The following is a 144,179-nucleotide window of genomic DNA, read 5'->3' on the forward strand; positions in this document are numbered from 1 at the left end:
AACGACCCAGACCCAAATCGAGAACAAAATCTTTCAAATTCCTAGTAGACTTAAAAAAACTTTATGATATTTTCTCACAGAAACAATAAAAAAAGTATCGCAACTTATGAAAAACTCAACTAAAGTGCAGCTCGGCTAAACAGATTTCACGGTCAAAAATTACGTTTTCTGCGTTTCTGTGTGCTAGATCACGTTCTCACACAAGAATTTTAGTTATCGCACAACTACGACCAAAAAATATTCCGGTGGAATCATTCTCTAGGAGCACCTGAACTATTTTATAGAAGCTCGGCTAAACGAATGTCGACCCGCTTTTGTCTATAATATGTATGTTTGTGGCTGTAGTTTTTTTTTTGTTTGTTTGAATTTTGATCAACAGGCAATCGATTTAACTTGCGTTTTTTCTGCTGTTTTCTTGTTTACGATAAATATAATATATTAATTATCTATAAAGATCCTATGAAGTAAATTTTGGTATCGATAGTTTATCAATCTTTCTTCGTTTCCGGTCGTTGCAACGCCGCGCTGCTGCCGGCCCTTACTACTTATTAACAGTTCTCCTCTGATCCTACTATTTTGTATGGTTTACAAGCTACAAGCGAACGAGAATCTGAGATCTGATTTGTTATTCTTTGATATAGTTAGTATATCGTTTTGTGTGTGTGCTAGTTTAGTTTTCCGCTTTACTCAGTTAATTTTACTCTCTCTTTTCTCTCACTATCTCTGTCTAACTCTTCTATAGAAATGTGTGGTGAGGTTTAGAATTGAAGCCTACTTAGATCTGTTTCCCTAATCCTGTAAAACAGTGCAAAATACAGGCGCGAAAAGGACCTTTTCGCGAGGTTCGCAACTCATCATAAAATCGAACGAAACAAGACACACTTCGAAAGAAAACTTAACCGACAGCGACAATACAATAGTTATACACAGTAGATTTAGTAGCTTCAGCTCGTGCGCGCGTCTACTTAAGTACGGGGGTTTAAATAAATTAAAAAACGAAAAACAAAAATCGGCGTTTAAAGTCTACCGCGCAGACAGTGCGATTCAATAAAAAAAAAAGCGTTAGGTATAGCGGAAGCGACGTGAAAAGATAGGCGGTTAATTGATAGTTGCTGACTGCTGTGACACTGTGTGAATTTGTTCTACATTCTACAAGGTTAAAAACTATTTCCTGTTGTGGTGACCAAGAACTATTGTTTTTTTTTTTTAAGAGCTAGTAATCCAAAACAAAGCTGATGCTGAACCTTTCCTTGAACGTTTGTAATACGAGTCGCTTGAAGCCCCTAAACTGCTCTATTGCAGGTGCAAATTTTAATTAGATGTTTGTGTGGATATTTCTGATGATTTTATCCTCTGTAGTATCTCTATTGTTTCACTTATATCCTCTCTCTAAGTCCATTTCTACCAGCCAGACACCGAAGGTGCGTTTTTTTTGTATGTAGCAGTACTTGAACACGCGCTGCGTCGGGCGTAAAGTTAAAAAGCGTATCATTTTTTCACTAAGATAACAACGAAAAAGAGACGACGACGAACGACCGCAAGATCATGGCGGGGGGACCGCATCACACGACCCTCGTGCACGCCTGCGGTCACGTTTACCTTCAACACTTTCTCAGCAGTAGATTCTTGAGTATCGGCTACGTCTCTTCGGTGTGCAGTTGGCCCACGAGAGTGGCCGCCGACAAGGCTTTACTACTTACCAGCGCTGAACTTGCACTGTTACCTCCTCCGCCACCTCCCCCACCGGAACCGGTGGCCGTTCCGCTTCCCACGGAACCCGTGGGACTGATGGGGGTCATCGGGAGCAGGCTTTCTGGGCCGGCTCCGCCGGTGGCAGTCATCAGGGTCAGCTTGGGCGATGTCGCCGGCGTTAGAATGCCCAGGTTGTCGTACTTGCCGTTTGGAGAACCGGCCGACGACGATGACGACGAGGACGATGAAGAGGATGATGAACTCGACGATGAGGAGGAGGAAGATGCTGTAATGGAAAAATATTAGAAAAATATTAGATTACAAATCTGAATTTTGAGCACATTTTCAAATATCAAGTTTACTACAGCTCTTCACACACACATATGTACAAGAATAAATCCGAGTTTGTTGTAAAAGTTCTAAAATTGTGAATTTCAAAGCAACTGAACGATTATATGAAAAAATTAGATTCTCGCTCCAGTTCACTTTTTAGATATAGTTTGTATGGGATTTAATATGGGAAAACTTACTTTTGAAAAGAAAAATCGCCGTTGGTCGCCCATTGTGTCCTATAAAAAATATTGATAGGTACTTCTACGATGAACAACATTGCCGAAGACCGCAAAGCAATCTGATGCTTGTGAAAAAAGTTATTAGGCATAAATGGGCGACGTCTGGCGATTTTACTTTGCAAAAGTAAGTTTTCCCATAGTAAATCCCACACAAACTTTGAACGGCTGGCGCTAAAATATAGTTTCACCGATCGAGCTGAAATTTTGCACAGTAGTTAAGGAACCTGAATGCAATTCAAAAAGTGAACTGGAGCGAGAATCTAAATTTTGTCCCACACTACTAATCAGGCTATATGTGCAACGTTCGATATCCCAACCTGTAGTAGGCGGACCCCTAGGAGGTCGAGATGACTTCTCAAGGGCTCCTAGAAGTCATTGTGTTGATGTTGCAGAACTTTGGAGGCGAAGAACAAGATACGAATGTAACAGGAACAATAACGTTTATTGAAACACACGTCTGATGCGATTGGTGGTTGAAACAGGAATAAGAAAAAAGTGTAACAACCCTTAGTTGCTAGGTCCAACCTACTCCAGGATACGGTTGTCAGGGACGTAGCAGGGTTGTTGAGATAGGGTTCACGATTGCTTCGTTTTTCAACACCCCCTCTCAATCGGTGACTCCCAGTCTTGAACGTAGATCTTGGAATCGTACAGTATCCAATGATTTCGTGAAGATGTCGGCTTCTTGATCTGCAGTTCCAATAGGCTCAATCGTCACGGTTCCAGCAGCAACATGGTCCCTCAGAAAATGATGTTTGATATCGATGTGCTTGATTCTTTTTGATTCCATGTTTCTTGCCAGTCCAATACAGCCACGATTATCTTCAAATATTGGAATTGCTTCTGCCTTTGATTTGCATTTCAAATCTTCCAGGAGACCGCCCAACCAAATCGCTTCACTTACTGCAGAGCTGAGAGCAACGTATTCTGCTTCACTAGATGAAGTAGATACGGTTACTTGTTTTCTACTTGCCCACGATACGGTTGATCCGAACACCTTGAAGACAAAGCCAGATACGGATTTTCGATCTTCTTGATCTGATGCCCAATCTGAGTCCACAAAGCCAATCAACGGAGCTGAAGATTCATTCCGCTTGTAGAGCAAACCAAGCTCGCTAGTGCCTTTCAGGTATCTCACAACGCGCTTCAAGGCCTGCCAATGATGATCCACCGGATTCTGTTGGTAACGTCCAAGGTAACTTACAGTAAAACAAATATCAGGTCTAGCACATAGCATCTGGTACATTAAACTGCCTAGAAGTTCTCTGTAGGGTTCATTCGTTCTGCTTCCGGCTCGACTCAACTGTAATCCTTTTTCCATAGGCGTTTTCACTGCGTTGCAATCTATCATGCCGAATTTCTTCAGGATTTTTTGCGCATTGCTTCCTTGGGACAACTTTAGGATACCTCTCTGACGATCGTAATCCAATTTAATGCCAAGGAAGAACTTTGCCTCGCCGCAATCCGACATTTTGAACTCACGGGACAGTTGTTGCTTCAGGTGTTCAATGGTTCGAATGTTTCTGCCAATGATAAGTAAATCGTCTACATACAGCACCAGAAAGATTTCGTCGTTCTCTTTTGTTGAAGTGTACAAGCAATAATCTCTTTTCGATCTTGAAAAACCTAGCTTCAGCAACACCGTATTGAGTTTTTCATTCCAACATCGTGGAGACTGTTTCAGCCCGTAAATAGACTTCAGTAGCTTGCATACTGTTCCTGGCGCTGCCTGCACTCCATCCGGTACCTCCATGTACAGCTCTTCCTTCAGGTTGCCATGGAGAAAGGCCGTCTTCACATCCATTTGGTGTAAATAGAAACCATATCGTACGGCCACAGCGAGCACCACACGTACTGTTGCCAAGCGAGCCACAGGAGCAAACGTTTCTTCATAATCGATGCCAGGACGTTGCAGAAATCCTTTCACCACTAACCTTGCTTTGTGTCGAATTGCTTGTCCACATTCGTTTTCCTTCAATCGGAATACCCATTTAGATTTCAAGGGCTTAACACCTGGTGGTCGTTTCATCAGTTGCCACACACGATTGGCCTCCATCGATTTGAGCTCGTCGAGTACAGCCTCCATCCAATGGTCACGGTCATCACTCTTTGCGATATCATTGAAACACTGAGGTATATCTGTGAATTGTGGAGAGCCAACAGCAGTTGCTTCAAAACCAGTTAAATATTCCAGCAACTTACCCGGAAACTTGCGCTCCCGTTCGCTACGCCTCGTGGACGATTCATCTGAATTGCTGTCCCGTTCTTGTTGCGAAGGGAGCGCGGTGGGTAGTTCATCATCGTATTCGCTATCTTCAGCTTCAATCATTTCAACGGAATTTCGCGCTTCGTTTTCTTCTCCAGATACGAGGTAATTCTTGCTTTCCCCCTCTTGATCGGACGATGTCAAGATCATCAAAGGAATATCTTCAGATTTGCTACTATTGGACGCATACGGATAACAAGCTTCATTAAACTTCACATCTCGAGCAATTACGATTTTCCGAGAATTCCTGTCCCATAAGCGATATCCATTTGAAGCGTATCCGATCATCACCAGTTCTCGACTCTTCGCATCTAACTTCTTGCGATATTGGTTGGGGATCCATGCAAATGCTTGAGAACCAAAAACTTTCAGTTTCTCCAAGTTCGGCTTCTGTTTGGTCCAGCATTCCGTCGGGGTAAGATTCCTCGGGAGAGCAGAAGTGGGACTCCTATTCATCAAAAACGTACCTGTTAGAACTGCTTCTCCCCACATCGATTTAGGCATCCTCGAGTCAATAAGCATGCTTCGAACTTTCTCCACTAGGGTTCGGTTGAACCGCTCCGCTACCCCGTTTTGTTGAGGGGAATATGCAACGGTCGCTTCTATTTGAATACCTTTAGCCTTGTAGAATTTCATCTGATTTCCGGAGCAATATTCTCGACCTTGATCTACTGTCAACTTCGATATCGATGCTCCAAACATAGCTGTTACCATCGCTTCGTACTCTTGAAATTTTTCAAAAACTTGAGACTTTTTCTTCAGTAGGAACACCATCGCGAAGTGTGAATAGTCGTCGATAAAGCTGACAAAATAACGGTGACCATCCCATGACGCGGGCTCTATAGGTCCACAGACATCAGAATGGATTCTTCCGAGTGGTCTCGTTGCTCTTTCGCGCTTTCCATCAAATGGTTCTCGACACATCTTACCTTGAACACAAGCTTCACAAAATTGGAGCTTCTGAGGCTTAAAGTTCAGTCCTTTGGCTAAATCTTCCCGCACCATCATCTTCATACTATTCTCAGACAGATGACCTAGTCGTCTATGCCACAGATTTGCTGTCTCTGAACTGCACAAATTCGCTTCTTTCTCCGGGACTTCAATTTCATGTTCATACAAGTTGCCTCGCAGATAGGCCGTCGCAATGGTTTTCCCGTTTAGCTTCAACGTTGCCACCTTGCTGTTGAACGCCACTTCGACTCCTGCTTTTGCCAATTTCTTTACTGACATCAAATTGTCCCGTAGACTTGGCACGTACAAAACGTCCTTCACATGTAACGGAACTCCAAGATTACTTGATCCTGAGATCTCTCCTACCTGCTTGGCTTCAAGAAATTGGCCATCCTTAGCTACGTTGATGATAATTGGCGATTGTACTGATTTGACGGATTTGAAATACGTTTTCTTGTTCACGAGATGGTCACTCGATCCAGAGTCCAACTTGAACACGATCTTCCCGACGCTGTCTCGCTTAGTAACTGCACGGTCCGCCATGAACACCACTGGTTTAAAAATACTTGCCACATTTGCATTTCCTTTTGCTTTCTTGCAATCTTTCTTCATATGCCCTCTTTTTCCGCAGGAATGACATTTTCCATTGAACCGGTTGCCTTTCTTCTGGTTATCGCCAATGAACGCTGCTGGTTTGTCTTCTACAGTATAGCTTCGATCGTTTCGTTTCGATTCTTCATCGATCAAACGGGTCTTCATCACTTCGTAGGTAAGTTCGTTCTCCGGCAAATTCTCTAAAGCCGTCACCAGAGCGTCGTATGATTCCGGAAGCGTTAACGCCAGAGACGAGCAAACATCGCTTTCTTCCAACTTCGATCCCGCCATGCGTAACTGACGAATCAGATCTTCAAACTCCAGCAGATGAGTCCGAACCGAGGCGCCATCTTTCAGGTGCAATCTTGCAATTTGCTTCCTGATTAGGGTCTGCCTACCTGCTGATTTCTTCGCGAATGTATCCTCGAGACTTTTCCACATTGCTTTTGCTGTGCCCTTGTCCCGAATGCAGCCTAGGTACTCGTCTGCTACGAAGCCCACCAAAATCGCTTTGGCCTTCCTGTCCGTCTCGTGGAACTTTGCCGCTTCCGCAGCCGTAACGGGTACATCCTTTACGATAGCGTCCCATACGTTCACCGACTCCAAATAGGTTTGAACACGGAATTGCCATACATCGTAACCTTTACCAACGAATTGCTGAATTCCGTGAACCGCAGCTTCTTTACGGTGGTCGCCCATAACCTGTTGATGTTGCAGAACTTTGGAGGCGAAGAACAAGATACGAATGTAACAGGAACAATAACGTTTATTGAAACACACGTCTGATGCGATTGGTGGTTGAAACAGGAATAAGAAAAAAGTGTAACAACCCTTAGTTGCTAGGTCCAACCTACTCCAGGATACGGTTGTCAGGGACGTAGCAGGGTTGTTGAGATAGGGTTCACGATTGCTTCGTTTTTCAACACATTGCAAATACGAGTGGTTTTCAAGATTGTTGAACTAATTTCAGGTATACCTTACCTCGCTTGCTTCTAATATTTAAAATATTTAAGCAATTTGTTTCGGCCTAGCTCTTGGCTAAATGTCGTCAGCTTCTTGTTGAGATCCTCAAAAATTTCCTTAGAAGTTTCTTAGCGAATTATTGGAAAGACTGATGAAATCCGAAATTGTTCATTGCCTTCATTTAAACCACTGGCGAGATCTTCTCGAAATCATAGCAGGACTAATGAGAATTTGTAAAGGTTCTTGATATATCTGACAAGATATTTAAAATATTTTTTCCAAAATTTATTTGTTGATTCCTAAGAAGACCATTAGAAAATTTCTCATTTCGCAACTAGCAGACAGAAAAAAAAAATCCTACCCTTACTTAAAGGTCATGAAATTCATAAATTGATTAGGTCATGATATCAGGACCACAAATCATGCTTCCTGGAGTCATTAGCATGATTCTTCATTAGCGTAACATCCAGAGTGACAAGACTTTGCGGTGCGTTTTCCTTCAACTTATTCGTATTGATCACAAATAATTCAAAATGACAAAGTGGTTGTGTGGTGAAAGTACAGTATTGGACAAAACATTTTCAACTTTTTCGATTTTCCATACAAACGGATCAACTTTAGAAGATTATATCTAAGCCGTTTATTGTGATATTTGTATCAGTGTAAGAACAGGGCTGCCAACGAGCAGCGTACAAGTACCTTGAAATGAAGAAGAAGAGAGGAGAGAAAAATAGCGCGTCATTGTGATAACGTCCGTGTTCTTGGCTAGTTGTGCAATCAGAGAATAAACTTGTAATCATCAGAATTTGTGCGTTAAATATATGTTTATTTCGTGAAACATCACAATGGCGACGAGTATGCAACGCAGTGATATGAAGGCAAGTGTTTTGTAGACGGAGACGAGCTAGAAACCGGAGGAAAAATTGATTCGAATTGCTGTTTGGAAACGACAAGATGGCGACTAGCACGGCGTTCCGCCCCTTCGATGCGGAGGTGGAAGAATGGCAACTATACAGATAATAGCTGGAACAGTTTTTTGTGTCAACGAAAGTGGGTGATGATATGAAGAAATCGGTTTTGATCAATCATCTTAGCCCGAAAACCTACAAACTTCTGAGGGACCTGTGCACACCGAATCAGCCAAAAGATAAAAGCTATGACGACTTGTGCAAGATATTGACGTCGCATTTTACGCCCCCGTCGTGGTTCACAAGGAGCGTAGAATGTTTTTCCGAGCAAGGCGACACGAAAATGGACATGTGACAGTTATGCAGTGGATAGTGCGAATTAAGAATCTGGCGACGAATTGTAAGTTCGGGGATGCGCTTGTACATAACCTCGTAAATAAATTTGTGGACGGACTGGACGGCAAGACGTACGATCGAGTTTGCGAGGAGGACGAGAAGTTGACGGAAAAGGCACAGGAGTTAGCTCTGAAGTATGAATCGGACGATACAGCGGTTCAACTGATGTTCGTCAAAAACAAAACGCAGGGAAACACGAAGGCTAGTGGCGAGAGAGCAGAACGACGGATGGATTCTTTGAGAGGAAAATGTTTGGCGTACTACAAGACGGGGCATTATCGACGAGACTGCAGATTCGAACAGTACGTATATAAGAAGTGCAACAAAGAAGGGCATCTTCAAGCGGCATGTGAGTATCAACGAAACTTCTATCTGGCGGCAGAGCAATCGACGACTTCACAGGATGGTGGTAATCGGCATATCGAACCGGATCAAGTGGATTTCCAACAAAATTACATAAGTAAGTGCAATACTTTTAGTTTGTACAGATTATCAGATCACGATAGGGCAAAAGATTGGTTCAAAATTGATGTTATGATAGGCGAGGACACTTTCACAATGGAACTTGATTCGGGAGCAGGGCTTTGTGTGGTATTTGAAGAGTTCTACAGGAAGAGGTTGGCTAGGTGGTCTTTGGAGAAGTCGGATTTGCAACTGCAGTTGTATTCGGGGGAGAAAATGGGAGCTGTTGGGGTTTTGGTTCTTCCATTAGTGTACAGTGGAAAGAAGAGACAAATTTCGTTCGCCGTAGTGAATGAACGTGGACCACCATTACTTGGCAAGAATTTTATGAAAGCGTTTAATATGCAATTGACCGTCGTGCATAATGTTGCGCTGGGACATGAAGCTGAATTGACGAAAATCCTAAGTGAACACGAAAAATTATCCTCAAATGGGTTGGGCCATTATGCTTATGGAAAAATTAGTTTGGAACTAACGCCGGATGCTACACCAACGTTCAAAAAGCCGAGGCAGATACCCTTAAAATTTCGAGAGCAAATAGCGATCGAGCTTGACAAAATGGAAAAAGACGGAATAATTAGTAAGTGTGACAGTAGTGACATGGGGTACACCGTTGGTACCGATAGTAAAGCCGGATTCGAGTATCAGGATGTGTGGGGACTATAAAGTGACATTGAACAGTTATTTGAAGGACGTTAAGCATCCGTTACCCACGGCTGAAGATATTTTCGTAAGGTTGAATGGTGGCCGCAAATTTTCTAAGGTAGACTTGTCTAAAGCGTACAACCAGTTTGAGTTAGATGATCGCTCTAAAGAAATGTGTGCAATTTCTACCACCCAAGGTGTGTATCGTATGAATCGGTTACCATTTGGTGTGAAGCCAGCATCGGGCATTGTGCAGCGCGAAATAGAGAAACTGTTATGTGGTGTAGAGGGGGTGTCTAATTTTTTGGACGACGTACTTATTACGGGAGCAACATATGAAGAACATTTGAAACGTCTGGAACTAGTATTCAACATTCTTGAGAAAGCGGGGCTGAAATACAAGGAAAAGTGTCAGTTTTCAAGGATAAGGTGACGTTTGTTGGATACGTGATCACGGAAGACGGTTTGCAAAAAAACAGACGAGAGGATTGCAGCAATACGTGATGCACCCGAGCCACAAAATGTGACGGAAGTAAGAGCTTTTGCTGGGCTCGTAAATTATTATGCGAAATTCATAAATGGTCTGGCGGATATTATGAGCCCGCTGTATAGTCTGCTACGCAAAGGAGCGAAATTTGAATGGACAGAGGAATGCAAACAAGCTTTTCAGAAAATTAAGCATGAAATCTGTAAAGACGTCACTTTAGCACATTTCAATCCAGCAGCGGACCTTTTTTTAACGTGTGACGCTTCTAACAAAGGAATTTCTGCAGTATTGAGCCAGATGGAAGGAAATGTGGAGAGACCGGTAGCATTTGCTTCTCGGATCTTACACTCGTCAGAAGTAAATTATAGCGTTATTGATCGAGAGGCTCTGGCAATAGTGTATGGCGTAATTAAATTTTATCAGTATCTGGCCGGTAATCATTTTTGCATACGAACGGATCATAAACCGTTATTAAGCATTTTCAGTCCGAAGAAAGGAATCCCAGCGATAGCTGCCAGAAGAATTCAAAGATGTCAGATGTCAGATCTCAGTCAAATATAGCTGATTTTCCATCGCGGTTCCCGGTCGAATCTTGGAAAATCTGGAAAGAAGAGGATTCTTATTTGAATTTTATCAACACCGATCAATGCGGATTAGTTGATGTTTCGATTTTGGCCGAGGAATCCATTAAAGATGAGCAACAGAGTCCAGTGATACAATTGTTGAGAGGAACGAACAGTGATCAGTCATTACAAGGAAGTCCTTATATGAAATTAATCAATGAATCTCGTTGGAAAAGGGTGTTGTTATGCGCGGATGCAGGGTCGTAGTGCCAGTCAAGTTGAGGAACCAATCGCATCTTGGAATAGTGAAAACTAAAAGCGTAGCACGTTCCAGCGTATTGTGGCCGGGGATTGACAACGATATTGAAAAATTTTCCCAAAATTGTTCGGCATGTCTTATGCAAAGTCCTTCACCGCCAAAATCAGAGTTGATTCCATGGCAACCACCTGACAAAGTCTGGAGTAGGGTTCATGTTGATTTTGCAGGTCCTGTTGATGGTTTATATTATTTGATTGTCATTGACGCTCTTTCAAAATGGGTAGAGGTTTATGTTACAAAATCTTGTACAACCCAGTTCGTCCTCGAAAAGCTGACAATGTGCATATCAAGGTTTGGTATTTTCGATGAGTTGGTTAGCGACAATGGTTCTCAGTTTGTTTCGGGAGATGTGCAAAAGTTTATGGCTGCTAACGGAATTCAACATAAGTTGACAAGTCCAGGACACCCTGCAACTAATGGAGAAGCTGAAAATATGGTAAAAACTTTTAAATCGTCTCTCATGAAATGCTTATATGATCAAAACAAAAGCGTTCATAGCATTATAGCAAATTTCCTGTTGGGATATAGGAAGGCTATACATTGCTCTACGGGATTATCGCCGGCGCACATGATGTTGGGAAGAGATATTCGAAGTTCCTTGGACATTATGAATCCATGTAAGAAACCAGAAACACAAGAAGAAAAATCTGCGAAAGAGAATCTGTTTCAAAAGCAAAAAATGCAGATGAAGCATCATCATGGTATAAGGAAACTCACCTTTAAAGTTGGAGACAAAGTTGTGGTGAAGGATTACACTAATCCTAATAAGGAAGCGTGGACACCAGCAGCTGCCCATAACTGCAAAACAGTCACATTCGACATTTTTGACAAAATGGAGTTAATACCATGGAGAGTCATTAAATGGTAAATATTTTCGATCAACTTACTAAAATCTGTGAGATTGTAGTAGAAGCATTAACCTAAGAATGCTAATGTCGCTGCTGTTCGTGTTACCAACATCTAGTTTGCCACGAACTGACAGCCTGAGTACCGGGCATCAAAGTGTCAAATTAATTATAAAAACATAAACAACGACAAGGCATTGAACAAACAATGAAAAACCATAATTAAAGGTACGAATAATTAAAATCAGTTTTGTGACAACAGCGCTACTAGCGTTCTACTACTAATATTTCTATTGAGATTGTTCTAGAAAATTCGAAAAAAAATACCAAGTTGTTTTGTCACATTGGTAATTATAACCGCATAACAGTCACATAGAGATTATAAATGAGCCTCGTAATGTGATAGCAATGAAATTTATATCAGGATTATTTTCGCACAATTCATCTAGTTGTACGAAATATCAGCCTCATATAAGCATTTTTGAGTTCCTGGTAATTTTTAGAAATTTTAGTTTCCTTCCATACTGCCATAAAATGCACACTTAGTATTCCATTTACTCAATGCCTACTTTTGTCGAATGTTACAAATATGCAGTTATGGGCAGAGCAGTTGTTGAAGAGATACTCGGAGACCGCAGCTACCGCGTACGTTTAAAAATCTCTGGAAGAATGATCAAGCGACACTTGGACCAAATTCGAAAGGACTCACGCGAAAATGATGTTGACAATGACACAGCACGGTTGGTTCCCAGCCTACCACGATGTGATAGCAGATTGATACCTGAGACGAGACTCGCGAAGACGGTCTTCTTTTTCTGTGATTGCTGAGTTTTTTTTCTTATTCCACTTTGTGTTTATATCAATTATGCGCAAGCCGTTCAAACCCTCAGATGAACCTCTCAGCAAAAAATGATTGAGTTTGCATCACATCGAATCATAAATAGCCGTTTGAGTGAAATTTCATGCCAGCGAACGTAGCAGACATTAGAAATAATTAATCTTCTGCTTAGATTTATCAGCAACTTTGGAAAAAACTGCTCCCCTGACTGAGGTTATTAATAACAATTTACTTTGAACACAATATTTTTAAATTTTTCAGCCATAAAAACGGTGGGCTGCATTTGACGTTTCGTGAGAGGGGAATCTGGGCTGCATATGACGTTGATATTTTTCCTCTTCGCGAGTCTCTCTCAGGTTAGAGTCCGCAAAGCCATGCTGATGGTTCGAATCCCGGTCGGTCCAGGATCTTTTCGTAATGGAAATTTCTTTGACTTCTCTGGGAGTAGCATATCATCGTACCTGCCACACGATATAGGAATGCGAAAATGGCAACTTTGGCAAAGAAAGCTCTCAGTTAGTAACTGTGGAAGTGCTCATAAGAACACTAAGCTGAGAAGCCATGCTCTGTCCCAGTGAGGAAGTAATGCCAAGAAGAAGAGTCAAGGTTTAAGCTAAAAATAAAATCATTTTGATTTCCGAGCTACGAAAAAAATATCCAAAGTGTAGTGGGTATTAGAGGGTTAATGTATGGGCAGTGGAGTGGGGTAGCCGCTGCACCAACCAAAGCGGCCAACTATTGTTGGAATCCCTCGCCGCATAAAATGTAGAGCTGTCAAATGTGGGTACAGTGAGTACCTTCCGCAGAAATGGTGCAGAATCGATTATCAACGTGACGTATTGTAGTCCTTTTAGGTGCCATGAACTGGCGCGTTGATGACGGTTATACCAGGTCCGTCCCACTCGGGCTCAGATTAGGTACCACTTCTAGTACTGCATTTGGTCCCTCGGTACTGCAAAAGGTACCCAAGTTTGACATATCGCAGTACACTTTTCACGGCATTCTAGATTACCTTATGAGCCATAAAATTTTGGGCAATTGCAAGGAACATGGAGGTGTTTATTTTGTCTTTGGTTATACTCTAAGACAAGACGTGACAGGTCACAGTACAAAAATGAAACCAATTGCCTGTCAAAAAAGACCACTTCTCATTGGTCGTTTTGGCAAAGGCCTACTTTCACATCGTTGAGTTGGATTTCAACAGGGCACTTTGTTGCTAGCCCGGCCGTGTTGCTAGATCGTAAATTAAAGTTTCATAAAAAGTTTGGAAATTTTTCATGAAGTCTTTTTGTTTCGAATCCATTTATATTCCATGTTAACTTTTCCTCATGTGCTTCTACAATACTAAAATCAATTAAATATACTTAATTGAGAGCAATATAATGGAAATTGTGTCAATTTTCTCTACAAGTATTGCCGGTTTCTAATATAAACCTGAATTTTTAAAAATAAAGCATCCTCTATCGCACTATATGAATGAAGCGTGCAAGAAACAACCAAATTATGGGCATTGATATTTGAATTTGTTCACAAGATTTGCTTAAAATGAATACTGGTAGCACTGGCTTTTGTATCGTCAAGGATATCGACCGAAAAACAACTGGGCAGTCTTAGTTGAGCTGTCACGTCCTGTCCTAGGTTATACTGTTGTTGTTGTTGTTTGAGAGGGACTTTAACCCGAAGGTCATTCGTCCCTCCTAGGTTATACTCATAAGCCTGATTCGCTGCTGACAAGTAATTTCTTGGCCTATCTTGATGTATGGGAAATTTCTGCAAGGAATCGATCAAGTAAGCGCTTTTTTCTGATCGCAGTACGCAGTTGCAAAGAAATGTCAGTTCAAACGGGAGTTGCTGTAGAAAATTTCTGCAAGGAATCGGCGAGAAATTTCTTCAGCGATTCCTTTCCAGCAGCAAAACCTGGCTATAGCGATCATCAATCGCTTCGCTATAGTATAATACCAGGCGGGCGGGGGGCAGTGCGATGTAACTCGATCAAATCCCGAGGTTGGAAAACAACGCGCCTCGACGGCGAAGTATTCGCTGAAGCCCTGAGGCGCGAACGGAACACTCTGGACCTAAACGGCGGAGAGCTAGTTGCTGTGATATTACGAGCTTGTGATGCTTCCATGCCGAGAAAGGCCCCTGCTAGAGAGAACAGGCCGCCGGTGTACTGGTGGTTCGAACAATCTGCCTTCGGGCTACAGGAAAAATGCAACGCGCACGCACAGAAGCACAAAGAGAAAAACGCGGTGCAGCATTCAGAGAGGCAAAGTTGGCTCTCAAAAAGGAAATCAAGAGTCGAAAACGGACTCGGATAGTCTATGCCCGAGTGCCAATTCGAGTCCGTGGGGTGACGCCTACAGAGTGGTAATGGCTAAAACCAAGAGAAGTCGCCTGAGTTGCTGCGATTGATAATCGATGTACTCTTCCCGCATCATCCCATGGCAGGCCCATGGCCCCAGCGCCGTATGAGGCAGATAAAGGAGAATAAGCGGCGAGGGTGACGAACGAACAGCTGGCAGAAGTCGTGAAGTCATTCGCGTCAAACAAGGCACCGGGACCCGATGATATCCCAAATGTTGCCTTAAGGTGATTATAAAACGAAGCCAAACTTTGAATTTTCAAGTGCACAAGGCTGGAGAATCTGACAACAGTTCGCATTGAAAATCAATCAAATTGCTTGCTTCCTGGTAGTGACCAATGGAATAAATTTTCAATGCGGAGCACTGTTTGGTTCTCAAATCTTGTGCTCTTAATCACCTTAAAAGCGGCAGTGAATGCGGATCCGGGCATGTTCAGACCCGCGATGCTGCGCTGCATTGATCAAGGAATCTTCCCGGATGTATGGAAGCGACAGAAATTGGTGCTACTACCAAAGGCGGGGAAACCAACAGGTGACCCGTCGGATATAGACCTATCTGTCTATTACAGGGTTTCTCAACCAGTGGTCCGCGGACCCCTAGGGGGCCGTGAAGAGTTCCCAGGGGGTCCGCGAAGCCATTGAAAATATGTGTCGTTTCTCCTAACTTATAATAAGTCTCGCGTAAAAATTCAAAAGGACCGATCCTCAGATCACTGAATCAGAGAAAATTTGATGTGAATATTGATCACTACATTTTTAATTCCTATTTCTCTGCATTCAAATACATCTATATGATATCTTGCTTGTTGATTGCATTTTACATTTTTCAACACGTTAATAAAATATATTACTATGAAAACTGCCAAAAATGTGGGAAAAAAATATTAGATTAATTTTTTTACCCATTTCCGATTTTCAAGCAGACATTGGCCTATTTATGAGTTTTGTTAAAAGGGGTTTCCAACGAATGAGCAAGAGAGAGTCATTGGCCTCTCACCCCTACTGAGGCCAATGACAGTTAGCGAATTTTTCCGATTGTAGGCCATCTTGATGGAGAAAGATCTGATCATCGGCAGTTTTGAGCAGTGGACCAATGAATAATTTGAAAAAAGCGGTATTAGCTGCTTTGAAAATCGAGTTTATAACGTTTTATAACGAGTTTTATGATTATGTTGACAAAGTTTGTATAGTTTGTGTGTGTTGGGAGATACAATCGAATTGTATAAAATGTCGTTTTTCGCCAACTAATCAAAGAAAATAAAAATACAGAGCCTTTTTATTTTGCAAGTAAAACAGCTGTGTGTTATTATTTACGATTTGTCGATTTTAACTGCTTTTTAACTTTTGGCATTTGCTTCATTTTTACTTGAGCTTTGATACAGTTTGGTCTCGAGAGAACATTTTTACTGAGTTGCAAATATATGATCTGTCTGAAACCTATTGTGCTCCTTTCAACGTAAATTCTCGTAACGTCAGCTATAGTTACACAACGCACAGCCATGCAAATTCTATTCAGTGTGATCTTGAAAATTAAAAACTAAGATAATTTCTGGAGGTACCAATAAAAATATCTGAGATATTTGAAGTTTAATCCTTAGTAGATTTTGCGAGCTTACTGACGAGATCCAAGGTTTTCGGAGATTTCCTGACGTCTTGTTGGGTGGCTCGAGAGGGTGATTTAGTGGGTGGTTCGAGTGGGTGGCAACATTATGTTTCCGTACTCAATGAACATTCACCTTAAGAGCATGCATCTTTAGGGGTCCATGAGGCGTTTGTAAAGTTTCAAAGGGGGTCGGGGCACCAAAAAGGTTGAGAACCACTGGTCTATTAGATAAGTAGAAGCATTAACCTAAGAATGCTAATGTCGCACTGTTCGTGTTACCAACATCTAGTTTGCCACGAGCTGACAGCTTGAGTACCGGTCCTCAAAGTGTCAAATAAATTTTAAAATCATCCACTACAACATGGCATCGATCAAACAATGAAAATATACATTTTAAGGTGATAATAAACTAATTCAGTTTTGTGAGAACAGCGCCATTAGCGTTCTACTACTAATATTTCTATTATTAGATACGACGGGCAAGTTATTTGAGAGGTTGATCCTCAACAGGCTAGTACCGTATACGGAAGGTGCGGACGGCCTGTCCAACAACCAGTATGGATTCAGGAAAGGTAAATCTACCCTGGACGCTATCCAGTCGGTCGTTCAGAGAGCTGAAGTGGCAATCGAGCATAAAAGGAGCTCGGATGTGAAGAATGCGCTCAACAGCGCAAACTGGGAAGCGACAGCCCACCCACTTCACCGCCTAAAGGTACCGGTGCAGTTGTGTAAGCTTCTAGAAAGCTATTTTGATGGTAGGATTCTACTGTATGACACAGAGGAGGGGCAGAAAAACGTTCGAATTACCGCAGGAGTACCTCAAGGTTCAATCCTGGGCCCGCTGTTATGGAATGCGATGTACGATGACGTACTGAGGCTGCCCCTTCCGACTGGTGTTAAGATTGTTGGCTTCGCCGACCATATCACCCTAGTGGTCTAAGGCGAATCGATGAAGGCAGTAGAGTTGACAGCATCGCACTCTATTTCCATAGTTGTGGAATGGATGAAGTCTAGGAAACTAGGACTGGCCCGTCACAAGACTGAGGTGATGCTTGTCAACAACTGCAAGTCCGAGCAAGGGGCGCTTATCTCGGTAGGTGATTGCACCGTAGAGTCCAAGCGATCCCTCAGGCATCTTGGGGTAACGATCGATGACAAGCTCAGCTTCACTAGCCACGTTGGATATGCCTGTAAAGGACATATACGGTGATAACGGCGCTTTCGAGGATGATGCCTAACAACTCTACTGTAATCGCCAGCAAACGCAAGCTGCTGGCACGCGTGGTGCTATCCATACTAAGGTATGGAGGGTCAATCTGGTGAAAAGCGTATAAAACGAGCAGAAACCTAAAGCGGTTGGAAAGCACGTACAGAAGCATGTGCTTGAGAGTAAAAAGTGCATACTGGACTGTATCTAAAGAGGCCGTGTGCATCATAGCCGGGATGACGCCCATCGGGCTCATCATCAAGGAAGATGTTCAATGCATCAACCAAAGAGGTACCAGAGGAGTCCGCGACACGTGTTTAGAGGAAAATTTCAGAAGCTGGCAGCAGGAATGGGATTACTCCACTAAAGGTAGATGAACTCATCGGCTCATACCAAATGTATCAGATTGGTATAAAAGAAATCATGGGGAAGTGAACTTCCGCCTGACGCAGTTTCTGTCAGGGCATGGTTGCTATAGGCAGTACCTGCATAGGTTCGGGCACTCAGAATGTCCTGCGTGCTCCATTTGTGCTGGTGTGCAGGAAACAGCGGAGAATGTCGTGTTCGATTGCCCGCGTTTCATTGTTGTGAGAGATCGCATGTTTGCAATATAATCCAGAGAATGTGTGCGGATGCCGAGTGCTGGAATGCAGTAACTACGGCTGTCACAAGTAACTACAGTGGACGTCTGACTAAACATAAATCACGAGAACCAGTCAGCTTGTCTGCTTCGCAGATCATTTTGCTAGTTGCATATATTGCCTTCTGAAACCCATTTCCGGTTGGGAGCATCTACCCATTCGAAAATCTAGAACGGTATTACACACAAATCCATCTCAAAAACTCACCAATTTGACTAGATACTGCTGCGGTGGCAATGGCGACGGCACTTGGCACGCTGAGCGTCGCATTGCCACCACCACCGGTTTGCTGTTGATTGTTACCGCTGCTGGTGCCGTTGGCGTTGGCGGAGGAACATAGGGACTGAACGATGGACGACACTGTGGACGAACAGGACGACGAAGAGGATGATGAGGAAACGGGCGACACCAACGCTCCTGACAACTGCTGCTGAACGGACACACTGGCAGACGGACTGACAGCGTCCACCACCACCGGGTTCTGGTGAGCACTGTGCTGGTGGTTCTTTAGCCTCTGGGATGTTTTGTAGCTTTTGCCACAGTGGCATTTGAAGCCCTTCCGGACGCGACTAAAATAGGAAATCGTGTTAATAATATCGAAGAACTGAGATAACTATCAAGTGAGGTAACATACTTTCCGTCCTTTTTATGGCCGTTCTTCGAGTGGTACTTGATTCCGTTCACGTTCTTGTACCGCTTTTTGCAACCCGGCACTGGACACGCAAACGGTTTCTCATTGGATGAGTTCAACCCGTTTCCACTGGATGATGAATGGCGCCTGAAATGAAAGGGTAGTAGTTTAGCTTACGACATGTATGGCTTAGGTATGGACAGCCCCTGAAACTGTGACGTAGGAGGCGTCAATATTACATATGTTTCTTTAAAATTAAGTGCTTATCTGATCTTCACGCCACTTCGAGGCTAGCGCTCTAGGCCGGGACCAACCTCGAATTACGGCAAAGCTTACGATCAGTTGTCGCATAACTTGTGATCTCGCCCTAAAAGCCATTAATATTCGAGTGTGTAGCTTGTTGTTACCGAACAAACTAATGGATATACATGTTATTCAACAATGCTACGATGAAAAGAAGATCCTTCTCTATCCCCCGGTGGTGATTGATTTCATCCTGTTCCATTCATTTGCTTACAAATAAGAAGCTACACACTCGATTACCAATGGCATTAAGGGCGAGATCACAAGTTATGCGAGGTTTCAGGACGATTTACAAATGAACAAACCTGCTTCCATAGCGCATTATGAACTCCGAACTGAACTCCTCCGTCGTCCACGAATCGTTGCTGTCCTCCGACTCGGACACCATCATGTCGTCATCGTCCATTTCGCTACCTGAAATCCGAACATTTTCTCATCAGAATACAATGCAAGAGTCAAGGTACCAGTTTCCAAGGAACCTACCAGTGGGCGTTGTACTTCGGTTCGAGGATGACATGCTGTAGCTGTGATGCTTGATAGCTATCTTGCGTTTCATATCGGTACCAGCCGATCCTGCCGCCGCAAGCTTACCATCCGCACTCGTCCCAGTGTTCCCACCGGTTCCACTCCCCGTCGTTCCCCCTCCTCCACCTCCCAGACCCCCACTTCCGCCTCCATGCAACGATGACGACGTGATACTGCCGGGCGTTCCCGGAGGTGTGCTTTGATACGCTGTACTGTCAGCACCACCCCCGGCACTGGACGCCGTCAGACTGCCGCCATTGTGTCCACCACTACTGCCCAGGCTGCCCTTGAGGCCGCCACAGCCGCCGGCTCCAGTGGCTCCATTGGTCAGGGAGTTCTCCTTCCGCGATGGATCCGTGATGAAGCGCAGCACATAGCTCAAGGGAAGACACGTGGACTGCGACTTTTCCTTCTGGCCGATGATCTGCGAGTCGTAGTCTGAAAAATAGAGACGGATGTTGGAATTAATCAGAGGCTGGTTATGGTTTGTACAATTTTCTACAAAATATTGCTTTTGTGTGTCCCGGGGTTCTGTTACTAGTAGAGTACTACATAAAAACTCAAATGCAGGTCAAGTTCAAGTGGCACGAACATGATCATGAGCATGATTGACCACCCGTTGCTACTCCGTTGTTGCAGGAACAGCTGTACTGACATAGGCAACCAACAGACGCTACTCTGGATCAGTAGCATCTTCAGTTTGTAAGTACTGGTGCTCTCATTCATGTAACAATCAATAACGGCGCTGGTTGCGTCCGAATGCAGGTCAATTTAGTTTTTTGAGGGAAATGTTGACGTGCTACTTGCTTTATGGAAGCCGAGGAGTCCTCTGCACTTCCACAAGAAAACACTGGGAATTTGGATATGGGAAAGGATTCGTTTTGTAGAACGATAGAGATTTAATTTGAAATCAAAGTGTGAACATATACACGGATGAACGATTCTGATAGTGCGGTTACTATGCGAACCGGACATGATCCTGATTTCTGGAACCGGTATTCGTCGCTCGCCCACAAGGGATCATGCAACAGATTCAACGGATGAACAATAACTCTGTAGGCCAAGTTTGAGTGGCACGTGAAATCACAGTGAAGATCGAATCTGAGTCGCTCAATATTACGTAACTCAGGGTTACAGTATATTGCTGTGTGCGTTTGAAATGCAAATATCAAATGCGGGAACACCAAACGCGGTAAGATTTTTAACAAGGAAGGCGAAGTCAAAGATTGATTTTCTTTGCTAGGTTGGCGGTGATAGAGTTAATGGTTGCTAAGTATCCTTTGGTTACTTTGTGTTACCGCATTTGAAGCTCAATTAGACTGGATTTACACGTCAAACGCGAACAGCTATATTTGGTATTTCAACATTCATTGTTCTGCACTATTCTACAAGTTGCACAGTTAATTAATTGTCAAGTTCTAGGAAATTCCAGCCTAAGGAATTTTGCTGTTATAAGGTTTTGATGTTTTGCGGTTTACAAATGTACAAATTTAAAATGAAACTGTGAAAAGAAACCACGGTGGGGATCGAACCCACGAAATCGAATTCAGGTTAACTTCTGCGTTTATGAGTCCTCTCATGGCATAGTGGTAACGCGCCCCAACTAGAGATCGGGGAGTCGTGAGTTCGATTCTCACTGAGAAGACGTGTAACTTTTTCGAAAATCTTCACATCAATTTGTCCATCTAATCCAATTGCAAATTATATGTAATGTTTAGCTTTTCGGTAGTTGTTAATCCTCCAGCAATGTTTATACAGATTTTCTAAGCATGCCCACCTTTTTCTCTATCAATCTCCATAAATTCTAGCAAAAATATAATAATTTTTCATGGTTTTCTTCAGACTCTTTAGCAAATTTATCAATCTCATGTGCGATATGAAAAATTTCGTAAACAGTTTTCGAACAAGTTCTAGGAAAACTCCTTTTATTTATTTTTTTACACTTCAATCGTCGCGCTGTTGTATTTTGTACAACACTGTTGAAAAAACCTCGCTTTTCCGGAAGAACTGCCAATAAATTCCCGGTGGAGCTCCAGATGAACTTTGGAAGAATTTCTGGAGAAATTCCCAGATAAATTGTGGAGGAATTCCTTAAGAAACTGTGAAGGATTTCCGGAGGAACTCCGGAGTAAGTCCCGGAGGAAGACTGAAGGAATATTCAGAGAAACTCCAGAGGAATTCCTGGAGGAACCCCGGAAGCATTTCTGGAGAAACTACAAAGAAATTACTGGAAGAACTCTGACGTAATTCTAGGAGAAACTCGTAAGAAATTCCTGGACAAATTTCAAAGAAATACTTGGAAAAAATCTGAAGGATTTCTTGAGAAAATCTAGGGGAATACTCAGAGTAATTCTAGAAGGATTCCTAGTGGAACTCCGGAGGATTTCCAAGGAAATACTGGTGGATTCCTAATGAAACTCTGATTAAATTCATCGTATTCCCGGTGGAGCTCCAAAGCAATTTCCGATTGAGTCGTCTAGAAATTCCTCGGAGGATTTTTTCCAAGAATTCCTCGGAGATTCCCCAAGAACTCCACCGGGATTTTCTCCAGGAATTCTTCATGTGATTTCCAATAGCAATTCCTCCGTGGATTTCGTCCACGATTTTGGTGGAGGAATTCCTGGTGCATTCCTCCTCCTGGGATTCTCTCCAGGAATTCTTCTGGGGATTTCATCCAGAGATTTCGCCAAGGAGAATTTGCTTCAGAAACTTCTCTGGAAATTTGCTCCAGGTTCCTCCGAGGATTTTCTCCGGAAATTTCTCCGGAGATTTTTTCCAAGAATTGTTCCGGTGATTTCGCCCAAGAACTCCTCCGGGATTTTCTCCAGGAATTCTCAAGGAGATTTAGAACAGCAAATCTTTCGAGGATTTTGTCCAGGAATTCCTCTGTGGATTTTATCCGGAAGTTCTTCCGGGGTTTTACTCTAGAAGTACCTCCAAAGATTTCATTACATTAAGATTTCCTCCAGGATTTAATCCAGAAATTCACTGAGAAATTCCTTCGGGGATTTTTCAGAAAATTTCTCCTGAGCTTTCTTCTGGCAACTCCTCCAGAAATTTGACCGTGGGTTTCCTCCGGGGATTTTCTCCAGACATTTCTCGGGGTATCTCAAATAGCAATTCTTCCGGAGATTTGCCTCAGAAATAATTTCCCGGACACTTCAAAGGGATTTTCTCCATAAATTTATCCAGCATATCCTCCGAAGTTTCACCAAAGCTCCACCGGGAAGTACTTTGAATTCCCTGGCTCTTTTGGAATTGTTGCGCAGGATTTTTTTTTTCGGATTTCTCCCATGAATTCCTTTTCGAGTCCTCCAGCAATTCTTCACGAGTTCCTTCAGCAATTCCTCCTGGAGCTTTGGAGGAACTACGGAGGATATTCTGGATAAAATCCTCAAGAATTGCTGGAAGAACTCCGGAAAAATTACCAGTGAAGCGCCGAAGGAATTTCCGGAGGAACTCTGAAGGAATTCCTGCAGACTCTGGACAAAATCCTAGAGAATCTCCAAAGAATATCCTGGAGGAACTATGAAGCAATTCTTGGAGGAATGCCGGAGGAGTTCCCAAAGCAACTTTAGGGAAATTGCTTGAACACCGGAGAAATTCCTGGAGAAACTAAGGAGAATATTCGAAGCAATTCCCACTGTTTGGAAGGAACGCCGTAGGAACCTTCCAGAAAGTACGGAGGAACTTTCGAGGAATTGCTGGAAGAACTCCAGAGGAAGTTCTGGAAGAAATCTAGAAGAATTGCCTGTAGAAATTCGGAGGACTTTCCGATGAATTGCTGGACGAAATCCAAAAAAATTGCCAGAGAAAATCCGAAATAATTTCTTGAAGGACATAAACAATTTTTTGGAGGAACTCTGGATGACCTTCTGGAGGCCGTCTAGTGAAATTCCCAGAGATTTTTTTTTAGAAATTTCCTGAGGAACTCTGGACAAACTCCCGGAGGGAATGTAGTGATTTTTTCGAAGCAATTTCAGAAGAACTCCTAAGGGAGCTGTGGAGCATTTCCTAGGAATTATAGTGAAACTCCCATGACTCGGTGTTCCATTATTCGATATCGACACATGAAAGCATACAAAAACTCATCATTACATGATTACTATGATGGCCCCCTCATACAGCTTTCCAAAGCATTTCTGTTCTATGGCTCGGTATTTCCATGAGTCTGTGGTCCTTCCAGATATCAACTCAGGGAGGTTTGACTGTACGTGAGGAACTCTGGAGAAATCCTGGAGATATAAAAAAAAATGCAGGACGAACCATGAAGGAGCTTTAAAAGAATTCCCGGATGAATTCTAAGGAAAAATCACCGGTGAAATTCCTGGTGGAAATCCCCGAAGGAATTCCTGTAGCAAATCACCGGAAAAAAATCTAATGGAAATCTCCGGAAAATTTTCTGGAGGAATTTCTGAAGTTAATCCCTGGAGGAATTGCTATTGAAAATCCTCTGAAGAATTCCTGGATAATAAATAAATATTTTCCTGGAATAAATGTAGAGGGATATCCCCGGAGTAATCCTTAAAATCCTCGGAGGAATTCCAAATCTCCAAAGAACTTCCTGGAGAAAATCTTTTGAAAAATTGTCTGAAAAAATCGCCGGAACAATTTCTGAAGAAAATCCCCGGAATGAATTGCTGGATGAAATATACGCAGAGGAAACCTTGGATGAAATCTCGGAGAAATTATAAATTCTCTGAAAAAGTCTCCAAATGAATTTCTGTAGCAAATCTTCGGAGGAACATCTTAATGAAAAAAATCTTGACAGATATCCCAAAGATCCCTGGGATAATTTCAGAAGCAAAAATTGTAGCAATCTCAGGAAAAAGACATGTAAGGCATGGTACACAAATTATGTCACGCTGAATTTCAACTTTTGTGACCCCCTCCCCCCCTTTGTCACACATTTTGTATGAACCCTTCGTAATTTTTGTAAGACTTGTCACGCTTGGCACAACACCCCCCCCCCCCCCCTTGGAGCGTGACATAATTTGTGCATGACCCCTAAAAATCTATCTTTTTTTTATGAGTTCGTAAATAAATAGACGAGAAACACTGAAACAGATTTCAAAAACTGCTTGTAGGAAAACCTGCAAAACTTTGATGTTTCTATGGAATAATACTTAAATACATTATTAGAATGTCTTGATAAATCTCTGCAAGAGTTCCTAGAAGAAACTCTAGAAGAATCCTTGTCAAAATTCTTAGATCAATATCTGAAGGAATCCTTGGAAAATTTTCAACGGAATTCGCAGAGGGATCTCTTTAGTTTGATTTAGACGTTCAAAAATCTTTTAGAAGAGTTTCTGTAATTTCCAACTCATAAGTTCTTTTTCCAAATCTAGGAATTTTAAAAATGCTAATAATTTAAAATTGTCTTCCAAATGTCTTCACAAATTCTGAAAACTCTTCCAAATATCTTCCGGCTTCCAAATGTCTTCCACACTACTCAAATGTCTTCCAATGGAAGACATGTCTTCCAACCTGGCATCCCTGCTCCTCCCTGTTGTTAACATTTCGTGGATTGGGGGTGACCCCATCTATTGGGAGTATTCTGCTAATCGAGATCTTGATTTTACAGTTGCTTTTGAAAACTTTTTTCTGTTAGGAGATTCTCTTTCCCTTGCGCGAGTTTCATGCGAGTGTCTCTGCTTGTGGGTCCGCCTATACATCTTTGGCCCTTCATACAGGAGACTGATTGCTAACAAACAACAGTAAAATCTTGATCAAATCACCTTTTCAGATTATTCCAGTGCTATAGGCAGATGCCTTGCTATTATAGATGGTAGAGCCTAATCATCATCATCAATCAAAAATACTTCGTTCGACTTACTGAAATCTGTGAGATTGTTCTAGAAAATTCGAAAAAAATACCAAGTCGTTTTGTCACATTGGTAATTATAACCGCATAACAGTCACATTGAGATTATAAATGAGCCTCGTATTGTGAAAGCAATGAAATTTCGATCAGAATTATTTTCTGACAATTCACCTAGTATGTGATATGAGTTGTCCTAAATATCAGCCTCAAAAAAGCATTTTTGAGTTCCTGGTAATTTTTAGAAATTTTAGTTTCCTCTGATACTGCCATAAAATGCACACTTAGTATTCCATTTACTCAATGCCTACTTTTGTCGAATGTTACAAATTTGCAGTTATGGGCAGTGCTGTAGAGCTCAACACTCTCGAAAAACTCTTAGAACATTACTCTGGATAGCTTGATGAAGGAGAATTGTGCTGCCAAAAAGGCAGTTTGGATTCTGGGAAGAATAACCGACGTTTTAGCTTTTGGTGGTCAAAAATGTGCTCTCGAGCACCAGCCACCTGCACAATATCACTGATAGACTATGCAAAATATTGAAAAGGTTTTTTTTTTCCTTTTCTTTTTGGAGAAAATATTATTAGTTATTTTCAAGCTTTCCAATGGTCCAAGTTTCTTTTTTTTTCTCAAAACTGAGTGATTTTTCCGGCATACAGAAAAAATAACATAATTCATAGAAGATTAGCTTGTTTTGTAGACTCCCATATAATTTGTATGAAATAAAAAAACTTCAATGTCGATTTTATCAAAACCAGTTTCCGGTTTTTCAGCATTTACAGTAAATATTCCAAATATAATTGACTGTAAATATTCCAGAGCGCTTCCGGGAAGCCCGAGCAATCGTGTTTGTTTTTTTTTGCAATTTCTCATCGTAATACGCCGTTTTTCCTCACGTCAATCTGTTATGAAACGGCCTACTTTCCTGCACTGAGGTATACAGTGCTATCCGTATAATAATTACGCAACTATTTTCAGTTGCGTAACGGTTCATTACGCAACGCTTTTCCATTTCGCAACTGTTTTGAGTAACTTGCAAGATAATGATGAACGCACTCCGATATGATTTCTGATGACTGTATCAGTGGTCTTCTACGAAATTGCAAAAAATCGTTGTACGCAATCCGTTGCAGAACTCGATTTTTACAGCATTCGTCGTAATTATCCAACTCAGCAAGCCTCGTTAGATAAATGTACGACTCGTGCTGTAAAAATCATCTTTGAGCAACTTCTTGCGTAAACTACCATTTCTCGTGTCGTCGGCGGTGCGGTTTCCTGTTTTTCCTGTTGCCGCGCGATTTGCTGGGCAGTGGGGTAGTGTGTGGTTCTTTGATTCTGTTCCATGTTCCTGTGAAGCAAGCGATGGAATCAAGGTCAATCGTCAAGGTCGATAAACTCGAAAAGATATTCGAGTGCAATCAAGGATGGATTACCAACTGGTGAGCTCGTTTCATGCCTATGATTAACTATGGGTAACGTTTTCTTAGAGATATTCTATATTTTTTAATGAAATTTCCATGACTATTTCACTTATTTAGATCGATTATTTTATTTAGTTGGTATTACATCAATTAATTTGATAAAACCTCGTTAACGATGTTACGCCAATTTACTCGGTCCATGGCTGTGTCTCTCCAACTTCGATTTTGGCCCACGTTCTCCAGATCTTGTTGCACCTGATCAAGCCACCTCGCTCGCTGTGTTCCTCGCCTTCTTGTGCCAACCGGATTCGACGCGAACACCATCTTTGCAGGATTGTTGTCCGGTAGTCTTGCAACATGCCCTGCCCAGCGCACCCTTCCGGCTTTTGCAACCTTCTGGATACTGGGTTCGCCGAAGAGCCTAGCGAGCTCGTGGTTCATTCTCCGCCGCCACACACCGTTTTCCTGTACTCCGCCAAAGATCGTCCTAAGCACCCTTCGTTCGAACACTCCAAGTGCTTGCAGGTCCTCTTCCAGCATGGTCCATGCATCATGTCCATAGAGGACCACCGGTCTTATAAGCGTTTTGTACATGGTACATTTGGTGCGAGGGTGAATCTTTCTCGACCGCAGCTTCTTCTGGAGCCCATAGTAGGCGCGACTTTCGTCTCCGTATTTCACGACTAACGTTGTTATCAGCCGTTAACAAGGATCCGAGGTAGACGAACTCATCAACCACCTCAAAAGTATCCCCGTCTATCGTAACACTGCTTCCCAGGCGGGCTCTGTCGCGCTCGGTTCCGCCTATCAGCATGTACTTTGTTTTTGACGCATTCACCATCAGGCCGGCTTTAGTCGCATCACGTTTCAGGCGGGTGTACAGGTCTACCACCGTTCCAAATGTTCTGCCGACAATATCCATATCATCCGCGAAGCAAACATATTGGCTGGATCTTGTGAAAATCGTACCTCGGTTATTGAACCCGGCTCTCCGCATGACACCTTCTAGCGCGATGTTGAACAACAGGCACGAAAGTCCATCACCTTGTCGAAGTCCCCGGCGGGATTCGAACGAACTGGAATGTTCACCCGAAATCTTCACGCTATTCTGCACACCGTCCATCGTTGCTCTTACTAGTCTTGTGAGCTTCCCGGGAAAGCTGTACTCGTCCATTATTTTCCATAGCTCTTCGCGGTCGATGCTATCATAAGCCGCTTTGAAATCAATGAACAAGTGATGCGTTGAGACTTGGTATTCACGGCATTTCTGGAGGATTTGCCGTACAGTGAAGATTTGGTCCGTTGTCGAGCGGCCGTTTATGAAACCAGCTTGATAACTTCCCACAAACTCATTTGTTATTGGTGATAGACGACGGAAGATAATCTGGGATAGCACTTTGTAGGCGGCATTCAGGATAGTGATCGCACGATAGTTTTCACATTCCAGTTTGTCGCCCTTCTTGTAGATGGGGCATATGACCCCTTGCTTCCACTCCTCCGGCAGCTGTTCCGTTTCCCAGATTCTGACAATCAGCCGGTGCAGACAGGCTGCCAACCTCTCCGGGCCCATTTTGATGAGTTCAGCTCCAATACCATACTTACCAGCGGCCTTGTTATTCTTGAGCTGGTTGATGGCATCCTTAACTTCCCTCAATGTGGGGGCAGGTTGGTTTCCTTCATCCGCCGTGCTGACGTAGCCATTTCCTCCGCTGTCGTGACCCTCGGCGCCTGTGTTCTCCGTGCTATTCAGGTGTTCATCGTAGTGCTGCCTCCACCTTTCAATCACCTCACGTCCGTCCGTCAAGATGCTTCCGTCCTTATCCCTACACATTTCGGCTCGCGGCACGAAGCCTTTTCGGGATGCGTTAAGCTTCTCGTAGAACTTTCGCGTTTCTTGTGAACGATGCAGCTGTTCCATTTCTTCACATTCCGCTTCTTCCAGGCGGCGCTTTTTGTCCCGGAATAGGCGGGTTTGCTGCTTTCGTTTTCTTTTATATCGCTCCACGTTTTGTCGCGTTCCTTGCTGCAGCATTGCAGCCCGCGCTGCATCCTTCTCCTCCAAAACCTGCCTGCATTCATCGTCGAACCAATCGTCACATGTCCTCCTTTCCACGTACCCGACGATGCTCTCGGCTGCTTTTATGTTGCTCCAGCAGTCCTCAAGAGGGGCTTCGTCAAGCTCGCCCTCTTCCGGCAACGCTACCTCGAGATGCTGCGGGTATGCGGCAGCGACGTTCGGTTGGGCCAGTCGCGCTAGGTTATACCGAGGCGGCCGTCGATACCGTACATTGTTGATGACGGATAGTTTTTGGCGCAGTTTCACCATCACCAGGTAGTGGTCGGAGTCAATGTTAGCGCCACGATAGGTTCTGACGTCGGTAATATCGGAGAAGTGCCGTCCATCGATCAAAACGTGGTCGATTTGTGATTCCGTCTGCAGTGGTGATCTCCAGGTGTATCGATACGGGAGGCTGTGCTGGAAGTAGGTGCTGCGAATGGCCATGTTCTTGAAGGCGGTAAAATCTATCAGTCGTAGGCCGTTCTCGTTCGTTAGCCGGTGGGCGCTGAACTTTCCAATCGTCGGTCTGAACTCCTCCTCCTGGCCAACCTGAGCGTTTAAGTCTCCTATGATGATCTTGACGTCGTGGCTTGGGCAGCGGTCGTACTCGCGTTCAAGCTGCGCGTAAAATGCGTCCTTGTCATCATCAGTGCTTCCGGAGTGAGGGCTATGCACGTTTATGATGCTGAAGTTGAAGAACCGGCCTTTGAGCCTCAACTTGCACATTCTTTCGTTGATCGGCCACCACCCGATCACGCGCCTCTGCATATCACCCATCACTATAAAAGCTGTTCCCAGCTCACGTGTGTTGCCGCAGCTCTGGTAGATGGTATGATTACCTCTAACGTTCGCACCATCGAACCTGTCCAGCACACCTCCTGCAGCGCTACGATGTCGAAACCGCGGATCTTCAGTACATCGGAGAGTATGCGAAGTATGTATTTAGATCGAACTGCATTGAAATAAGAAGATTGATTAGTGTTTTGAGTTGGTTTACAAACTTCTATCATTACAGTTTTTATATTTCAAACAACTATGGATGGTTCGTCACTTCAAGTGTTAGCGTTAGTGTTAGCGTTAGCGTAGTTACGGTATACTTCGTAGATTGGATACTAATGGATGGTTCGTCACTTCAAGTGTCGGCAAAAACCCTTTTTATTATTGAATATAATTTTGTTATAACATAGTTTCCTTGTCATTACTAATAATAACCCTTGAATGGTTCGACATTTTGAATGTCGACATATTTGCTTAATCTTCTATATACAAGTATCTTTTCACCGGAAACTCCTATCACTTATTAATTTGATCGAAGTGCAATTCTTAGCAGTTCCGATCAATCACGGAGTAGCAACCATTGACTTGTACAGTGAGTCTATGCTATGCTATGCTAATCCGAATATTATTGTACCCAGGAGGTCTATATACGCACGAAATTATCATTAAGTACATTAGGAACACGGATCAGTCTTTACCAACACTTATTAAAGAAGCAGGCGCTGTGTCAGTGGAGACGTAGCGCTATGAAGAAAAAGAAAACTAGTAAACTCACTGGCGGTAGCTGGAATAATACTCGTTAATGCGCACAGAAGCAGAACTCCAGAAGTGATAGATATCATTTATGAGGTAATTTGAACACAAAGATGAGAAGAAACGTTCAATTTTGACAATATTCGTTGAAAATTGTTAGTTTTTATCAAAATTTAACAGATACTGTATTACTATAACTGAGTCATTTACCCTACCAGTAATGGAACATAAATCGCATCCAAACCCGATCCATCCCCCATCTGGGCTTTCATCATTGTATGATTAGCTCATTATCATCACTACACTAAACAACCAAACTACAGGCCTGGGCCACTGCGCAATTGCACCGTCATACCTCGCGTTTTGCTCCCCTAGTCGCCTCCAAATACACTCTCATCAACTCAATACGAGCCGCACAACAGAAAGGCCGCGGCAATAAGCTTCTTATCAAACAATATATCCACCAACAGCAGCAGCGGGTGTAGATATAAGTAACAATGTCGCCATCTAGATATAATCAGTCAACCTCAACTTCTCGTTATAGGTAGGAAGGGGGTTTGCCAGATATGGATGCTCAAAGCAGAAATCATATCGCCATACATTGCCATATCCATATCAACAACAATAGCCATACACAAAACGTCGAGAAAGGGCAATCTTCTTCTTGCCACCCACCTAACACTAACCCCATCACCCGCTTTCCCGCAAAGTGTGAAATAAATCATTCACATTTCGGTCATGACTTTTGCTGGCTTCAAACAAACAGCGAACCTCGCCGCAGCACGTTGCGATTTATTACAAAAGTGCATACCGCCCGAGCAACTACTGTGCCATAAGTTGGACGAGGCCCAACAACATTTAGAACCACTTAGCTAGGGTGAGTGTACCCTTAGTGGACGATAAGCTATCGACACACTAGTGGCTTTTTACGGCTGTTTTACTATAAACCTGGAAATGAATATGAATATGATATAAATGCAATCTAAGCACCCTTGGTTCACAGTTTGATATTACACTGATAGACAAAATAAAGTGCTCACCTTACCAGTTTTCGAATTTCTCTCATTGATTTGGTTAAAATTAAAGTTAACACACATAAATCTTTTTTGATATTCTTTTAAAGTTGCACTTACGAAATTTTGATAAAAAAAAAAATTTCACTCAAAGAAAAAGAAAATCAATTTGTATTGAAAAATAAATAGTGACAAAATGAAGTGCCCACTTCCTTCTTGACCCCAGAAAAGATGATTTAAGAAAAATAAAAAGCAATTTAATAGTTAATGTGTCCTCCTTTGGCCTTAAGGACTTGCTGGAGACGCTTCGGCATGCTTTTTACCGGGTTTTGTAGGTGTTGTGGTTCTAGTTCTTCCCCGGCGCGCTCCAAGGCTTCAAAATAATTATGTTTGTTGGTAACACCAGTTTTGTCAACCCTGGCATCGAGAATCTCCCACAAATTCTCGATGGGGTTGAGGTCTGAGCTTTGTGGAGGCCATTCCAGCGGTTTAATCCGACAAGAGCGGAAGAAAGACTTGGTCTTCTTAGCAGTATGCTTCGGATCGTTGTTCTAGAGAAATGTAAATTTCTCTTCAAGGCCCGTCTGGATCAGCGAAACCTCCAGATTTTCCCGCTGGTCTGGGGGTGTTTTTCATGGAGTGGAGTAGGAAGCCTCGTGAAAATCGACGGAATAATGACGGCAGATTCCTACATCAACATCTTGCGGGAAAATCTGGGGGTTTCGCTGATTCAGACGGGCCTTGAAGAGAAATTCATATTTCTCTAGAACAACGACCCGAAGCATACTGCCAAGAAGACCAAGTCTTACTTCCGGTCTTGTCGGATTAAACCGCTGGAATGGCCTCCACAAAGCTCAGACCTCAACCCCATCGAGAATTTGTGGGAGATTCTCGTTGCCAGGGTTGACAAAACTGGTGTTACCAACAAACATAATTATTTTGAAGCCTTGGAGCGCGCCGGGGAAGAACTAGAACCACAACACCTACAAAACCCGGTGAAAAGCATGCCGAAGCGCCTCCAGCAAGTCCTTAAGGCCAAAGGAGGACACATTAACTATTAAATTGCTTTTTATTTTTCTTAAATCATCTTTTCTGGGGCCAAGAAGGAAGTGGGCACTTTATTTTGTCACATAAGCATAAGCATAAGCTTAAGCATTGATGACCATACAATTCGTAGTGGCTACTCCGTGATTGACCAGAATAATCGAAGTTGCACAAGGAACCAATAGACGTAGCTTGGGAGTAGCTTTCCATCTTTAATGTACACTTTCGAGAACTCCAAACATTAAAAAGTCAATAACGGCGCCGGCCACGTCCTTACAGTCATCGGGGAAGGGAAGGAATGTTAATATGACATCCATTGTTACTAGAGGCCGAGATCACCTCTGGTGAGTGATGAGATTCATGCAACCTCAGTTTAAAAAAAACACCGATCCAGGCTTTGGAAAATTCAACGATTATTGACACACGAGCCATAATTTCATCCCATTTATTGGCCTGCATTCATACAACACACATGACATTCATCGTTCGTTGAAGACAACGAACCATGAACGAAAACAAGACAGACACACACCACCCACTGTTTGGCGCCGATCACTTATTAGTATCATTCCAAACATTACATTCATTTCTTATATCTAGGTGTTCTGTGTTATTTGACAACACTATCATCCTAATTTGGTAAAACAAATTTAAGATTTAATTAACATTTTGTTAACAACATATTACATTTCATTTGCCGTAGCAGTTCAGTTTTTTTACAGGTGAGTTGATTTCACCTGCTTATAAGAGAAAAAAAAACGTTTTTAATATACTTAACCTAACTTAACCTAAACATATAACGCATTAATCGTGGCAATAGAAGATTGTAACGATTTTTGCCTGAAATTATTAATGATTGTATTTGACATTTGTTCCAATGTTTCAACATTGGATATTCTATGTAACTCATTGGTACTATACCAGGGAGGAAGCCTCAGAATCATTTTCAAAATTTTATTTTGAATTCTCTGCAGAGCTTTCTTCCTGGTATTACAACAGCTAGTCCATATTGGTACAGCATACAACATGGCTGGCCTGAAAATTTGTTTGAATATCAACAGCTTGTTCTTAAGACAAAGTTTTGATTTTCTATTAATAAGGGGATAGAGACATTTTACATATTTATTACATTTGGCTTGAATGCCCTCAATGTGAGTTAAATTCTTATCTAGCATGAGCCCTAGATACTTAACTTCATCTGACCAATTTATTGGAACCCCTCTCATCGTGACAACATGTCTACTTGAAGGTTTCAAATAAAGAGCTTTTGGTTTATGTGGGAATATTATTAGTTGAGTTTTGGAAGCATTAGGAGAAATCTTCCATTTTTGCAAGTATGAAGAAAAAATATCCAAACTTTTTTGCAATCGACTACAGATAACACGCAGGCTTCGTCCTTTGGCGGAGAGGCCTGTGTCATCCGCAAACAAAGATTTTTGACATCCCTGAGGTAGCTCAGGTAAGTCAGATGTGAAAATATTGTATAATATTGGTCCCAAAATGCTGCCTTGAGGAACACTAGCTCTTACAGGAAGTCTTTCAGATCTGGAGTTCTGATAATTAACCTGAAGTGTACGATTTGACAGATAACTATGAATTATTCTAACAATGTATGTTGGAAAATTAAAGTTTTTTAATTTTACAATCAAACCTTCATGCCAAACACTGTCGAATGCTTTTTCTATGTCTAGAAGAGCAAGACCAGTAGAATAGTCTTCAGATTTGTTGGAACGGATCAAATTTGTTACACGTAAAAGTTGATGAGTGGTCGAATGTCCATGGCGGAATCCGAACTGTTCATTGGCAAAAATTGAATTTTCGTTGATGTGGGCCATCATTCTGTTCAAAATAACCTTTTCAAAAAGTTTACTGATGGAGGAAAGCAAACTGATTGGACGATAGCTAGAAGCTTCTGCAGGATTTTTGTCTGGTTTTAAAATTGGAACAACTTTAGCATTTTTCCATTTATCAGGAAAATATGCTAATTGAAAACATTTGTTAAATATATCAACTAAAAATGATAAGCTACTTTCTGGAAGTTTCTTGATGAGGATGTAGAAAATTCCATCATCGCCAGGAGCTTTCATGTTTTTGAATTTTTTAATAATAGTTCTCACTTCTTCCAAATCAGTTTCCCAGGCATTTTCGAAAACGTTCTCTTGATTGAGAATATTTTCGAACTCCTGAGTAACTTCATTTTCAATTGGACTAGTAAGTCCTAAATTAAAATTGTGCGCACTTTCAAACTGCATAGCAAGTTTTTGAGCTTTTTCGCAATTAGTTAGTAATAATTTGTTTTCCTCTTTCAATGCTGGTATTGGCTTCTGAGGTTTTTTCAAGATTTTAGATAATTTCCAAAATGGCTTAGAGCCAGGGTCCAATTGAGAAATTTTATTTTCAAAATTTTTGTTTCTTAATTGAGCAAAACGTTTCTTGATTTCTTTCTGCAAATCCTGCCATATAATTTTCATAACAGGATCGCGAGTGCGTTGAAATTGCCTTCTCCTCACGTTTTTAAGACGGATCAAGAGTTTAAGATCATCGTCTATAATCACGGATTCAAATTTTACTTCACATTTTGGAATTGCAATGCTCCGGGCTTCAACAATGGAATTTGTTAAAGTTTCAAGAGCATTGTCAATACCAAGTTTAGTTTCTAAAGAAATGTTAACATCAAGATTAGAGTCAACATACGTTTTATATATATTCCAGTCGGCTCGTAAATAATTGAAAGTGGAGCTGATAGGTTTGAGAATCGCTTCTTGGGATATTTGAAATGTAACAGGGACATGATCAGAATCAAAATCAGCATGAGTAATCAGTTGGCTACAAAGATGACTAGAGTCGGTTAGGACCAAATCAATCGTAGATGGATTTCTAGAAGAGGAAAAACATGTGGGGCTATCAGGGTATTGAATTGAGAAATATCCTGAAGAGCACTCATCAAATAAAATTCTGCCGTTGGAATTACTTTGAGAATTATTCCATGACCGATGTTTGGCATTAAAGTCACCAATGACAAAAAATTTTGACTTATTGCGAGTCAATTTACGCAAGTCAGTTTGGAGCAAATTAACTTGCTGCGCAGAGCATTGAAAAGGCAAATAGGCAGCTATGAAAGTATATTTACCAAACTGTGTTTCGACAGAAACACCTAAAGTTTCAAAAACTTTAGTTGCAAATGATGAAAACAGTTGATGTTTTATACGCCTATGAATGATGATTGCAACTCCTCCACATGCCCCATCAAGTCGATCATTACGATAAACAAAAAAGTTAGGATCTCTTTTAAGTTTAGATCCAGGTTTTAAATACGTTTCGGTAATAACTGCTATATGCACGTTATTAACCGTAAGAAAATTAAACAGCTCTTCCTCTTTACCATTCAGAGAACGAGCATTCCAATTTAAAATATTTAAATTATTATTTGGATCCATTAGAAAAACGTAATCCAATAACAATTTGATTTGTAAATTTTACACCTACTTGGACTGCTTCAGTCATAGTGGTGGCTTTGAACATTGCATCAATCATTAGATTCAATTGTTCAGTTAGAAAATTGAAATCAGAAGCAGACATGTCATGTGATTTCCCATTGGAATTTCCAGTAGACGAAGAAGCGGAGTTACCTGTGGCGGTAGGGTTTTTTCCATTTGATTTGAAACAAGTAGAATGGATACCCATGGATCGAACAGGGGAGGAGTTCGAATTTCCTGCTACGATATCGGCAAAGGATTTACCGTGGGTAGATACATTCGAAATAGAAAGATTCGAACGGCTACCCGACGGATTAAAATTATTTTGTGAATGAGCATGATTATGATCTTCCTGATGGGTATGATTCATGATCAAGCGATCGTTAACTGAAAAATGAGCATTGTTCGATACTCTACCAGGCAAATTCCGGAAACGACCGTTATCGTAACGGATTTTATCTTTCATCTGCCTGGCACGAGCCTCAATGACCCTTTTGCGTGAAGGACAATTCCAAAAATTGGACTTATGGTTAGCCCCGCAATTACAACATATGAATTTGGTGGTATCTTCCTTCACTGGACAGACGTCTTTGGCGTGAGAAGAACCTCCGCAAATCATGCATTTAGCATCCATGCGACAATTTTTTGTACCATGACCCCACTTTTGGCACCGACGGCACTGAGTGGGGTTCTGGTAATTTCCTCCAGGTTTCTGTTAATGTTCCCATGTCACACGGACATCAAACAAAAGTTTTGCTTTTTCTAAAGCTTTAATATTATTTAGTTCTTTTTTGTTAAAGTGAACTAAATAAAATTCTTGAGAAAGCCCTTTCCGAACAATGCCAGATTGGGTTCTCTTTTTCATAATGATTACTTGGACTGGGGAAAATCCAAGTAAATCATTAATTCCATTTTTGATCTCTTCAGGTGATTTATAGTCACTTGAGAGACCTTTCAAGACAACTTTGAACAAACGTTCAGTTTTGTCGTCATAAGTAAAAAATTTGTGCTTCTTCTCTTCAAGATGTTTGAGAAGAAGCTCACGATCTTTAAGAGTTTCCGGCAAAACGCGACAGTCTCCTTTCTTTGCGATTTGGAAGGAAACCTTGATTCCCCTAATGGAGTTCAAGATCTCCTGCCTAAATCCTCCAAATTCGGAACAACTGACCACGATAGGCGGCACTCTTTGCTTCCTCACTTGAATCAAAGAGCCTGGGCTAGAGGCTGCTTCGACTTGGTGTTCGGAAAATTTGTCTAGAGCATCGAACTGATTGCTCATTTCGATACAATTATTCATTTCACCCTTGGAAGAAAGTTCGCATTCCGGGGAAACGTCCTTTCTTCCATTCTTGCCACGTGTAGTGACAGTTTTAAAACCCACTTTTTTGGAAGGAAGTAGTGAATTCAGAGATTCACCCTTCCTTTTGTTAGTTGTTGATACCATGTTTAGTTAATAAACGAAAGAAGACGTGACCTTCGAAAGGTTTTTTCCCAAGACGGTGTCCAAGAAGGATTACCACCGCTAGCTTTCGCCAACGGGTCCAACGAAAAATCGAAGGCACGGGTCCAAACAAGGATCGTAAAGGGATCAATAGTAGAAAAAAGTAGTACTGAAAAGTACTGTTTTAGTAGCACTGAAAAGTACCGTTTTTAATTTTAGCACTGAAAAGTACTGTTTTATTGCTTTAGGTAGTTTTTAAGAAAACTTCCAAGAGCAGAGAGAATTCGTGTACGCACAGCACGAAGGTACGATGCGCACTGACCCACTCTCATTGTGATCAGGAAACAGAGGCGAATATTTTTTTTTCTGTGCTATGTTTGCAACCAAAGGGGTGTTCAATGGTCCAATAGATTATAATTAGGTTGTTGAAGGCTGCATTATCAGTAAATATAAAAGTTGTTACCAATTTTATGCAAAACATAAATCACCCTAGCGACTCGATACGGTTGCAGTCTGTGAGAGTTGCTGCTCTTGAACGCTCTCGTGCCACGTACCAAACGAGAGAGTGAATGTTTACATTCATAGAGCTCTCCGAATGTGATGTGCCACGAACTGCAATGGTTCGCGAACTGTAACACTCTCCGAATATGGTTCGGTCGGCTTATTCTGATCGAAATCCAAACGCTGCACCGATCAGTACTCAGACAACGTGAACATACGGTAAGTCGACACTTTTAGCGTCGAACCATTCAAAAGTTATTTTTTAAAGTTTCATAATATATTGCACATTTAAAATAAAAGCATGAAACGAGCTCACCAAATTGATTATGTAGCTGTAGCTAATTTAATCAGCATACTCATTTCACAACAGCAAGTTATTACTCCGGCGATAGGCCTCTGCACTGTTTTGATTTTGTATGGGATTTTGACGTTTAGTGGCCTTGTTGTTTACTAATTTCACGGAGGAGTGAAAGAGATAGAATGATTTTTGTGCAGAGCTCCATACGAAAACCTAAACTCGATTGCACTAAAAACGCGTGCAAACTAAAACGAGAAAAAAAACACCGGCGACGACGACGCAAAAAAAAATGTTTTTGGTAAAGATGAAACGAAGCCAAAACTTAAACTCTCAAGAGCATAAATCTAGAGAACCAGACAGCGTTTCAAGCTGAAAGCCTGATCGGTTGACCATTCGATCAATCCCTCAGCCCGATCCGTTGCCCGGCTCTCCAGACTCGCGCTCCTGAAAATTTGAGGTTTTTCCTCGTTGCATCTTCACCTGCTGCTTGGGCTTTAACAAAACACTGCCCTGCAGAACGCGTGCAGATTAAACCGTTTTATTTTCGCTATAGACACTTTTTTCAAAAACTGCACCAGCCATTTCATCAGTCGAATCTAATAATTTGCGGAGACGATAAAAACGTGACAGCTCAATTTTCAACACATCCGTTCGCGCGCGCCGCCTACTGCGATCTATCTTTTGATTCACAGATCGATATTGTCCAAAAAGTATCGATATAGGGAGCCGGATCCTATTCTTGGCACTTTTGATTCATTTCGGCAGTGGGGTTTTTCGAAAGCTATTGAGCTCATATTTTGCCACAATATGCGTCGTATTAAAGTGCATCTTATTGCAAAATTTCAGGCAATTCGGCCGACAAAAACCCCTCATGCCAAAGTGAATCGTGGAAGTGCCCAAGTAGCTCTCGTTTACCTATGGTAGTTAGATTGAGTTTAAAAAAGTTCTGTACAAAAAATATACACTAGGGTAAAAATCTAGTCTTCGCCCCTGGAACCGAGTTGAGGCCTATTAAACGAACATCTGAACTGCGATGTTGATTACGCAAAATGTTTTAAATTTACTAAGTAGGATGCAAGGGGTACAGGTCGTTAGGCCGAAAAAGTCGTTTGGCCGAAATAACATTTGATAATTTACTGCGGTAAACGCGCAGCTATTCAGCCTGACCAAGCTGAGGGTCGAGGGTTCGAATCCCACCGGTCGAGGATCTTTTCGAGTTGGAAATTTTCTCGACTTCCCTGGGCATAGAGTATCTTCGTACCTGCCACACGATATACACATGCAAAAATGGTCATTGGCATAGTAAGCTCTCAGTTAATAACTGTGGAAGTGGTCATAAGAACACTAAGCTGAGAAGCAGGCTCTGTCCCAGTGGGGACGTAACGCCAGAAAGAAGAAGAAGAAGAATTTACTACTTTTTCAAATGGCTAACACATTCGTCAGTGTTTTTTTCTTTTTTTAAATCAAAAGCAGTTCTTTCTAGTTAAATATCACAGCTAATATTGTGGGATTCTGTAACGAAAATTATTCTGATCTAACAACTAACAATCTATTCGACCTGAAACTTCATTCGACGGCTTCTAGGTAATGCAAATTACCGTGACCTATCCTTGTTTGTTACCATTTCGACCTTGCGATTCATTGGAACTAACGATCATTTTCGGCCTATCGACCCTTACAGCCCAACGACCCTTTCGGCTTAACCCTCTAATACCCAAATTTTTGTTTTCGATCTAAATATTATTTTCCGTTATCTAAAATCATTCTAAACACGGTTTGGGCAATGAATTATTTTTCTTCGCAAATTTATGAATTTTGATTTTTGATTTTTATTATTTTTATTTTTGAACATCCCTATCCTTTTAATTTTTTTTCTTGAAGCTTCTTCTGGTTATTGATTTTTGACAATAATAAAAATTTTAGTTTTTACAATACTTTTGAAAATATGATTTTTAAATTTTTTTTCTGGAACATTTTTAATTTTCCGTGTAACTAACGGAAAAAACAGATTTGAAATTATTTCAATACCATCAGGCTCTTCTTCTGTGATAGGTTGATCGTAGAAAAATATTAAAGTTACGATTTTTTATAATACACTTTAAATGAATCCCAGGCATTTGTAGGCTATATAAGAATACAATTTTTCAAACAATTTTCAATAATACAAATAAGTTTCAAAAATCATAAAAAACTTATCTTATATGCGTGTTATGAGTCAAGGTTTAAGCCAAAAATAAAATCATTTTAATTTCCGAGCTACGAAAATATACACAAAATTCCAAAGTGTACCCCGTCTAAAGGCGGGGTTGGGTATTAGAGGGTTAACGACATTCGGCCTAACGGGATAGAACCTTACTGATGGAACTCCTGGTTGAATACATGATAAGCTCTCGTAGGTGAGAACGCTATGTAGGATAGAAATCTTTGAAGAGACTACTAGACCTTTGAGGAAGTCTTGGTTGACTCCTTACAAAAAATTCCGCAACAAAGATTGGATACTTTAATTAACGAAACACTACTCAGCAGGATTTTTTTGAGGAATCCTGAAAAACCCTTGTGATTCCGCCCAGGATTTATGTGTTAACAATCAAAGCAATTACAGGAATAATGGCTGTAGCACTTTTGGATGTTAAATCCAAAATTAACTTTCCGAGAATCAATGGAAAAATTGATAAACTATTCGATAATTCTTTGGAAGATGCCGCAGAAGTAGTGCCTGGATGAACAGCCTAAGAAATTCCTAGAGAAGATTTTTTGTAGGATTTCCTATAATAATTCGCATACGAATTTCTTCAGCCCTAGGAAGAAAAACCTTTGTGGCTTTTCCGGAAAGAATTGACAGTTTCTGTAGAAATTAATGGAATATACCCTAGAAAAACAACGGTAGAATTAATTAAAGGGTCTCTGAAGGAAATCCTGGGAGAATCGATTAAAATATCGGTTCAATACCTGTGAAAATTATTAGCAACGGCAGCGTTGGACTGCTAAAGTATTTCCTGGAGAAAATTTTAGAGGAATGCAGCTAAGCTGCCTTCGAGGATGTCCAGGACGTAGATATTCTGAATGAATCTAGAGGGATCCCTGGAATATTTCCTGGAAAAAGGTAACTTTGGTTTCCATTTTGCTTACAGCGTAGTGATTAAGTGTCTTTAAAATAGGAATTTTATTGACCTTTGGAATTAGAGGATTTTTTCAGAAGACAAACAGAAAATACCTAAGATAGTCCATCAAACATTTTATCGAAACATTCTTTAAGAAATTTTTCCACGAAAAGACCTCTAAGAATTCATCCAATTATTGTTTTCTCGAAACTTCCATCATGATTCTCGTTAAGCACATCTTCAAGAATTCAACCAATATTTGCTCCACTTATTTTCTTGAATTTCATACGAAATTTTTGTTCAGGGTTCCTTTAAGATTTCAATCAGAAATTTCTTCAAGAACAACATCAGGGACTACCTTGCTGATTGAAGTTCCGTACTCTCTATTTGTAATGGGGGACGGACCTGGTGTAGTGGTTAGAACACTCGCCTCTCACGCCGAGGACCTGGGATCGAATCCCATCCCCGACATAGTCACTTATGACGTAAAAGTTATAGTGACGACTTCCTTCGGAAGGGAAGTAAAGCCGTTGGTCCCGAGATGAACTAGCCCAGGGCTAAAAATCTCGTTAATAAAGTCAAACCAACCATCTACAGTCGCCTCTCCACATCTCGATATCGAAGGGACCATCGAGATAGGGAGAGATCGAGACAAAGAACATCACTTTAATGAACACTAGATTGAAAATTACTCCGTTACTAAGAAAATAATAAACAAACAAACTTCGTTTCGTATATCCACATTGCTTTGAATCACTTAAATCTGGTCTAGTAACCTTTGGTAATGTTCATATCGACATATGGAGAGAAAATTGGGAACAAACAATCAACAGGAACACATCGAGATATGGAGATATCGAGATAAGGAGGATATCGATATATGGAGAGAGAAATCGTATGCAGAATGAAGGGACCGAAGCAATCATCGACATAGGGAGAGATATCGAGATGTAGAACATCAAGATGTGGAGAGTCGACTGTATTTGTAATGGGAAATGTATCAAAATTTGCCTTTCAAAGTTAGTCACTTTGAAGGCGTGTTTTATAAGCTATTTCTATATTTCAATTTTCAATTTCCAACTAGATAAGACGTCTCTCTGGTTGCTGGGTGAGCCTAATGTATTGTTTTAACTTTTCTGACTATGCTTTTCATGAACTGTCCTGAATTCAGATCAAAGTGTCCTAAATATGGAGCAAAAGTGAGTTGGTGTCCGAAATAAGAAATGGAAATGGAAAGGTCACACTGTTTATTTAAGGTTCTGCACCGCAACTTGCAATCAAAATCTTTACCCACGATTCGAACATTAGGTTTGAGCTTGATGACGCTTAGGAATCATTCAGAATGATTGAATTAATATTCTTTAGTTGTTTGACTTGAGTATCTGTAACATGAATCGAAACGGTACTCCAGAGGTTCCTCCTATGATTCCTTCAGAAATTATTTCAGAAAATCTTTGAGGAAGTCTTCAATTAATTTTTCGAGGAACGTCTCCAGGAAATGGTCAAAATGGTGTAAAACCTTAAATTTCGCTTTATTGATGATCTCGCCCTAGCAGCCATTGGTAACCAAATATGTACAATATGGCTTGTTGTTACCAAGCAAACGAATGCATTCACACGTTATTTAACAATGTAACGATGAAGAGAAGATGCCCCTCTATCTCCAAGTGGTGATTGTTTTTATCTTGGCTCATTCATTTGCATAAAAACAAAACAACGAGCTACACACTCGGTTGCCAATGGCTTTTTGGGCGAGATCATAAGTTATGCGAGGAATTGATCTTATGAAGAAGCCATTGAAATTATACTTAGGAAATTATTTTTAAGAACTGCAGCAGTAATCTTGGATGAAGTGTTGGAGAAATTCTTTGTGTGGAAGAACTTCATGAGCAATCCCCTGTCGAATTTATTGCGGAATTCCAGGAAGAGTACTAAACTTGTTCTCTTAAATAATCCCTGGAGGTATTTTCGGAACAAATCCTAGGTGTAAATGTGGTCTCGAAGGAATCTGTATGAAAAGGCATGAAAGGATAACTGGACAAATAAACGTGTAGATCTTCCGGGAAGAATCTCGAAAAAATCTTTAAAAAATGTTTTTTATGAATAAAAGAGTTAAAAAATGGTTCTTTCAAGAGTTCCCGGTAGATTTTCTATAGTAACAACTGGGGAAATCAGTGGAAGAACAGTCAAAAATTATCTGGAGAAAACCCTGAGAAAGTCTCTTGGAAAGCTTTCCTAGTGGAAATTACAGGGGATAGAAGCGTTAACGTGCTCAAGGGGTTTCTGCAGCAAATTTGGGAGAAATTCTTGTAAGCATCATTTGAAACGCCACTGGAAGAATTTCTGGGAGACATGATTGTGAAATTAGTTGAGGAATTTCTGCACGGATCTCTGGAGGTGTCTCTAAAAGTATGCCCTAAGATATATCTGTCGAAATGGCTATAAGAATTCCGGACGTGTTTTTAAAGGCTTGCATTGAAACGAGACCTACTATCAGCCCTGGCATGTTCTTACTGAAACTCCTTAGCTGGTCGGCTATTGGTACTCCCACCCTAACTCACCAAAGAGAAACGCGTGGTCGGGGGAAGCGCAAAGCAATAATAGTAATAGTAGCGTGTGAGAGAGGAAATGATACCCAAATTAAGAATCTCGCAGACCGGGGCCCAACCGAACAGTACCTAAGCACCTTGCGCTATCTTCTTCATTACTCTTTCAGCGTACAAACCGATATCTGTGCATCGGTTACCTGTCTGATTTTATTCTTCCTCCATTGCGTTGGATGTGTTTTCTTCTGTGCGTTTTGGATTGTTCAACTTGACCGGTGCGCACTAAACGCACTCCACCACCCACCGAACGACCCAAAGCATCATCATCAGGCAAGGCAGCGCAATCACGGCTGATGTTTTCATAGAGTTCAAACTTTCAAACCAACACAGACGCACTCGTATGTGGAACGAACAGAGTGCCATCGTAATGCATCAGCCACTCAACCACCCACTCATTTGGCGCCCAGGTCACCCAATTATTGGAGACTTTTATGACACTCACACACACACGACAATACACCTGAAACTCTCTCATTTCGTGATTGGCGTTCTCTCTGTGTTTACATGCAGGTATAACAGGGTTGGCAGAAATGCAGTACATATATCCAACTTTTCAAGATCTGAACACGGAGACGATTCTATGACACTACCCCGAACGCCACTACCCCGAATGCCACTACCCCGAACGCCATTACCCCGAAAGCCATTACCCCGAATGGGTCATTACCCCGAACGCCATTACCCCGAATGGATAACATTTTGAGACATATTCTAGTTAGAGAGTGGGGAGATAATTGTACGATTCCTTTTGAGTATTTCACGAGTTTGGCTCAAAAATGTATTTTTCAAATATTAGAAGATAAAAAAGCAGCTAGTTGTTCAGCAAATAATTTTTACACAATAAGTTTTGTCCTCTAATTTTGGGAAGATTCACACAGCCACATAGCAATGCTCTGAAGAATAGCCTATTTCGAAAAGAAGGGTGAATTTATTATGAGCTATCCTTCTATGTACAAAATTAGGATGTAGTAAAGTCTCTTATTGGACGTCGGTAGCCACTTCCTTTACTCATTTTTAGAGGTGTCGGGCATTAAGATTAGGATCTTCTTAGAGATTTTGTTCCGTAAACGATGGTAATGGAAGTTCACCCTGAGATAGTCGCTGCAAGTGTTGTTCTATGGAACCCGCTTAAAAACCAACCTAATAGACGACCGTTCCGCTATCGCACTTGTACACTTGTACATGTTAGATAAATCGGCGGCCTCTGATTGACGCTACAGTAAGAACTTTTGATGATTTGTGGGATCATTAATTTGAATTTCTGTGAGATTATCACAAAATTTTTTTTTTGATTCAAGATAATGAAGAAATGATGATGGCAGAAAAGTGGTGAGTAAATCCATGAGAGACCTGTCTGTTTTAATACAAGAAGATAAACGAAAGGGAAAATTTCCGATTAGAATTATAGCATGAATCACTTTAGTGAATGCCTTCAAGATATAATCCTTTATGAAAAGCTGTTCTATATGGAAATATTAGTGACTAGCTTATCCAACAAAAACGTGAAAGAACAGCATATTTAAAAAAGAAGGGCAAATTTCTGGTGAAATGTTTGCAGCTATGACGTGAATGATCACTGTAACAACGTGATGCTATGACACAACCTATATTCATAAGAAAGAAAAATATTTGTTCAAAAACAAAATTGAAATATGAGCACCACCAACAAGTCCAAATACCGGTGATTACCCAGTTAACACACCATCGTAGTTGATGGGATATAAGAGTGCAAATGTGGAGGCGATATACGTACATCTTGCATGCAGCCTTATGGCGCATGTACGTATATCACCTCCACATTTGTACTCTTATGCGCTATCGTATACGAGCTTGTGTTTACTGGGTACGCATCACCATATTGATGGTTATGGATTCGAATTCCTTTCAGTCAATAAAAGGCTTATTTTATTAAATCCCATTCACAAATTTCGAAACGCTGAAGGGAGAAAAAAAAGTTTGTGGGTGGTTGTCCTCAAAATGTTACAGCCCATTCACAATATGTAGAATTTCCATACAAAAAAAGTACGAGGGGGTGGGAAGGTGTTAAAAATGGCAATTGTTGACGAAATGAAATTTGTGAATGAACCCTTGAATTGCGAAGGTGCCCACTGAGCTGATAAACAGGCACTGTCTCAGAAAGAATGAGAAGAATATAGTTGCCATCAAGATATTTAGCTTGCCATCAGCTTTATAGCTGACATATAAAAGAAGGAATAATATATGATGAACATTTTACCCACGAATTTTACGTGCCATTAATTACCAGCCTTCATTAGAGACGCATTTTTGCACGCAAAACAAGATACTGTACTGTATCTCATACAATTCGGAGTAATGGCTCATTCGGGGTAGTGGCGTTCGGGGTAATGACCCATTCGGGGAAATGGCTTTCGGGGTAATGGGATGGAGTCCACGGAGACACAAATCAACCTAGCTTTGACTTCCTACCAACACCTGAACATCTTGAACGCCTACCCCCAATGGTAAATAGGGTGCCGGTACCAATGGTTGTAATGTATCAGTAGATTGGACTATGGGATAAAACGTATATTTTTCGATAAAAACGGTAAGTAGATGGTAAATAGATCGCCACTAGTTAAGTCGATTTGTAAAATTTCAGCTTTTTATTTTATCAAAAAGTCATATAAATAATTAAGTTTACGCAAAAAATTTGCCCCCTTTCACCAATAGTCGTGTTCCAGTAGTGGATCAACGGATGGAAGCAGTTTTAAAATTGATGTATAAAAATGAAGAAAAGTCCCAGAGATTATCTTTATGCTTCATTCGAAAGATATTAGTTGCTGTTCCGAGAGAAAAATGTCAAACCTATGTAAAAAATACTATTTTGTTTAAAATCCCTTGTATCATTCTCGAACGTCTACTATTGGAGCACTAGCGCAACTACTGGAACACATGTACCAATAGTGGCTCAAGAGATTTACTGTTGAAAAATTTGTTTTATCACTCTTTTTATATTTTTCCCATATAGGGTAAGTGTACCAGTTATGGACATAGTGGTTCCCTATTTCGCCATACGTAATTACTTTAATGTCTTCAAATTATGAAATTTTTTGTGTTTTGTAGTAGTTAGATTTAAGATATATCTTGATGTTGAAACATTCAAAAATACTTAAAAAGTGAAAGTTATCAAAATATCACATATGGCCAAATAGGGAACCACTATGGCCATAATTGGTACACTTTCCCTAGTAGAGGTTGAAATCTCTCTGTTGACGCCAAAAGATCTCTGTGAATACTTTTCATTATTTTGATATATTTTATAGCTTAGGTAGTCCACTAATGGCACCGGCACCCTAAGCGAGAAAAATAGGTTTTATTATTTACTAGTGGTCCCGGCAAACTTCGTCTTGCTATCAAGTAGGCTGTTGGAAAACGTCAAGAATTCCCCCATACGAAATGAACCTTAGTCTTTTTCCGTTTTCCCAGTGATTCCGGCGACTTTCCTGAACCTTTTCCTCGCACAAACGCGTCGCATCCCTTGTGGAGTGTAACGGTGAAAAACTTGCGTCAATCCGTTGACCCGTTCTTAAGTCATTTCGTGACATACAAACACCACTCCATTTTTATTTATATAGATTAGGCTTGTTAGAACTTTCGAAACATTGTCGTTCATGGACCGATACAGATGCGATTTTTATCTTCGTATGCTTCGAAATCAATAGAGCGATATTCAAAACTTAAAAGGCAATAAATGGCTCATTCTCAGAGGCAGTAAAAACGAAAGCCTGGAGCAAATTAAGCACCACGGAAGATTAACTAGACACCAAATGTTATCAATTCACATTACGCTTGATTTCTAATCACTGCTTTTTCGATCCAGTTTTATAATTGCAAGTAATTTACGTTGTTCATTATTTTTTATATGTTTTGATAGTCGAGCCATTCTTCCAAGCACTTGTGTTGGAAATTTGAGAAATTCGAGAACCGAGCGTAGCGGGATCCGCGAATGGAATACAAACATCAGTGTCGCCGCTCGGCGGCCAATGAGAGAAGCTGAATGTTCGAAAAGTTGTTGCCTGTACTTTTTGCCGCTGGCGCCGACTGTTAGCATTTAAGAACGATGTAAACAGTCATTGCCCTATTAAGAACGATTCAGCAAAGCCTGTCCATGACTCGATATCGACTCATGGAACCATACTAGAAACAAAAATTCATGGTTACTATGACGGTCCCTTCAAACATCTTCCCAAGCCATTTCTGTTCCATGATTCGATAATCCCTTCGACTCATGGAGGTTTGACTAGAATGCTGTTCTCCGGGTTCCAATTATCATAACGAGCAAATCTCTCGCATAACACATGATCTTGCCCTAATAACAATTGGTAACCAACTGTGAAGCTCATTAATTTTAAGCAAATGAAAGTAAACCATTTTTGAAGAAGAGGTCAGTTTTGAAGCGTCATTGTCACGTCAGTTTGTCGGTGTTTTGAGTTCTCTTATCTATTTATTTGGACATCTCCAGTAGAATTACAGATCGTATGGCGAGTTTGAAATATTATATATCTCGCCATACGATTTGTAACATTGCACTTATACACAAAATTTGGAGAATCGAAGCAATGTTCATTACCATTAAAAAATTTGGTTGTAACGATAAACGCAACAAACAGTTAATCTACAGGTAAAATAATAAAAACTACCGCTGAAAGTGGGTAGACACATAATTCACGTGGCTGTTACAAGAACCGTGCGATGGAAAAAAATCTACGTATATTTCCACGCAGCACTGACGTGAAAAAAAATGTTAGTGTTGATAACTTCAAAAATAAAATCGGTATTTCGATGGCACGAATTCTACCAATGTTTAAATGTTTTAGATAGAAACTAATGATGTGCTTTGGGCTATTTTCAAGACTCAACTCATTAAAACCTTTCCCAAACATAACAAATTGATTCTAACGCCACAAAATGAAAGCTTTATATGTCTGATAGAAGTTTGCCATAGAAAATGTGTAGATAAAATAAATTATTAGCTATGATTCATTCGCTTTTACACTCAAAAGTAGGGAAGATCTGTCAGTACCAGACAGCACCCAATATCGGACAGCTTCGAAAAATTGAGAAATCATAATCCAACCAGGATGAATAAATTGTAGAAAAGGATGCTATAATATCGAATAATCGTTGTGTAGAATAAGACACTTGAAATATGCACGCTTTTTATCATAATTTGAAAGTAAGAATGTATTATGTATTCTTCTTCTTCTTCTTGGCATTAACGTCCTCACTGGGACAGAGCCTGCTTTTCAGCTTAGCGTTCTTATGAGCACTTCCACCAGTTATTAACTGAGAGCTTACTTTGCCAAAGTTGCCATTTTCGCATTCGTATATCGTGTGGCAGGTACAATGATACTCTATGCCCAAGGAAGTTAAGGAAATTTCCTTTATGAAAAGATCCTGGAACGACCGGGAATCGAACCCAGACACCTTCAGCATGGCTTTACTTAGTAGCTGCGGACTCTAACCACTCGGCTAAGGAAGGCCCCCATATGATTATATTTGAACTAAATATGATCAAACTAAAATGTTGGTCTAGCACCTCCTGTCACCCAGTTTCGGACAGCTTGATTTGTTACATGATATCTTTGTGATTCATGCGCCATTGTTTCCAAATACATTCGTTTTTCGTGGATTTTCTTCTTCTTCTTCTTGGCATTAACGTCCTCACTGGGACAGAGCCTGTTTCTCAGCTTAGTGTTCTTATGAGCACTTCCATAGTTATTAACTGAGAGCTTTCTTTGCCAATGTTGCCATTTTCGCATTCGTATCTCGTGTGGCAGGTACGATGATACTCTATGCCCAGGGAAGTCAAGGAACTTTCCTTTACGAAAAGATCCTGGACCGACCGGGAATCGAACCCAGACACCTTCAGCATGGCTTTGCTTTGTAGCCGCGGACTCTAACCACTCGGCTAAGGAAGGCCCCTTTTCGTGGATTTTATTGATCATTAATCAAACATGCAGCAAAAATATGAAGAATAAAAATTTAGAACACGTAACAATTTCACGTTTCTTTTTTCAAGACACATGGAAGAGGTTTTTTGACGGAAGATTTGCATACAAAAAGAAACTAAAATTACTTTTGTAAGTGTTGCACTGCCCATACTCGCATAACAGTCCCATTTATATAGGAAATCCCATATAATATGGGACTGTTATGCGAGTATGGGCAGTGCAAATGCATTGAATTGGCAATAAAATACTATTCGTAGAGTAAAAATTTTCAATAATGTTTGAATTTACAGGATTCGAGGCATTTTCAGATCGTGTCCAATATAGAGGTCTACAAGCAAACTGCCACGAATACCAACGCACGATCAATCTTACGCAAGTCGATTCCCTCAGAATGAAAACGTATCGATGTTCGTATGACGTTATTAAAGCTTTCGGATAACGTCAGTCCAATAAGGAAGTGAATTCTCGGCAGCAATTCTGTTTATGATTGCTTTTTCGCAACAAACAAAAGCAATGTTGTAACATTTCTCACAGCAAACTAAGAAAATGTTGTCAACATTGCACTACTACGCAGACAATTGGATTGGTCTATTGGGTTCAAAATTAGTCAATTTGGTACTAAAATACATCATCAAAATGCAATGTCAAAATTTAAATTAATATTTTCAAATTTATTTTTGTACGCTACAAAAATGATAATATATGTCATAAATGGGCATCAATAGTTTTCAAATTATTTAGCGGCTTAGGCTCCACCTGCAAAAATAAATTCAACGCATTTTGCTTTGTTAAACCCACCTTTACATTTTGAATCCACATGCTTCTAGTACGATTGCTATCTCTAGAGTCTTCTATTTTTTTGCTAACCTTACTTACTTGGTTTTTGACAACTTTGGCCTAATTTCTAAAAGGTTGGCGTAAGAGAACACAATATTCGAGAGACTTCAAAGATTACGATCCTGCTAGTGACATGCTAAGGGTTTATTCACAAATTTTCTAACGCTGAAAATGACCATTTTCGATACCCACCCACCCCCTCGTAACGCATTTTGTATGAGCTGTAACATCCCAGGGACAGCCACCCACCCCCTAAAGCGTTATGAAATTTGCGAATGTGCCCTAATTAGATTTTTGACGTTAACTACGTCTTACGGTAATATACTGGGTGCAGTGTTGGAAAGCGTCAATGTAAAGAGAGGGTGTTGCGCGACTTTTACATAGATGCTTCTCTCACTGTCATCGGACGGCGAGACAATGGCAGAAGCTTTCTTCAAATTCTCCTTCATTTTTCCGTCGCTACGGCTTGTGACGGAATTGTTAGATAGATTATATATTTTATTTATTTCATTATCCGATATGATTGTTATTTATATCGCCAGAATCATGAAAGGATATCCACTTTACTTATCAAACACATTTGCTTCCCGAAATTTTCCAAAATGAGATAGAAATTTTAAAAGCAAAACAATTCTCGATTACTTTTTCAAATCGACGTAAGTAACTTCCATACGGTATTGAGAAAATTAATTCAGAAGAATCACACAAACTGTTTTAAAATGAATCATCTTTTTAACATTTTTTTGCCGTGTACATTGCTTAAATTTTGCATACAAAAACTAGGAATTTCCTATTATTTCCCACAAAAATTTTATGACAAAATGATAAGCCGTTTTAGTCAGTTACTTACGACGTTTTTATACCAGTGTAAAATCGACCCAAGTAGTGTCTTGTTTTAATTCGTGGTTAAGTCACTTTGTCTCTCCATACAGCGGAGCGGCGAAAGTAGTGGTTAGGTTACGAAAGTTGAAAATCTTACTTTCGTTGTTTTGTAAATTCGGTTCAATTTCGTTCAAAAGTGATAACTCGAGTTGGTTCAGAGCGAAACGTGTAGAATTTCGTCTGCGAAACACGTAGAATCGATAAAGTAAGTTCGTATACTCTTTTGACTTGAGTCTGTTTGAATAAGTTTTCGAGAATTGTACAATTGCTCTCATGAGAGCCCTGCCATTGCGACCTGACGGAGTGAGCACATGAAATATAGCTTCACCTCGTGACAGTGAGAAGACTGGTTTCGTCAGTGTCGCAAGCCGGTCATTCTTAACAGCCCTGACTGGGTGTGTTAATTATGTTAGGTTTTGAACGCTAATAACTCAGCAATTTATCGATATATTTTCAATATTTTCCCAATATTACCGTCGGACTGTGACCACGAGATTTGCCTGCGATACATTATCACCTTAATTATTGTTCTCCGTAACAAAAACGAATCGCTGCACATTGTTTATCATCTATCTACGGCTTCAGCTACGATTAGATTGTGGAGCTAACACTGCAAGATAAAACCCTTCTAATCAAGCTAAAAATTTGGAAACACTTCTTCTGTTAAATACTCGGGAATTATTTATTATGTCGGTGAAATAAAACTTACTATCAATTCAACGAGAAACATGGATTTATCATCCCTTTGAGTCTCTCGCTCACTTCAGTAATTTATCAAGCTTGTGTGTAGTGTCTCACTTTAGTAGAACCCCCTCCTCCCCTCCCCCAATAATGGACGTAGCAAAAAATCTTACCAGTGCTAAAAAAATCGCCAAAATTATCTTACGTAATTAATGGAGAACCCCTAACATGAAAATAATGTACTGATTACTTGATTATTCACATAGATTGAATGTAATCAATGATAACTTTTGTTTTGAGATATAAACAATCGCCAGATAGGTAGATGAAAAAACCGACTTTAAAAGTCGAGTCTAGTACACGACACTGAAGACGGCCTTACAGTTGAGGTCGAAATACGCGTATCTGTCAAAGGATACAAACTCTAGTGGAATTAAATGGTATAGTACTAAATTCGGTTTTTCATCTACTTATAGGTATTCTACTAAACAGCTCGAAGATTTATTATAATCGCCAGATAGTTTCAGCTTAGGGATCATGCACAAATTATGTTACGCTACAAAGAAACAAGCCAAGCAAAGCGTGACAAGCGTTACTAAACTTTCGGAGAACTCATATAAAAAGTGTGACAAAAGGGAGAGGGGGTCTAAAAAGTTGAAATTTAGCGAGACATAATTTGTGTACCATCTGGCGCATCAAACTCGAAATGTGTATGAAATTAGCGGTTCAAATGTAAAGGAAATCAGACCTGTTGATTATTTTATACGTCATTAATTGAAGAAAAGTTATTCTTTCTATGATTTTGAATCACAAGAACAAATTTCATTTTGGGAATTTCTCTTTGTCGTTTCAGATAAATTTCAAGGGACAAATCGATATACTGTTCTATTGAAATTCTGTATATAACGGTTTATATTATGGTAATCTTAAAGTTTTGAGTAAATGTCGCAAAATTACATTTAAAATTAGAATTTCTACCATAAAATAGAAATAACACTCTAAAATCCAAACCAATGTAATACAAAAAGAATTACTGAAACTTTCCTATCGATTTCAAAAATAGTTGAAGAAAATCAAGTATTGTTGATGGATTACCCAAAGTTCTCTAAAACATATACAGTGATACCTCCATGAGTCGATGTTCCATGACTCGATATCACACTCATGGAACCATACTGGGAACAAAATTTCATGGTTACCTATGATGGTCCCTTCAAACAGCTTTCCAAAGGATTGCTGTTCCACGACTCGATATTTCCATGAGTCGATGATCCCTTGAATATCGACTCATAGAGGTTTCACTGTAGTACTACACTAGTCAAATATTAGACTGCCATTAGACTTATAAAACCTTTTTTGCCATTACGTTGCATATAAGCTTACTTTATATCAAGGAAATGATCAACATAAGAACCTACTTTTTCTAGCAACGAAAACAGTGCTGAAAAGTGCTACTTTTCAGCACTCTTTTCGGTGCTGAAAAGCAACACTTTTCAGTTCTGTTTTGGAGTCATCAACTAAACATTTGCGTCTCTTCATACACCATTCCTTTCAATGACTAGTTTTTGACCATACTTCTGCTTCTGCAACCATTGCACCATCCGTATCCCACTTTAGTGAGTCCAGTTAGTCATTCTGATTTAGAAGACCTTAGAGTACGACAAGGTTGCTGTTCGATGCATAATCCTAAAATGTCCGGAACCTAGCTTCGCGCTGCTTCGCGGTTCGTGCAGGCAGTTTGGCACATGATAAATAACTAGCTTAAATAAGTCGTATTCTAACATAGTTCGTCGTCGAATTCAGATCAATATTGGAGTGAGAAAATTTGTGACTGTCATACTCAAGATCATCTACTGTGTCACAGCCTACCTGATTGAAAACTATTGAGTCTATGCGTCGCATGGAAGGTCATGTGGATATTCTTGAAACAAAACTGCATTTCTCGTAATAGCAAAAAATGTTGTATGCAACTCGTTGCAAAACTCGATTTTTTCAGCACTCGTTGTATTTATCCAACTCGGTGAGCCTCGTTGGATAAATGTACAACTCGTACTGAAAAAATCATCATTTTGCAACTTGTTGCATAAATAACTATAATGTGACACTAGATAAATGTAATTATTAGGTTAAAATTTATGCATTGCTTCATACGTTTGCTTCAGAGTTGCGTAAATATGGTATAACGAAGTTCCATGAGATTATTGTAAATTTATTCGATAGCATTTTTTTTATTTGATCAACACATTTAGTAATATTAATTGAAAGCGGAATAATCTGGTACCCAGATTGGAAATAAATATTACATCAACCGTCTTTACTTTCACAAATTTCAAGACGAACAATTCAAAAAAGGCCTCCCGGCATACACCAAAACCGTAGCAGAACTACGTGAATGACGGTGTTTTTTTCCTCTTATAATAGTAACGAGTATGGTTCCATGAACCATAGAAGGATATTCCTGGGATAATGTTTCGACCAAGATGACCACAGTTTTTAGACAATCGACCATAAAAAAGGGGTTGTTAAGAATGTTTATCGTTTCAAATTTGCATTTTTTCTCCTATAGTAATTTTAAACACGGTTGGCGTTGAGAACATATTAATTACAGTTGATGTGCAAGCTATTCAATTGTTTAAGGCCGATCGGGCTGTCATTATAATCATTTTATCCATTTAAAAATATAAAAAAAATATCATTATTCAATGTATGTAGTGCACAGGCCATTACATTTTAAGCTTCGTCGATTTACTAAAACTGTAGATTTGCTTCTGCAAAGTTTTGATGAAAATTTTTAGTGAGACAAAAGATAGTTATTTTTCCTCCACAGGAACCCGACGGAAAGTTTGATAATGTTCGCCGTTGAGACAATCACTTTGGTAAAATAATACAAGGAGTGGTCGCTCCGTAGCATAACTTGCATCTACTTAGTAAATTTGGAACGTTTTTCTTAATCAGTATTGCAATTCTGGCGTTGATTTAAAAAGCCTCAATTCGGTTTCAGTAAAATACAAAAATGTGGTCTTTTTAGGAAAAGGGCGCATTTGCGATAATATCCTGGTTAGCAAAACATTAGATTGGCCCTTTAAGAAAATTGTTATTTCTTCAGCTTCCATGCATATTTTTGAATGACTATGTATGTCTCAGTAAGAATAGGCTCTTTGATGTATAAGTAAGCAGAAAACCGACTTGTTTACATTTTGGATTTGAGGCCTTTTCAATTATACGTTTTGAATTGTCTAAAATCTGTACCACAAACTTCTTCTAGAATACTTTTCAAGATACGGATATGGAATCCTCAATTCCGAGGACTTGTTTAAAGTCGATAAGCCTAATCTACAAACATAATGGACAACGCAAACTAGTAGGCATGTTGCCGAAACCGGACACGCTGGCACCTCTGCCTCATTACCCATTCATTGATTAGTCATACATTCCGCGCTCCCACACTCTCTCACAACTCCTCTGTTTACATTCCCATCCGCACTTGTCGCTGGTGTTTATGTTATCGGAAAGCCTTTCCGCCACTTGCGGGAGAGCGAAAGAGACCTCTCTTCATCGCCTCATCAAAACATTTGGCTGTTATCTCTCTCTGCCACAACACTCGCGGATATCCCGCGCGGCTGCATCAGGGCGCTGCCATAGTAAACGCGTCGAGCGACGCGTCCGCGTGTGCGAGCCCGCAAAGCAGAATATCAACAACAGGAAATCCTTTGATCGCATCGCGTTCGCGGACGCAGACGCGTTAGGGCGCGGCCAGGGTAGACGCGTCACGCGAAGCGACGCGAAAATCCTTTGGAGTTTGACATTTCATTATTAATAATTGTTATTCCTTCCCAGGCAATTTTCGCGTCGCTTCGCGTGACGCGTCTACCCTGACCGACACCTTAGGCCCCAAGCACAATGTGAACGGCAACGCGGTACAACGGCAAAACGGCATGCCCATCTTGATCTACACTTTAGTTATCAATCCCATGTTGACTAAATCCTTATCAACATTGACTTGACAAGTAGAGTGTAGCTCAAGATGGGCTTGCCGTAATGCCGTTGTACCGCGCTGCCGCTCACATTGTGCGTGGGGCTTTACTATGGCCTCACCGTCAGCGGATGATGATTCTCTCTAGACAGCGCGATCGCCGGTTTGGAGCACCGCTAGAATTCGCCCCACATATGAGCGTGAGTGCTTTGACGAGTACCACCCCCAGCCCACCCCTTTTGAGTGACTGCACACAGAGAAGCCAGCTCGCGGTTCTCTCCGATGCGCGCCCATTCTCGCGCTGTGGTTCGTCATTCTTATCCAAACACACAAACCCATTCAAGAGTTGTGGCTATATTTGTTAATAAATGGCCAACTAATTGGAACCTGGGGGCACCCCTAAAAAGGCCCCAAAATTACACACCCTGGGCCGACACAGTAAGCGTGTAAATTAATCACCCTGGCACCGGTACTTACCTATGTGGGTATCCTCGATGTGCTGAATCAGATCGCCCAAACTCGGAAACGTAATGCCACAACCATTGAACTTGCATATGTTAATTAAAAACACAGCCATATTCAAGCCAACTTCGCTCTCTTCTGCTCTTTCGCCCGCTTGCTCCAAGCTCGAAGCTGCCTTCCACAGCCTACTGCTCACTTCTAATCTCACACCACTTATTGAACCACTTTTAGATTACCGTACCCCGATGAGTGCCTCAAAAACGAAGACGATCACTATTCTTGCTGCTCATACACAACAAACACAACTCTCTGCTTCTTCGCAGTTGCCACTACTGACTGACTGACTGCCCGACGAATTGCCTTTGCCTGGCCGTGGCAGGGCAGCAGCAATAATAATAATACTACTTATACGAATGCAGTCAGCCAGCAGCCGAGCGAATCAAAGATGGTTGACCACCGACCGAATGGCGACACGCACACACACCCACATCTATCTTCAGGCGCAGCGCTGAGTAGCTACCCACACTCGCGAGTGTCCCGTTGGAATTCTACACAAAAAACGCAGCAGGCCAGCGTTGCGTTGCGATACAGTAGAAGTCTACACACCGACGACGACGACGGAGTACCGATACCGATTTTTGTTATTTTTATTTATGTACGCTTTCTGAATGGGATGTCCACGCAAGGTTGCTGCCGCGGCGGTGAGTGACCGGTTGTTTGAGTGTGTGAGTGTTGCTAGGAGAGACGAACCTACTGCGGCAGGCAGGGTTTAGAATGCGGATGCGGAATCTGTGGACACAGAGAGAAAAATGAAATGAGTTAGAATAATGTAGGTACTATTCAATGAAAATTAATGTATACAGTCAACCCTCCATGAGTCGATGTTCCATTACTCGATATCGACTCATGAAACTATACTAAATTCAAAATCTCGCATAACTTCTGATCTCGCGCTAAAAGCCATTGGTAATCATGTGTGTAGCTCGTTGTTTCTGAGCATTTGAATGGATTTTCATGTTATTTAACAACGCTATGGGAAAGAAAGGAGCATTATCTACCTGTCCGTGATGTTGGTTTGGATGCTTATTCTCTCTTTTGATCAGAAACAACGAGCTACACACGTGGCTACCAATGGCTTTTAGGGTGTTATCTCAGAGTATGCGAGAAATATAATGGTTACTATGATGGTCTCCACAAACAGCTTTTCAAAGAATATCTGTTCCATGACTCGATATTTCTATGAGTCGACGGGCCCTTCAATATCGACTCATGGAGGCTTCACTGTATAAATTAATACAGTAAGGACCCGATTTTGTCAGCCCCTCGATGAATTTTAGGCTGACAATCGATTTTTAACACTTAATAAAAGGCATTGCCATGGCCCCCTCCGGCTACGCCCATGCGTGCATGACATCAAACATCATCATCAATTTTAATGTAAACGTGATAATACATGACGATAAAATTTTTTTGATAAATTTAAAATAGGCTGGCAAAATCGGGTCAAAAAGCTGCCAAATTCGAGGGTAGACAAAATCGGGTCCGTACTGGATATATTAATTAACAATGAGTACTAATGCTTATTAGGGTTATTTAAAGAAATTTTACGCTTCAATTCATAATAGCTCTTACATTTCATCCCATTGTGATAAAGGATGATATCGTATTTCTATTGCAGATTATTTGAAGATAAGTTTTATACGAATGCAAAGAAGGAAAATACAAATTTAAATGCCAGTGGAAACATTGCGCCCGCTGCTGACTAAGACAAAGAATAATGTACACAAATGTGTTAAGTGAGTTTTGATTCATCACATGCAAACACAAGTCACTTTGATAGCTTATCAGCTATCCTATTTTGTTTGCGAAGTAGAAGATTATGAAGGCATCAATAGGATTATTTTACCTAATCTTTTGAATGTGGTGGTCGGTATAAGAAGCATGACAAACATAAAATCTCGCCTAGTTTATGATCTCGCCCCAAAAGCCATTGGTACCCAAGTGTGTAGCTTGTTGTTACTGAACAAACGAATTAATTCGTTATTTAACAATGTGACGATAGGGAGAGGATCTTTCTCTTTTTCCCAGTGGTGATAGTTTTGATATTTGTCAACTAGGTCGTTCCCTAATTTTTCGAAAATCCGACATGTATGTTCGTCATTGTAATGTGCTCGTTTTAGTATGAAAAAAGGGAAACATTAGAAGTTCGTACGTGGCGCTAAGTGGTCCCCCAACGGCCCTGAAGGTAACAGGTGTTGATGACCCTCATGTACGAGATCGAGTTCGCTGTCCTAGTGCAAGCAACATGAATACAAAAAGCCACGAGCAACGAATTCTCCTGAGCGCTGAAATAATCAACATATAAGTTGACTTTCTTTGTAGTTTTGAATTCTAGGGCTGCGTGCTCCGTTAAGCAGCGTCCATTTATTACGTAACGCTCAAATTGCAAATTTTCGACCCCCTCCTCGTAACGCTTTTTGTATGAAAAATTGAAAAAAAAAAATATGAGCCGTAACACTCTCCCTGCCGCTAGAGCGTTACGTAATTTATGGACGGCGCTTCAAAGAGATGTCCATAGCACAGACAAACATATGTCACATTCTAATCATTGTCCATCAACCACCTTTTTAACTATCGATTCAAAAATATGATAGGTGGCCAATCCGCCACCCGCAGCACTCGCATTGTTTTTGTTCGTGTTTGACGTTTACACACTACCACCATCTGTTAGCCCATGGGCCGAACACACCAATTTTAGCAACATATGGGCACAGACAAACAGACGTCACACTCTCATCACTGTCCATCGACCACCTTTTTAACGGTCGATACAAATATATTGTAGTTGGTCAATTCACCACCCGCAGCGCTCGCATCGTTTTTTTTTTCGCGTTTGACGTTTACACACTACCGCCATCTGTTGGTCCATCGGCCAAACACAACGATTTTAGCATTGGGCGTACATGTTTTCTCGACTATGATTTTGATCGCGATTTGTTCTAAGTGTTACGTCTGTTTCTCTGTGATATGGGCTTACATGTCCTCGTTACTATGATTTTGATCGAGATTTGTTCTAAGTGTTACGTTTGTTTTTCTGTGTCCATAGTATAAAATATTATTTAATGTCGGGCTAGTACTAATTTAGTGTATGTGGTTGAAACAAAGACGAAATAAAGACCTCCATGTTCTTTGCAGTTGCCCAAAATTTTCTGGGACATAAGGTAATAGAGCATAATCTAGAATGCCGTGAAAAGTGTACTGTGATCTGTCAAAGATGTGTACCTTTTGCGATACCAAGGGACCAATTGCAGTACTAGAAGTGGTACCCAATCTGAACCCGAGCACTATGTCTTTTTCGTCTCTGAATGAAATGTTCCAACTCGTATCTACCCAGCAAAAAGTCACAAATTCAAAATGTGCCCATTCATCAATTTTTAACGAATTATCTTTGTTTTAGGAGGGCTATCAACACCTGATACCTTCAGCGCCGTTGGGGGACCTCTTAGCGTCCACGTACTGACTTTATTTTTTTTTCTTTGTAAAACGAACACTTCACAATGACGAATTTATAACATTTCGCATTTTCAAAAAATAAGCGACGGCCTACTGCTCATACACAGCTGATTTAGATTGTAAATTTAAAAAAGTTCTCGGAGTTGAAAATTATCGAAAAAGACAGTACATTGTACTGACTTTTCTCGGTAGATAGTTTGTTTACTTCAATTTACTGAGTTTTTCAGTTTCCCAAACGAAATTATCATTACGTGTTAGTTCCGTTGATATGATAGAACAAAAGGAAATAAAACCACATTTCAAATATAAGGATTTATTGATCGGATCTTGCTGTACCAAGATCCACAACTTTTTGGAAAAATTGTTGTTTTGTATTGATTCGTCGGAGTTGAATGGATTTAAGGGGGCAGGATCCGTCATTGATTTTGAAATTTTCAAAAGCAGTTTTCGTTCAAAATCAAGAAAATTTACGGGAAAACGTGTTCACTATATTCTTTTCTCCAACCGAAACACAGTGAACACATTTTCGTCGAAAAATTTTTAGTTTTGAACCGAAAAACTGCTTTTGAAGTTTCGATGATGACGATGACGGAGCGTTGATAGTTCCGGCGCACGGAACAAGGCCCATCTAATATTCATCAGAATCAGTGTATAGGGACACATTCGTTGTAGATTCTTCATTATTTACGCAGAATTTGTCAAAAATTCCGTCCGATCAGTTAGGAATCAAAACATTACAGTTATAGGAGATGATTCTGCTTCTGCTATTATATTGATTTAGTTTGACAGAGAATAAAAAAGTAGATTGGAGTACTTTTTCTTAGGACGGAATCAAAAGGTACAAGGTACTTCAATCTACTTTTTAGTTTCTTTACTGAGATTCTGCTCAGAGGATTCGAATACATTAAAAGTTAGTTTTGCAGTTGCTTGGCTCGGCAGTTCCACGTTTTCATTTTATTTTACCGAGACGTTAGTAAAACAATATGAGTTACTGAAAGTCGGTACTTACTTTTACTCTGTACAGTAAAGTAACAGTTTTACTGTTAGCTTGGCTTTTAAAACTACTGTACTCAGTGAAAAGTGAAGTTTATTACTAATGATCAGCATTCTTTTGAGGAAAATACTGGATTATCGTTAGTTTTGCAAATAACAGTTTGAGCCCATTTTGAAAAAGTACTGAACACATAAATCCAGAATAACCGTGTTAGAGAAAAAAAACGGTTTTCAATAGAAGATTGCTACAATTTTCGTCTAATATAAAGTGACCAGATATGTTAGGCTTCAATGCGGGACACATTTAGTAAACATTTGGAAATTAGTTTAAGGAACATCAAAAACTATTTGAAAATTAGTGTGAGGAATATTAAAGACTTTCTTCTTCTTCTTCTTCTTTCTGGCGTTACGTCCCAACTGGGACAAAGCCTGCTTCTCAGATTAGTGTTCTTATGAGCACTTCCACAGTTATTAACTGAGAGCTTTCTTTGCCGATTGACCATTTTTGCATGTGTATATCGTGTGGCAGGTACGATGATACTCTATGCCCTGGGAATCGAGAAAATTTCCTTTACGAAAAGATCCTCGACCAGCGGGATTCGAACCCACGACCCTCAGCATGGTCATGCTGAATAGCTGCGCGTTTACCGCTACGGCTATCTGGGCCCTTTCTATTGTTTTATTATTTATCTTTGACATGTTTGAAAAACTAAATTTTCGAGGAAATTTATTAAAATGACTGTTTAGCAATTTTGCTCAATACTCCACAAGTGTTTTCAACTATTCTTGTGGGAGTTCAATATCCTGTTGTGGAAGAGTTTTGTATATTGAAGAGCTAAAAAATAAAAAAATAAATTAAGAATAAATAGAGATCTTAATCTCGTGATATTTAATTAATCAGAGTTCCAATCAGAATTTTGTAAGCTTTTTAAATCGATTTTAGAGACATCGAAGCAATTTTTTTAGTACTGAATCCTAGTAAGATTGTGGACTGTATCTAAAGCAAGAAAGAATCTACAGTCAAACCTCCATGAGTCGATATCTGAAGGGACCATCGACTCATGGAAATATCGAGTAGTTGAAACAAATGCATTGGAAAGCAGTTTGAGGGGACCATCGTAGTAACCATGAAATTTTGGTTTTAGTATGGTTCCATGAGTCGATATCGATTTTTTTTTTTAGTTTATTAACGACCCTTTAACTCAATTTGAGTCATTCGGGTCGAACGTATTTATTTTTCTATTTCATTTCTACAATTTATTTCAGCTTTAATATTTTTTTTTCTTATGCTTGTTCATTAACCAATTTATCCAACGGTCCGTGTCATCGCATTCGGGTTCCTCTTCATCTGACTCGTTCGTTTCCATCACGTTGCCGTCATCATCATCGGTAGAGAATTCGTTCTGCGTGATCTGTGGTTCAGCCGTCAACACGATTTTATCGTCCTTTCTATTTGGTGGTGGCGATCTCTCCTCAGCAGTGATGTCGATGTGGTTCAAACTTCGTTTACCATGCGGTTGTTGCTGAAGCTCTTGTTGCTGGTTGAGTTTGTTTCCAGAGGCAGAAGTGGAAATAGAAGAAGTGGTGGCTTGCCCAGTAGAATTGTTGGTTGTTGTTTTCGATAACAGTTTTTTGTTGTCGGTGCATGATCTGCCTGTGTGCAGCGATAGCGTACAATAACGACATGAAGCCGGCTGCGAATTGTAGCTAATGAGTGTTTGTTCAGTCTTTATAGTCACATACGATTTGATGTGCTTTTTGAGCTTCATTTGCACTACTCGTATGCCAGATGGGATATCTTTCCCGGCATAATTTTTGCCCCAAACTGCTTCTTTGATGCTGAATACATCCCCGTACTGTTGTAAGTAGGACACAATATCGGCGTCAGTTACGTTTTCTGAGAGATCGTGTACTTTGACCTCGACTCGTTCATCAGCCATCATCAGCTGAACTTGATAACGCTTGTTAGCAATCACCAATTCGTGTCGGTTGTTGTGCTGCTCAACCACAGTTAGAGCAGTATGAAGGTCACTGCATTTTACGTGCACACAACTTTGGGCATGGTTCATTTGTAGGCGTTGAACCTCTTGCGGACGAAGTCCCAGAGTCCAAAAGATGAACTTATGAACATCCTCGAAGTTAGGACGTTTATCGAAATTTTTCAATTCGATTTTGAACGTGTTTTCGCGGGACGTAATTGACATGATTACTAATGCACAGTAACCATGTCAAACAGAATGTATAGAAATAGATCACAAGCGAACGCGTGCGTACGGATTGAAAGTTTCAGCACAACTGATATCGAGTTATGGAACATCGACTCATGGCGGTATCACTGTAAATTAAGAATAAATCTGAGTTAGATCAGGTGTGTTGGATAGCTGAACAAAATCCTCAGAATTTAAATTTCATCTGGACGAAATCCTGCAGGAATAAAATAAAAGTTTTGAGGACAGAATCAATGCAAATAATAGGAAGATTCTGAACAAAATCATGAGAGCTTTCCCAACAGTGCCATGAGAAGTTTTTGAACTTAATCTAAAGTTCAAAATATGATAAATGCTGTTCCGTATCCTGTACTTTGACTAGACTTGAAATATTGCGAACATTTCACCCGTGAATATTGTGGAAATTCTGTTTTCTACTAGAATTATACTGCCCATAACTGCATATTTGTAACATTCAACAAAAGTAGACACTGGGTAAATGGAGTACCAAGTGTGAACTTCTCGTCAGTATGGGAAGGCCTCAAAATTTTAAAAAAATACCGAGGACTCAACAATCCTTAAATGAAGCTGAAATTTTGTACCTTTTATCTCATATATTGGGTGAATAGCCAGAAAACGATTCTGATAGAAATTTCTTTGCCACAACATTACGAGGCCCATATTATATCAATGTAACTGTTATGCGGTTATATTAAGCAATGTGACAAAACAACTCGGTATTTTTTCCGATCTTTCTAGAACAACCTCACAGATTTTATTAAGTTAGTCGTAAGTATTGATGATTTAATGATGTTCCACGGTATTAACTCGGAATCGTCAAAAATGTCGAATGTGACAAATATGCAGTTATGGGCAGAGTATAACGAATCCAACTGTAAGTTAACCTGTGGATTCCATTTATTTCGATCAGAAACCAAGTATTTACAGTAATGTTGAGTGCTAACTGAATTATGTTAGAATTCAGTAACATTATGCAACGATTTCAACATACATTTTGTAAGAATTAGAAGCCCTGTTAAGATGTTAACTTATATCTTATTAGTTCATGGAGAGTTTTGATTATCTTTACAATCCGGGACGTTTTCCGGGACTCTTGGTGATGCGAGACAGGTTACTCAAATCCGGGACTGTCCCGCACAATCCGGGACGTCTGGCCACTTTATGATAACTAGCTGTCCCGGCAAACGTTGTATTGTCAAATACTTGGCTGTGAAATAGGCTATGCAAAAATCGCGTAAAAAACGTCAATGTATGGCGTCACGATTTGTTCCCTTTTTTCGGTTGGTTTTCAGCAATGTTTCAACTCACGAACATGCCGCATCGCTTGTCGAATCCAACAGTGAAAGAATGATGTCGATTCGTTGACCCATTCTCAACGGCTCGTTACATACAATCACCATTCCATTTTTATTCACATGGATTTTGTTTAAATTTTTGCTCCAATTTTAGGCAAATATCGTGACAATAATGCTGAAAGAAAAAGAAAACTGATATCAATAATAATCATACTCTACTCTAACGGTAATAATTTACAGCAAATTCTTAATAACTCGATATTAAAGAGATTATCGAGTTATAGAACACAAAATCAGTTTAACTGTTGTTCGGTAACAGCATTATTTTTACCGTAATTGTGGGAATACATTTGACAGCCGCTCTGGCACTCATGCCCTCCATTTGTTTCAGTGTTTGTGGTTTTGCACACCGAATTGCATTTTTTAATGATCAACCGAACCTACAATGTTAATAAATATCGAGTAAGGGAGAGTTGACTGTAACAGTAAATTAATATCAAATTAAATATTAAAATTATTATTCTCTCCGTGCTCCTCTGCCTTTAGATCTGCACCGCAACCACTCACCTTTCGTTTCGTATCAGTACTGGTCGACGCGATGAGTGTTCTGTGCCCTCTAAAGTGCAGCGTCGATTATGCAATTTTGGCCACCTTCCACTTCTTCTCTTCTTGCGGCCGCACCGAATTTAGAACGCAAGACGTCTGACGTATGCGATTAGATAGCCGAGAACCGAGGAACAAATTGGGTGTGGGTGGCCGTATGTTTACCTTTATGCAGAGTTTATGAATGGAGAGTTGCGCGGAGAGTGATACCAAATCTACCTATCGAACTGTCAAACCGTCTACCTATCGAGCAGACCAGCAAAACAGATAGGGGCTGTTTTCGAAGACGAAGAAGAACAACTATTCAAAGAAGTCTCTTCGCGCAACTCTCCATTCATAGACTCTGCCTTTATGCACCACTCACGCTCGCGATTGCTCTCAAGATGACGGAGCTCACAAGTTGCAGTGAGAGTACCACATTGATTGTGGGTGTCAGGCTGACTGTGCGTGTGTGTTGGTGAGAACGATTAGGTAATACTATTTGACTTATGTTTTTGGCCACTGATGATGGGTCCCCGATGGCCTGACTGTGTGAAGTAGCCCAGGGATGGATGTTTTACAGCTGCTGTGCGGGAGAACACTGGCTGTTGTACTGCAACTAGTATATTTAAAGTGCACTACCCTGCTTCTTCGTGTACCACTCACCGCAGCAACCCAACACCCCAATCTAAGCAACCAATGACGGAAAGGCAGCCGCAGGGCAGTGCATATTTATAAATATTTTTGGGATTCTATTCTCCGCTGCTGTTTGTCCCACTTTCTCACACAGAGCGCGTTTCCCTTCACTTGACCAAACTAGAATCCCGTCAAATCTGTGCCATCGGTCATAAATCCCACGATATTGATTTTCTCACCGCACGACGAATTACAATATCGATCCAAACCCGAAATGTCACTGCATGCAATCGCACGACGCACTAAGCACCACTAACCGAGTCGCCATTCACCGCAGTAGGCGTTCTAATCTTCAATCACATGATGATGGCCAACATTTTTTGGTCAAGCAGGCTTTGACTTTGGGGCAGCGTTTAGGGCACTGACTGACTGCTATTAGGGTGGGATGCACTCACTCTGACAGCCGACTGTGATCGAACACTGAACTGAATCACCCTTCTGCTCTGCGCCACACACTCTCGCTCGCAGCCTACTCGGATCCCGATCTCGATATGACGAAGCAGTCAATGTTTTTATCGATTCAATTCTCTTTCGCTGATGCCGTGGTAATTGTAATTGTAATTGTAATTGTAATTTATTAACGTTACGATACCCTGTCAGTTTACAAACTATATCTCAGGTCAAGGAAACGAACGAAGTAAATTTGGATATTAAACATTGGAAACTAGTAATTAAATCACGGTTTTACAAGTTACAGTGACTGTCAGTGTCAATAACGAACACATTAAATTTAATCTAGGTACCTATTATCTACTGCCATCGTTTGACGGCTGCCTTGAATGAATTAATTGTTGGTTCAAGCTTAATTTGAAGAGGAACGCCGTTCCAGCTAAGAGCTCCTGCAATGAGGATACTTTTCCTTTGGGACGTCGTGTGTGCTGGGATGGTAAAGCACCGAGTGCGCTCTTGCGTTCCTCGCTGAAGGTGCTGCAGCAAATAGTCGGGCAGATCCTTGGCATATCCCTGTCGCATAAAGCTGCAAATACGGTTCCGATAGTTCGTTGCTAGATCGTGTCCCAAGATGGTGTTCCTCACTTCTTCGGTGGACTCTCTCCGACGAAGCCGGTATACGAAACGGACCGCAGCCTTAAAACATCTGTTCAGCTGCTCCTTTTGTGCTACGGACAGGCCGGGGTGATACACTACATCGCAATAGGTGAAGAAAGGCATCACCACTGCTTGCACTAGTTTTTTCCGGGTTTGGGTAGTCAGCACAGGCGAGAAACGACGAAAGGTATGCAGAGTGCCAAAAACTTTTTTTGTGATTCCATTAACCTGAGTGAGCCATCGAAGATTCCTGTCCATTTGTAGACCCAAGTTAGTGACGCTATCGGATAGTGGGATGGCTTCGGCGCAAAAGGTGATGTCTGTAATCGGTGTAATTGTTCCTTCTCTGCAAAAGATGATAGCTTCAGTTTTTTTTGGATTTGGGAAAAGTGAGTTGATCCCGGCCCAACGTTCAATGTGCTGAAGATCGGTGTTGACCAACGCTACAAGCCTTTCGATGTCTTGCTTTGGTCCGGATACATATATTTGTAGGTCGTCTGCGTACAGCTGGTAGCTGCACTTGAGTCCCTGCGGCAGACTATTTACGTACAGGCTAAAAAGAAGAGCGCTTAGGCAGGAACCCTGGGGCGTACCATCTGTGAGAGGGTGCACTGCAGAGACCGTTGATCCAACTTTCACAGCTTGGCTGCGATGCCCAAGGAAGGATGTAACCAGCGCACAGGCATCTTGAGAAAAGCAAAACTCTTCGCTGAGCTTGGACTTCAATTTCAGGTGGTTGACGCAATTGAATGCGAGAGAGAAGTCCACTAACACCATGAGAGTACAGTGGTCACCATCGAAGCTGTTGTAGATGTCGTGTGTAATTTTGGCGAGAGCTGTTGTTGTGCTGTATTTCTTCCTGTAACCCGATTGGCACCTCGAAAGCAAATGCGAGCCTGGAGCATCGATGTACTCAACAATCTGGTCGAGTAAAACCTTTTCCAGTACTTTGGATATTGCGGGAAGCACTGTAATCGGCCTGAAGTCTTTGGGATGTAGCGGGTTCGGCACTTTTGGAATCGGAGTGACGATTCCCTTCTTCCACATGACTGGAAACGTTCTGCTATCAATCACCGAGTTGTACAGGTCTACCAGTACGGGATAGATGAATGGACAAAGCAGCTTTACAAACGAGATTGGGATGCCATCCGCACCGGTGGCGTTTGATTGAATCTGGTTCATTTTAGAGGCAACTTCACCAGCGTTGGTATGGCAGAAGTTAAACTGTTCCCTGACGCCCTCGTCTCTGATTGCACGATGTAGTTCATTCCTCGTAGAGGTTGCAGGCACTTGAATTTGTAGTTGGCGATGACCTTCGCAAAAGAAGCTGTTTAGCTGCTCAACGTCGATCTGTTCCTCTGGTAGCTCTTTCTTGGTGCTGTTGTGAACGCCCTCCCTCCTTAGGTTGTTCCAGAGTTTTTTCGCGGGTAGATGTGGTGCGAAGTAACGTTCGCCGTAACGCTTTTTGGCTTGTGAAACCAGGATTGCAGCTCGGTCACGTTTTTGGGTATACTCCAGCCATTGTGCGTCATCCCGCCTTCGATGAGGATTTCGCGAATAGAGTTCGTGGGCAAGGTTTCTGACGACGATTGCTTGTTCAATTTCTGTTGTCATCCATGGCGTGCGTTTATCCTTGACTGTGATGATCTTCTCAGGTGCATGGCGATCCATCAGGTTGCACAATTCAGACGTGAGGGATTGTGTTTTGACATTGACGTCCCTCGTATCCAAAATGTTTTCGAATCTTATTCCCTGGAAGTCTGCTTGCAATCTGGTTGTGTCGATGGCACGGAAATCTCTTACCGTTAGGCGGTGGGCTGTTGGTTTCCTGCATCGAACGTTCGAGATTAGGTAAATTGTCTCGTGATCCGAAATTGAGTTCGAGACTGCTTTGGCCGTCACAATTGATTGAGGGCAGTCGGTAACCATCAGGTCGATAGTCGTTGCACTCCTGTCTGTAATCCTAGTTGGAGTTGTTGGCAGAATTGTTAAATTAAAAGTTTGGTGTATTCGCAAAAGTGCTTCATGGTTTCCGGTAGGCGAAGGTGCAGTTACATTGATATTGAAATCTCCTAGGAGGTACAGCCTGTCGACGCCTAGGTCTTGTATATCAAAAAGTAACTTTTCATACTCAGCGGTGAAATTCGGATTAGTAACGATTGGATTGTAGATGATTGCGATACCTACAGTGAGCTCGTTGATTTTGGTTTGGACCACAAGGTATTCGAACCTTTGTCCAACAGGGAAGTCGGGGTTGAAAGTTGACTTCATCACTGGTGAAACCTTCAGCCCTTTGAGGAAGTACAGTCCTATTCCACCGCATGATTTGCTGCCTCTGCCTCTTCCAGCTGGTAGGCAGTGTTTCATGAAATTGTAAGACGGGACTCGAACGGGCCCCATCGAACTGGATGCTTTCATTTTGGTTTCGGTGACTGCGAAAAAGTGGTACTGGTTCTTGTCGAGTAGAATTTTCATTTCATCCGCGTGACATTCTAGTCCACGGACGTTAAGGTGGCCTATACGGAGGTTCGTGTAATTGTTGGGCATATTTTCGTCGTGATAGGAATCGTTAGCGCTTGATTAAATATTTAGAAATGTGAGGATTCTGCGTCGTAGAAAATCGAGGACTCGTTAGTGCAAGAGCTTGCGTTCATCAATTTAAGCAGATGTCCGGTATCTTCGATGGGAATGTACTTTTTCTGGCACGGTAGACGTATGGATATGCTGTCGTTTCTGACGTACACCGATTGAATGAGCTTTTTCTGCTTCATTCTTAGCGCAAGGTTTCGAACACGGAAGCTTTTAACAGAGAGCATCTCATTAACGGTGAAGCGATACTGTAGAGGAAGCCCCTTTTCCAAATTACACAACTTGGCTTCTTTGTGTAACTGGAAGTATTTCTTCAAAACTTCCGAGCGTACTTCAGCGCTACTGAATACTACCACGATTGTCGGAGTGAGCGACCTGTCGGTCCACTTGGACGGCTTCACGGGCAGCCGGAAGCAGGATGTAACGTGTGACATCAGGTTTCTGATACCAAGGAAACTTAGAAAGCTTTCGACGATGGACCGAGTGTTCTCTCCTTCACGATGTGGTACTTTGTTGATGGAAATTCGGTGGCAGTTGATACTCTGGGAACATATTTTTGCAAGCTTCGCACCGGACTCGATGATCTGTATTTTCTGCTCCATGTCCTCTGTCAGTCTGGTGGAAGATGGAGAATCGCCTGCTTGATCGATGGAGCGAATTTTGTTTTGGAAGCGATCGATCTGCTTCTTCGTGTAGATTTGGTGAGTGCTGATTTCGGATTCGAGCTTTTTTATCTGCAGGGTTAGTTCGTCTATCCGTTTCTGCACCTCGACCAGATCGGATTTGCAGGATGCATCCGATGGTACACGAATGAGACTACCGATCACACTACATCTTTCGCACAGATAGACGTAGTTTTTGACTTCGGACAGGAGGGAATCACTTATCCGTACACACAATGTGTGGAACCACTTCTGACACGCGTCGCAGCTGATCCAACTGATTTCCTCCACATTGCTTTTATTCCGCTTTCCCACTTTCTTCTTCTTTCCCGTAGGTGGTTCTGCCTGGTTGCATGTTCCACATAGATCCTCTTTCATTATCGGTGATATTACCTCTAGCGCTAACGATTCAGGGTTCCGGATTAGTGTTGCATTGTGGTTTCGCCGGTTGCACAGAATACTCGGATGGGGACACCCAACAGCATTCGAGAAACGACACAGCAAGGAGCCCCGACGGTGGCCGATATCCTTGCTAACGATCCACGAAGATCCCCGACGGTGGCAAATTCGTGACGAATTACTTCAGGTTGCGAAACAGCGATTCAAATTGAATAATGTTATTGCTTTCACACTTAACCTCACTTTTATTTGGCACCACTGAACAGCCGCACACCGAACTGACGCCGCAAGAGCTCACGACAGGCGGACCGAAAATTGGCTTTATTGTGTCTTTGCGGACATAATAGGTCCGTACTCCACCGGATTCGCACTCCGGGGACCTTCGCCGAGAGAATCTTCGCACTAGAGCAGAAAATCCGGTGCAAATCAAACTAAAACTTCCGAAAAATACAATGAACACTAGACCAATGCATTCTGACTAAACACAATAGGTCATATGAATAAAACCGAGTACTTGCTCATGCTCAACCCGATTTGGGCAAAGTAAAGTCTCTGAGCATTTACTCAAAACCGTATGAATAAAACGATACTTTGCTCAGAGTAAGTTCGAATTTCGAACTTAGCTTTTACTCTGTCAAAAATGTTGTTTTGTTTTGGCCCGCGAGGAAGAAGAATCCCAGCGGTGCGAAAAATAGTATCTTTGAGGATCTTTATGTTGTTGCCGGTTGCTGGGGCCATACAATGACCCGGCGAGACGCAACAGGGGAGAATTTCAAGTTATCCTGTAACACCTGCAAGGGCTACAAACGGTATCCCAACTGCTGTAGTGTGACGGTAACTGTTCCGTCCGCGAATAGATTCTACCTTGCGCCGCATAAGCCACCGATTGAAGCAACAGATCCGTACGCAAAGGTAAGTTTCTAACTTAATTCTGTAATTTATTTACAAAAACTTACAATATTTTATATCCCTTCCTAACAGCTCCCATCGATGGGTATTGAGCCAACAGGTGCGCAAGTGCATGAAATCAAGCGATACGAGTCCCTATGGCGCAGCACCATTAATAAGTGCATGGAAACCTCAATATCAAAAGCAGTTGACCGGATTAGCCGCTAATGAAGGAGTTTCCACGAGTCAAAGCAATGGGCCCGTATCAAATGTTACAAATGTCGTGGAGCCCTGACTGAAACAATAAATAGAATATGCTGCAGAACTCAATAGGGGTTTTGAATTGTATAATCTTAAATCGAGAACGGTTTGACTTGAAAGGTAGATCGATTAAACACCACCAGCGAGTGACCAGCTTGAACGGCTGTCTGGTTTTCTAGATTGGAGGGGTTGCTTCTATTTATCTTCACCCTCATGAAACAACTTCACTAAGGGAAACTTTTTGGAGAATTCTTGAAGTTCACTAAAAAATAGAGGTGCATGTCAGAAATCTTACCAGACAGCATCCATTGGTTTCGCTCAAAATCCGACACAGATTATATAAAAATCTGTCATGAATATTCTCAGTTGTCTTTAAGGAATCTTGCATGCTAAATTTTAAATGGTCGTCCAAGAACCTCTGAGGGATTCTTCTAGATACCAACATTTTTCAAGAATTTTCTCAGTAATACCGCCACAATTTCTTCCACAGATAGATACATGAATACTCTCGAGTTTTTAAAAACGTACTATAATATTTGACAATAGAATCTCAGAAGGTAGGTACTTTCCAGGAATGATGAAAAGATGGATAAAAAGACTCAAAACTACTTTATTTATCGTTAATTTAATGTCGTATCTAAAAGTTAACTATTTCTTTGAATGTGCCTTTAAGAGTTTCACTAATCATACCTTCAGTATTTTCTCCAAAACATTTTTGCAATGCGACTACTACTTGGCTGTGCTATTGCTTCAAAAAATCTACAGGAATTCCTGAAGGAATTTTTGGATTGAAATTTCCAGATATTTTCTAGGAGAAAACAGATTTCATCTAAAGATGTAACAAGATTTAGTTCAAAGCGTCTGGTAGAAATTCCTTCAAGGTTCATGTTAAAAGGTTATTGAAGCTGGTTTTTACTATTAGTACTATTTTTGTAGTAATTTTATATATTTTTTTTAGGAATACTTCGATGGGTTCCCCTAGGGTTTATTCACAAATTTCATAACGTTGAAAATGGCCATTTTCGATACGCACTCACCCCCTCATAACGCATTTTGTATGAATGTATTTCAAATTTTGTATGAGTTGTAACATCCCTGGGACACCCACCCACTCCCTCTAGCGTTATGCAATTTGCGAATGAGTCCCTAGAAAGTTTTTTCTTATAGATTGGTTTATGTTTTTAAATTTTTCGTAATTCTGGTTTCATGAAAATCCCCTTTAGGAGATTCAACCATAACATTAAATAAAAAATTTCTCGATTCCCAGGGCATAAGAGTATCTTCGTACCTGCCACACGATATACACATGCAAAAATGGTCAATCGGCAAAGACAGCTCTCAGTTAATAACTGTGGAAGTGCTCATAAGAACACTAATCTGAGAAGCAGGCTTTGTCCCAGTTGAAACGTAACGCCAGAGAGAAGAGAAGAAGATTAAATAAAAAGTTTCTGCAAGTATGTATTTGTGATTATTTCAGAGTTTACATATGAAATTAATTCAAGAACTTTTTCAATAAAATTTTCTAAATAACTCATCATTAGATAACTTCAGAAATGTTTTAAGGGATCCAGAAAATCCCTAGAATGTAGCAAATAATGGAATGTGGATAGAAGAAATATGTTCAAGAGCCGATTCAAGTTTTAGAAGATTTATTGAAGATATTTATAGCAGAAATCATTGACAAATTCTCGGAGAAGTTCCTCTGAATTCATGATTGGGTTCTGGAGAAATTCCCGTATTTACTTACCAGGATTTTTAAGAAAATATATTTAGAAATCTTTACTTTCAAAAATAGTTCCTTCTCCCTCCTTTGTTCTGGCGTTACGTCCCAACTGGAGCAGAACCTGCTTCTCTGTTTTGTGTTCTTATGAGCACTTCCACAGTTAAAAGTGAGAGCTTTCTCTGTAAATTGACCATTTTTGCATGTCTATATCATGTGGCAGATATGAAGATGCTCAATGCCCTGGGAAGTCGAGAAAATTTACTTTACGAAAAGATCCTCGACCGGTGGGATTAACCGACGACTTTCAGCTTAATCTTGCTGAATTGATACGAACTTTCCACTACGGTTATCTTAATGTAGTGAAAAGGCTAAACAAATAATTGTAAGTTTTTATAAAATATTGTGAAGGAACTCTCGAAAGTGTCTCTAGAGGTACTTTTCTATAAAAACCTGAGGTAACTTCTGAATAATTCACTGGATGTATTACGAGTAGTTTCTAGATATTGAAGGATCTATTATGGACATTATTAAAACAACCACTAGATGAATCACTTTTGATTTTTTTTTAGCAAAGTTTGAGTAATATCCAAAATTAATTAACGAAGCACTATTTGATGTTAGGCCAGAAGTTATAGTCAAGATATTGATCGAAATACTTTTAGTAACTCTGTGAGCAATACCCATAGGAATCCTTTAAGATTTTCTTTGAGGAATTTTGAATTTTTTGTGACATTTTTTTAGTCCATTAATTTGTTGGGTGATTTCCGAAATAAACAAACACTGAGGAAAAAATCCTGTAACTTACCGTAAAATTTATTAACGAATTCCTCAAAAAGCTCCTGGAAGATTTCCTTAGTAAAATAAAAATATCACAGGAAATCGATAAGGAATCTTCGCATGAATCAGCGGTTTTACCTGTTGAGTCTAAAGTTCATTCTGGAAAAAGCTTGATAATAATTCTTGCAAAAATCTCTAGGGTTATACAAAACATCTTCTGAAAGAATTCTAAACGTAATGTCTGTAAAAATTCAAGAGGAATATAAAATCCCTGATTATTTCTGGGAACTTTCAACAGAATTTAAGAAATTGTATAAGTTCTAGTTCAGGGTGTCGACTCAATTTTGAAAATAAATTTCCCTGACTTTCCCTGACCTTCCAGTCATTTTCCAGAATAGTTCCAGACCACTCAGTTGGTTAATTTGAACCAAAATAAGTAAGATTTTTACAAGAAGATACATATTCGTTATGTTATAGATCGTATGAATAAACTGATCAAAAGCTTTTACTTTTTTGAGATATATGTACCTGCCAGATGACATTTTTGAACGTTTATTCAAGTTGATATGATAAAACTGAACAACTCAGAATCTATTTACTTTTCAAACTTGAAGATCTGTATGAACAAAGATGTTCTCGGCTAGTGAACTACCTTAGACCTAATTTGAAAGTTTCCAAATTGTTTTCATTTTTTTTTCTTAGAATATCTATGATAATTCTTCACAATGATTCGTTACAGTTAATATTTTAGGATTTCGATATGAATTACCCCTAGTTTTTCTCCCCGAAAAAAATATCTAAATATTCTTAACAGAATGCATTCAGGGCTTGAACAACGCGCTGATTAAAAGGTTTCTAATGTTTCTCTTGTACTTGTCGTACCTTCAGCAATGCTCCGAGGAACTCTTCTAAGAATTCATCTACGAGTATCTCTAAGTAATATTACAAATTGTCAATAGCAGGGCCGGGCAAAAATCTGAAATTCACTCAACAGTAGCTAAACAAAGCCAATCGCAGTCAGCGAAGCCAGTGAAACTCACGTCCATCGCTGATGTAGGCAAAAAGCCTTGAAAATTGCAAAACACTCGTTGCTAAGGGCAACCCAAAATTACTGTAGAAAAATGTTCTATTTTCCGCTGCATTTCCCGCATTAAGAGCCTTCAATGACACTAACGTTTTAGAAAATTCATGCACCCAACATAGGCTACTTGGTGAGATTCACGTTTTTCAACTACTGTACTGGGAAAGCCACGTGATTTTCGCGAAAATTCAAGCCTACTACTATTACCATTCCCAGCATTGGTCAATTGATTATCAAGATTATTTCAAATGATATTCCTGGAATTTCTGCGTTTCAATGATTTTCTGGATTACTAAAAATAATCGAGGAACTTTGAGAATCATCCTTAGAATTTCTGGAGAATTTTCTGGGTCCTGGTTCTTTAGTCGAGTGGTTAGAGTCCACGGCTGCAAAGCAAAGCCATGCTGAAGGTGTATTGATTTAGCATGATCAATTACTTTGCAGACAATAAACTCGTTTGATGTTGTATTGATATTTTTTCCCTGAACTCAAGTGAAATTCCCTGATTTTCCCTGACTTTTCAGGTCAAAAATAAATTCCCTGACATTCCCTGACTTTCCAGGTTTTTCCAGGTAGTCTTCTTCTTCTTTCTGGCGTTACGTCCCCACTGGGACAGAGCCTGCTTCTCAGCTTAGTGTTCTTATGAGCACTTCCACAGTTATTAACTGAGAGCTTACTATGCCAATGACCATTTTTGCATGTGTATATCGTGTGGCAGGTACGAAGATACTCTATGCCCTGGGAAGTCGAGAAAATTTCCAACCCGAAAAGATCCTCGACCGGTGGGATTCGAACCCACGACCCTCAGCTTGGTCTTGCTGAATAGCTGCGCGTTTACCGCTACGGCTATCTGGGCCCCTTCCAGGTAGTCGACACCCTGTAGTTCAAGAAGAAAACGTAGTGAAAATATAACGATATTACCGTAGTATTATTATAGTAGTTTACGTTCAAGGCAAATACCACTGAAAAGTTTAAAAAAAACATGCGTATAAGATTTATTAATTTTTTTTTATGAAATTACAGTACTGGACAGAATAAAGTACGCATTGGCCGTTTTTCCATACAAAATGGTCAAGTTTGGAGATCTGAATCTCAGCTTTTAGTGGTCCGATTGATCCGAAATTTTCACCACAGCCTAGATATTACATAGATTTTACTCAATTAAAAAATATCACTGCATTTGAAACACAATCTTTTAAATTATTAAAAATCTCTCAATTTGCAAAAAATTGCAAAATTTAATTTTGAAAATATTTTGAAAACAATCAGTTTTACCGAAAAATTATGTTCTGCAAACTTGTGTGTCTTATCAAATTGTACATTTTTTCAGAAGGACATATTGCTCTAAGTATTTTCATTTAAAAATTATTTTTGCTTTAAAATTTTGTCATTTTTATCAAAATTTGAGATTTGCGATAACTTAAAAGTTCGTAAATGAAAAACTATGAATTTCTAGCCTAGCGAATTTGAGGTTACTTTCAAGCTGCGGTGAAAATTTCAGGTCAATCGGACAACTAGAAACCGAGATATAAGACTCCAAACTTGATCATCTTGTATGAAAAAACGGCCAATGCGTACTTTATTCTGTCCAGTACTGTAGCTCTGAGAAAGTCTGAAAAAATACAGGATTTATTAGAATTCCCTGAAAGCTTGCAAAAATCTGTAGGAATAGCATTTTATTAAAGCTTAGCATGCTGCTCGCTCCAAAAACATATAAATAAATACAGTTGACTCTCCACATCTCGATGTTCTACATCTCGATATCTCTCCCTATGTCGATGATTTTTTCGGTCCCTTCATTCTGCATACATTTTCACTCTCCATATCTCGATATCCTCCTTATCTCGATATCTCCCTATCTCGATGTGATTTTCGTCCCCAATTTTCTCTCCGTATGTCGATATGCCCATTATCAAAGGTTACTAGACTAGATTTTAGAGATTCAAAACAATTTGCGAAAATGAAATGACATCTGTTTGTTTTTGATTTTCCTGGCAACGGAAGGATTTTCAATCTAGTATTCGTTAAAAATTTGTTCTATGTCTCGATCTCTCCCTATGTCGATGGTCCCTTCGATATCGAGATGTGGAGAGGCGACTGTAAATAAAAAATACTTGACACAATTGGATAAGAAATTTATTACAGGGCTCCATTTGGAATTATATTTCGTCTTAAACGCATCAAAGAAAAAAGATCATCTAGTACATAGTGCGTCACAAAATCGTAAATTCCCCCCTTAAATACTTTAATACTTAAATAGCTATTACATAAACAGATTTTAAATAATCATCGTGAATAAATTAATTGTAAAAAAATATATATTTTGGAAAACAAAAATTCTAGATGATCTTTGAAAAAATTACATTCTTGGCTAAATAAAAGGCTGAAGGAATTTCTTAAACATTTTTAGAGAAATCTTTGGAAAACGCTGCAACTCAAATCTATGAAAAAGTTATGAAGGAATCTTTGCAAAAATTCTTAGAAAGTTTATGAATTCCTGGAGGAAGCCTCAGAAGGCTCCCTGAAGGAGATTTTAGGAAAATCATTGTTCGCTTCTTCAGAGGATCCTTGAAGTAGATCCACTCGGTAATTTCTTTATTTTTTTGAATTTTTTTTTTATTTCTGGTGATTTTTTATCCACTAAGAAAAAGATAATCTAATAGTCGAACAATCATTTTTGCCATAAATTTTTAATTTCTGAAGTTGTGCGTTTTCAGTGTTGGTCCTGCTATCAATTCAAAGCCTTCCGTCGATTTTAAATATTGTCGAAATTCTTATCGGGTTGATAGCATAGTGTATATTCAAAGATCCGGCATTTTCAATTATGTAAACAAGAACCTAATTCACTTGAAGGTACGTCCACACATTCCCCAGCTGCAGAATCAGGAAATAAATCTCCATTATCCAAACGAGAAAAAAGTCCGTATACAACAGAAAACAACTTTGGCGTTCGTTTGTATTGCATTGAGCATGGTCAGTAGCTGACTCAGGATTTTCTGAGCATTTACTCAGCTTTCACCGCTTTATTCATACGAATCTGGATGTTCGAAAAGTAAATGCTCAAATGCTCAGTTTTATCATACCAACTTGAGTAAATGCTCAAGAAAATGATTTGACAGGTGGATTTGAGTAAAGTAAAAGCTTTTGCTCAGTTTATTCATACGACCTAATGCTTGAAATACACTCGGACAAGTGGGACACAGTTAAAATTACTAATCGAAATCGACGACCAAAAGGGAGAAGAACCGTACGCGACTTCGACTTCGTCCACTACTCCACTGTACTCATCGATCGCTGACTGACTGAACGCAGAGTTTATGAATGGAGAGTTGCGCGGAGAGTGATACCAAATCTACCTATCGAACTGTCAAACCGTCTACCTATCGAGCAGACCAGCAAAACAGATAGGGGCTGTTTTCGAAGACGAAGAAGAACAACCATTCAAAGAAGTCTCTTCGCGCAACTCTCCATTCATAGACTCTGACTGAACGGTGATTTTGTGTGTGGGTGGGTGAGTGATTTGAGTGCATCACACGGTACGCCGTCTCTACACACTAGTCTCTATTTTTTTTTAAAGATTGGCGGGCACGGATGGACTCTCACACGCTAAGAATAACTTACACAGTAGCTGTACAGATTTTTCCACAGCTCTCACGAAGAGAAATGGAGCTTGTTCGAAACTGTTAAAACTCGCTACAACAATGGAACACCCGAACCAGGAATACTACGGGACTTTCACGTGACTGGAAGAAGACACCATAAATACGGACTAAAACTATGAATATCTGTATTGACTGTTTAACGAGAAACTTGCGACGACCGACACGCCCCCATTATTCATATAACGGTTGGCGTTAGAACTAAGTTGGAGGTGATGATTTCGTATTTTGGAAGAAAACATCACCTCCAAACACTAGCGATTTTGCGGTGGGATGCTGACGTTTGATCACGAATTGCGTATAATAACTACACGGAGCACTTTACTTCGACTTGCTAGCCTCACAGCTAATGGCCGGTATCTGTAAGTACTGTAATTGTAATTTATTAACATAACGTAGGCCTGTAGTTACACTTAAAATCAGGTCAAGGAAGAACACATTTTGAAAAATACAAAGGAAGATTAATCGAAGTACAATAGATTGTCGAGTACGTCTAATTCTTATCACTAGTGAAGGCGTCTGAGGGACTCCTTGAATGAGTGGATCGATGTTTTGCCTTTGACATCGGCAGGCAGTTGGTTCCAGAAGGGGATCCCAGAAATTAGGACGCTTTTCTTTCCGCTGGTGGTGTGCCTGGGAAGCAGGTATGTTCTCGCTCGCTCCATTTGACCTCGCTGCAGGTGTTCCAGGATTTAATCGGGAAGTTTCTTGTTCCACGCGTTGTACAGGAAGCAACATATCCGACGATGGTAGTTCTCCGGTAGGTCGTGGCCGAGTACCGCATTGCGAACAGCTGCAGTTGTGTCATACCGATTCATTTTGAACACAAATCGAATGGATGACTTGAAGCTTCTGTGCAGTTGCTCCTTTAATGCAACCGTGAGACCAGGATGATAGGGGTCATGCACAAATTACGTCACGTTCCAAGGGGGGGGGGAGGGGGTCAAGCCAAGCGTGACCAGCCTTACAAATTTTTTGAAGGACTCATACAAAAAACGTGACAAAGGGGGGGGGAGGGGGTCAAAAAAGTCGAAATTTAGCGTGACATAATTTGTGTACCATCCCATACACAATGTCGCAGTATGTGAACATTGGTATTATTACCGCCTGCACCAACTTGAGGCGCACTGGTTGGGATAGAACTGATCCAAAACGGCGGAAAGTTCGCAGAGTGTTGTATGCCTTCATGGTTACTCGGTTGACTTGCTCCTTCCATTTCAGATTGCTATCCAGCAGCAGGCCAAGGTTGGTAACTGTGGTGCACAAGGTGATCGTTTGTCTGCAGAACTTGATATCAGCTTGGGTTTTTCTTGGGTTGGGAGAAAGTCCATTGACCGATGACCAGTTCGCTACTGCCGCCAGGTCTTCATTCATAGCTTGGACCAGCCTATCTACGTTCTCGGTAGGACCAGACACGTAAATTTGAAGGTCATCAGCATACAAGTGGTACTCACATTTTAGCGCCGAGGGTAGGCTGTTGATGTACATGCGCTGAGGCATGATCCCTGCGGAGTGCCGTCGAACAGTCTCCTATCCGTAGATAACCCATCGCCGTGTTTGACTGCTTGGCTCCTGTTTCCGAGGAAGGATTCAATCAGCTGGGCAGCAGATTCGTCAAAACCAAATTCTTGTCGAAGTTTTTGCTGTAGCCTAGTGTGCCTCACACAATTAAAGGCCAGCGAAAAGTCCACGAGGACCATCACAGTGCAGCAGTTATTGTCGAGGTTGCTGTAAATGTCGTGTACAACCTTCGTCAACGCTGTTGTGGTACTGTGGTGGGCTCTGTATCCGGACTGGTGTTTAGCGAGCAAGCATTGATCTGCTGAGTCTAGGAAGTCGGTGATCTGGGCCAGGAGGACCTTCTCTAGAACCTTCGAGATCGCCGGAAGCACGCTGATTGGCCTACAGTCTTTTGGTTCGGTCGCATTGGAAGTTTTAGGCAATGGTGTGACGATAGCTTTTTTCCACACGGTGGGGAAAGTCCTGGCATCGATTGTTGCATTGTACAGGTTCACGAGGATAGGGAAGACAAACGGGCATAGCATTTTAACGAATGAGAAGTACTGTGCAAAAGGATAGGACAAGAAATGGTCAAGGAATGACTCCGCTACCGAAATTACTTTAGCTGTACGCATCTGAGAAGTAGAGCTGATTTCGTAACGTCGGTAACGCCTGTCGTACAAATCAAAGGGAGTTGTCACTTTTCCGAACGGAAAAATGTGCCGCTCCATTATTCCGCAAGTAAAAGTGACATTTTGCTCATACTGAATCAGCTGTCAAAATTACTTTGGTAAAAAGGAGAAATTTTACTTGAGTGATTTACGTTTCAGGTCCGTACTTGGCTTAAGGGTTCATTCACGTATTTCATAACGCCGGAAATGGCCATTTTTGACACCTACCTGTCGTGACGTATTAAGGCTCCCCCAGATCTAAGCGACTTTTTACGGCGACAGCGACAAACAATCGTAGCGACTTCGCTGATTTTTCGCTGCATGCACTGTTTGACGAGCGCGTCTTAGCCACAGCGACGCGATTTTGCTCCGATTCGCGTCGTGTCAGTCAAGATGGTTCCATCGGAGAGTGCTTGCAACGACACAACAACGAAATTGCGACGATTATTTGTCGCTGTCGCTGTTGCGTAGATTTGGGGGAGCCTTTACAAAAACTACCGAATTTAAAAATTTGGCTGGCTTCAACCAACTTGCCAGAAAACTTGCGTAAACGAAAATCACGTTTAATCGTGTTAACGTTAGCCAACAGAATGATTTATCAAAGACGACGCCGGCTCTTCGACCCTACTTGCTCGTATTCTTGGGTTGGAGCTGGTCTCTAGAAGCTCAATCGGTCGTCTCCGTCTTTCTGAAGTGGAGTGCTTACCGATTACACGCTCTCCCTTTTCAACGCACCTTCGATGTGCGCGTGTCATACGTTCGGAATCACGTTGGTTCGTTTCTAACCACCCGAAGTTCTCGCGCCTTTTTTCCACTCTACTCGTCATGCCGAAGCTTGCATCTCCACTCGACACAATCCGATTCCCAATTGGGAAGCCACATACCGTGACGCATCAATACCCGGACGCCTAATCAAGACCAAATATTAAAACACTATTTCCATTATGTTTTCTTCCGATTTAGTTGAATTTTAATTATGCTAACTAATAGTCTTGCATCTGATCTTGGAAGTAATGATGAATTTCATGGTAAAAACTACTATAATGTAATGGAATTCGATTAAACAATGTTGTACACGCTAAGAAAATATTATACTAGATGGCTTAAATACCATTCTAAAACCATATTCGGTCGATTAACTCATTGTGATGCATTTTTACGCATTAGGCTTGGTTAGTATAAACATATTTTATATCCGGAAATGATTTTTCGGGAATTATTTGATTCATGCATAAAGATCTAAAATTTTGTAATGTGAATAAAATTAGCCATTTTTTTTTCTTATGTAAACCAAAAACAAAACAAAATGAAACAACGTTAAATATTCGCATGAAAAGCATTTAATTCCACTTATTCTTCCCACATTTTTTTTCCAGCCAGCTCCCGACGATCGCAATGGAGCTCTTCCCTGAATCAAACTGAAAAAGTTAGTCGAAAAGACTAAATACCAAGATGTATGGTACAAACGAACTTACCTTCATATGCATTGGGTTGCTTCGTTTTGTCACTCCTACGCTGCTTGTGGCGGTGGCGGATAATTTGCTGTAGAACAAATTATTTAGGGAACTCTTTCCACATTTTGATTTTAAATGTTTTCAATGATTTTCACGCGGAAGAGACTTCACTGTTGGTTGAATATTGCACATCAAATTTCTTAAAACGTGTACTTTTAAGAAACCAACGCGACGTGATTGCAATGGGATAGTGTAGAACAAAATAACACGAAATAATTTTGGTTAAGTCTCAAGAGTAGCGTGATTCACTACATATGCTCGTCAAAAAATATTTCGTGATTAAGCATGGAAAGGTATAAAACATAATATTTCGGTGACTAATTTTAAAGTTTCTCAATGATTAAAATGGGATAAAGTTGGGAAAATATTAAGTCTCATACTTATTAGTATTTTAGCCTTTCTCCGTGTATGTCTTATTAATAAATTTCGGACATCTAAAGCAAGCTTTCGTTTTAAATCCGGACACTACTGAATCAAAATCCGGACAGCAGCATTCTACCACTTAAAACTCGTAAAACAAGTCTCAATTCAGTTGAATATGACAGTCATAACAATTTCATCCATGCATGGCCTCTAGAATATTTTATAGAGCTGTATGTAAGCGAATTTATGTCGTAATTACTTCTCATGATACTGTCGGTATCCGATTGAGGGTAGCTTGATCAAGCTGCAACCACGCAACTACATTCACGTAGTTTATTTGTCAGTTTGTTAAATTATCACTTCGTTCATTTTTATCATGGAAAAGTTGCCAAAAAATATACTATTGACTTCGCAGCACCAAACCGTAATCGCGCATCACATAACATATGTGGAACTCCGAAGAGAAAGCGAGTTGAAAAGTTGTACCCACTTTCTGCTGGTGGCAAGTGGTATATCTAGTATAGAAGACATCGAACTGTCATTACCAAGAGTAAACAAAAAACATATGATTCGGTCAGTAGACCAGTTGCTGCGAAGATTACAGACATTAAGATCGGAGAACGGACGACAACGTTGGAAAGCAATGTCTGAAGATAAAACATATTTATTTTTCAATAAAATGTATTTTTTTCTGCCATACTATTTAATATTCATGTTTCATAACCACAGAATGTTATCGTTTCGAAAATATTATTTCCTATCAAAAAACTTCCTGTTTCGTAACGTGAAAAAGCTTTTGCTTTCGAAAATCCTTCCATTCATTCACCTAAAGAATATAATTCTAGCATAACAACATAGATATCTAATACATTGACTAAATTATCTCGAATACGAGTGGTGTAAATTTCATTCTAAAGTTGTACCATAAATAGCTATTTTCATTCCCTTCGTTGCCACTCTGGATATATGTTATCTTTGGTTCATTTCAATACAATGCCACATTGGGCCAGACCGCAAAATTAGATGAAAAAAAAATATTTTGATTGTGAAGATGATATTTTAGAACATTTAGCCAAAAATGTTACATATGATGAGGACTACATTTTGACATTAAGTGACATTAGGGTGGTCCAACAAAACACGGAAATATTTTTGCAACTTTTATGCTTTGCAATTTAACGCTTCTATAAAGTTGATCTTTGTTTAATTTTGAACAACTTTGCTCAAGACGCTAATTTTGTAAGTCTACTGTAGCCTCCCTACTGAAAGCTTCCTATGGAGTTTTCGATGATGCAGGGTAGGGTAGTCCATGAAAAATTGATATTTTGCACATATCTTTTTTATTTTAAATTCTATCAAAATTACGTCCTCTACAAAGATTTAGAACTAGTTGAAACGCGTATTTTGGTGAAATAATTAAGTGATTATATTCATTCGTTTATGAGTTATGACCATTTTCATTCAATAAAGTTTTGTGTGAAATGGAGTAGGCATTGCAATATGCACAGAAAAACCGAAGCAGCAAAACAAATTCAGTGAAAACTATCGACATTTCAATCAACGATCTTCAATTATCGCCTACTAAGACTAAACTTTAAAATTGATAGCCAAGAAATGTCAAAGTCAAATCACCCCCCGCTCACCCCAGCTAGCGTAAAAAGCTGGATTGTTCTGATGAAATTCATTATTGTTTCAACAATGTTTTTTATTACAACAAATCGAAAACACTTATTGAAAACAACAAAAATGTTTATTATTTTGAATAGCTGTCAATTCTCTGCGTGTTGAACATAACTGTAAAATTCTAAACATAATTTGGTTGAAAACTTTTAAACTGAATATTTTTTAGCATATTATACTTATTTATATAATGTTTAGATTAATATTCCGAACACTTGCGGCTTAGGCTGACTTGAGATGCAACTAATAGGCAAAAATCAGCCAGAATTGGCGAAAAAAATATTAATATATCTCCTTTTATTGTAAGTTTTTCTTAAAAGTATTGAATAATATTTTGTTTCCATTGTCAATCACTGTGATTATTCTGCCGCATATTCCGAACAGCACGAATAAATCCTATTCATATAAATAATTTAGCATACGAATTAATTTAAGCTGGTTTATCTGATATCGAGCTAGAAAGTCATTACTACTCCCAGGGTATAAAATAGGTTCAAACACAATAAATTTGAGTTGCAATTGACTTCCACTTCCTGGGAATTGGATGACATATATCAGTGAAATATTTCAACCATCACGTCATACAAAATCCGCGTGTTCGGAATATAATCCCTCTTTTTTAATCATCAATGAAAACGTTTTGATTCGTTGTACATTTCCAATGAATAGGCTGTGTATGGTTGAAAGTGATCAAATTTAATAAACAAAATAGACTGTAAAATTGCAATGCTTTTTGGTTTTGTATAAAAAATTATTTTGCAATTGATAAGCATGTGCTTGAGCTTGGATCAGTTTACATTACAGAGAACGAACGTTCAGCTTCATTGAACAACATGCGTAAATGCTTGTAAATGCCATTTCATAGTGTGTCGTTATGTCATAGATATGTACTCTGATTATTTCGTATTTATAAATTTATATGTTTTTATAAAAGAAAAATAAAAACACATATATTCGATTTAAAAGATTTCCGATGGTTTTGACTTTATTTTTGTCAGCACTCAACAATATTTCAGCTAAAATCATGAACTTTCTGTAAAATATGTTCGTTTTCTCATCAAAATTGAATTCTGTTTGATCCTTCGTCCTTGGCGCTTGTCCCTGCGGGGCGGCGATGGGGACAGGATCAAACATGTCGCGCTTAAAAAAAGGTCAAAAGTTTCGTGATCTATTTGATCCTTCGATCTTGACGCTTGTCCCTTCGGGGGTGACGTTTGAAAAATATGATTTTTTTTAGTAAAACTGATCATATTTTATAAACAAATGAATAGAATCACTTAACTCTTTCACCAAAATGCGCGTTTCAACTAGTTCTAAAACTTTGTAGAAGACGTAATTTTGATAGAATTTGAAGTAAAAAAGTTATGGGAAAAATATCAATTTTTCATGGACAACCCTACCCTGCAACATTGAAAGCGCCATAGCAAGGGCCATAGTAGACTTACAAGGTTGGCGTCTTGGGCAAAGTTGTTCAAAATTTAACAGAGAACAACTTTATAGAACAGTTCAAAGCACTAGCTTGAAAAGCATAAGAGTTGGAAAAATATTTCCGTGTTTTGTTGGACCACCCTAATGACACTGAATGACAAAATGTAGTCCTCATCATATGTAACATTTTTGCCGAAGACAGTTTTGTTCTAAAAAATCATCTTCATGATCAAATTTTTTTTTCTCCTAATTTTGCGGTCTGGCCCAATGTGCAATGTCGATTGATGTATTGGTGGTATAACACTTTTGACATTCCGATGTCCTTATACCAGCATGCAAATATTAAATTGAGTGCCACTTTTTGAGCTCGAGTTCCACTTATGTTATGTGCGCGCATGCTCATGAGGTGCGAACTTTTCTAGATGCGAAGCTAATGTCAAAGTCGAAACAATGGCTCGGCGCGCCGCGGCGGCTGTGAACACTCCGGGCGGCTTTCACGAATGTAAATAAACGGCTTAACAGATCTCTTACACACTATGTCAATAATGACGAAAATGAAATAAATGTTGTGCAACTAGAGATAATTACGTTTCATATGTACAAATTTCACTTTAAAAGGGTTGCATTTTCATCAATTATTATTCGTAGGTCTCTAGTCTGCCTGAAAATACGAATCAGTGATGTGAATTCCCAACTATTCAGCTGTTTGTGGTGTTAGAAATTAGCAACGTTTTTATACTATGTAGTGAGTAATTTTCTTTCAACGTGCAATTAAGTTCGCAGCTTCCAAACTGAGCTGCGATCGCACTTTGGATTAAGGCAAAAAATACAATATAAACAAGTTATCATCAATTCCACGTTATGGACTTATCCACGGTCTTCTTTTATTGTCGATTTTCTTTTTCTTTTCCGCTCTAAATGCGGGCCGTGTTTACATAAAATGACATCCGGACCAACATCCAGTGAAGCAATGTTCACCGGATGAACATTGAGTGGATGAATGCGCAGCGAAATCGTTCATTTTCTGTAAACATGGCCCGCAGTAATGGTTTTCTTCCCGCTGGAACGTCATCGTACTTTTGCGTGAGTGACATAAACTTTCACTGTAGAAGAATGACGTTAAACCGGAGAAACATAGGGCTTATTCACAAATTTCATAACGCTGAAAGGGGTGGGTGGGTATTTTGAAAATGTTACAGCTTATACAAAATTTGAAATATATTCATACAAGATGCGTTACGAGGGGGTGGGTGGGTGTCCAAAATGGCCAATTTTGGCGTTATGAAATTTGTGAATGAACCCATATTTGTATTTATTTTCTTTTATTTTTTTTTGCAATGGTAACTAGATTATAAACGATAGTAAAATGATCAGCTTTATTATAAGTTGAAATTATGAATATATCCAAACAGTTAGCTTAAATTATTGAATATGTTTCGAGTGTCCGGATATTGGTACCGTCTGGATTTTGATTCACCACGGTACAAATGCTCTCTCTTTCGCGATAAGCTAAGTATGCTGTTCCGCTCAAGAAAAGTAAAATTTTCTGCCCAAGAAATGCTCAAGAAATTTCCTACAGTGAGCTCCATTTGAATTGACATTTCTTTCAACAGCGTGCTACGACCAAAGGAAAATTTCTTGCAAGAAATTTCTCACGCATCGAGATAGGCGATTACTTTTCTGTTGAAGTGCATAAATACTTTGCTTTATGAAATTTGTGAATCAGCCCTAATGACAGCGATGCTTCCTAGCTTCTCTACGCATCTCGGTCAAGATACCCGTTCTTGAAAATCGAAATCCGTTGATTGCTGCATGGGCAACATCTATCACATATAATGTGACGTTTCTCTTTGCGCTCATGTTTTATTTTCGTTTCTCTTTTGGCACACCAGTCTTCACTTCTGTCAGTTTCGCAGTTGCCTTTTGCCTCCAGAACGTTCCAAACGCATAAAGTAGTCTCGTTGTGTCTCGTAGTTTGATGTGCTTGTGAGAAAAAAAAGGTAAGCGTGAGGCCCAGCATCAGGAAGAAGGAAGATCCCAACTACGCCATATTCCATAAGCAGGTAAATTTTTGTGATTTTTCCTAACCATGCGGTGAAACTTTTCTTTGCAAAAATAGTGTTTTAATCAGTTCTAATGTGGGGTTTTGTTTTGATCTTCCTAGCAGCTTGCTACTAAAAACTTTTAGCCTTGGGGGATTGCTGCAAGCTGGTTCAAAACAAACGTTGAACTGAAATTTTTGAAAGAAAGAAAATGGCCACCCCAATGGGATATGGGACGTTGTTGGAATGTCCGTACAATAAATCGCATCGGGTTCAGGCCACGGCCATGGCCAGACATTTGTTCAAGTGCCGGAAGATGCATCCGAACATAGAATTTGTGACTTGCCCGTTCAATCATGCCCACAAGGTGGCGGAGCCCGAGCTTAAAATGCACACAGCCACCTGCGAGGACAGGGCCAACTTCGATATGTACAAATACTGCATTACGACGGCTGCGGCAACGCATACTTCGTCCGAAGCGCAGGAACCGGAACTGGTTTACAATACGGAAGATCCGATTGCCCCTCAAAAAGTGCATGACGACGATGACGAGTGTTGGGACGATTTGCGAATCCCTGCTTATAACCCTCAGGAATACTGCGCCCAGGCTAAGATTATACGAAAGGCCACTCTGAAGACACCGGCCGAAAAGCGCGCTTTCTACGAACAGGAAATGAAGCGCCACAAAGAGCTGGAGATTAAAATTAAGCAGGAAAAGGGGGAAGACATTGACGAACCCAGTAGTAGTAGTAGTAGAAATGGGGACCGGAAGCGTCGTTCTCGGTCACGGTCTCCGGTTCGTTCGCGGAGGCGTTCTCGTTCGCCGCTTCCACTCCGGGAGCGGTCCACCGAATCTCGTCGCGCCAGAAGACGTTCCCGGTCGTCTTCTCGGGGGTCGCGTTCGATCAAACGGCGCTCGCCTTCGCCTTCCATTGTTCGTTCGCGTCGTTCTCGGTCCAACTCCCGGAAATCGCGCTCTTTGTCCCCGGTTCGCGATCGTAAAAGGCGCCGTTCTCCATCGGCGGAACGTCTTCGAGTGATGCGTTCGCCTTCCGTTGAAAGAATTCCCTTAAGGCGTTCCCCGTCCCCAGTGGACTATCGTCGTGCCGTTCCGCGATACCCAGAATACATGCGGTACGATGAACGGGATCGTTATGCCCGGTATGCTTACGATCGTTACGACTACCCAATGCGACCAGAGCGCTATGACCGATACGATGCTTACGTTCGTTATCCCCATTACGACTATTCCGGTCGCTATCCGACGCGAATCGAACGGGAAACTCGACGGCCAGTCTCCAGAGATCGAGACGACGAAGAGTACATCTACCGCAGAGACTTTAGAGACTAGATTTTAAAATGTTTTTGTACCTTTAAGTTGCTGATCAATCGTGACCTACACATTTTAGTTTCGTTTTTTCGTATTTTAGTGATGTAAGCTATAGTTTTACCAGACAAAAGGGCATTATTGCCACACTTATCGTGTAAATGTAAGAATTTTCTCTGCTTAAGAGGGTTGTACCTCTGTACCACAGTGAATGTATATGATCCCCTAGTAATTAGTGGTCGATTCGATGAATAAAATGTTGCATGCTAAATTGTCGTCAGTGGTCATCCATTCAAGAGAAACTCCCGAAAGCCATTAGGTAGGTATGTGCATCAATTAATTCTTCTAATCAACAAGCCAACCTCTCACTTGGGTTCCTCTCCTGCCGTTGGCCAGCTTCTTCAGACTGTCCTCGAACTCGACCAGTTCGATCTTCCGCTTTTCGTCGTCATACGGTACGGCTTTCCGGCACACGGGTCGGATTTCGATTCATTGGAGATGGAAATCGTGCCTACGGTGCCGCTTCTGCATAAGTACTACTTGTTCTGCTAGCTATGGTAAGTACAGGAACTCACATTCATATTCGAACAGGGTAGGGGTAGTCGGGGCGATTTGGCCAATGGGGTGAAATGAGCACCCCTTGAAAACTGCATAAATTCTTGAAATTTCATCTGAAATAACATGCAACCCTGGGCAAGGCTGGTAGCGAGTCACTTTTTAGTGACTTGGTCACTTTTTTGAGGCCAGTCACTTTAAAGTCTCTTTTTTGAAGCCATTTCAACTAAAGTCATTTTTTTTCGTCAATAAGTCACTTTTTTCAACTATTTTGAGCTAATTTTTTGGAAGAAAATTTTGAAACGGCCTTTTAATTCAGGCTAAGTTTTAAGTTAGTAGGGTGTCTACTTCCTAAAAAATCCTGGAAAACCTGGAATTATCAGGGAATTTTATTCAACCTGGAAAAAAACTGAAATTATCAGAATTTCGGCTATACGCAGGAAAAAAACCTCGAACCTGCACCGCAGACTATGTCCTTTTTGTAACACAACATTTCTTCAATAAAAAAAAAAATTCGGCTGCACCGCTGTTACAACTTGAGGTATTCAGTCAATTCACTTTAAATTATTTTTAATATTGCGAATAACTTGTTTAAATAAGGAAGTAGGACTTAGGATTGCTAAAATGGAAAAGGCAAATACGATTCCCAGTTCTAGTTGGGTATCTTTCATGAGCATATGAAATGAATAATAATTGTAGGAAAAGATTAAAGCTAGTAAAATTAGTAAATTTTCAGGTAAGCAGATCTATTTTAAAGGCTTGGATACTATTCAATACATACCGTCGATGGGGGTGACAATGGGTCTAGGGGGTGAGATTGGGTCAAAACGGAAAAATATGTTTTGTGAAATATTTCAGTTAATAACGCTGATATTACTAAAATTAATATTTCATATGTTAGGGAACATATTGTTACACATAATTCATAACAATATGCATTTTTAGAAATAGTAGTTTTTGTTTAATACATCAATAAACTTGCATGTTTAAACTAGATAAAATTTACAACTTTAAATTTCTCCTGTACAAAGTATCACGCATGTACTCTAGCCTCTATCGTTGTATTAGTAGAATGTTGAAAGTCTTTTCATTACACATCACAGGTATTTTCCGGAATCTGTTTGATTTTCCCACTAAAAAATCATTTTTTTCGGTACGATGTCTAAAACATTGAAAATGGGGGTGAGATTGGGTCAAGCAAGAACGATAGTAAATGAAATTGCAAGTCCACTTTTTTGACATTTTACGGTGCCGGGTGTTCTCTTTTTTCATTAAGATGTGTTTATTCTTTCTAAATACAGCATCTCTGAAACATCAAACAAGTCTACTTGAGTATTCCGTGCATTGAATAACAATACAACGAATTTTGACAACTTCTCAAACCAGCAACTGTGTTTCGTGCGCAGCAACATCGTAAATTTTTATCAAAAGGGTGTTTTATTCTAAATTTGATTATTTATCAGTGTTTTCATATTATAGAAACATCTCACGGAAGTACAAATGAGTTGGATCGCTGAAATACTGGGATTATGACGTCAACTTCTGTCTGAAATTTATTGATCGGAATGTCGCACCGAAATTTAACTATTTGCCAAGGTTTCAGTACACCTTTGGGGAAACTGAATGGGCTTTATAGCAATGGGGATGAGACTTTGAAGACAATTTGAGGGAAAAACCAAGAAAATTTATGTAAACTTGACGATAAATGTTGGGTTTACATATTTTTCTCATAGCTCTTCAATTTTCAGTATAATCTTTCTTTTAAGTGGGTTTATCATACTTGTGAAACTTCTTAGATATCTTTTTGTCTTGTTTGCATCGTTTTTTATCAATATTTTTCAGTTGTGAATGGTTTTGAAATCATATTCTCAAAAACAAGTTATTTCAATTACAGTGACCCAATGTCACCCCCTCTATGGGGTGAGATTGGGTCATTTTTCATGCACTTGTGGTGCCGCTGTGAATAAATATTTGTCTTTAATTTTTTGAACAGTTGTTAATGTACCATCAAAGTACATCAACACCAAATTTGAAGTTTATTGGAGTTAAATTGCGATAGTTATTCAAAGAATAAATCGCACATTTCCCTTTTTGACCCATTGTCACCCCCAACGACGGTATCTCTAAAAAGTGTTTATTTTTAGTTAAGGTCTCTAAAGGCATTATAATCAATATGGTATCTAAAGTCACTTTTTTGCCATAACCCTCTCTTTCCCATGGTAGCTCCAGAGCCCAATTATTTTTGACGAACTTGAGGCAAACCGAACCAGAGGAATACTATGCATTAGTTTCTACAGTCAACTCTCCATATCTCGATATTGAAGGGGCCATCGAGTAAGGGAGGTATCGAGTTACAGAACACAAAACCAGTGCAAATGCCGAGGGACCATCGCAGTAGCCATGAAAATCAACTTTTACTGTGGTTCTCTAACTCGATATCGAGATACGAAATATCGAGTAAGGGAGAGTTAACAGTAGATTATGATTCTATACTTATCAAATTAATTCAAAGTCAACTAACTTTTTGAATAGTAAAACTTTTTGAATAGTAAAACTATTGTAAAACAACCAACAAATTTTAAACTGATTTTGAAAAAAGTAGACCCTTTGAAATATTGTTTTTTGAATTACCTTTCATAAAAACGCTTTTTCATAAAGAAACTGTCGATTGAAGTCGTCGGAAATAGATGGTTAATCTGCTTGCAATGAATTCTGGTGCAACATTCTAGAGGCTCCAGAGAAAACTTCAGAGACTATTACGTAACTTTCTATCCAGAGATTCCTTCTGGAATACTTTCAAGAACTCCACCAGGAATGCCACCAGCAATTTTTCAATAGAAGCTCAGAGGAATTTCTTCTCAATTTTATACTAAAATTTTTAGAGCATTCCCACGCTACTACCTCCAGTAATTTTCACAAAGATTACTCTGAAGAAAAAATCTCAGTTTTTCCTCCAGATCATTGATTCTTTCACAGATTTCTTCAATCGCTACTTCTAGGATTCTTCCCACATGCCCTACAGAAGTTTTTACCCAAAGGTTTATTATAGAGTTTTCGAAAAAATCGACATTTTTACAAGAAACCCTACTATAATTCCTACGCATTTTTCATTTAATCCAGGCCTTTTTATAAGGATTCTCTCAAAAATTCATCCATAATTACTCTCCGGAATTTCTCAAAACTTACTTAAGGTATTATTGGATAAAATCTTTTCCAAGAATTGCTCGATGAAATGCATCTGGGATTCCTCTAGAAATTTGTCCAGTATTTCTTCAAAATATTATTACTGCGGCTCAAACACTTCACTGATATTTTTTCAAATACAAGACCTGCATAGATTCTTTAAAATTTCATTCAATGTTCCACACTAGTTAATACTACAGCAATTATTACAGTTATTGCTCCGACCATTGATGGATTAATATGCTTTTATTATCATAGCAATTTATCAAGAAATATATTCATCAAGAATTCGAGAGATCTTTCAGTTATCCTTGTAGGTATTCATCATTACAACTCACACAAGTTTCATCAGAAATTACACTAGGATTTTTTTAGAAATTCCTCGTCAATTTTTCAAAATTTCTCACAAAAAATATGATTTGTTTTTAATATTATTTTTTTTTCGTTCGTGGTTTTTCTTTAAAAAAAAAAACAGATTGAATACATGAAGATATATAATTTACGGCAAAACGAAAAGTTACTTGTCGTAATTTTACGAGGAAGTCTTAGAATGTGAATACCTTCCATTAAACTTACTGATGGTACTTTTCTTCCTTAGTCGGCGTTTAAAGGACGCGATTTAAGCAGTATTCCAATCAAATTCGATCTTCTGTCATCATTTTTTTATTTGAAATATCGAATAATGCTTAAATATATTGACCTTATTGGGTAGAAGAGCTGGAGTTTAAATGGAAATGTGAAATGACAAAAATTTTAATTTTACAAAAATTCTTATTAAAAATTTACAATATAAAATACTTTGGTAATATAAAAGACACAACATTTTGAAAATCTACTAAAAAGGATTATTTACGTAAATATAAACTACCCTGTTTGAAAAAATTCTAGGCGATATCTTGTAAATATGGAAGCACAATAAAAATGTCCAAATATGGTACTCAACTAGACCTACTACCTGCAGAAGATCATATGGAATATTCCCTATCATGATTGATATTGATCGTAAAACAGTATACTAGAATTGAAATAAAAATGATTACGGCTTGCTTTTCAAGTCACTTTTAGTCGCTTTTTCGAGAATATAAAGTCACTTTTTAGTCACTTATTTCTCAAATTTGGTCACTAAAATAACTTTTTTCGGTACCAATTCTTGCTGCCAGCCCTGGCAACCCTAAAGCTGACAAGGAAATGAAGCAATAGACATGCTAAAAGTCAGTGTTCTAAACTCAAAGAAAAAGAAATAAATGAAATTCAAAAAAAACTGCCCATATTGCCCCGAATGGCTCTTTCAAATTTCATCATTTTAGAATGATGAAATTTGACTGTTAGAATGTTTTTTTTTTTTATTTAATCTTTTTGCACGGAGTGTTTATACCCTGCCCTTAGGTGATGGGATTGACGGTGATTTATCAAGTGATTGCATATTGTTGATATTGTGAAATATACTAATACTAATATATTGATCGCAAAAATAATCGTAATTATAACTTATAAAATGTAAGCTAGTCTAATAGTTTTAAATTAAATAATGACATGTGTTTCACTGCTTAAATATACTTTGCACTTGATTTATCACACCTTCAGCATGAGTTTAGTTACTGTCGCATGATCTAACACCAGATAACTACGCGTAATGCTGGAGGGACCGGCAGGGCTCACTACCAGTCTCTACTAACACTCAAATCACTAACAAGACTGGGAAACCAACGATCACCTTCATCAGTAGCACTATTTCTAATAGTAGTATTAGTTCAATATACATAAATCTTTTTCAGTAGACCACGAGGCGCAAGAGTGGGTGCGGGTGGTCTCTGCGTCTCACAGGTCATTGAAAATAGACATTTATGTTAGGTTTACTAACAATATAGTAATTATTACCTTAGTAATACCGTAAGGTGCCGTAATTCAGCGCATCGCCTAAATCCGCATATTTGGTCCAAAATTAATCGAAATTTAAGAAAAATTTTGAAATTTGTCCATACCGCTATTTGTATATGCTGGTAATGCATAATAATTCCAATTAAAATTGTCATTAACAATAATTTTCGATTTTTGAGAAATATTCCAAAATGTTCTGAATTACGGCATTTTACAGTATTGCGTTATTTAGTAAGGTAGGTTGTAGCGGTGTTAGAGATAGTTTAGTAATGTTACTGATATATGTATAATAATTAGAAAACTGATGGCACTGCTGTTACTGAAATGTTTCATTTTGAAATATCTTTCATAATATAATATAATATTGTTGAACAAAATGCTGTAATTAATAACTTATTTAATCCTCTACGCATTTTTGCACTACTTTGCATTTATCACACCAACACTGGCGACAATAGCGTTCTTTGGGTAGTATTTCTGTTATGTAGTAGTAACCTCTATCGTTTTTATTCTAACGATCATAACATAATTATCGTGAGCGTAGTAGTGGAAATAACATAGAAGTAGCTTTTGTATTTGTAATTAAGGTATCATGGTATTAGTTCCCTGTCCTTTGGTTCAGAAAGGGGTATGGGCGCGTTCTGCCAACTCGGTCAAGGCAGATTTCTTGTGTGAACAAGTTACAACATGGACGTTCTAAAGTTCCAGGATGAAGTATTGTGCATTTGAAGATGGGATGGATTCGCGTTCGTGCTTTACTTCTGCATATCTATAAAGTTATATACAATAACCGACCCTTAACTATTTAAATTAACAGTTGCAAATACAACAATCGTTTTGAGCTTACTAACATGTCGTCGCGTTAATTTTATCATAATGATCTTTTATTTACATCCGTCGAGGTGGGGATTGCTCATCAAACCTTCCGGTCCGCCTCATAGTTACGTACTATTTGGTGCTGGGTGTAGTTCTTGTTTTTCCAGCTGTATTGAAAAGCATGAGCCATAGTCTTTGGCATACAATCGGATCTATCTTTAGCAGAAAAGAACCGAAATGTCTATCGACGACCGGTGATTGCTAGCAGATATAGTGGAGAGCTTGTCTTGAAACGTTCATCGCTTCAAGCTAGTTGAAAAACTGAATACACTGATTGCCTGTCGATCAGAGCCGAACTAGGCATAGATCGTATACATACATCTGAATCTACATGTCTCCGATGTATTACATCGTTCCAGGTGGGAGTTATCTGATATGTGAATATGGTACCATAACAGAATTTTCCATCTGAACGAAGTGATAAATCATAATATTCCGCAAACTGTATCACACATCTACAGAATGTATTGCGTGAAGTTAAGACACAGCAGAGTATTGGGTACATAGGACCAAGTCCCTGCCGGGTGGCGCGAAACTGATGAGCGATAGACAATAGAATCAACAACACTGCCATAAGGGATAGTAAGCATGTGACTATTGTCGAAACTATGATTAGGAGGCAAATCAACATCCCAAGATCAAATTTTTGTTACAACCCAATGTAGGTATTATTAAATTAGGCTGTAGAAAATGATAAATATCTGATCACTTAGGAACCTTGCAACAGGTAATAAATGCTCGTAGTCTGTTTTCTTCGAATACATATGTATAAATTGTTAAAATTGCCGAATCATACGCGGAATTTATTAAACGGATCATGAAATTAGGACTGAAATCATAATGATGATAGATTATCAACTTTCCTTTCGTCTTGCTATTTGTTACCGTTAGAATCACCAAACTGAATGGTTTCCCACTACTTACACCAATACAACAGCACGAAAACTGAAGTATTATAATCGCGCGTTGGAACTTTCAATATCCATATATTACATCAATAGTGAATTCTTGTATGTAGCCAGTATAAATAACAGAATCATCAACTTCTTGAACATTCTTTAACTGAAAACAGGATGCTTGTTTTATCAAACATGCTCAATCTGCACCTAAAATCTCGGATCTAAATAGTTTTCTAAATAAAAATTGTGTCTAAATAAAACGTGTAGGCCAACAAAACATAATTGAGTAGAAGTTTACAAGTTACTTAGCACATGAAAAGCAGTTTAAATTAATCTATTACTAGATCAACACTAATGCTCACATTTTTATATTCTCATTTCATCATGGTCCTCATTGCTCGAGCGGAGACGAACACCCTGGAGATGGAAAAAATCGACAGCGCTACGATAAGGAAACGTAACAGATGAGAAACTATCGATACATTTATCAATTATAAAACCCCGTTTTAATGTTAACACTTTGTTTCTGTTTTTTCTGTTTTTTTCGTTTCAGCAATCAAATAACCGAACCAACTCTACTATCTTTTCATTTCTTCTTCGTTATACCGTAAAGTGCCCTAATTCAGCGCATTGCCTAATTCCGCGCATTTCATACAAAATTATTTACATATGGAAATACAAATCAATATTGCAGCAACTTTTAACGCCATTTGATGCTACTTTGATTTAGAATAAGTTTGAATCACAAATAAAAGCAAATAGAGCAATTTTTCGCGGCGTAAAAAAATAATCAGTGGAGGCCCGTCTGAGTAGACGCCATTTTTTCAATTTCCTTAGCGTCCGTGCTAAGACTGTAGGACACAAACAAACGTGATTTCTATATTGAAAATGTTTTGTTATTTATGCAATATTCTATGAAACTACTTGCTACAGATGTGTTTCATGATGCTTATATGAAATCTTATCAAATATTAGCATAATTATTGAGATTTATCCCAAAAAGTATTGCGCGGCATTAGGGCACGTCATTTTTCATAAGTCCCTAATTCCGCGCACTGCTATTTACAGAACAACAAACAAGTAAAACATGATGTATTGGTCTTCACAGCTGAATATTTATCTGAGGAAGTATTTTCATGCATAAATACGTTTCGCAAACAACCGGAATATCGGGAAAGACCACTTACAGGGAAACTAGCGGCCGTTCAGAAACCGCGTGGTCATTCATGGTGGGAGGAAAAGTTTGTCCAAAACCAAGGTCCATAAACATTTGTTATTGTATGAACAGTGCAGAATACGAATATACAGACTTAAATTATTTTACAGGAACCCGTGGAATTCAACGTAATCCCAACAGCTGAAAATTTCGGTGAAATAAATAAACGGAGTACGGTAAATTTTTACAGTTTTCGGTAAAATTTCACCGCAATCCGTTGAATTTCGACGGAGTTACGGTGTTTTATTTTACCGAACTTATCAGCTGTTGAGATTACGCTGAAATTCAACGAAATACGGTAAAATAATTTAAGTGTGTAGAGGTAGTCGGGGCGATTTCGCCAAACTGCATATTTTTTTGAAATTTCTTCTGGAATAACATGCAACCCCAAAGCTAACAAGGAAAAGGAAAAAATGTCAACGTCTCCGCAGTCGCGAAACGTCCAAATGCTGAAAAATTGAAAAGTATTGTATTCAAAATAAACTGTTATAAAAACCTCAGTGTTCGGAGCAGTTTTTCCAAAGCTGCTGATAATTCTAAACACAAGACTATAGTTATTTCAAATGTCTGCAACTTTTTCTGGCATAAAATTTCACTTCAAAGGCTTTTTATGTTTCGGTGTGATGCAATCGCAATTGCATATTTGCTGGGATGTTCATGTGAGGGTTTGCGCATGATTGATACAAACACAGAGGAATAAGTAAAAAACTCAGCAATGACAGAATAAGAAAACCGTCTTCTCGAGTCTCGTCTCAGGAAAAGACTATTCAAATGTTTATCCTTATTTCATGTGATAGTCAAAAAACTATAAAAAAGTCTACGTTACGGCTCAAACAAAACTTTACTTTTTTTTCATACAAAAAGTGTTGTGGAGGGGGGTAGGGGGTTGAAAATGTTCAATTTCAGCGTTACGTAATGAATGGATGCTGCCTTATACAAAATTAATGTTAATTTGATTGTTTTGCAAGTGCGCGAAATTAGGCATTCTTCTGCGCGGAATATGGAAAAGCGTTAAAAAAATGCGCGGAATTAAGCAATTTCAACGAGTGAACTATTTCAAAAAAATCACAATTGTAACGTGTGAATACAGTCTAGTTTATATTTTTGCCATAATCTAAAACAGTTTTGCTAGCGATCCACCCATAAAGCTTTTTTGTTGATGCAATACTAATTTTAAATTAAGCATTTGAAATGTTTTATTCGTTAACTGCGCTGAATTACGGCACTTTACGGTACTTATAGTCCTTCTGGCACTGAACCGAGTGGTGCGCCTTCCGCTTTCTTACTGGTGCTGTTTTTCCTGTACATTTGGCATATTGTCGGAGGTGGTGTACTGTATTTGCTATACAACGCGCTACTTTCGATATTGTGCTTGGCGTGTGGGGAAGCAGCACTAGTGGTGAAGCGGAGGGCGCCATTCGGTTTAGTGCCAGAGGGACTATATCTATTTAATGTATCTGAAGCTTGTGGGACCGCTTTAATTCCGGCGCCTGCTTGTGGAAGATCCCGGTGTGCTAAACGGTATAGGACATGTTAACGGGGGAGGCTTGGTAGGTCCTCACCCAGCCCGTGTCTAGATGGGCGGATAATTGTCTGCCAGGGTGTGGATTGAGCAATTACAATTACAATGATCTTTTATTTACATCCGTCGAACCATTCTGAATAGCCGTTGTGAGAATATCACCAAGAACTTCTCACATGCAATAAAGCTGGATTGTCATACATTGAAACATCAAGGTTCTCGCTCTTTCGGATTCATTTTTTTTTGTTTATCATTAGTTTCAGGGATTTTTATCGTGAGAATCCAAAGAGCGAATTTTGTATAACTTCAATGTACGCCAATACTGCCATAAAGCATGTAACAATCACTAACATTCCTTCTCTCTTTATCCTTGTTTTCATATCTAACCCGCTTCGAGGAATAATTAATTGAAGAGGAAAACCATCTCTTATCATGGCAGCGTAATGGCCGAGAAAACGTCGGTTTGCGGTCGCATCTCTCCATCCTCGGTTCTGCCTCACGCTCGCCAAATCGATACGCACTTGATCCGCCCACCTAGCTTGCTGCACTCCACGCCTTTGATAAGTATAAAGTTTCTGTGTTGGGGGGTCCGTAGCCTTGAGGTTACGCTTTCGCTTCATAAGCGGAAGGTCATGGATTCAATTCCCAGCCCCTCCAAAAATTAACCCGTCCAGCCACCAGAAGACGCCGCACGGAGGACCGTGCTTAGGAGGGGAGCACATCCATCCTCCGTCAGTTTCAGATGGTGACTGAGACAAACTGACCCACTTCGCAGGCAGCTAGCCTCAAACGACTCAGGAACACGGCAAAACGAACCACCGCGAGAGCAAAATGGACTATGGCTTATGGAAATCGATTGGACCAACAGCAGAGCACTCTCCTACCTGCTCGGTGTGAGAGCAAAAGAGCAGAAGAGAGTGAAAGCAGATGTAAATATAGATTAGTTAAAAATAGAACTGTATCGGTAAGGAAGATACAGATAAACTGATTCCGGCACAGTAGTGGCCACAAGCACGGAGTGCCTCAAAAAAAAAAAAAAAAGTTTCTGTAATCATTGAATATTAATTGAAAGGTAAATCAAATGAACTTATTATTTAACTAATAACAAATTTGTTCCACAGAGCGAGTGTTTCACTACCGTTATATGTATGACGGATTCATGTTCTTTCGACCTTGCATCATTCATACGTGTAGGGGAAGTCTAGAGTAAAAGCAAAACTTAAAGAACCGTCTGGTCAAAGATGTTGCGTTGCCTACTTCCAAAACTCCAAATCCCGCGGTGTATTATGGACGGTATGAGTTTTCAAACTTATGCTGGAGACTTGGCCCCTGACATCAATAAAATAAAATAAAATAAAAAATACTAAGGTTGTTCCAATTTTAAAACCAGACAAAAATGCTGCAGAAGCTTCTAGCTATCGTCCAATCAGTTTGCTATCCTCCATCAGTAAACTTTTTGAAAAGGTTATTTTGAACAGAATGATGGCCCACATCATCCAAAATTCAATTTTTGCCAATGAACAGTTCGGATTTCGCTATGGACATTCGACCACTCATCAACTTTTACGTGTAACAAATTTGATCCGTTCCAACAAATCTGAAGGCTATTCTACTGGTCTTGCTCTTATAGACATTCGACAGTGTTTGGCATGAAGATTTGATTGTAAAATTTAAAAACTTTAATTTTCCAACATACATTGTTAGAATAATTCAAAGTTATCTGTCAAATCGTACACTTCAGGTTAATTATCAGAACTCCAGATCTGAAAGACTTCCTGTAAGAGCTGGTGTTCCCCAAGGCAGCATTTTGAGACCAATATTATACAATATTTTCACATCTGACTTACCTGAGTTACCTCAGGGATGTCAAAAATCTTTGTTTGCGGATGACACAGGCCTCTCCGCCAAAGGACGAAGCCTGCGTGTCATCTGTAGTCGATTGCAAAAAAGTTTGGATATTTTTTCTTCACACTTGCAAAAATGGAAGATTTTTCCTAATGCTTCCAAAACTCAACTAATAATATTCCCACATAAACCAAAAGCTCTTTATTTGAAACCTTCAAGTAGACATGTTGTCACGATGAGAGGGGTTCCAATAAATTGGTCAGATGAAGTTAAGTATCTAGGGCTCATGCTAGATAAGAATTTAACTCACATTGAGGGCATTCAAGCCAAATGTAATAAATATGTAAAATGTCTCTATCCCCTTATTAATAGAAAATCAAAACTTTGTCTTAAGAACAAGCTTTTGATATTCAAACAAATTTTCAGGCCAGCCATGTTGTATGCTGTACCAATATGGACTAGCTGTTGTAATACCAGGAAGAAAGCTCTGCAGAGAATTCAAAATAAAATTTTGAAAATGATTCTGAGGCTTCCTCCCTGGTATAGTACCAATGAGTTACATAGAATATCCAATGTTGAAACATTGGAACTAATGTCAAATAAAATAATAAATAATTTCAGGCAAAAATCGTTACAATCTTCTATTGCCACGATTAATGCGTTATATGTTTAGGTTATGTTAGGTTAAGTATATTAAAAACTTTTTTTTCTCTTATGAGCAGGTGAAATCAACTCACCTGTAAAAAATCTGAACTGCTACGGCAAATGAAATGTAATATGTTGTTAACAAAATGTTAATAAAATCTTAGATTTGTTTTACCAAATTAGGATGATAGTGTTGTCTAATAACACAGAACACCTAGATATAAGAAATAATGAATGTAATGAAATACCATGCAACCCTAAAGCTGACAAGGAAATGAAGCAATAGACATGCTAAAAGTCAGTGTTCTAAACTCAAAGAAAAAGAAATAAATGAAATTAAAAAAAAACTGCTCATATTGCCCCGAATGGCTCTTTCAAATTTCATCATTTTAGAATGATGAAATTTGACTGTTAGAATGTTTTTTTTTTATTTAATCTTTTTGCACGGAGTGTTTATAAATACTAATAACTTTCAAGTGTAGTGAAAAAAATAATTAATATTTTAGATTATATGAAATAATTTTACAGCCAAAAATAGGGTGCTCATTTCACCCCATCGGTAAAAAATCGACTCAAAAAAATGACAAATTTTGAAAAATCTCTCATTCATTCGGGAATTTTATAAGACAACGGAAATCATACAGATCTAGTGTATTGATCTAAGAAATGTTGGAAATCATGCAAAAATCCAAAGTTTCCATAATATTTTCATCACTTTTATCGACTTTTTCTTAAGGTGGCCAAACTGCCCCACTTTCCCCTACTACTTTCGGTTGTACTAATTTTCCCCAAATGTCGCTTCCCTGAACAGGCAAATTCCCCGAAAAGTTTTTGATGCTTATAAAGAGGAAAATGACCATCATCGTTTTATAAATTTTCAATACTATTTTTTTTTGCTCAATATTGGAGCCATGTTCAATCTATCCACTGCAATGCACTTGCTATATTTAATGCAATGATAAATTTTCATACGGATTTATGGAAATTTGAACGATAAAACTGGATTTTAATTTATGGTGATTGAATGATGTATTTTTGAGCCATAATTGTAATAACTTCATACATGCACGTTATTTTTCTTTTTAAGTTCCGCTGGTGAAAATCAGATTCGGCGGATGGTGCTACGTCACGTGCAAATGTTCTTTGGAAACATGTTTTTCATGACTCGTTTTTTATCTCCCGTGCGTGTTGATTCAAAAATTGAATATGGTTCGTGGATGCTCGGTTCGGGAAGGATTAAAAACTGCAGTGCGAGCATTTTGATGGGCTATCGCTCAGTATTAGAGGAGTGACAGATTGCAGAGGATTTTCGAAAAAGGAATTTGGTGAGTTTGTTCTGATCAGCAGCGCATAATCACAATGCGTGAATATCAACCATTTGTCGGCCAGAACGTCTACCGAACTACCCTTTCCATCAACATTCCACAACATCCCGTAACACCTATGAGAGGTCGTAGAGTTCTCTGCATCTTTCTTAAGTAGGTGTTCAATCAACCATCCTTTCCCATTCCCCAGCTTTCGCAAGGACGTGGCCAGGACAGCTCTCGATTATTGGAGGATGCGTCAGTCTTGTCTAAGAGTAAGAGGTTCTTGTAATATAGAGAGCTTCAGAGCTGTGCAATTGGTCCAAACGCTTCGACTCGTCGCTTAGCAATCGGGAATTTAATCTCTATAATAGTGGTAAAAGAAAACTGTTGTCGGCTGTCATCAATTCAAGAGAAACTCCCAAAAGCCATAAGGTAGGAATAATACGCATCATTTATTCTAATAATCAACAAGCCATTTATTATTCAACAAAACCTCTCTCACTTGGGTTCCTCTCCGCCGTTGGCCAACTTCTTCAGGCTATCCTCGAACTCGACCGGTTCGATCTTGCGCTTGGCGTCGTCATACAGCGGTGGCCCGATCAGCTCCACCACCTGGTCGTAGTTAAGGGTTTCTTTTTCGAGCAGAGCTTCGGCCAGGGTGCGCAGTTTGTCGCCGTTGTCCCGTAGGATTTGCTCGGTCTTTTCGTACGCCTCGGTGATCATCCGGCGGGCTTCCACATCGAACAGGTTGGCCATCTGCTTCGAGTACGGCTTGGCGGCGTACGGGTCCGATTCCGACTCTTCGGAGAAGGAAATCGGACCGATGGTTTTGCTCATGCCGAAGTACTTGATCTGCAAGTATGATGAGTAGATGAAATTTGTTAGAACAGAATGATAAAACAAAACAACGTGGGCTGAATTTTGTTAGCGGACGAATGTTACAAATTATTGGTGTTCCATATAACTTGATTTTCGATATCGCCCTGCTGACATTTGCCCAAAGAATTAATTAAAACTGTTTTATTCATTCAGTATTTCATAGATTTTGACCCTTTGAAATTACTGCAGAGATTCCTTCAGAGAGTTCAGCAGAAATTTCAAAAAAAAAAAGAATAGAGAATTGTCATGGACATTTTACAGACATTATTGAAGAAATTTTTGAAGAGATCCTGGAAGTATCGCTATAACAAATCCCATAGTAATCTCTGATAAAACTTCTGTAGAAATTCCAGATGCACTTTTGCGTGGGTCTCTAGAAAACCGCTGCAGAAGTTTAGATGAATTTGTAAAATAATAATTGAAAAAAAAAATCAATTCAATTTTTGAGTCAAAACTTGCAGGAGTGGCATTCATTGTAAAACATTGAACATAATCACTAAAGAAACTTGTGTTAAAATAGTAGTTTACGGAAAAAGTTGCAGAATGATGATTTTTATAGCACGAGTCGTAAATTTATCCTACGAGGCTTGCCGAGTAGGATAATTACGACGAGTGGTGTAAAAATCGAGTTCTGCAAAGAGTTACGTACCGTGAGAGCCCCTAACTCTGCGCACTTTTACCAAAATCCACCAAAATCTGGTGAAATACTTATTTTTTTGTTTAAATTTGTTTGTTCATATATTGCTACAATAGTAATAAAAAAGTACGCGAAGAATTTTCTTGACAAATTTACGTTTATTACTTTAATAAAAAATAAAATACCTTTAAAATATTGAAAAAGTCCAAATTGACTGCCCGTTAGCAAAAATGCTAAGGGAGTACATCATCACTTAAGTCATTTGAAGCAAATTAAAGAGAACATATTTCAGATTTTTAGTACGTAGGCACTAGATTATTTATCGAGCAATCATCACTGGTAAAGTGCAACTTATTTTCTCTTCATTTTCTTATTCTTCTTAAGTGCGCATAGTAAGGAACCATTTTTCAACTATGTTCCTTACTATGCGCAGCAGTTATAAAACGTTATTTTCAACATACAATCAACCCTCCAGAGGTCGATATTGAAGGGAACTATCGACTTGTCGACACCATCGAGATATGGAATAGAAATACTTTCAGGGCTGGTAGCAGTCAGGCAGCAAAATAATAGTGACTTTAGTGACCAAAATGATGAAAATAGTGACCAAATAGTGACCTAAAAGTGACTTCAAAACAACAAGTATTAGCCATAAAATGACTAGAAATAAAAATATATTCTATGTGTATATTAACCAATCTACATATTGGGTGAATTTAGAATGTAGAAAACTGCATTAATTTGAAGTATTTCTTAACATTTATCTGTTCAGTATAAAAGTTGATTGCCATAAGTTGTCGAAAAGATGGCGAATTGAAGATTTAACCTATCGTATTTGTTCACGAGACGAATATTAACTTGATATAAGTTACTGTTTTATGTTTCAGATTTCAATCAAATGAAAAATAAAACAAATAAACATCACATACACGAACTCCGGAAAACAAACTCGTGATAGAATGTTTAGCATTATTCCTGTTCATGAGGAGCAAAAATTCTTTGAAGAGTTTAAAATAGAGATACAAACTAAACTAAACAGTGGAATAAATCGAAGGAAAATTGTTGGTTGTAGACAAAATTCTGGTGAAAATCGTTAATGAATTACAGAACATTCTGAAAAACAAAAAAAAAACCTGACAGAATTAAAAATTCAAAAAAAAAAAGAAACTCAGGCTAAATTTGTGGTGAAATTTCCGTAAAATTAAACTTTCCTTCCAAATAAACAATTCTAGAATACAATTTATTGTTGACGAAGTCAAGACAAATGGGACTGGTGTGTATAAGGAATTAAAAAAAATATTCTATGCGTAAACTTAAAGTATCTATACTCTATAAAGTATACTAACTCGTTGTTTTTGAGACCAAGATTAAAACTATCACCACTGGGAGAAAAAAGAGGATCTTGCCTTCGTCCTAGCATTTTTGAATAACTTGTAGATCTGTTCATTTGCTCACGCGATAAATATATTATTCAAAACAATTATAAAACTCATTAGCGACTCGTAACCTTACGTTTTGTCTGATATACGACCCTGAAAATGACAAACGATTGAAATCGCATATGTATTGCTGAAATTCATGAACAAGTGAATTTGTCGTTAGGAAACAGCCACTGATATCATCACCCAGACAACCAGAAGTCGCATGAAAGTTCACGTAATAACTCGTTTACTCATGCAAACTACATCAAAACCGCAAAACACGGTGGATAAAATCGTCAGATTGATGAGTGTCCTCGCATAAAACGCTGTTATCTGAGTTCATTTGTACATTTCGTTTCGTCTCGTACACTCGTACAAAGTAAGTCGAACCAATCCGTAGCAGCTGTCAAATCAACATTTGTTATCATAGGATAAGTCGCATAAAATCATAGGTTGGTTCGGAAGAATATTTACACTCTCGCATTGTATGCTATTATTCATCACATAGTATATGCACGTATATCGCCTCCACTTTTGTACGTAGAAGGCCTTTTCGCGTCATCTTATAAGTGAAATTTTGCACGTACAAAGCCTCCAGGTGATTTCGTTATGCGTACATTTTGGTTGTCTGGGCATTGATCAGTCAAACAATTATGTTTTTCAAGAGCTGTCCGGAATATAAAGCAAAAATGTGGTTGTGTCCTGAGCAAAAATCATGAAAAGGCCGAACTATTTTATTGATTACAGTGAATCAAAGATGTGGAATCTAAATCTTCACCCACCATTCAAAATTCAAGTGTTTGCAAGGCCTGATTACGCTAAAATGTTGTACAGAACAATCACATTTATATGTGTTTCGATTAGTTGTACTTCACTGAAGCCTTAAGTGTCCATAATATGAATCAAAACGGTACTTGCCTCTGGTCGTCCTGGACGAGTTTCTGACAAACTTTTTGATTTTTTCGGTTGTTCTTCTCAATGTTTAGGGTAAGTGTTCCCTTAGTTGTGGGTGTTCCTATAGTTGCGGTAGTGTCGTTTTCACTGATTTTATTGCATTAGCCACAGATCCAACACTGTCAATCGACGTATTGGCTTGTTGATACACGGAATAGTTGAAAAGAGCGTTCAAATTGCTTCAAAACTGATGAAATATCACTAAAATTGCTTAAACTGTTCTTGCTTGTACCAATAGTTGCGGTAAAGTGTTCCTATAGTGGAGGATCCCATAAGAAAACAACGGATACCGCAACTATAGGAACACAAATTAAAAATATACCGCAACTAAAGGAACAGTGTACCGATAGTGGAGGTATTATTTTTCACTGACATGCCGTGGATTACTACGATGAAATCATTTTTCTCATTAATTCAATGGTCGTTACTTCCCGTTACAACATCAACATGTGCATTAATTGCGCTTCTTGAATTAAGGCGGTTCAATGAAGTTCAATCGTGCTTAGTACCTCCACTATTGGTACATCTACCCTATCTTCGGAGGAATTTTGGTAATGTTCTTTAATAAGGTTTAGGATACCTTCTATAGCTGTAGATTCATGCAGAAAGTTCACTGATAATTTATTCAGCAGATATTGGTCCTGGTTTGTTTTCGCCAAAATGTATTAAAATATTTAGGCCAAAAGGTCCATCCAAAAGTTTTGTCAGAATCTTATCCAAAACTTTTCCCAGAAAATTTTTACATTTTCCTTTGGAAATGTCTACGGATAATTCATCTGAATTCTTCCAGAAAATTAGCCACTTTGACACTTCGATTTCCAAATCATCTATAGTTGTCTTTATAATAAGAAATATCCATTTCTTGCTGTTTGTATTTAAAAAGCTAACACAGCCTGCAATTTTATTATCATCAGATCGCGAAAATAGTGACTTTAGTGGCCATTTTTCTGAAAAAAACTGACTTTAGTGACTTTTTGTTGGAAATAGTGACTTTTTAGTGACCAGGTCGAAAAAAGTGACCAAGTCACTAAAAAGTGACCCACTACCAGCCCTGTACTTTGGAAAATTGTTTGAGGGGACCATCATAGTAAGGGAAGATTAAAAAATGACGTCCATCATATTTTAAGGATTTCTACACTCCATCCCCTCAATCCTCTGTCGCGATTTTTACAGTACCTATTGCATGCATTGTCACATTTTCGTAGACTCCTCCTCCCCTGAACGATGGACGTAATTTTTGAATACTCCCTAACCATGCAATAAAATAAAACATTAAAAAATGGCCACAGTGAAAAGTGTGCTGTGATACAAATCGGACGCGAAAATTTTTCTCTGCCGACAAAAAAAACTTTTCCATTCTGCTAATTTATAAATTTGAACGTACTTTAACCTTCGGGCTGTCGCGCTGTTGTACTTTGTACAACAGTTGTGATTTATATGCTATCATTTTGCAACAAAGATATCTATCGACACCAAACCAAAATGTATTCCTCAAGAATCTTCTTAAGAACAATACTTGACAGTTTTTGTTTACAGTATGACCCTTTTTAATACGGTAAAATCAACAAATGTACATGGAAGTCGCATAATAATGAACGCACTATGTACGGTTCGAGGAAACCACAGTTTGAAATCGTCATATCTCGAAATCCAGATAATATAGAAACTTGGGGTCTTTAGTAAAGTTTTTCTGGAGGTGAAGCGCTATCTGATGGTACCTCATTTAATTCGGAATTTGACCGCTAGGTGTCACTAGTGGGCATGTGAGCAGTTTTACTTGTGTTTTGTAGATTTTTCAGGATCCTGACCATTTAGAAGGATGTCGTCTTCGGCAAAGTTGTTTAGTAAGTTAAGGACTATCATTTTTCGAGCTAGTTGATTCAAAATGTTGCCACTAGGTGGCGCTAGTGAGCATGAAACTTTTGTTTGCAGATATCTCAGGAGCTTGACCACTTAGAAATATGGTGTCTTCGGCAAAGTGGTTTGGTAACTCAAGGGCTATCATTATTTGAGCCAAGAAATACAATATTTTGCCATCAGGCGACGCTAGTGAGCATGAAATTTTTGTTTTGCGGATGCTGCAGGATCTTGACTTTTTAGACAGGCAACTTTGGCAAAGTTGTTCAGAAGCTCAGGGACTATCATTATTTTAATAAAACTCTAACTTTAAGGATTAAACAAAGAAAGAATTTGAGCTACTGAACAACTCTGCCGAAGACACCATCTTTCTAAGTGACCAGGCTCCTGAGATATTTTCGAAACAAATGTTTTATGCTCACTAGCGCCGCCTAGTGGCAACATTTTGAATCAACTAGCAAACAATGATAGTCCTTGAGTTATCGAACAACTTGGTCGAAGACGCCATCTTTCTAAGTGGTCAGGATCATGAGATCTGGGAAACAAAAGCTTAATGCTCACTAGCGCCGCCTAGTGCCAAAATCCCGAATTTCGTGGCTATAATAATGATAGCCCATAAGCTACTGATCAATTTTGCCGAAGACGTCATCTATCTAAGTGGTCAGACTCCTGAGATATTCGCAAAACCAAGGGTGTTGTACAAAGTACAACGCGCGACTACTCGCGTTACAAAAATTTGCGCGACGACCGAAAGGTTAAGTATAATTATTATTCAAAAGGAAAAAATAGTGAAAATAGGAGAAAGTGAAGTGTTTCTATTGCTGTGGTTTAACTGGATTTAGCTGCCGTGGAATCTAGGACGAACCATATTTTTCCGTCCGGAGGGAATAGACAAGGTTACACTGCATCAATCCGGTGAGTTTGTTCCATTACTGTTAGGCATAGGATTTTGCAAATTAATTTGATTATGTATAAAGTTATTTGCAATGCTTCAAAACTTATAAAATCGTTTTTTTTTTCGTTTTCCGGGCGGAGTGTAGTGTTCGATAACACATTTTAACATTATCAGTTGTCACGGAACTGATTTTTGTTTTTTTTTTACGGTTTTTACTTTTCGCTCGTTTTTACTGACGGTTTGCGCGTTCCGGTCGGTTTATTTTACGCAGGTTAGAGCGCGTGTGCTTGTACAATTTCAAAATGCGTTTTTTTAATTGTTTTTGATTGTTTTTTTTTTGGAACCATCCGATGACCCTGGACTGGGCCTGGAGGGATCGGTTCTGCTTTGTATCCAATACTGAGCAGAAAACTAATAGTCTTAAAATTTAAATATACATCATGTTTTCTCTTTCGATTGCCAGCTATCAACATATTAAATTGATAACCTTTAAACAACAAATACCCTAGGTCCATCGCCAGCTTTTCAGGCGAATCCTGACCTGACTTTATACCCCTCCCAAACTCCACCTCCGTAGCACTTATGAGGGCGTCGCTGAGTCGGTGGCCTCTCATTAAGTAAGTGCTACATCAACAATTCCTTCCCCTATCCCAACTAACGGTAAAGATGGGCGTGGTCAGGAATAGCAATATTCATGCGCTTGGTAATATTATTCAAGATTGGTTCAAGGTTTATTCCCCCTGCCTTGTTCCTGAAGGCAGTCTCGCATAAGATTATCAAACGAAACATTAATGTTGCTAGTATCCAATCTACGAAGTATACCGTAACTACGCTAACTCCCTAACCATGCAATAAAATAATGTTGATTTTTTGTATAGTTTCATGAGTCAATATTGAGTGAGAAACGCCAATAAAGTACTGTTATTGATCTGTAATAGGAATCGTTCATTAATTACGTCACGCTTATACAGAGTGGCAATACTTTTCGGTTGAGTGATGAACAGTACATTAAGAATGGATATACCCTTTCGCTCAAGCTATTCTTCGTTTTTAGTAGAAATGTTCGGGTTTCACATATAACAAACCAGAACCAGTTTCTTATTTATTTTCTTTAAACCCGGATCCGACCCGTATCCGAGACAATTATTTAATACTAAACCCGGATCCGAACCGAACCAAAGAAAATTTGGTTTTTAGAACACTAAGTTAATTACATGTTTTGGAAATCATTTGATGATTTCGATTATTTTGAGAGTTGCACTTCATGGCATTCAGTAAGAGTAATTATCATGGATTGAATTATAGATAAAATTTACTTCACTTAGTAAACTTCTATGTTAAAGACATTCCACGCTCCACTGGGGACGTAAAGCCGTATAAAGCAAGAAAATGAAGATTAATTCAGTGTTAAAATTCTAGTAATGCTTTTAGTAAAATACTTCAACTGTTATAAAGAATTTATCGAGTGCGCAGAGTTAGGAACCTAAATGCGCAGAATAAGGAGCATTGCAAAAATGAGTGCGCAGAGTTAGGAACACGGACACCTTTGAGAAAAATTAAAAATTTGCAATAAAAATCATTACTTAGTGAAGCTTTTATATTTTTTCCTTATACATAAGATCAATAAGTATTTGCTCCTAAAATTTTAGAGTATTATGTTTTGTTTTCAATTAATTACAATTGTTTGAAATATGAAAAGCCTTAAGTGCGCAGAGTATGGGGCCTTCACGGTACAACATTTTTTGCTATTTCCAGGGTGGCCACTAAATATTCATTTTAAAATTCCCGCTTTTTTCCCGGTACAAATTTCAATATTTTCCCGTTTTTTTATTGAGGGGCCCAAACGTAAACGGGTGCCCCTTTGGTCGGTTTTTGAGGCGATTATACTGAAAAAATCTACTTCAAGCTTTTCAGTGGCATTTTAAGGAGATTTGTACGACCAATCGGAAAAATAATATTATTCGTAGACGTTTGACTTGTTTTTGGCTTCCACACAATTAGTGTAGAAAGAAAAATTACTGAAAAAAAAACTTAAAAGTCTATTTTTTCAAAACTATACCCTCATTTAGCTCAATTGTGTTATTCTATTCTTGGCACTTTTAATTCACTTTGACAGGGATTTGTTTTAAAAGTTACCACGTCCATGTTTACCAAACACTAGTTGTCCCGGCAAACGTTGTATTGTCCAATAGGCTGTACAGCAGGCATTCAAAAAAAACCCTAAATTTGTGTCAAATTTATATCATTCATTTCTCAACTTTCTCGGACGATTTAGAGAATTATTATTCCACACAAACACGTCGGAGCCCTTGGGGAAAACAAAAATGAAAGAATTATTCAAGTCGATCGTCTTGTTCTCAAGCCAACTCGTGACATAAAAACACCATTCCATTTTCATTTATATAGGGTGCCGGTACCAATGGTTGTAATGTACCAGTAGATTGGACTATGGAATAAAACGAACATTTTTCGATAAAAACGACATGTGCTATTTTTGGTGGATAGATCGTCTCTAGTTTAGTCGATTTGCCAAATTTCAGCTTTTTATTTTATCAAAAAGTCATATAAAAAATTAAGTTTATGCAAAAAATTTGCTCCCTTGCACCAGTAGTTGCCTTCGTGTTCCAGTAGTGGATCAACGGGTGGAAGCAGTTTTTAAAATGGATGTATAAAAATGAAGAAAAGCCCCAGAGATGATCTTTATCCTTCATCCGAAAGATATTAGTTGCCGTACCGAGGGAAAAATGTTAAACCTGTGTAAAAATTTACCATTTTGTTCAAAATTCCATGTATCATTCCCGAACGTCTACTACTGGAGCACTAGCGCAACTACTGGAACACGTGTACCAATAGTGGCTCAAGCGATTTTATGTTTAAAAAATAGTTTTATCACTCTTTTTATATTTTTCCCATATAGTAGAGGTTGAAATCTTTCTGCTGACGCCAAAAGATCTCTGATAAGGCTTTTTGTTATTTTGTTATGATTTTTTATAGCTTAGATAGTCCACTAATGGCACCGGCACCCTAGATATGTCCCTTTTGAGCATCTTTCTACAATATTTGAAGGTATTTCAATTCATAATCTTTTATTTTTTATCTTCATAGAAATGAAGAGTTTACTAAAGCAAATAAGTTCAAGGTAAGGATGAAATAAAGCAAACAAAGCCAGAAGTGTTGAATCATGTATTTCACCATACTTATACAACTTTTGGTCAATTAGTTAACGAATGACACATTAGTAGCTCTTATGAATGATTTTCAAGAACAAGATTTCAAATTTTCAAGAACATTTGGATTTATTGAATTATTTAAAGCAACTAAAGAAAATTTTGAGTGCTTAAACTGTTTGTAAAAAGTTTTGTAACTCTGATTCAAAACTTCGAGTCAGATAAGTTAGAGAAAAATCAAGTCAATAGTAAGAGGAAAACAATCATAAAATATTTCGAAGCAATGCTAACCAATGAGTGAAGTGAAACAGTTCTAAGAAGTATAGTGTAGTAAAGTAGATTATTTCTACAAGAAATTGAATCATTATTGTTTAAAAGTTATTTGTGCACAATTACACATGCTTAATGGCACTATCGTTAGGGGGGTCTGTAGCCTTGAGGTTACGCTTCCGCTTCATAAGCGGAAGGTCATGGGTTCGATTCCCAGCCCCTCCACAAAAAAACCCGTCCAGCCACCAGAAGACGCCTCACGGAGGACCGTGCTTTGGGGGGCACGTCCATCCTCCGTCAGTATCAGATGGTGACTGAGACAAACTGACCCTCTTCGCAGGCAGCTAGCCTCACTAACAACAGAGCTCTCTCCTACCTGGTGTGAGAGTAAAAGAGTAGGAGAGAGTGAAAGTTGATGTAAATATAAATAAGTTAAAAATAGATCTGTATCGGTAAAGAAGCTACAGATCACCTGATTCCGACACAGTAGTGGCCACGAGCACGGAGTGCCTTGAAAAAAAAAACCTTGCTTAAATTTCAATGGCACTATCGTCAACCGTAACAACTTTCTACGACAAATTTTGGTGATTTTGTAGATTTAGAGCTTATAGATCTCCATTCGGAATTATTTTCCCGGTGATCATCTCAAATTCCCGGTTTTTCCCGTCTTTTTCGATGGATTCAAATTCCCGTCTTTTTCCCGCTTTTCCCGTTTTTCCCGGTTCGGTGGCCACCCTGTATTTCGTAAAAGACCACTTGAGGGTATCAGATATTATATCGGAATGCATTAACCATAATTTTACAATTTCTGAAAAAATGTTGTGTAATGATTCGTTACGCAACTCAAAACAGTTGCGTAATGAGAAAGCGTTGGGTAATGAATCATCACAGCACTGGTTTCAGTCGCGTAATGACTATTCCCGCACTGCATACTTTAGTGCAGGAAAGTAGGCCGTTTCATGACAGATTGGCGTGATGAAAACAGCCTATTACGATGAGAAATAGCAAAAAAGTATTTGCTAGTGCTAGTTTCCTCAAACAAAATATCCATGGAGATTTTACTTGGGAAGTTACTCGAGATTTTTTGGAAAGAGCTGCGAGAGTATTTCGTGGATGAAATGTTGAAGAAATTTCTAGATAAATTTGCTGGAGCACTTAATGATTCAGTTCAACTTAAAGGATTTCATTTACTTTTTTAGATATACCGTAAAAGAATTTACAAATAATACATATGGAAATGGCTTATAGGGCTTCCTGAAAAAAAAAACACTTGAAAAATTTTCTTCAAAAACTCTGGTATAAACCCTCTTGAATTTTCGGAATATCTGCTGAAGTAACTACTGGAATATCGACGGAAAACTGATAAGTTGGTGGAAAAATCTACCGGTTACTAACCTGCGCATACGCCATCTTGGTGACCTTCTCCAGGTCGTTTTGAGCCCCGGTGGTTATCCTATTGAACGTAATGTTCTCCGCCGCTCGTCCTCCCAGCGCCATGCACATCTTGTCGAACAGTTGCTCCTTGGTGTAGAGCTTCTGCTCCTTCGGGGTATACTGCGCGAAACCCAGCGCCAGACTCGTCCTCGGCACGATGGTCACCTTCAAGAGCACATCCGAATTGGGCAACAACCAGCCAACCAGCGCGTGACCAGACTCATGGAACGCGATAACCCTCCGTTCGACTGGCGACAGTGCATGGGACCGTTTCTCCGTTCCGCCCACCAATCGTTCGACGGCGTATTCTAGATTTTTGGTCATGACCGTCTTCTGACTAGAACGAGCCGCGTGGAGAGCCGCTTCGTTGCACACGTTGGCTATGTCCGCTCCGGAGAATCCCGGGGTTAGCGTAGCCAAGCGAGCTGAATATTTGTCCGGAGAGGCCTCCAACGCTATTCCGGAGAGATGCTTCTCGAAGATTTCCTTTCGCTCGGTCAGATTCGGCAAATCTATCAGAATGTGTCGATCGAATCGCCCTGGGCGAAGCAGAGCCTTGTCCAAAATGTCCGCCCGGTTCGTACTGGCCAACATCAGAACGCCTTCCTTGGAAGCCATTCCGTCCATTTCCACAAGCAGCTGGTTCAGCGTTTGTTCCGATTCTCCGGAACTCACCCCACCGAAGCTACCGCCACCGTCTCGTTGCCTTCCGATGGCGTCGATTTCATCGATATAGATGATACAAGGCGATCGTTTACGGGCTTCCTTGAACAGATCCCGCACTCGAGCTGCCCCCAATCCACCAATCATTTCGATAAATTCCGATCCGTTCATACTAAGGAATGGCACAGCCGCTTCTGTGGCCACCGCCTTAGCCAAAAGCGTCTTACCACATCCAGGAGGTCCCAACAGAAGTGCCCCCTTCGGAACCTTTGCCCCCAGACGTTGATAGCGCTCCGGGGCTTTCAGGTAGTCGACGAATTCCATCACCTCCTGCTTGGCTTCCTGCAGTCCGGCGACATCCTTGAAGTACACGCCACGACCTCCCTCGACGGGGTCCACCAGGGTGAACTTGGCGCGGCCCATTTGCGTCTGGAATGAGAAAAGGAATTTCAGTCAAGATGGCTTTAGTTATTTGCTGGATTTCAGAGCTGGCAGCCAAAAATGATCCCTATATAGTTATGTATGCAACAAGTTGCAAAATAAAGATATTTGCAGCAAGAACAGAACAGAACAGAACAGAAAAAAAAATCTTAAGGAGTTTCTCCATGCATTTATGCAAAAATTACTCGAAAGATTTCACCAGCAATTTCTCCATAAATTTCTTCAAAATTTTTCCAACGATTCCTGCCAAAAGTTTTTTTTCAGAAACATGAAATTTCCTCGTTAATTGCTCCAGCTGTATTTCCTGGGTTTGTTTCATAAATTTATACAAAGATATTTCTAGTGTAATTTCTATACGGATTCCACAGGATTACTGACAAAGGTCTTTCCAGGAATGGCTTCTAGGATATCTCTAGGAAATTCTCCAGAAGATTCTCTCAAAAGTTTTCTATGAATTTCTCGAGGGATATTTTTAGGGATTCTTTCAGAAGTTTCTACATTGATATTCTTACAGTAATTTCTGTAGGGATTCCTCCGGGAATTTCAACTGGGATGCCTTTTCTAGATCAAATGGATTCTTATTAAAAATTAATTTAGTTCATTTAGCCATATACAGACTACTATTTCAGTCGCTTAAATATTTCCAAATCCATGAATTCCGAAAAGAAATAAACTAATAAATAATAAAAATGCTCTTTCCCTAATTTATCGAGCGATTTAAAAAATTGAATGATAGGGCAACTTCAATAACACTCGAATTTGATGTCCGCATTATCCAGGTTATTCCATCAGGAGTTCTTCTGCTACATTCGCTGAATAAATATGTGTATACCGTGCACCCCCGCTAATTTAAACGGTATCCCATGCAAACCATCGGGGTTCATTTTTAATTTGAACATCTAGTCACCCTAGAAACGTTGTCCGGTAACCTACTGTTTTGTTTTGATTCTGCATTCCGTTCCACAGCGTTCCATCTCACTTCAACTCGTTCCTTGAGCTGAATGACGTTTGAACCATTTTTAATCTGAACGATGTGCAAATTAGCGGGGTACAGATCAAAAAGTGTTCAGATTCAATGTGGTCAAACCAACGGGGGTACCCGGTATATACATCCTTTTTAACTGCATTTATCGGCAAAACTTTAAATTTCTTAGAAAATTCTCAATCTTATGAAATTTTTGAAGCTGTATCAACATTTTAAAAGTTCAATAACTCATACAAAAAACACTGTTCAGCGCTACTAGTCTAACCGACATGATTCAAAATACTACGTCCACTAGTTGGGACCCCTCCCCACCGTCATATGTCGTCACAAATTCGTGAATACCCCCTCCGCCCCTAAAATGCTACATCATTTATGGACGACCCCTAAGTTCTGTAGTAACTCCTACAAGAATCTCTGAAAGTACTCTGCGAGAGAAGTTGCCTCTTGTGTGGTTCGAGATAAAGCGATGAACTCCGCTTCACATGATGATAACGCCACGCAAGGTTGTCGCTTCACGCTCCACGAAATGGCTCCTCCCATCCATCATCTTGAAAACGTATCCGGTCGTAGATTTGCGCGTATCGGGTTCTCCTCCCCAATCCGCATCTGTATAACCAGTCAGCTGAGACTCACCAGTTCTCTTATACATCAGTTTTGCGTCACACGTGCCACGCAAGTAACGCATAGGGTAATTCGCTAATTGTGGAACGCTACCCAAACGTCGAACGATCTATAGAAACTATGTTAAAACAGGAAATTGAACCATTTTCAAACAGTTTCAATAAATTATACAGATTGTTTTGTAAGTTAGCTGTACTATTGGACACAATACATTATATTAGCACATTAATTTCTTGAACGAACTATTTATTGAAAATTTCTATCGGTAAGTGAAACGAAAATTTCAATTCTCTTAGAAAAAAAAACTTAAGCCGGGGCTGCTATGAAATAAGCTATGTAGAAAACATACTACGTATATTGGGTTAAGCCCCTTTTCACGATATCAGTAAAAGTCTACTTCAGTTATTTTCTAAACATCCGTACAATTTACTCGTACCTATTAATTACATAAAAACATTTTCAATTGCACTTTCGTTTCACGTACATTTTCCATTTGTTGAACACTAGCATAACATGACCGTCTTCGTTTCATCAACAGTATTGCCAGATTTTTTATTTTCGTAGCAAACATCTATATTGAAATGGAATATTGCATTATACAATATAGTATTGTTTATTGCTTTAAATATCTGTTGAATAATTATTATTAAAAAATCCTATAATGGTGTCTTTTGCAATGATGAAAAACGCGATTCAGTAAAGTATAATTAATTGCATCCCTGGCTAAATCCTGATTCTTTTTTCGAATTTCACTATCTTCACTATGGCATCAATACCATCACCGTTTGTTTGTTTACATCATGATTGAAATTACGCATCGGCTGCCGATTTATCCGGAGTATAACCTCAATCTCGCGATTGATGCTGTAATGTCGAAGGTAATGCACTTTAAAAGAAGCCGCTAAAGATTATGGAGTGCCGAAGGGGACGATTATTCACTTCCGTCTCAGCCCAGAGTGGTCAGGGAAAGTGCTTCGCGGACCTTACCCTGTCCTCACAACCGACGAGGAGCGCGAACTTGCAAGTTGAATGAACGCGGGAGTAAAGCGGTCAATATTTAGTGACAATCGTTCAACATTAGGATAAGATGGGTTATGTATGTGTTCAACAATTGGGTATAGAACTATCTTTTTAAATATATATTTTTTTATTTCAAAATGGACATTACAGTACCAAAAATGTAACAGGAATAATGTTAAACAATCGCCTACGGTGTTGAATGCTTTATTTAGCAACCTTTCTATCAGAATTTTCATTAAAATCAAATAACATAAAAACGTCTATCTTAACCGTTCAACATTTGGCGATTTACCCTAATCTGTTTAAGGTGAAACAGTTTGGAATAAATTCCTAAGATTGAACCAAAACTTCAAAGGCACAAATCTCGCGAAGAAAGCATCCAACAACAGTGCACTTTTTATTTGGGCTTTGTGCACTAGCAGAAAGTTTAAAATAAGAAGATCAGAAATGTTTGGCAACTATTTCTCCAGTTTAGTGCCTTTGAAATCGTGGGTAGGGGCACAAGTCGGCCATTGTGACAGCTATCTTTGTATTCCAAGATGTTTCACCTTAACAGCCTCCCAGTGTTGTCGTCCAGGATTAGCTGAAAATTGGCTAACCATGTTCACAGCAAATGCGATGTCCGGTCTTGTAGCTTGCGCTGCGTATAGCAGAGAACCAACTGCTTCTTTGAAAGGAACATCCTTCATATCTGCAACTTCATCTGGCGTCTTGGGGCACATTGACTTGTCGAGTTTGATGCTTGGGTCCATTGGCGTCGCAACTGCTTTTGAATTTGCCATGTTGAATCTCTTCAGGATATCTTTGATATACGATTGTTGATCTAGAGATTTATTCAGAATCGCTTTTCTCCCGTGTGGTAGATCAGTCAGGACCCAAGTACCATTGTTTTCCATCGCTTGAAGCTCCGCTTGCATCGCTTTAGTCCAGTGACGATGATCCGTTCGCTTCAACGCCTCAGTGTAACTCGTCGGATCTCCTCCATCGTCATCAATCGCTTCGTCGTTGGTATCATCAAGATCAAACTGCATTCCTTGTTGTGCGCTCTTACGAGTGATCGACAAGCTTCCTATCTCAGTCATACGGCACGTAATCGTACATTTTTTCGCCCACTTAAGGGTTTTTTTTTGCGATTATTAATCGCTGAATCGCGCAGTGATAGTGCTCAGGTGACGCGCATTCCGAAGGAAGCAGCTTACCTGTGACGGTGGACAAGCCAAAGCAGTTCCCCACACCGGTAGGACTGTGCAACTTTACCCACGCGAGCCGGCATTACATCCAAAAACCGGCACCAGTATCGTCATCAAAGCATCATTTTCGACGATAGCTGCTGAGAGCTAGCAGCAAAGCATACATCACCGACGGTATCGCCGGCGTGCGATTTACCGTACCTACGCTCCAAGGCCAGCCATCCAGTCGCTCATTGTTTCGGGTATATAGACTGAAAGCAGTGGTACCGTAGTTGAGGTAAACAAATTTTCGCATTTTTCGAGCCTTCTTCTCCGCTGATTAATTAACCCATTTAATACCAACTTTTTTTTTTCTCAACTTTTTTTTTTAAAATTATTATTTTGAAAATTATTTAATTCACATAAAGTGCAAACCAATTTTTTCTTTTAGAATTTTGTACCGACTTCGTGATTTTTTTTAAACGTTATTAGGAATAGTTTTTTCTATCACCATTCGTGTGGAGTGGAAATCCCACGATGGAAGATTCTGATGAGGGCGGGGGTCCATCGCAATTTTTTATTTCGGATGATGAAATTACTCCTCCTATCCTTCCATTCGAACAAGTTTTGTTATCTGAGGATGTGAATACCATGGAAACGGACGAAAATGGAAAATCCGCTCCGCTGAATAGCGTAGTAAACCATTTGACATGTAGCCAAACAGAATCGCTCGAATCTGCCTCCACCGCTAATCTTACATCCGTCTCCCCTTCAACTTCTGGTACTGTGCAAGCGACCCCCCGCCGCCGAGCTTATCCACCCGGATCTAAGGGTCCCTTTCTGGTTTTTTTTCGGCCCAAAGGAAAACCGTTAAACAAACTACAAATTGAAAAAGATCTGACAAAGTCGTTCCGAGGCATAATCGAGGTCGCTTCTCCCAGCCGAGACAAATTGCGCATCACAGTGAGTGATCGCGAACAGGCTAACAAGATTGCTGCCTTTGAGCTGTTTTTGATGGAGTACCATGTTTACATCCCGAGCGCTACGGTAGAATGCATAGGTGTTGTCACCGAACCCTTTTTGACACGTTCCGACATCATGTCTGGAACTGGAGGGTTTAAAAATCGTGCCGTTCCTCCGGTTCAAATACTTGATGCGATCCAAATGAATCACGTGTCACCGGATGGCTAAAAAAAGCCGTCAAATTCATTTCGAATTACTTTCTCTGGGTCAGCTCTCCCGGATGTTCTTGTGATTGGTTTACTTCGATTACCTGTGCGTCTTTATGTTCCGACGGTTATGCACTGCGAAAAGTGCCAACAGCTGGGTCACACCTCATTGTACTGTTGCAATAAACCACGTTGCAACAAGTGTGGCGAGCAACACATCGAGGGTTCTTGTACCAAGGATCCAAAGTGTGTGTGCTGTGGGCAGGCTCCACATGAGCTCGCGGCATGCCCGAGGTACATTGAAAAAGAGCGACATACCCTGCGCTCTTTGAAACAGCGGTCGAAGCGATCTTATGCAGAAATTTTGAAAAAGATCTCTCCGACTGCTGCACCATCAGCCTCTTCAAGCACTAGCAACAACATCTTCGCATCTCTGCCAGATAATGATCAAGGCTCTGGCTCTGAGGATTGCGAAGTGTACACAATAATTGAAACAGGTTCGAAAAGGAAACGTGCTGCTACAAAGCGGCACTTGCAACAGCAGGCTTCTAAGAACGTACCTGTTGTTCAACAAACGCTTCAAAATCCTCTGGTAAAATCAAGAAGTGCCGGAAATACCAAAAAGACTTCACCTCCAGGCTTCACATTCTCGCCTGGAGACTTCCCGTCACTTCCGGGAGCATCAAAAACCCCAGATGCCCCAATTTTTCGCTCAGAAAACCAACAAACCTTCCGGGGAAATCGGCCAAATCAGGCCGAGGCTTCTGGAAAAATGACTCTTTCTGGGTTAGTGGATATCATCTTCGAAACGTTGGAAGTCTCACCCACCATTAGAAGTTTTATCAATATGATTCTTCCTTTTGTGAAACCTCTTCTGAAGCGATTGGCTTCAAGTTGGCCGATTCTTGACTCGTTCATATCTTTCGATGGCTAATTTAACCAACGAGGTCGGAGATATGATCGAAGTACTACAGTGGAATTGCAGAAGCATTATCAAAAATATTGACGCGTTCAAATTTTTAGTTCACAGCAGCCGCTGCGACATATTTGCTCTTTGTGAAACATGGCTCACTTGAGATAAAGACATCTCTTTCCACGATTTTAACATTGTTCGTCTGGATCGAGGGGATGGGTATGGAGGAGTACTCTTGGGGATCCACAAGCTTCACTCCTTTTATAGAATTGATTTCCCCCCGATGTCAGGCATTGAAATAGTTGCATGTCATTTTACAATCCGAAGTAAAAGTATTAGCATAGCCAGTGTATACATACCGCCGAGTGCTAAAGTATCTCGCAGAGACCTTTCGGCTATATGCTGCGCTATGCCAGCGCCGTGGTTGATCCTAGGAGATTTTAATTCTCACGGTACAGCCTGGGGGTCACCGAAGGACGACAATCGCGCAACTATGTTGTATGACCTCTGCGACTATTTCAACTTGACAATTTTGAACTCAGGGGAAGCAACGAGAATAAAACCTCCAGATCCTCCAAGTATGTTAGACCTCTCAATCTGTTCGAATTCACTATCATTGGATTGCACGTGGAAAGTGATTCAGGATCCCCATGGTAGTGATCACCTGCCAATCAAAATTTCAATTACCAATAGTTCGTGTCAAGCTCGCCAGATCGACCTCGCTTATGACCTCACGAAACATATTGACTGGGGAAAATACGCCGAGTTGATCACCGATGGCGAGCAGTCGGTCGAGGATCTTTCTCCGTTGGAAGAATATCGATTCTTATCCGGGTTGATCATTAACAGTGCTCTTCAAGCACAGCGTCGCGCAATACCGGGAGCATCAATACGTCGGCGGCCGCCCACTCCGTGGTGGGACGACGAATGTACCGGAGTTTACCGAGAAAGATCCACCGCGTTTAAAGCATACCGAAAACGCGGCGTACGGGATAATTACGAGCGGTACACCTTACTCGATCGTAAGTTCAAGAGTCTAGTGAAGACGAAAAAACGCGGTTACTGGAGAAAATTCGTCAACGGATTATCACGGGAGACTTCTATGCGAACGCTCTGGACGGTTGGTAAAAGAATGCGCAACGCGTCGTCAGTTAACGAGGACAGAGAAAGCTCGCCTCGATGGATTTTCGACTTCTCGAAGAAAGTCTGTCCGGATTCCGTTCAAGTACAGGCGATATTTCGTGAATATTCACATGAAAGAACCGAAATGGATTCACGCTTTTCAATGGTAGAATTCTCACTTGCTCTCCTTTCATGTAACAATTCAGCCCCAGGAATGGATGGAATAAAATTCAATTAGCTGAAAAACCTCCCAGACGTCGCGAAGAGGCGCATATTGAACTTATTCAATGCATTCTTGGGAAGCAACATTGTTCCGGATGAATGGAGACAAGTGAGGGTTATTGCCATTCAAAAGCCTGGAAAACCCGCGTCGGACCACAACTCGTATCGTCCGATTGCAATGCTGTCGTGCCTACGGAAGCTTTTCGAGAAGATGATCCTACATCGGCTCGACAAATGGGTTGAATCGAATGGCCTTCTATCAGACACACAATTTGGTTTCCGCAGAGGTAAGGGGACGAGCGATTGTCTTGCGTTGCTTTCTACAGAAATTCAACTGGCCTATGCTCAAAAAGAACAAATGGGCTCAGTATTCTTGGATATTAAGGGGGCTTTTGATGCAGTTTGTATGGATGTCCTTTCAGGCAAACTCCACGAGTGTGGACTCTCTCCGATTTTGAACAACTTCTTGTACAATTTGTTGTCTGAGAAACACATGAACTTTTCTCATGAAAACTCAACAACTTCACGAATAAGTTACATGGGTCTCCCCCAGGGCTCATGCTTAAGCCCCCTGCTTTACAACTTTTACGTTAGAGACATAGACGATTGTCTCATGGAAAATTGCTCGCTAAGACAGCTTGCAGATGACGCCGTTGTTTCTGTTACAGGACCAGAGGCGGACGACCTGCAAGGACCTTTGCAAGATACTCTGGACAATTTGTCTGCATGGGCTGTAAAGCTGGGTATCGAATTCTCTCCGGAGAAAACTGAGTTAGTTGTCTTTTCTAGGAAGCGTAATCCAGCAGAACTAGAGCTGCAATTTACGGGTAAGGCACTCACTCAGGGTTTATCGCATATGTATCTAGGGGTCTGGTTCGACTCCAAGTGCACCTGGGGAAAGCACATTAGGTATCTGTATCAGAAGTGCCAACAGAGAATCAACTTCATGCGTATACTCACCGGAACATGGTGGAAAGCCCACCCGGAAGATCTGATAAAGCTATATCGAACGACAATACTATCGGTTTTGGAATACGGTAGCTTTTGCTTTCAATCCGCCGCGAGAACTCATATCCTGAAGCTGGAGCGCATCCAGTATCGATGTCTTCGGATCGCGTTAGGCTGCATGAACTCGACTCACACAATGAGTTTAGAGATATTAGCAGGTATACTGCCTTTATCAGATCGTTTCGTGGAACTGTCGTTTAGGTTCCTCATCCGTTGTGAGGTGCAAAATCCTTTGGTAATTGGCAATTTTGAAAAGCTAATCGAACGAAATCCTCAAACAAAATTTATGACACTGTACTATTCGTACATGGCTCTGGAGGTTAACCCTTCTTGGAATGTCCCCTATCATGGTTGCTTCTCCAACTTCTCTGATTCTGCTGTAGTTTTTGATCTGACCATGAGGCATGAAATCCGTGGAATTCCAGATCAGCTCCGATCGGAGCACATTCCCAAAATTTTTGCAAGCAAGTTCGGTCACGTCAATTGCGACAGAACGTTTTACACTGATGGGTCAAAAACAAATGATTCCACTGGATTTGGAGTATTTAATGAATTTCATAGCGCCGCCCGTAAACTTCAAAATCCTTGCTCCGTATACGTCGCAGAACTAGCGGCTATACATTATGCATTAGAGCGAATTGCCTCTCTTCCCTCTGATCAATACTTCATTTTTACGGATAGCCTCAGCTCCATAGAGGCTATTCGATCAATGAGGCCGGTAAAGCACTCCACGTATTTCCTCCGCGAAATACGATCTAAACTGAGTGCTCTATCTAATCAATTATATAACATCACCTTGGTTTGGGTCCCTTCTCATTGCTCCGTTCCGGGCAATGAGAAAGCGGACTCTCTTGCTAAGGTGGGCGCTATGGAAGGCGATATTTATGACAGACAAATCGCTTTCAACGAATTTTTCTCAATTGCTCGCCAGCAAGCCTTGATCAGTTGGCAACAAAAATGGGATGCAGGAGAATTAGGCCGATGGTTACATTCCATTCTCCCACAGGTATCAAAGAAACCATGGTTTAAAGGGTTGGACCTCAGTCGAGATTTTATCAAGGTCATGTGTCGACTGATGTCCAATCACTACGCTCTAGGCTCGCATCTCCATCGAATAGGGCTCACCAATAGCAATCACTGTAGCTGTGATGCAGGCTATCAAGATATTAATCACGTGGTGTGGGAATGCCCCGAATACGACTTTGTCAGATCTGTTTTGAGTGCATCTCTCAGAGCCCAAGGGAAACCAGAAAAGGAAGACATTAGAGATGTGTTGGGTAAGCAGGACCTTGTGTATATGGAGCTTGTGTACAATTTTTTGAAGCAAGCCGAAATCCATATTTGATTCCTCCGTCTTGTCGTTTGTTCCTCCACCTTGTGCCCCCTCGAAACTCGTTTGTTGTGTCGTTACAGGTTTTCGTTCTGTCCATTCGAAGTTTGACGAGCAGCAAAGATGCCAGAATACCACGCTGCTGAAAGTCAACGGAATGATCCCTCAATCCTATCCTTCCCTAAAATATTGTTCTCCTTAATCTCGACTAAACCGCGAGTTTTACGGTTCCCCGAAGCTAACCTTAGATATTAAGAATCAAAACGAAATGTAGAAAAGATTTCAAATGAATTCGGCTCCATTATGCCTGCTGGCGCTTGAGCCTTGTAAATAAATGAATAAGTAAAAAAAAAAAAAAAAAGATCAAACTGTTTGGAAAAATTCTTGACAGCAGTTGAACTAAAGCATACAAAATCAGAATTCTTGCCCGGGAATACGCGCTCCCGACCGCTGCGCCTCAACCCTTGTTGCTCATCAGCTGGTCTTGTAAGTTGCGGTGGGAGCGCAAGAGCAGGCACCACGTTGTCTGAAGAACGATCGAAAATGTTGGCCTGATTGGTAACATTTTCGTTGGCCTGATCGACCGGTACCATTGCTTCTTCTTCTTGGACCCTTGGTGGACTGCCAGCTTGAAGATTATCTTCAGTTGTTTCAACCCAGGAGAACAGTTCTGTGAATTCAACTAATTCTTGCTTCCTCAGAAACTTCGCTGGTCGTCCTTCATCCACAATGACTACATCTCTAGTGATGATCACGTCGCCAGAATCCGGGTTGAAAATACGAAATCCTTTCGAGTTACACTACCCGTCATAAATACGGACTCACTGAAATAAGTATTGCAACACTCAGCTGAATAATGAATCACCCCCAAAAAGTTTAGCATCACCTCAAAACAGGTTAATTCACATTGCTATATCTCGAGATCCTTACGACTTGCAAAGAAGCGATCTTCAGCAAAGTTGTTCAGGGGATCAAGGACATCCAGAAGGCGAACAGTTTAGTTCGCGATTTTGCCGCTAGGTGGCACTAGTGAGCATGAAAATTGAGCATTTTGAACTAGTTCTAGCTTGTGATCTATAAGAGATAGAAAGTTCGGGTCTTCGGCAAAGTTGCTCAGGGGTTCAAGGTCATCCGGAAAGGGAATAGTTTAGTTCGCGATTTTGCCGCTAGGTGGCGCTAGTGAGCATGAAAATTGAGCAATTTGAACTAGTTCTAGCTTGTGATCCATAAGAGATAGAAAGTTCGAGTCTTCGGCGAAGTTGTTAAGAAGGCCAAGTACATCCGGAAGACAAACAGTTGGATTGTAGATTTCGCTGCCAGGTGGCGCTAGTGAGCATGCAAAATTGAGCATTTCAAACCACCACCACGCCACCTAGCGGCAAAATCGCGAACTGAACTGTTCGCTTTCCGGATGTCCTGATCCCCTGAACAACTTTGCTGAAGATCGCTTCTTTGCAAGTCGTAAGGATCTCGAGATATCTTCTTCTTCTTCTTTCTGGCGTTACGTCCTAACTGGGACAAAGCCTGCTTCTCAGATAAGTGTTCTTATGAGCACTTCCACAGTTATTAACTGAGAGCTTTCTTTGCCGATTGACCATTTTTGCATGTGTATATCGTGTGGCAGGTACGATGATACTCTATGCCCTGGGAATCGAGAAAATTTCCTTTACGAAAAGATCCTCGACCAGCGGGATTCGAACCCACGACCCTCAGCATGGTCATGCTGAATAGCTGCGCGTTTACCGCTACGGCTATCTGGGCCCCATCTCGAGAAATAGCAATGTGAATTAACCTGTTTTGAGGTGATGCTAAACTTTTCAGGGTGATTCAATATTCAGCTGAGTGTTGCAATACTTATTTTAGTGAGTCCGTATTTATGACGGGTAGTGTACCTACGTACCCAACGAAAATGCCTTCGTTGGACTTCACATCGAATTTCCTCCTCTTCTGCTTTGGGATGTGGTACATTGCACGCGATCCAAATACCTTCAAGTGCTGTAGATTCGGCTTTTGCTTAGACCATGCTTCCTCCGGTGTAACCAAGTCAAGTGATCTGCATGGACTGCGATTCACTAGATACGCCGCCGTGGAAATGGCTTCTGCCCAAAACATCTTTGGTAGTTGAGCGTCGTTCAGCATACATCTTGCCTTCTCCACTAACGTGCGATTCATCCGCTCGGCTACTCCATTTTGTTGAGGTGTATAAGGACAACTGGTTTGGTGCACGATACCGTCTCGCTGCAGGCTCTTCCGCATTCTTGAATTGACATATTCCGTGCCATTGTCCGTCCGCAATACCTTCAACTTCCTGCCAGTTTGCCGTTCGACTAGTGACTTGAACTGTTCGTATACCTCTGTGACTTGACCTTTGGACTTTGGAACAGTACACGAATACCTTCCGAGTTGCATCATCGATAAAAATGACGAAGAACCGGCTTCCTCCAAGCGATGGAACTTCAATCGGACCGCAGACATCCGAATGCACCAAGTCCAGTACACCTTCTGCTCTCAAGGAGCTATAACGAAACGTGAAACACGAAACAACTTTTAATCTTTTCTTGCAAATTTGACTGATTTATAACAAGTTTGAGGCCAAATCAGAGACAAGCAGCACGTTCTGTACTTCGATGCTTCCTTCTTTGAGATCCAGCTCGACAAACTCTCTGGCGACCGACTTGATGGACTGATTATTTGCTGTATCTATCGAATTCACCACAGTTTCATGCTTCTTAAAGCCTTCCTCACTTCTGGTCATATGGCTGCTTGCAGCTGAGTCAAAGTGCCAATCTTCTTTTCCTCTGCCCACAGCCATCATTGCAAACAACGCCTTATCTTTGCCTTTCGTTGGCTGCTTCTGCGGACATTGTGCAGCAAAGTGTCCAGGTTTTCTGCAATTGAAGCATGTTCCTGATTTCTTATCAGTTTTCGCGTGTCTTGATTTATGACTCTGTTTGGTGTACAAGGCGCCCTCCGCTCCGGAACCTTTTAAGGTGAAAATAAATCGAAGCCAAAGTTCAGATTTTCAAGAGCACGGATCTGGAGAACCAAACACCCGTTTGAGCTGAAAACCTAATCGATTAGTCACCACCAGCTAGTGACCAATCGATTAAGCTTTCAGCTGAAACAAATATTTGGTTTTCCAGATCCGTGCTCTTGAAAATTTGAACTTTGGCTTCGACTCATCTTCACCTTAACGGCCACTTCACACCTTGAAGTATTTTCGCTTTCACAAGGTCAGTCGTCAGCTCGATGTCCGAAGCTTCCATTCCCATTATCATGGGATTGTAATACTCCGGCAAACCCTTCAATAAGATCGATGCTAACCACTGGTCGTTTACCTCGAATCCAATTTCGCTCAGGCTCTGCGCCGTGGTTACCAACACGTAATCTTCAACGGAACCGATTTCCTCCAACTTCACTGATATCAACTTGTCCAGCAATCCAAAACGTCGAAGAAGTCCGTTATCTTGAGACGCCTCTTGGAGCTTTTCCCATGCTTCTTTCGCGGTTTCAACGTTTTTTACCAAGCTGTAGATGTTCTTCTCTATGCTCAGGCAGATTGCGGCCAATGCTCGTTCAGACGTCTCCGGATCAACTGCCTGTCCCTCTAATGGCTTCACAGCTCGCCAGGATCCTTCTCTAATCAGCGTCGTTTTCATAGCGAAGGCCCATGATGCGTAATTTTCCCATCCACGTAGCTTTTCCATGTTTGAAAGGTTCACAGGGTTTCCGTAGGCACGCACAACACCTCCGGGCCGCAGACCATCACCACCAGTCGGTAATCCTACGCCACTAGATGCCGTCCTCGTACTTCCGCTCGTGCCGCTTCCAGAACCAACGGTTTGCTCATCGCCTCTCGGGATCATGGCTTCCAAATCGAAAAAATGCGCTTCTCGTACTTTTCAGGCTATGACTAACTCTGAGCCCATAACCACTTGTGAATGGAAATAAAACACTTGCGTAGTGGTCAAAGTCTGAACAAGGAATGAAAATTTATTACAACTATTTATCCAGGAATACAACGATTACTAATGTCGTTTTCGTTTTTAGGAACTGGGTCGGTGATCAACACATAAATAAACAAACGTCAAGCTAATTGTAGTTCGGTCGAACCTGAATCGGGATGGGGTTGAAACTGTGATTCAGAACGGGTTGCGCCAGTTCCAACCTGGGTTCAAAAACGAATTCGACATAAGGTTGCTCCTAGATACGGTATTACTTAGATCGCAGGTTACTACTCCAACAAAGGATGTTCCGGAGCAAACTGTGGAAAAAATCTTTAGAGGATATTCTGGAGGGATCCCTGCAGGAGTTCTTGGAAGTAGTTCACTAGACATCTCTGGACAACTCACTATATATACTTCTATAGAAGAATTCTTAAAGTTTTACCTCGAGAAATCTAAGAAGAAATTCTTAATTAAAACCTAAGGAACGATATGAAGCATTACAGAGCGAATGTAATATAATAATCATGTAATCAAATATTTTTGGAGTACAATTTCGAAAGTTTAGTACCGTGACATGCTCTATTACCGTGAGGTTAAAAAAAACCAAGTTTCAATCGATCAGATAAAAATAACGTATGATTATTTTCAAGTCTTTCATGTTTTATATAGTAGACCGTTTAATACAATTTACATAAAAAATATGATTTGAACCATTTTGAAAATTTTAACCATAGTTACAGTTGATGTTGTTAAACATACCAGTGTTCCAAATACCGTGCATCTGACCCCGACTGCCGGGTCACATTTTGAAACATCTCTCAACGAACAAAGCGCATCAAAAATAAAACTTTTGTATCAAACAGCGTATTGAAGTTTGCATGTTTGATTCGGGAAATAAAATATATATTTCACTTCGGCATTTTGGAATTATAAGGGCTTATTCACAAATTTCATAACGCCAAAAATGGCCATTTTCAACACCCACCCACCCCCTCATAACGCGTTTTGTAAGAATATTTTCCGAATTTTGTATGACCTGTAACATCTTGAAGACACCCACCCACCCCCTTCAGCGTTATGAAATATGTGAATGAGCCCTAACTGAAACACGGTATTTGGAACACATAAGCAACCGTGCCCTAATACCGTGTGTTGGCACCAGGCGATTATTTTTGTTTGTTTGTGTGTGCAACTTTAGTTCAAGTTTGTCATGGCTTTGTAAATACTACTTAATGTGCTAACGTTTGTGATAATCATTTGGAAAAATAAATAATATAATATGCTAGAAATCCACATAATTCCCAAATACACGGTATTAGGCAACACACGGAATTAGAGCAGGTCACGGTACTCGCTTTTGATTTATTTATTTTTTATTTTCATGGTACATTCTTATAGGCCTTTTCATGTGACAGATCCGTCTATGCATTTGTTTACATCGGTGGAGGACCGGTGCTAACACGGGCCTGTCATTTTCATAGAAGAAATGTCAAAGTGCTTCCCGATCAGCTGATTTGAGATGTCATTTGAATAGGCCTATTGGGTACATTTCGAATGAAAGAAAAAGCTTGAGCTTGCTTCAAAGCAGTGTTGTGAAAAGCTCAATTTCTCATAACTCACGCTTGATATTTTTCATGCGTGAGTTGTCAATCACGCAACTCAGCAGTCAAAAAACCATGGATGAGTTGTCTCACCTTTTTAACTCATTGTCTCGTATTTCCACAGTTTACTCACACACGGCAATAATTTCTTGTTAGTCTGTTAAAATTATAGTAATCCTTTCTAACCTAAACAACAACATTCGGGTTTCACGAGTTTTTGACGGGTTTTGCAACCGAATCATTTTGTATGGTTTGAGTTGATTGAGTGATTTTGCATCAAAATCTCAAGCGTGAGATTTGCAAAGCAGAGCTTGCTCTCACGGGAGAGCGTATTGATTGAGATTTGAGTGTGAGTCTATCAACACTGCTTCAAAGAATACTTAAGAACTTTTGTGGATGGCAACAATAGTTAGAAGAAAACAATTACACCGTTTGATTTTATCTGCATGTCTTACACATTAAATGACTCTCTTAAATGGTTGACGATAATAGTCGAATGGTGCCGAAGCCGTAAGTCTCCCTACCTATTCCAGAATTCCCTGTAGATTTTTTTCCACAAATTATTCCAGCGATATCTCCCAACTCTTACGCCAGCAGATCTTCCAAATATTCCTACAGAAGTTCTTAAAAAAATGCTCAAAGGTTGATTCTAGAGTTTTGAAAGATTTTTTTAGGAAACCCTGCAAAAATGCTTCTAAGATCTCCTTAAATTATTTTCCACTTATTATTCCAGCCTTTATATGGTTTCCTTTTTTGAAATTGTTGCAGTTTCTCTCAGGAATGGCTCCAAAATTTATTCATAATTTATTCCAGGAAATCTCTTACTAAATAAATTTGATCAGGAATTTCCCATTAAGTTGCTCAAAATTTTTCCTCTAAAACTTCATCCATTTATTGCTCCGGCCGCTCTCCAAAATAATTCTGCAGTTAATCGCAAACCGTTGCGTTGAACAAGGTTAGAACAAGGTTCACCCAAGGTTCCATATTATGCGAAACATGGAAAACACTGTTTCACCAAATTAGAACTATTAGAGGCAAAGTTTAAACATTCTGGATGTATCTGGATGCTGCCTTTTCAGGTTTTGTTCAAAAGCTTCCTTTTTATTTTTGTTGTGGAATTCATTTTTAGGGATCAATACCTAATAGGTATTGTTGCACATCAATGCAATCCTGAAAAGTTTCGGATGAGAATCCTAGAAAGTTTTTGAAATTTTTTGAAAACTATGCTGGCAGATTTCCGATTACGATTCTAGAAGGATTTTTTTGAGAATCCTGGAAACATTCTTAAAAAAAAATCTGGAGGGATTCTGATAAAAATCATAGAAAAATTCTGATGAGAACATTGCTAGGATTCTGATGAAAACCCCGTCACTAAATGAATTCCTGTAGAAATTTTTAGAAAACAATTGAGTTAGTTTCAGATGAAATTTATGATAAATTATCATAAAATAATTTATCATAAAATAATACGAGCAGTAATTTGGAGACTAATACCATCCAAAAGGCGTAACTATAAAACGGACCCTACCATTTCTTCTAAAATTTGCCTAAACATGCAGTTTAGCCCAAATTTGACGGAGATTTCTTTTTCATGGTACCTAACAATAAATGCTAAATCAACTTACAAACGAATCCATACTGATCGGTCCCCGGATGCCCCTCATTCGGCTCAGCAGCGCAATAATCACTCCGGTCGCAATCAGCGTGAACAGAATCCGTCCACTAACATCCCCACTCCTCTCGAACTGCACCGAAACTCCATCCTTAATTCCCAGTCGCTTCTCCACCTGCCGCAGCTTCTCTTCGAACTTATTCACATCGGCCACGGCCATGTGAAAGATGTTCGAGTGCGCTCTCCGCCCCTTGATGACCGCTCCGTCGTGCAGCAGAATCGTGACCATTTCCATGTCCGGATGGACGACCACCTCCTTGACCTCGCCCACCGCCAGCATGTAGTGCACGAACTCGTGCCAGCTTACGTACCGGGTCGTCGTCTCCGGGCGGTTCTTGTTCGGAACGACCATCGTCAGGAAGCCCACCAGCATGTAAACGGTAACCATCCAGAACAGGGTCTTCGTCACCAGCGACATCATCTTCTCCTTGTCGTCGTCATTCTTGGGCTTCTTTCCATCTGGTCCGGAACCGGAGGAACTTCCTTCGTCACGATTCTGCTGGAATCGTCGCACGGAACTGTGCAAACTGCGACTCAGAATATGCTGAGGTACTCCGGAGGAGCGGGACAGCAACCGGAGGACCGCACGGTATTCATCGTTTAGCTGGCGCAGCTGGGCATTGTTCAGCTGCTGGAGACGGGAGTTATCGGATTTGAAGGCAGCGGGATGATTGGAAAGGTTGCTTCCTCCATTCGTGGATAGGGTTCGGAGAGTGCCGGACAGCAGTCGTCCGGTGAGGGACGGTTTGAACAACGCTAATCTCAACATGGTTTGGTTTGCGACGTTGACACAAAGGACATAATGTTCTCTAGATTTGAATGATTAATCACTGTAACACTAAATAGAAACAATATTTCAAAGAATTTTGCGAACAAAACTAATCATCTCATGCACCTCTCACTACTGTTATGAAATTCTGCGGATTTCGATTTCGGATGACAGACGATGGTCAGAGTTTATGAATGGAGAGTTGCGCGGAGAGTGATACCAAATCTACCTATCGAACTGTCAAACCGTCTACCTATCGAGCAGACCAGCAAAACAGATAGGGGCTGTTTTCGAAGACGAAGAAGAACAACCATTCAAAGAAGTCTCTTCGCGCAGAGTCTATGAATGGAGAGTTGCGCGAAGAGACTTCTTTGAATGGTTGTTCTTCTTCGTCTTCGAAAACAGCCCCTATCTGTTTTGCTGGTCTGCTCGATAGGTAGACGGTTTGACAGTTCGATAGGTAGATTTGGTATCACTCTCCGCGCAACTCTCCATTCATAAACTCTGTCTTCGCGCAACTCTCCATTCATAGACTCTGACGATGGTCTGTTTTTGATGTTTTGTCATTTTTTTTTTGTTTCTGATCAGCCCATGCAGCACAAGCACGGCGAAACAAAACTCCGTGAACAAGATGTAGAGTTGTGATAGGAGAATGTGTGGAATAGTGATCCTTTATAGAGAGATAAGCGGAAGTAAAATGGAATGATTTGGCAACAGACCAGCAGTGCTGATTTTGCTCGGCGTCGAGAATAATATTGTCACACGGACATGACTTCCTCATTGCTAAAAAGTGTATTTTGTTTCGTTATAGATCTTTGAGCTACACACCAAATTTTAAGCTTGCCTTCCAGCAAACTGTAATGCTGGAAGAGCTTCAGCAATTTATATTATACTGATAATTCAGTAAAGTAAAAACTGTTTGCTGCATAATTAGCAAACTGCTAGTTTACTGAAATGATCAGCAAAACAACTGTCAAAAACTTAGTGTTTTTCATCTCGCACAAAAAATGTGTTTTCCATGTAGGTATCAAAATCTTTTCAAAATATAAATTCAGGAAACAATTGAAAATGTTTGTTTATACAGTGGCTCAATTTCATTTTCGTACGGGGCACTGTTTTCATATCAAGTTGGTATGAAACTATTAAATGGTGCATGGACTTCGATATACTTTATCAATAATGAAGGTTATAGGTGTCATCTATTGTTTGGCAATGACAAATTGTATTCATTTGCTTAAATCTTTGGAATAATGGAAAAGTATTGAGATTGTGTCTATAATTGACCCAATTCCATATTCGTACACCTAACAAAAAAGAAATATACAGCATTCAAAACTAATTTTTAATGGACTAGATGACTACTCAAGCTCTTCGTTGTGTTGTTCAGATGCAGTAGAATACATTTGGAAAATTTATAAACGGATATATTTGAAACTTAAGTAAATTAAAAAAAAAAACAGTTTTCCCATGTTTTTTGCTAAAATATTCGGTAAGTCGAACAATAAATTGCATTTTTTTCATCATCACTTCCTTAAGAATGATAATTGCGAATATTGCACAAGTTTCAAAAAATTATAATCAGTTTTAGGGTAGCTAAGAGTGGATATCGAGAACTTATACCTTTGAATCTTAGGTAATATAATATTTATAACAAATCCAAAACCAAAAATTTTAGTCAATTTCTTTATGTTTGGCTCCTAAATATATATACATAATCCATAGTTAATGTTCCTATCAAAACATTGCGTAATTATCATTTTTAATTTACATTTTACTACCAAACATGATTATAGTGTTACTTGCGTACCGCTGTAACAATAAAAAGACGATGGATGCGTTCCAAATCCTTAACGACCTTTATTCGTCCGAAGTTCAGGGCCGTTTTAAATTCGTTTAGTGCATTTAGTGTCTTTTCCTCAGCTTCGTCTGACCTAGCCTGCTGAACTGTGGCTTTAACAAGAGTCCTGATATCAATCAAACGTACTTATGAAGGTTCTTCTCCTCCGTACTATTAGGTTACTTTTGCGTTTTATAGTTTCTTAGTTCACTCGAGATCAATAAATTTTTAAAAATAGATAATAATTGTGGAGAATTTTATTTATTTTTTTTTTATTTTATAAGAATTGTGGAGAAATATATAGGCAGAATTACTTCTTACTAATTCACACGCTGTATAATTATTTTGCCTTTTCATTCCCCTGACAGTTCACCATTATATCATCGATCTGTCAACCGCTGTCACAGTGGCAGTCTCCCGCAAGGTAGCTATTGATGAGGTGCTATGGACACCGAGGGGTTTCGATGACAACCAAACATGATTATAGAGATTTATAGAATAAATATTATTAATAATACACTTTATTTATTATTATTTATTATTTATGATCATTCTACAAAGCAATAAGAATAATACTCACAATCCCTATCGAACTAGTGTTCCTTAAAAGGGACGTTAGAGCTTATTGAAATAGCTATTTAAATTAGTCGAGTTACATTATTGAATTCAGTTTAGAGAAAGTTCTTCATAAATACTATCGAACAATGAATTGATCAATATTAGATTTTATATAAAGTATAAGGTTACGCCTGAATTGTTGAATCGTTCGAGCACTCTTGATTTCTTCTGGTAATCGATTGTATGTTGCCGGCCCTAAATTTTGAAATCTTCTTCTTCCAACTTCCGTTCTAAAGCCAGTTCTCTGCAGCAAATGAGCATATCGAGTCTGATGGTGATGTGCAGCAGCATTAAAGTTCCAGTTATGATGTAGATTGAGATTGTTTAGGATTTTAAACATTATCGTGGCTGTTCGCATGATGTACAGTCCTTGTATTGGCAGAATATTATGTTCAGTGGTGCTGTAAAGCTGATTTGTTGGGTGCAGGTAATCCAATTTGAATATTGCTTTAACACATCTGTTTTGCTGAACTTGGATGTCTTTAAGGTATGTATTGAAGGTTGTACCCCAAGTCGTTATACCATATTGATACCGACTATGGATAAAAGCGAAATATATTTTTAGTAGAACATGTTGTGGCACATATTTCGACAGCTTTCTTAGAATTCCACACAACGATGCGCAGTTATCAACAGTATTTCGTATATGGCAATCCCAACGTAGCTTGTTGTCAATGTAGATGCCCAAGTATTTATAATACGAAACTTCTTCAATCGTTACGCCATTTACTGTCAATGTTGGATGAGGTGCAGCATGGTTCTCTCTAGCTCCAAAGACCATTAATTTTGTTTTGTGCAGATTTAATGACAGTAAATTGTTCTCTAGATACGCCGTTACCAGACGCAAATTGTTTGACATGTCTGCAAATAGTTCTGTTACGGAGTTGCTCTTATACATGATTGCAGTATCATCGGCGAACAGTCTAGGGTGTCCTTTAATTTGGAGCTTTGCAATATCGTTGATGTAGATAAGAAACAGCAGAGGTCCAAGATTGCTGCCCTGAGGCACTCCACAGTTACTGCTACGGTACTCACTACTAATCCCGGAGACTCTTACTTTTTGTTGACGATTCAGCAGATAACTTCGCAACAGATCATTAGCAACGCCACGTATGCCATATGCGTCAAGTTTTTTTAGAAGAATCGAATGGTTAATCGTATCGAAGGCCTTTGAGAGATCCAAGAACACTACCCCAGCTGCCGATTTTTTATCCATACAATTCGCAATATCGTCGACTAACTCCAAAACAGCTACTTCTGTTGAAGATCCATGTCTGAATCCAAATTGTTTGGGATTGAGTAGAGCAGTACTATCCAAAAAGCTTTGGAGACGCGCAGACAGAAGCTTCTCGAATACTTTGTTGATAGCAGGAAGAACAGATATAGGTCGATAGTTGCTGGGATTTTTAGGGTCACCACCTTTGAAAATAGGGTAAACGAGCGCCTTTTTCAAACAGTCGGGATAGATTCCAGAAGTAAGGCTATCGTTGAAGCTGGTGCATATAATTGGGGAGAGGACATCACTGTATTTCTTAAGCGCTGATACTGGGAATCCATCAACTCCAGTTGCTTTAGAGCTGTTTAACATTCGTATGATGTTGGATACTTCGGTTGGTGAGGCAGGTCGCAGGAATATAGTTTGACCGCAAGTGTCCATAGTATTGAATTTGTTAATATTACCGTCTGAATTAAGGCAGCTAGCAATTCTATTTCCAATAGATGAAAAGAAGTTGTTGAACGCATCTCCAAGATCTTCGGGCTTAGTAATCTCAGTATCATCCACTATAAGCGTTTGTTGCTTAGTTGAATCAAGTTGATTTCCTAGCATATTGTTAATCCGGTTCCATAACTGCTTGGGATTGTTGGTCGAAAAAAGTTGTTGGTAGTATGCAGATTTGGCACGACGTTTAGCATCTGCCAGTTTTTTATTTGCATGAGTTAACAGATCTTTGACGTGCTCATCTTGGCGATTTCTCTTCCACCTTTGAAAAAGGTTGTTGGAGATTCTACCCAACTTCCAAATGTCTAGATTAAGCCAAGGGCATACATTCCTCTTGACTTTGACATTTACCGATATCTGCGTAGTAAACGATTGCTTCAGCTGCATGAAACGATCCGTAACTGCCAACAGTCGTTCGTTAGGTTGCAAGCATGAGAAGTCAGTGGCTTCCAGAAACATGCGGAAGTGTAGGTCTATTTGCTGGTGGTGTACGATAGACTTGGTAAGTTTTTGACTGACTTTCATAGTTGCAGTTTCAAAATGAGTCAAAATATAACAATGATCACTGAGTTCGCAATCCATAGTGAAATTTGTTATTCGTCCAGATACATCTGAAGGACAAACCACATGATCAAGCACGTTGTTACTTATTGGGCGAGTACTGTGAGTATTTGTTACAACCATGTTGTAAGAAGCCAATAGCTGCAAATATTTTTGAACTCCACGTGATTCTGTGTTATTTATGGCAAGATTCATATCTCCGAATATCAAACAAGGAGTATCCAGATCTGCAGACGATATCACACGTTCAAGAATAGAGATAAATCTATCGGTTTCAAATCCAGGAGGACGATAGATTCCATGAACCTTGATGCCAGTCTCCAAAATAACAATTTCAATATGATGCAATCCGTTATCCTCCATGTTGGATATCACTTCGAAGCTGATTTCATCTCTGATGAAGATAGCAAGCCCTCCAGATGAGCTGCTTCGAGAAGAAAAAGTACTCTTAAATCCAGGAATGTTATAGTACTTGCTTCTGTCACTTCTTATCCAGGTCTCTCCAATTATAAGGATATCAATGACAACGGGAAGATTTTGCAGAAAAAGGCAAAGAGAATCCAGCTTTTCCATTCGGTTGATTCCGCGAATGTTAATTTGCAACGTATCGAGGCCATTGAGAGTGGCAGGTGTAAAAATTGCATCCAAAGAATTAGTGCGATGATTTTTTGCAAGGTTGATCGAATTCATTGTAGGAATATTTTTTAAATGAAACTGTTAGTGTTATCAGCAGCTTCAATTTTGGGCACTTAGAATAAGTTTCCTCAGGTCATCACGTGATCGAACTTTAACCGGGTAGGAATCCTCATGAAACTTCACGAATATTACGCCATCACGTCCAGGCCAGACGTAACGGAATTTATGCAAAGGTTGTAGCGTTTTGAGCTCACGAAAGATTTCCATCGCGAGTGGGGAAAGATCGTCTCTGATGAAAATCTTATTGGTCCAACCATTGGGCCACCGAATTCCGGATATCATCGATGCAGTCAGGGGACCAAATTTTTGCTTTTTTTCCATTAGACGTTCCTTAGCATGCACGTCTTTGAATACGATTCTGATTGGGCTGATCTCAGTTTTAGATGAAGGTAATCTAGTACACGAAACAATAGAATTGGCCTCATCGATACCAAGAATATTGCATGTCATGGTAACAAGAGTTCTGGTATTCTCGTTTGGCACCCGAGGTATCCCTAACAGAATGGCGTTTGACGACAATTCTAATCTTCGCCGGAGGTCTAATGCAGTTTCCTGTTTTTCGACCACATTCGAAACTGTATCTGTTTTTGACGAAATTAACGCTAAGTCTTTCCTCAAACAATCATTTTCATTTTTTAGCTTGCTAATTTCTGCCTTAAGCTACAAAATCTGATCGCCGAAATCGTCCAACTTATCGGACAAAAATTGTTGGCTGTGCTCGATATTCGCTAGCAGACGATTAGCAGAGTTTATGAATGGAGAGTTGCGCGGAGAGTGATACCAAATCTACCTATCGAACTGTCAAACCGTCTACCTATCGAGCAGACCAGCAAAACAGATAGGGGCTGTTTTCGAAGACGAAGAAGAACAACCATTCAAAGAAGTCTCTTCGCGCAACTCTCCATTCATAGACTCTGAGCAACAGCAGCAATAGATATGGCAGGCAGAATTTACAGCAGCAGTATCACAGCAATTTTCAAGCCTGATTTTCTCAGATGTTTCTACTTACATCGAGGTACATATATGTCCAATGACAAAGCAGCAACAGCGAGTTTTCTTTAATATACAGCAGTCAGCAATTCTGTTTTGGTTTCGGTTTAATTTTTGCAGAAAAAGCAGAGCACAAAGTTCAACAGCTATTTCACAGCAGTGATGCCAGAGGTCTATTGCTATAACCGCAACACAAACGTGTTTTTAAAATGATGAAAACAACAGGATATATTCTATTAAATAGTGTATCAATGCTTTCTGCTCATTCAAGTTATTTTGTATTTTTTTTATTAAATCAATAAATTGCAAAATAGGGTGCTATTTTGAATATAATTTAAATATTATTTCAAAGATAATTGAATATTACGATGACATCAATTATGTGAAGGTATGTACAGCGTAGTTTAGGGTACTTTATTGTAAAACGAAGTTCGTAGTTCAAATTATTTTTACAGACAAATTCGAAATTAACATTTACGTGTTGTTTAGAATGAAAATTTGGTTTACATTGATTAAAAATATCATTTTAGAAGAGTTTTGAACTTATGGCACAACAATTTTCTGAACTCAAAAGGGATAAAAACTGTTTATGATTTCTGTAAACTGTATATATTACAACTAAATTTCTATCAGAGCTTACCCGTATAATCTATAGATTGGATCCAATGACAAAAATAAACGTAATTGTTCGAATTATTGGATTTTATAGCAAACATCATTGGAAAACTGGCATTGCTCATAATTTTACCTAAATTTTATATATGTCCACTAATAAATTGTCCAAATGTATTTCACTACATCTGAACATCATAACAAAGCACTTCAGTAATCAAATAGAGCTTCTAAATTTAGTTTTGAACGTTGTGCGTTTGAATTTTGGTAGGTGTACAAATATGGAATTGGGTGAATTTTAGACATCAATTCAATACTTTTCTATTAATCCAAAGATGAATGTAAATGGAAACATTTTGTGATTGGCAAACAATAGATGACACCTATTACCTTCAATGTGGATAAAGTATTTGTAGCTCAATACTTCATTTAATAGTTTTTTTACTAACTTGATGTGGAATCAGTATCCTGTACGAATATGAAATTGGGCCACTGTAATTTCAAGCATTGATCTTCTAGTCTTACGCGGTTCCAGAGAAAAGCTGAAGATTTTGCCAGTTCCAAGAACAAATCCCATTGGAAACAAATGATTCATCACGGAGGCTTTTATGATGGCAAATGGGAAAGTTACAGCGTAATGACAAACCACACACCGAAAGTGATCCATTTAAATGATTGTATAATTAAAATATGTACCGCAATTAAAAATGTTATTTTATGTGGAACCAAAATATAATAATTTTTTATCCCACCGAATTCACGAATTGCTGGTTGTACAGCAAATATTGTTTGGGATTTAAATACTGGTTATTCAGCAAACGGGTTTGCGGATTGCTGAATTTTCAGCATAAGAGCTGTCAATTTCCTGACAATCCAGTTTGCTGAACGATCAGCAAAATTTAATTTGCTGGAAGGATTGCTGAAAATCAGCATTTTTTTGCTGGTTGCCAACAATAAAAATTTGGTGTGTACATATACAAACTAAAAAACAATTTTTCAACAATTTCAAGCGGATTACATTACTCTTCAAGAAAAGTTCAAAACAAACATAACGCATGTTCGTTTGGCTCACACTTTGACAGCTCTCGCTGCTCGATTGGCTCACACTTCGACAGAAATGTCAGCTTCCGCGAATCTCTCTTATAAAGGATTACTAGTGTGGAAGTGCTCACTAAGCTTCCCGGATAAAAACGTACCATTCAGTGAATGGAATAAACCATTAATGTACAATATATTATATTGTAATATGTATCCGGTAGAAATCAAGACCAACATTTATTTATAATTATTTTTTTCTCGGGCACCGTGCATCGCAGCTAATATTTGAATAGTGCGCTGTGTTAATAAAAATCGTAAGAATGCAGCGCCACACTAAAAAACTTATTTCAAAATGCGGCGAGTTGAGGCGCGTCGCGAGTCTCACTGGCGTGATCCGGTTTGGTGGCGGTGCGACAATAACGTAATGGAAGCAATACAGCGTATTGTAATTGAATGTCGAAGCAACATTATTCCTGTTTAAATATACAATTCAAAAACAGTATAATATATTGTAACATAACACTGTTTTGCTTTTTATTGGTTTGATACCTTACAATTTTGGTCAAATTCCTATTTTTGCTGAAACAATTGTTGTAAAATGAATGAGGAATTCTCCAATCGGAAATCTACCACACATCCACGATTCGATTGCCGGGGAAAGACGATTTTTTCGTTTCCGTGGGCACATGGTACCGGAGCGATAATGAAAAACTGAATTGTTGTGAGCTGCGGCAGGATTTAGACAGGAACTGATGGCGCGGAGCAACGTATTTGGCACTCTAGAGCACTCTAAATATTGGAACATTTTTTTCATTTATTTTTTCACTGAAAGGTAAATACAACAGCAGGCACGCTTAAAAAATTCTACATAACGGCTAGTCTAACTGAACTTTTGGAACTTATAGAAACTTATGAGTTTCAAATAACGGCATAACTTTACTAACATTTTCACAAATCTCGTTGAAAAATCTATTTACATTTGAGTAAATTAAATTTTGCAGTTCACTATGAGTGTGAAGTAGGATTAAACGCTAGTTTAAAAGTTACAAAGCTGTTGTGTTATTTTGTAACGTGCACAGAAAATAACAATTTGCCAAACTGTTAGTTATAAGTAATGTATAGTGAAATGCATATGTGAAAGTATGTTGTGAAATATTATTACGAACCATTCAACGAAATGTAAAGTTACATTTCAACTATTTCTCCTTAGTTTCCATTCTCATACCGTTCAACAATGTCTGTACAATATGATTTATTATGACAATTTGATATACATTAGACATACAATTATTTATAGTTGAAACCTAAAACTCTTTTATTGTTCAACGTAAAAGCAACTGTTCATGATACATTAACCACTTCGGTTAGAAGAACTTTACTGTTTGAAATGTTTGACAAATTGTGTTTTTCTATGCGGGAACTGTTGCGTTTTTCTATGTAGCTTGGCTGAAAGAAGTAAACAAAACAAGTTCAGAAAGCAAGAAATGTTTGGTGAAAAATATCCAAAAAGTGAAAATAAGTAGTTTTGTAGAAGTCACTTGACATTAGCTGTGATGACGAATGCAACGAATGCAATAAGGACCGATTTCTTCACCTTCGCTTAAGCCGTAAACCACGTTTACCCATACGATTAAACCAGGTTTAAGGGCTAAGCGGTGGTGAAGAAACCGCTTATAAATATCTTTAATTTTATAGGAGTTAATTTTTTTTCTACTGTTGGAACGAATATCCAATAAGTTGGGGGACAATCCATACAAAATACAAAATCTATACTTTTCACTACTAATTGACATACAGTTCGTTGAATAGACCATTTCCGTGAACAATTTTTATTGGCTTATATGCTTTCTGACAATTTACTGAACAAACTTTCCTAAGGAACCGATATGTTTTGGAGCCTTTAACTATTAGAAAACGACGAAAAACTTGCGGCACGTTAGCTCACCCCTCGGTCCCCTGCAATTTGTTTCACCTCGAAAAAATGCAGACTCCTTTTTCCCCTATGGTATTGCCACCACGTTGTGGTGAATTTAATATCAGCTGGCATGACCAGATGATTTTTGTTTATGTTTTCATTCGTCATAATGGGCTCCGCTGGTTTCGCTCCCCCTTCCTTCACGGTTCCTGAATCACCGCGGAAACCACCTTCACCGCTTCGGCCGAATATGACCGCATCCGGCGAACACTACACGGTTCTGTAACG

General features: G+C 39.7%; 3 protein-coding genes across 5 annotated transcripts; 1 reads left to right on the forward strand and 2 right to left on the reverse strand.

Annotated features, from left to right (window-relative positions):
- Positions 1–345: 345 nt before the first annotated feature.
- Positions 346–66,747, reverse strand: LOC110674766 (uncharacterized protein DDB_G0271670-like). 2 transcript variants are annotated; one of them, XM_021839049.1, is made up of 8 exons: positions 66,459–66,747; positions 65,491–65,691; positions 56,910–57,683; positions 19,732–20,211; positions 19,554–19,662; positions 18,949–19,092; positions 18,522–18,883; positions 346–1,978 (listed from the first exon to the last, which is right to left on the reverse strand). In XM_021839049.1, the coding sequence occupies exons 3-8, from the start codon at positions 57,007–57,009 to the stop codon at positions 1,638–1,640; spliced, it is 1,536 nt and encodes a 511-aa protein (XP_021694741.1). In that variant the 5' UTR covers positions 57,010–57,683; positions 65,491–65,691; positions 66,459–66,747; the 3' UTR covers positions 346–1,637. The 2 variants fall into 2 exon arrangements, with proteins under 2 accessions (XP_021694741.1, XP_021694740.1); XM_021839048.1 differs by having other exon boundaries at positions 66,381–66,747.
- Positions 66,748–88,346: 21,599 nt separating this feature from the next.
- On the forward strand, positions 88,347–90,083 carry LOC5578732 (serine/arginine repetitive matrix protein 2). 2 transcript variants are annotated; one of them, XM_021839050.1, is made up of 2 exons: positions 88,347–88,506; positions 88,608–90,083. In XM_021839050.1, exon 2 carries the CDS (start codon positions 88,697–88,699, stop codon positions 89,834–89,836), a length of 1,140 nt encoding a protein of 379 aa, XP_021694742.1. In that variant the 5' UTR covers positions 88,347–88,506; positions 88,608–88,696; the 3' UTR covers positions 89,837–90,083. The 2 variants fall into 2 exon arrangements, with proteins under 2 accessions (XP_021694742.1, XP_021694743.1); XM_021839051.1 differs by having other exon boundaries at positions 88,611–90,083.
- Positions 90,084–104,171: 14,088 nt separating this feature from the next.
- Positions 104,172–134,116, reverse strand: LOC5578731 (paraplegin). The gene is made up of 3 exons (XM_001663983.2): positions 133,089–134,116; positions 115,214–116,344; positions 104,172–104,590 (listed from the first exon to the last, which is right to left on the reverse strand). Exons 1-3 carry the CDS (start codon positions 133,902–133,904, stop codon positions 104,237–104,239), a joined length of 2,301 nt encoding a protein of 766 aa, XP_001664033.2. The 5' UTR covers positions 133,905–134,116; the 3' UTR covers positions 104,172–104,236.
- Between the last annotated feature and the right edge of the window lie 10,063 nt (positions 134,117–144,179).

This window comes from Aedes aegypti, chromosome 1, assembly GCF_002204515.2.
Source record: "Aedes aegypti strain LVP_AGWG chromosome 1, AaegL5.0 Primary Assembly, whole genome shotgun sequence".
In the NCBI taxonomy this organism is placed as follows: domain Eukaryota; kingdom Metazoa; phylum Arthropoda; class Insecta; order Diptera; family Culicidae; genus Aedes; species Aedes aegypti.

Bases quoted from the DNA above. Each gene is read 5' to 3' on its own strand.
- LOC110674766 (XM_021839049.1), bottom strand. From the start codon at position 57,009: ATGGCTGTGTTTTTAATTAACATATGCAAGTTCAATGGTTGTGGCATT. The intron at 19,093-19,553 runs GTTTGTTCATTT...CTTTCATTTCAG, and splicing joins ATAATGCGCTATGGAAGCAG to GCGCCATTCATCATCCAGTG. The intron at 1,979-18,521 runs GTGAGTTTTTGA...TTTCCATTACAG, and splicing joins AGCAGTATCTAGTCAAATTG to CATCTTCCTCCTCCTCATCG.
- LOC5578732 (XM_021839050.1), top strand. From the start codon at position 88,697: ATGGCCACCCCAATGGGATATGGGACGTTGTTGGAATGTCCGTACAAT.
- LOC5578731 (XM_001663983.2), bottom strand. From the start codon at position 133,904: ATGTTGAGATTAGCGTTGTTCAAACCGTCCCTCACCGGACGACTGCTG. The intron at 116,345-133,088 runs GTAAGTTGATTT...TTCTCATTCCAG, and splicing joins CGATCAGTATGGATTCGTTT to ACGCAAATGGGCCGCGCCAA. The intron at 104,591-115,213 runs GTTAGTAACCGG...TCATACTTGCAG, and splicing joins CCAAGATGGCGTATGCGCAG to ATCAAGTACTTCGGCATGAG.